The sequence below is a fragment of the Amphiura filiformis genome, chromosome 4, assembly GCF_039555335.1.
Source record: "Amphiura filiformis chromosome 4, Afil_fr2py, whole genome shotgun sequence".
Taxonomy (NCBI): Eukaryota; Metazoa; Echinodermata; class Ophiuroidea; order Amphilepidida; family Amphiuridae; genus Amphiura; species Amphiura filiformis.
In genome coordinates this window covers 65,852,785-65,984,825 of record NC_092631.1, presented here as the reverse complement: position 1 = coordinate 65,984,825, position 132,041 = coordinate 65,852,785, and the positions used below count along the sequence as shown (strand labels likewise).

At 37.0% G+C, this 132,041-nt stretch overlaps 4 protein-coding genes and 2 long non-coding RNA genes across 7 annotated transcripts; 3 read left to right on the top strand and 3 right to left on the bottom strand.

The window, feature by feature from the left end:
• Positions 1-6,006: 6,006 nt before the first annotated feature.
• LOC140150331 (F-box/LRR-repeat protein 12-like) lies at positions 6,007-15,878 on the bottom strand. Its single transcript, XM_072172338.1, has 5 exons — positions 15,767-15,878; positions 15,404-15,500; positions 13,073-13,259; positions 9,778-9,938; positions 6,007-6,929 (listed from the first exon to the last, which is right to left on the bottom strand). Exons 1-5 carry the CDS (start codon positions 15,876-15,878, stop codon positions 6,161-6,163), a joined length of 1,326 nt encoding a protein of 441 aa, XP_072028439.1. The 3' UTR covers positions 6,007-6,160.
• A 1,667-nt stretch (positions 15,879-17,545) lies between these two features.
• Positions 17,546-30,526, top strand: LOC140151219 (manganese-dependent ADP-ribose/CDP-alcohol diphosphatase-like). The gene is made up of 4 exons (XM_072173482.1): positions 17,546-17,781; positions 27,124-27,888; positions 28,784-28,839; positions 29,964-30,526. The coding sequence occupies exons 1-4, from the start codon at positions 17,706-17,708 to the stop codon at positions 30,258-30,260; spliced, it is 1,194 nt and encodes a 397-aa protein (XP_072029583.1). The 5' UTR covers positions 17,546-17,705; the 3' UTR covers positions 30,261-30,526.
• A 19-nt stretch (positions 30,527-30,545) lies between these two features.
• On the top strand, positions 30,546-33,837 carry LOC140151220 (uncharacterized). The gene is made up of 2 exons (XR_011858917.1): positions 30,546-32,376; positions 32,803-33,837. It is a non-coding gene; the product is annotated as an uncharacterized lncRNA (long non-coding RNA).
• A 12,282-nt stretch (positions 33,838-46,119) lies between these two features.
• Positions 46,120-85,724, bottom strand: LOC140151215 (uncharacterized). Its single transcript, XM_072173474.1, has 21 exons — positions 85,660-85,724; positions 85,509-85,564; positions 74,744-74,843; positions 71,399-71,467; positions 70,527-70,595; positions 69,573-69,677; positions 68,744-68,996; positions 68,029-68,235; positions 67,122-67,221; positions 65,542-65,656; positions 64,589-64,729; positions 63,821-63,979; positions 63,241-63,345; positions 62,844-63,056; positions 62,047-62,173; positions 60,732-60,906; positions 57,890-58,025; positions 56,540-56,650; positions 55,209-55,321; positions 51,043-51,181; positions 46,120-46,659 (listed from the first exon to the last, which is right to left on the bottom strand). The coding sequence occupies exons 1-21, from the start codon at positions 85,711-85,713 to the stop codon at positions 46,450-46,452; spliced, it is 2,757 nt and encodes a 918-aa protein (XP_072029575.1). The 5' UTR covers positions 85,714-85,724; the 3' UTR covers positions 46,120-46,449.
• Positions 85,725-86,545: 821 nt separating this feature from the next.
• On the top strand, positions 86,546-118,968 carry LOC140151214 (protein N-terminal asparagine amidohydrolase-like). 2 transcript variants are annotated; one of them, XM_072173473.1, is made up of 11 exons: positions 86,546-86,608; positions 106,157-106,292; positions 107,181-107,283; positions 108,036-108,101; positions 109,121-109,229; positions 110,114-110,187; positions 110,940-110,993; positions 112,011-112,064; positions 113,024-113,124; positions 114,950-115,063; positions 116,161-118,968. In XM_072173473.1, exons 2-11 carry the CDS (start codon positions 106,185-106,187, stop codon positions 116,332-116,334), a joined length of 957 nt encoding a protein of 318 aa, XP_072029574.1. In that variant the 5' UTR covers positions 86,546-86,608; positions 106,157-106,184; the 3' UTR covers positions 116,335-118,968. The 2 variants fall into 2 exon arrangements, with proteins under 2 accessions (XP_072029574.1, XP_072029573.1); XM_072173472.1 differs by lacking the exon at positions 86,546-86,608 and adding an exon at positions 86,648-86,834.
• LOC140149907 (uncharacterized) lies at positions 94,275-96,108 on the bottom strand. Its single transcript, XR_011858770.1, has 2 exons — positions 96,008-96,108; positions 94,275-94,353 (listed from the first exon to the last, which is right to left on the bottom strand). It is a non-coding gene; the product is annotated as an uncharacterized lncRNA (long non-coding RNA).
• Positions 118,969-132,041: the final 13,073 nt, after the last annotated feature.

The window sequence follows — 132,041 nt, the reverse complement described above, 5'->3', positions numbered from 1 at the left end:
TGCATCAGGTAGTTTTGTGGTCTAGAGTACCCAAAGAACATAATTATTTAAACAAGTAAACAAATGTTTGAAATTTTCATCCTTTAGGCAGTTTTTCTACTACACTGTAGAAAGCAAAATTTAACATATATGCTACTCTCGAGCTAGCTTGAAATTCTCCTGGACAAGGAAATTACAGCTAATTTGTCTTCTTGTACCCCGTACGATCCCCAGGGAGCTGATCCTGGTTGCGATGGTTATTTGTGGAATGTCTAGGGTGTGCGCTCTTGAAGCAGCAAAGTCCCTGAATTGTTGTTTAATGGTTTATGGAATGATGTGGGCGTAGTGGTCAGCGACAACCTGTGAAGTGTGCTGAGGCTTATGGATCAACGCTCTAGGTGTTGTGCCTTTGCGTGCGCACTATAAATCACTGCGCTTTTAAAAAAACCTCAAATAGCCGGTGAAAGCGACCCGGTCAGTGTACCAAATTTGAGTAGTGTAGAAGTTAAATTTTGATTTCTATCTACATTTAAGGTATCAACTATTTTAAACAGTTGCGATTTGGTTGTTCACAGCATCTTGCTAATGGTAGTGAGCTTTGGCAAAAATTGCATTGATCATTTCATAGCAAGCGTGTAGAAGAATTCAAATATCACATATATACTTTTGTAGGTCCTGTGGTTCTTGAGTTATGTTGTAAAGCGGGCTAAAACAACAACACATAAAACACATAACTCATTAACAACAATAAATCAAGCACGTTTTCAAAGTATATGATTTTTAGAATGAACTTTTGCAAAACACCAAAGGGTTATTTTTCAATAATATATTGATTTAAATAATGAAAATGGTTGAACTTAGAAATGATCATCAAGAACTATCTTTCTCATATGTGTTTAGTTTTAATTTGTTAGTCTAGTCATCCATGACTTTGTTTAACACATATTTCTCAATCTGCTAAGAACGGCAGCAATTATCTGATCTCACCCAACAATTAAATGTGGGGAGATGCAGTGAATGACAAAGATCCCACAGCCAGTTCTGATCAGGGTAATGCCCAAATGAGAACTGTAAAATGATAACTGTGTCCAAATGGCTCACCCAAGTGAAATAAGAAACAAAAAAGGTGTGATGAGTACAGGATCAAAACATTTACAACAGGTTAATACGTAAAAAGGCTTTTTAAAATGGCCCCTTGGGCTTGTAACATCTAGCCAAATCCAGAATGCAGCATTCAATATTGTGTAGTGGTGATGATTGAAATGAAGAAACACTGCTGGGGTTGATTTCAATTAAAGTTGTGACGGATTATCATAAGTTTCCATAGAATTTACATCTTACAGCTAAGATGGGTTAAAGACTTTTGATGTGTTAAACTGTTCATGAAATCAACTCCAGGTTCGATGGCTATTCCAGTTGAAATCCATATGCCCCTAGATGGAAGACTCCACCTCAATCTCCCACACAGTGAGTGTGAATTGTAAATGGAGTTACCTGAATGGTTGACTCCATTTGAAATATATACCCCCTGTCAGGGATCAAAATACACGGGGGCAAAGGGCGATTCGCCCCCAATTTCCCAAAAATAGCCCCCATGGAAAAAAATTGTCAATGGCAAAATACACACAAGGGCTATTTTTCATGTAAACTGTCAAAAATAGCCCTCGTAATCAAAAATGTATTTTGAGGCCTGCCCCCTGTATGGGAGATTATGGTCATGTCTTCCATAAGGTGTATGGATTTTAACTGGAATAGCCCATTGTCATATCACCTGAATATCACACTTAATCTACCTCACTATCTGATGATGATGATGTGAGGGCAAAGTTCATATCAGCCATTCTAGCAGGAGCATTATACGCCCATCCACCACCATCAGAATCCTCTTCTTCTGACGTCTCGGGAGAAGAATTCCAACCTCTGCATGGATTTGGTCTCTCCCAGTCATCTTGTTGTTCTCTTCTGAAGGTACACAGCTCTGCCCAGGCAACATCATTGTCATCATATAGCCTCTGGTGACCACCTTTGAACAACTTGTTGTTGTAGTACAGATCTAAATACGGAGCAAGTTGCTTGATGTAGGTATACTTCTGCATGATGACATCATTGGTCACCTGCTTCAAATAGGACACACACTGTAATGTAACTTCTTCAGATGAGGAAGCTTCACAGCCAAGTCTCTCACATGTCTGAAGGTTACTCTTCTACAACCACTCAGGTTGAGGCTCTCCAGGCATGGTAACTGAGCTAATCCATCAAGCTTGTCTCCCTGGACAAACTCACTCCCCCCACCCATAGCACCGCCACTGTACAAAACAGGATCACCCAAGTCTTGCCTCTTTAATGTGCAGTAAATTACATGTACGACAAATAAAGCTGTGTGTGAGCTAGTCTAGTATGAAAACTGTACTAAATGTCAGTCTGAATTATTCATGAATGTGTCGAGTCTGGTGAAGTATTTATTGAGACAGGTTGAGATTACACTGTGTACATCTCAGGGTTTATATAAAGGTACATACACATCAAAATGCTTTCTTTTACATCATTTGTAACATTCCATGTTTAAAAGACATTATCAATGATCCCTGTGGAAGTTTAATAACATGTTAATCTTCTACAAGTCTTTTTACATAATTATATGAAAAATAAACAAAAAGGAAGAAAACATCAGTGCTGAAATAATGTGATGTCCCATTACATTGGGTATTGCTATAAGTGTCTGTATAGACACAAACTTTGAACATTGATTAAAATGTCAAATTGTATCCTTATTAAGATGCTTTTGGTTTATCACTTGCAAAAATCTGCTTTTTAATGATTTTTTTTAAAGATCTGATCTAGCAACTCACCAATAATGTTTTTCTGTACCATTGCCCCAGGGATGAACAGCATGCATGTTGCCGATACAGGGCCTTCTGTGTCAAAATAAAGCTATAATAATAAGTATTTCCTTGTATTGAAAATATTCATTCCAACAAATTTAGCAGATATCAACTACTGTAAAAGTGGAATTTTTTGCACTACTTTTATTTTCACACTTTTCGCCCTCTATAGCTCCTACCACAAAAAAAAAAAAAAAACTCACCGCGAATAGATTTCTTGTGTGTATAGGCCAATGTAAGGAAACATAGATTTGCAAATTTAAAAACAAGGGAAACAGTTCAAAATTGGCCAAATGGAAAAAGTTAATCTTGCAAAAATGTCCACTTATATATAAAGGGTATACAATATTGAACATGCTCTAAAATGTGAAGCAGAAGGCTGAGCTGAAATTGATCCCCAGTGCATGGCATTTGATATATTAATGCTGAACAGCATAATACATGTGATCATTCTAAATATATATGAATGATGAGTACAGACATTATTATTTATAAGTAGTGCTTAGGCACATAAAAACCCTGTTTGATGGGTCCGACCAACCCAGATTTCGATTTGGGGGAACTTTTTTTTATATAGTTTTGCGAAAATCATGTAAAATTAGCCATTTTTTGGCCAAAAATATTTTGATTTTGACTGAAACTTTTTGAAAAAATATTTAACTTACAACCAACGCTACAGGGATTTTCAGTATGAATTTTTTGCTGAACACTACTCCTTATCAAGTGTTGACAAAGGCAACAGTGGTTGCTGAAACATACACGGTAAGTGTATTATATCTGGATCAGATACTACAAACTTTGGTTACTAGTTTACGCTACCAATCCTGATAAATTTGTTCAATCATGTGATTTATTATTTTGCATTTTTGGTCATTTAACATGGAGTTCTATGACGGACTTAATGTGTGATTATGATATGATATCAAAATTTGTGTTGACCTGATAAACACAACAAATTTGGCTGATTCCATCTATGTGTAAGTTGGGACACCCGTACATGTAAACATTACAAATGCAGTGTGTATCAAAATAAAGTATACAGTTTGAAAAATGCCACTAGATTAAAAAGTATGAGGTATTTGGTCAAAATGCTTTAGTTGATAGCTGAATCTTGTCCTCCCACAACTGTAATATCACTGATGTGTGACCATTAATAAGGAGTCAGTGGCTATTTCTGTGATGTATTTATGCTGTTGTGCAAAGTCAATTAAAATAACATGAAAATCACAGTTTCACCACTTTCTTTACAGTAATTGACAGAATGCCTTGCAGAATTGCTTGGCAATCGGGTGATTGCTTTGAAGCACCAAGTGGAATGACTCCTAATATCTCCTGAATGATTCACATTAGTAATGAATAGCGTAAGTCAATTCAATTTCTTACGATCCAGGACCGTGGTAAGGAACTGATATGTGCTAAATTTTCCAACATAATTGGACCCAAATTTCCATCTAAAGACCTTTTTTAGTTACCAACATCACATAGCTTATACAGAACCAGTTATTTCATGTACATAGTTACACAGCTACTGAAAATTGCATCAGGTAGTTTTGTGGTCTAGAGTACCCAAAGAACATAATTATTTAAACAAGTAAACAAATGTTTGAAATTTTCATCATTTTGGTAGTTTTTGGACCACACTGTAGAAAGCAAAATTTAACATATATGCTACTCTTGAGTTAGCTTGAAATTCCCCTGGACAAGGAAATTACAGCTAATTTGTCTTGTTGTAACCCGTACGAAACCCAGGGAGCTGATCCTGGTTGCGATGGTTATTTGTGGAATGTCTAGGGTGTGCGCTCTTGAAGCAGCAAAGTCCCTGAATTGTTGTTTAATGGTTTATGGAATGATGTGGGCCGTAGTGGTCAGCGACAACCTGTGAAGTGTGCTGAGGCTTATGGATCAACGTCTAGGTGTTGTGCCTTTGCGTAGCGCACTATAAATCACTGCGCTTTTAAAAAAAACCTCAAATAGCCGGTGAAAGCGACCCGGTCAGTGTACCAAATTTGAGTAGTGTAGAAGTTAAATTTTGATTTCTATCTACATTTAAGGTATCAACTATTTTAAACAGTTGCGATTTGGTTGTTCACAGCATCTTGCTAATGGTAGTGAGCTTTGGCAAAAATTGCATTGATCATTTCATAGCAAGCGTGTAGAAGAATTCAAATATCACATATATACTTTTGTAGGTCCTGTGGTTCTTGAGTTATGTTGTAAAGCGGGCTAAAACAACAACACATAAAACACATAACTCATTAACAACAATAAATCAAGCACGTTTTCAAAGTATATGATTTTTAGAATGAACTTTTACAAAACATCAAAGTGTTATTTTTCAATAATATATTGATTTAAATAATGAAAATGGTTGAACTTAGAAATGATCATCAAGAACTATCTTTCTCATATGTGTTTAGTTTTAATTTGTTAGTCTAGTCATCCATGACTTTGTTTAACACATATTTCTCAATCTGCTAAGAACGGCAGCAATTATCTGATCTCACCCAACAATTAAATGTGGGAGATGCAGTGAATGACAAAGATCCCACAGCCAGTTCTGATCAGGGTAATGCCCAAATGAGAACTGTAAAATGATAACTGTGTCCAAATGGCTCACCCAAGTGAAATAAGAAACAAAAAAGGTGTGATGAGTACAGGATCAAAACATTTACAACAGGTTAATACGTAAAAAGGCTTTTTAAAATGGCCCCTTGGGCTTGTAACATCTAGCCAAATCCAGAATGCAGCATTCAATATTGTGTAGTGGTGATGATTGAAATGAAGAAACACTGCTGGGGTTGATTTCAATTAAAGTTGTGACGGATTATCATAAGTTTCCATAGAATTTACATCTTACAGCTAAGATGGGTTAAAGACTTTTGATGTGTTAAACTGTTCATGAAATCAACTCCAGGTTCGATGGCTATTCCAGTTGAAATCCATATGCCCCTAGATGGAAGACTCCACCTCAATCTCCCACACAGTGAGTGTGAATTGTAAATGGAGTTACCTGAATGGTTGACTCCATTTGAAATATATACCACCTGTCAGGGATCAAAATACACGGGGCAAAGGGCGATTCGCCCCCAATTTCCCAAAAATAGCCCCCATGGAAAAAAATTGTCAATGGCAAAATACACACAAGGGCTATTTTTCATGTAAACTGTCAAAAATAGCCCTCGTAATCAAAAATGTATTTTGAGGCCTGCCCCCTGTATGGGAGATTATGGTCATGTCTTCCATAAGGTGTATGGATTTTAACTGGAATAGCCCATTGTCATATCACCTGAATATCACACTTAATCTACCTCACTATCTGATGATGATGATGTGAGGGCAAAGTTCATATCAGCCATTCTAGCAGGAGCATTATACGCCCATCCACCACCATCAGAATCCTCTTCTTCTGACGCCTCGGGAGAAGAATTCCAACCTCTGCATGGATTTGGTCTCTCCCAGTCATCTTGTTGTTCTCTTCTGAAGGTACACAGCTCTGCCCAGGCAACATCATTGTCATCATATAGCCTCTGGTGACCACCTTTGAACAACTTGTTGTTGTAGTACAGATCTAAATACGGAGCAAGTTGCTTGATGTAGGTATACTTCTGCATGATGACATCATTGGTCACCTGCTTCGCAATAGGACACACACTGTAATGTAACTTCTTCAGATGAGGAAGCTTCACAGCCAAGTCTCTCACATGTCTGAAGGTTACTCTTCTACAACCACTCAGGTTGAGGCTCTCCAGGCATGGTAACTGAGCTAATCCATCAAGCTTGTCTCCCTGGACAAACTCACTCAAACTCAGATCTAACAACCTCAATTTCTTCAGACCTGTACTGATATGCATGACTAGTTCTGTGGTACTTGATGAATAGACCGATTTCAGACACAATTCTTCTAGCTCAGTTAATCTAGCAATGTTCAGGATGGCTTCTGTCTTCAATGGCCACATGGGTAGGGTATCTAGCTGGAGACGTTTTAAGGTCTGTAGTCTGCAGACTTCCCTCATGACAATGTCAACAGGATCAGGTTCATGAAGGCCAAGATGATTCAACACTGGGAATCTGTATGGGTGAAAAAAGATTACTTTTGTTGAGTTGCATTATAATAAATATGTGACCGTCCATCTCAAACCGCTCGTAAAGTCGGCAAATTGTATTACGAGTTACAGTGCAAAATGTGAATAGAGGTTGTATTCATATGTCCCTAATATTTATCCTACAAGTTTCTCATTTTAGTCCAGTCAAACACCAATCTTTAATCCTATTGTTGAAAAGGATAATAAGCTTATACTTATAAAGCTTAAGTCTTTGTTTGCTTTGGCTAAATCCTGTTCAAGTGGTGGGTTAACCAACAATTAACAATGAGAGGACATTCCTGAACCTCGTTGAGTTGGGGATGATTTGAAGTGACCGCCAATTATGACCATTTGATATTTAATACCAGCAATGTTGGAAAAGAGAAAATGTAGTGCCAAATTAATGTACCCTTTTACTGAAGGAGCAAAGTTTAACAAGTTACATGCTTCTGGATATAGTTTGAAGTCAAATGATATATCATTGTAAAGCTTATGATATATATTTTCTAAACACGGAAGAAAACAAATTTGACCAGGGGCCGACTTTTACGAGCAGTTCGAGGGCTGTTTACTGAGCGTTTCAACCTGGACGGTCACATATAGAGTTATATACAAGGTGTTCCTATAAAAGTCAGTCAAATACACTCGCAATGACTTGCTCATTTCTAAAGAACCGCTTCACCACATGCAGTGCATCTTTACCTCTATGCCAGGCCTGAGAGTGTGTCTTTGAAAAAAATGTCTGTTTTTGGCGAATGGAGTGTCTGGGACAGCTAAAAAATCTGAAATTATTTAAACCATACATACTGTTGCACACAACAAGTGTAGAAAACAATTCTGGAAGTTGAAAAAATAAAATCTGGAAACATATTAAAATCTGGTCTCTAATACCCCTGCTGTGTGCATACTGCTGGTTTTGACTAATTGGTCAAACTCTTATTAAGAAAGATTCAAGTTCTAATGTAAAGACCTTTTGTGGTATGCACCTGTAATATACTGCATTCAAACATGGGGATGTGTAAAACTAGTTATTTATGATCACATTTACCAACATTACATTGTAGGTAGTGCTGTGCAACAGGTAACTTAACTATTATGATTGCAATCATCAACATTTATGATCACATTCACCACATTTATGATCGTATTCACCAACATTTATGAACGATTAACCAACAATATGATCGCAAATCACCAACATTATGATTGCAATCACCAACATTTATGATCGTGATCACCATAATTTATGATCGCATTCACCAACATTTATGATCGCATTCACCATCATTTATGATCCCAAATCACCAACATTTATGATCGGCAATCGCCAACATTTATGATCGGCAATCGCCAACATTTATGGTCGCAATCACCAACATTTATGATCTCATTCACCAACATTTATGATCGCAAATCACCAACATTATGATCACATTCACAACATTTATGATCGCATTCACCAAAATTTATGATCGCAAATCACGCACATTTATGATCGCATTTACTAACATTTATTATCGCAAATCACTAACATTATGATCGCAAAATTCATAACATTTATGATCGCATTCATCAAAATTTATGATCGCAAATCACCAACATTATGATCGCAATCACCCACATTTATGATCGCATTCACCAACATTTATGATCGCAATCATCAACATTTATGATCGCAAATCACCCACAATATGATCGCAATCACCCACATTTATGATCGCATTCACCAACATTTATGATCGCAAATCACCAACATTATGATCGCATTCACTAAAATTTATGATTGCAAATCACCAACATTATGATTGCATTCACTAACACTTATGATCACAAATCGCCCACAATATGATCGCAATCACCCACATTTATGATCGCATTCACCAAAATTATTGATCACAAATCAGTGAAATCACCAACATTATGATCGCATTCACTAACATTTATGATCTGGTCACCAACATTATGATTGGAAATCATCAACATTTATGATCGCATTCACCAACATTTATGATCGCAAATCACCAACAATATGATCGCAAATCACTAACATTATGATCGCAAATCACCAACATTATCGCATTCACTAGCATGTATGATTGCATTCACTTACATTTATGATTGCATTCACCAACATTTATGATCGCAAATCACCAACATTATGATTGCATTCACTTACATTTATGATCACATTCACTAACATTTATGGTCGCATTCACCAACATTTATGGTCGAATTGGTCGCAAATCACCAACATTTATGATCGCAAATCACCAGCATTATTATCGCAAATCACCAACATTATGATCGCATTCACTAACATGTATGATCGTATTCACTAACATTTATGATCGCATTCACCAACATTTATGATCGCAAATCACCAACATTATGATCGCATTCACTTACATTTATGATCGCATTCACCAACATTTATGGTCGCAAATCACCAACATTATGATCGCAATCACCCATATTATGATTGCATTCACCAACATTTATGATCGCATTCACTAACATTTATGATTGCACTCACAACATCCACCAACATTACATCGTGTTCGCCAACATTATGATCGCATTCACCAACATTATGATCGCATTCACCAACATTATGATCACATTCACCCATATTATGATTGCATTCACCAACATTTATGATCGCAAATCACTAACACTTATGATTGCACTCACAACATCCACCAACATTACATCTTGTTCGCCAACATTATGATCGCATTCACCAACATATTATGATCGCATTCGCCAACATTATGATCGTATTCATCAACATTATGATCACATTCACCAACATTATGTGGTCATCTATGACAAACCTTTCTGGTGTGAAGAAATACCACCAATCTTCTGGGTACTGATCAGCATCCATTGGACGCAGTTGTAAATGGGTTAGCTTGGCAGTAGGGATCAATTCTAACTCCAAGTCTCGATAATTGCCACTCTCCAATACCAATTCTTCAAGATTTTTACAATGTTCCTGTCAACAATAAAGATACAGGGAAAATTGGTACATCTTTCATGTAATATATTGTGTAAAAAAGTCTAAGCTACTCATAACCCTAATCCTAGCTGTAAATTGCATGAAGGAGTAACTGACAAATTACAGGTCATCTATAATTAAAGACAAATTACAGGTCATCTATAATTAAAGACAGAGATAAAAAGAATTTATCGCGTCTGACGTCATCAGTCAATCAAACTCGAGCAGGGTTTGTTTACAAGTGTCGTCATGATGACTTGCTGAACGCGGCGGTAATAACTGGGTGCCTTATTTTTAATTTTGCACCTTCAAACATGCAAACCATCTCAAAAGTTAGGTCTTTATAGTAGGAAACTTTCTTTCGTGAAGGCACCATGTCAACAAAGCCATTTGCTGCTATTCCTTTTCTTCGATCAGCACCAGATAGATCGGTCTTCCTTTTACGCGCTATTAACCTGTGTAAACCAATCAAGGATCGTAATTAACAGTGACATCAGACGCGATAAATTCTTTTTATCTCTGTTTTTATTTATAGTTGAAAGACATAGTCTGACATGAAGTAACACATCAAATCATTGTTAATCCAAGATGCTGCCCCTGCATGCTGCAGTGCTAAAGTGCACAAAATATACAGCTTTTGCATATTAAATGTGATAATGTGTGCACATTTACTATCACACCACAAGGAACATGGATGAAAAACACACTTAAAAGTCTAGTGACATTATCCCTGGACCAAATAAAGCACATAAGAAATGTACTTTATCTGTACTTTATGGGTACTTTAACTGTACTTTCTGTTAATTAGTGCATATAAAGTGTACTTTAAATGTGCTTATTTTTCATATCCTGGAAAAACTTTGTACTTTAAAGGTACTTTAAATGTGCTTTATATGACTTTAATTATACTTTATGAATATTTTGATAAATATGGGAAATTTTTTTGTGCTTTAACTATACTTTATTTGGACTTAGTTTTTTCCCAGTGTCAGTGAGTATACTTTAATTGTGCTTATTTTAGACTTAACCAAATTTTGAACATCAGTGTGTACTTTAAATATAGTACTTTATGTATACATTACCTGGATTGGTTTTCCCCGGTATTGTCAGCAATGTAAGAGTACTTAAATTGTGCTTTTCAGTGTACTTTAAATGTACTTCAATGTGGTCATCATGGTCATGTGATGTTTACATTTACAAGTCACATGACTACATTCTTCTAGATTTGAAAAATACCAACGGCCATCTTGTGCTAAGGTTGCATATAGCAATTGGATGTATAAAACTGTTCATATTTATATAAAATGAAGGACTTAATGGACTTACAAATACAGGCTTGATTACAGGAGATAGTTACTGGTAATGTATGCTTGCATGTGAACATACTTGTGTTACCAATACTTTGATAATTAGCTCCTGGTATGGAACCTCGTTAAGCACAGTACTTTAAATATGCTTTTTTTAGTATGCTTTAAATGTACTTATCTAGTCATTGTGCTTTATTTGTACTTTAAAGGTACTTTATTGTCGCTCCAAATGTCGCACATTGAATGTTGTTTAGAAAGCATATTTAAAGCACAGTGCTTTAAATATACTTGTTTTGGTATAAAGTATAATTAAAGCACAGTACTTTAAATATGCTTGTTTGGTATAAAGTACAGTACTTTAAATGTGCTTTTTTCAGTATGCTTTAAATGTACTTTTCTGGTCATTGTGCTTTATTTGTACTTTAAAGGTACTTTATCGTCGTTCCAAATGTCGCACATTGGAATGTTGTTTAGAAAGCATATTTAAAGCACAGTGCTTTAAATATACTTGTTTTAGTATAAAGTATAATTAAAGCACAGTACTTTTAGCTTGTTTGGTATAAAGTACAATTATTAAAGTACAGTACTTTAAATGTGCTTTTTTCAGTATGCTTTAAATGTACTGTTCTGGTCATTGTGCTTTATTTGTACTTTATTTGTACTTTATCGTCGTTCCAAATGTCGCACATTGGAATGTTGTTTAGAAAGCATATTTAAAGCACAGTGCTTTAAATATGCTTCTTTGGTATAAAGTACAAATAAAGTACAGTACTTTAAATGTGCTTTTTTCAGTATGCTTTAAATGTACTTTTCTGGTCATTGTGCTTTATTTGTACTTTAAGGTACTTTATCGTCGTTCCAAATGTCGCACATTGGAATGTTGTTTAGAAAGCATATTTAAAGTACAGTGCTTTAAATATGCTTGTTTTGGTCCAGGGATGTCATGATGTCATTACTAAATTGAACACACATCAGTAGCATCACAAGGAAAATAATTTAAAGCTCAACTGGTAACTGCATATTGTTTTCAGTTAGTATTTGAGCAAGATGAATTATCTCATCCTGTCCAATGTAGGAATTCACCTATTTGTAGACCATGTCAACAATTAATGGAGTTACTGTGCTTCTGCTGACAGATGAAGCCCTTTGCAATGTATAAAATATCTACTACATGTACCGGTATATTCCAACTAATTAGCAACCATGAGTTTGTTTGTTTGTTTTATTTCTTCTTTAACCTGGGACACTCAATCAGTTGAAAACACAATTAATTATCTGTTCTTCCTTGAGTTACAGTGACTGTAAAATTTGCTGACAGATCTTAATTCTATCATTGAAAATAGGTATGGAAAATGTCCATTTTCACTTTCATAATATATCAAATAATAAGTGCCCCAATGATAGGCCTATTACGCACCCAACATGTTGATTGAATATAGAACTAACACATCATATGAGCTCCTATGGGCAAGTCGCAATATTAGTAGTTGCATGTTGGATGATGACGGCCATCTTGGATATGCCAAAAGGGGAAACATACTATGTACAATTACCTCATACACATATCAAATGATTGCTCCTCATTTAAAATTCACCATCCCTGCACATCCCAGATGGCCGCCATGGGCTTATGCCAAGTTGCATCAATCTGTCATGTGCACGGGCCGCAAGCAGAATCTTGGTCAGCGATCCAGTTACCACCACACAGAATAAAGCAATTCCTATTGTGGAACTGGATCGCTCACCAAAATTCAGCTTTCTGCTGTTCACAGAGTGGGATTTTCAAAAGTCTGAAGTATTAAACATGTTACAATGTACACTAACCTGCAGGTGTTCAAGCACCCTATTATCTGCAGCATTACACTTGAAGCGCTTCAATGACGCCCCCAATGAATGGTATCTCATGAATCGGATAACCTTTGACACAGGTATCAACATGTGGTTGTTCCTGAGGTCAACATCAACCCATAAGCATTTTTCTTTCATCAGTTCATTCCATGAATTGCACACCCTGTATGTTTTGGTATTGTAATAAAACATTCACTATGTGAGTACATGAAAGTTACATTCTTCTAGACCTGATTTGCAATAGATGCCAAATAGGTGCAATATTTTGGGATTCAATCATGTGAAAAGAAAAGAAAGAGAGCAAGGTATACCAACTTGATGTGGGGAAACAAAATACAGAATAGACAGTATGCAGAGGGGGACAAAAACAACAAAAGTAGGCATATTAGAAGTAGGTAAAGTTCGATAACCAAAAATGACCAATTCCAAGGCCCACAAAAGTGTTAAACCTGCAAAAACAAAACAGATCAATAGGAATACAAAAGTGCACTGGCACAAGTGATGAAAATCACTATGCACATAAGCAGACATAGAGAACCAAACAACCAATGTAGGTACAGGCAAAGTTTGATGGCCAAAAATTGCCAATTAGCCCACAGAAGTGTCAGGAAAACAGTACAAAAGTGTGCAATGATGAAAATCACTGTGCACATAAGCAGACAACAACAAAAAAACTGACGTTTTGAGCAGATAAACTGCTCTTCTTCAGGGACAGACAACAAAATATAAAATCAAACAGTGAAAACTACATGCTGTACATGTAGTTTAAAAACAAATTCAAGTCAAAAACTGAAGGCAAGTTCAAATAGAACTCGGTAGCAAACACGACAACAAACTCAGAGCAAAATAAGCTGTGTCTATACTCTATGAAAGCAAGTTTACTACACGCAGTAGTGTCTGCTTATGTGCAAAGTGATTTTCATCACTTGTTCCAGTGCACTTTTGTATTCCTATTGATCCGTGTTGTTTTTGCAGGTTTAACACTTCTGTGGGCCTTGGAATTGGTAATTTTTGGCTATCGAACTTTACCTACTTCTATGCCTACTTTTGTTGTTTTTTGTCCCCCTCTGCATACCGTCTAGTCTGTATTTTGTTTCCCCACATCAAGTTGGTATACCTTGCTCTCTTTCTTTTCAGTTGTTCGTATATTCAAGGTATCCTCTTGTATTATTTAATGATCCTTGTCCGTTGGACATGTTGGATTCACCATTACCGACTTTATTCAATCATGTTTCACTGTTGTTCATCACCAAAGATGCTTCCACACTGTCTGCATGGTTTACTTTGTGAGGGCAGTTTTAGTCATGTTAGTCAGTTAAATCATGCAGACGTACTGGATGTGAGTTGTTAAACAGTGGTGAACAACGGCCAAACATGATTGAATCTCTTTCAACAACGAAAACAAGCTAAAGATCGTCTAATTCACATGACTATTTCATGAGGAATGTCAGGCGGCAAGTGGCATGATAGAGCCGGCAACTTGTGAAACTGCCCGGCCGTATGGCATTTTCCATATACTCTGTTAATTTTGTGGGGTTCATTATCGAACCCCAACGGTTTTAGCTTGTATTAATATTATTTATTAACATAGGCCTATTTGTTTGTGATATTTCAAGCGTTTTAAAATTTCAAAATAATCCCATTCAATTACATGTTTGACAATGGAAATTTACTGAATTTACAGAATGCACGTCATTCACCACCTGAGGAATGTATTAGTCATTGTCACTCAGCATTACTAAGAAGATTGACGATTTCCCTGTTGATATCAGCAATAACACTATACATAATAAAATGGCAACATTTAGCTGCTTCCTCCAAATAATGAATCATGTAAGTATGTATGCGCTCTCAGCACGCTCTCACTGATGCCACATTTGGCCTGCCTGGTTGGCTCAGATGGTAAAACAGCAACTTAAAATAGCTGGTTTTCATTTGATATTTTAATACTTTTAAACTAAATATTAGATATCTGCCTTACATGCACCAAGATATTCCAAAAATTATTGGCACCCCCATAAGGAAGACGTGTATGTTCCAGGGCTACAATATCCACAGTATATCATAATGGTCTACTTCTCATCCTTATTCTAGTATATACCGTATTTCGTCAAATAATCAGAAGTCAGTGTTTCTAGTTCATAGTTCGTCATTTTAGCGTGTGTTTTTAGTTCACCTAATGATTTTAACGGGAATTATCATTCTAAAATTGAACACCCCCCCTTGAGAAAATGTAACGCCCCCAGGGGCGTTTATTTGACGAAATACGGTAAACATACAGCCAATTACCAACTGATGAAAACTTACTGAGCTACTGCACATTTATCATCCACATTGAGGTGTGAGAATATTCGCACCAGGACTGCTGCAGGTACAAAGCTTACTGGTGAAGCATCATTGCCGACTGTATTCAAGTAAACATAAACAAAAAAATTAATAACAAAATATATTTTCTGGGGTAGGTGGTATATCAGGGCTGCCAGCTCTCACACATTCAGTGTGAGACTGACACATATCTTGGACACTTTCTCACCCTCTCATGCTAAGGTTGTAAAACCATGGGAATGAAATCTCATGCATAATCAAAATATAGTCAAACCCCGTGCAAACACTCTTTAGATTCTTAAACACTGGCTCAAAAAAAGCATTAATAATTTTTAGTAAACATACAATAATTCCATCCAGGTACGCCTCTATTCAATATCTCACACCAAGAAATGCTATAAGTTGGAAACCCTGGGTGTACAATGTATGTGGAGAATGGAGAGAGGGCACAACACATGACAAATAGCTGAACTTATGAGTGCCTGTACATACCTGTTTCATGCTCTGATATTGTGTCCCCTTCGGATATTGTAAAACTTGCTTTTGATGAAATTGATGTTTCTCCTCCTGATGTACATGCTGCCATATTTCCTGAGGATCAAATGAATGTTACACTGTATGTTATTCATTATTGGCATAATTATATTGACAGAAACCAGTGTTAGTCTATATATGGTTGTGAAGAGCTGAGCACCTACAACCAGGAAAAAAATAATGGCAAGCTTTAGAGCAGCACCAGCTCTGTGCCATTTGATACCCTCTGAGATGACCAACTAGCTTGGCTGAGTCAGGAGCATTGCGGTTTGTGAATGGGGCTAGGTCAATCTAGACTTAGAGTAGGTATGCCAGGCAAACACATTTGCTAGTCAGCCAAATTCGCCGACAATGTCAATGCATTTTTACATAGAAATTTAAAACAACTGGCCGAAGAAAGAAACCTACATTTTATGTTTTCTATACTTCACTTGACCCAAATATATGATTTTTTATGGTGATAAGTCACTCGCACATGGAATTTTGATAGCGGTTCCATTAAAAAAAGCTGCTATCATAATGAGACTAAGATCTAGAAACACCCCCGAAATGCCGTTTTGGGGAATTTTGCTTGCTGAATCTTTTTGACATAGTTTGATGAAAGTCAATCTTTGACAAGATGTAACTTTGCTACGGAAAGTGCTATGAAAAAAAGGTTTTCAGTTTTGGCTTTGTTTACTCAAGGGCTTTAATTTGATATATAAAATGATGCAGTTTGATGGCAAATTTGAATTCACCTAGCATACCTACTTAGAGTACCGATATACCGTAAATGTTTGCCCAATGGCGCTCCTGGGCTCCTTTGCCTTGGGGTAAATTTCATGTGCAAACAGAGAGCTCCTTTTTCTAAGTCAACAGAAAAAAGTACCCCATCCCTCAACCTCAAATCGTGTATGTTATCATCCGCTGTTATGTATAATGTAGTGCATGTGATGTGTTAGTCCGAATAATCAGACCCAGAACAAAATATTTATTTCTGACATGATCGTGTACTGGGTCTGAACTGTTTCCATATGAAATCTTGATGGCAAATTGGACAATAGAAGCACATGGTTCTACGTGACAGCTTTTTAATCCCTATTCAGGTTACGTGAATCACGCTATTGTGGACCATCCTTCTGATACTTGAGTGTTTGGACAAGCAGAACGGTTTTTTGTTTACCTCTCTGTTTGTAAACAAACCAGGAGGTCGAAATCGTCCTCCTCGCCGAATACGAAAGTCAGCGTGATAGTACGGCACTAGTGATGTGTGTAGTGTAGGCAAGCTTATTATGAAGTTTTAAGAATTGAAGTTGTTTACTTACCAAAATGGTCTGATTGAACATGCAGTACTCATCTAAGTTTACAATAATGCCACTGCAGTATGCATGGTATGGTAATCTGAGACTTCTGAGTGTGTGAAGAAAATCTTGAAAATGTTTATAAATTAAAATTTAGCATCACAAGGTCCATGGAAAGGTCAAATAACACCCTGAAAAAAGTGCGATGAACTCAACGAACTCTTCATCTTGCTGGTACCCAAAAATTTCTGTAATACGGTATTGCAACGCAATCTAAATTAAGGTGGGGAATCAAGATCAATCAATTATGTTTACGACAAGCTGAATTTAGCATTTTATGACATCGTAAAAGATTCCACATCATTTCAACTTCCCCAGTCGTCATTTCCTACCGTTTCTGATTGCCAAATCACTTGAAATCAGCATATACATGTATAAAGAGATATATACACACCGGTAGTTTAAGTTAGATGTCATCTCGTCTGTGGCATTATTTGCATTCATTACAAATTTACGGACGGGTACCGGCCAACCGGGTATACTGCGGTAAGCTTATTTTTAAATTAAAATTGTGTTCCAATTAATTTCAATTTATAAATTATATTCACATATGAATATAATTTATAAATTTAAACTAACACACTTTCTGTGGGGAAACACTGAAGGAAGTTGACTCCCATCCTTACCTAGGTGTGGAACTTGACAGCAAGTTGAGATGGAATGTTCATTACAACAAGACAACAGCCAAGCCCAAGGCAAACCGTGTCCTTGGCTTCCTTAAGAGGAATCTGTGGCACTGTTCAAGGGAGATCAAAGAGAATGCCTGCAAAACTCTTGTGAGACCAACACTTGAGTACGCAAGTACATTTTTTGTAGTGTCTGGGATGATACAGGAAGGGAGATTTACAGTTATTAGAAGCAATCCAGAGCCGTAGGCATGTTCACAAAATTTTCAAGTAGGATATTTCACATGGAAATTATTTTGTTTAAAAAGGTGATTATTTATCTTAAAAAATGAGGGGTCAACCATGTCTGTAGGTCAAAAATTAGCGAAGTTATGGGCAAATGTCTGTTTTTAAAAAACTGCACTTTTCTGCGACCATCATTGACAATGCCTTACAATGACTTACATGTACTGTACAAAAAAAGCATGTAATGCATCATTTTTTACCATGATGATCCATTTTACACAAAGGCGATTTTATTTTATGAAATCTAACTTTCACTGCATGCTGACTTCTGTGTCAAGGATAAAGTACCAGCACTTTTTAGACTACATCTCCAAGTTTCTGGTGTCCAAATTTCAAATTTTTGTATTTCCCTATGGAGATTACACAGTTAAGCCATTGACTGTGAGCTACTGTGGACACAACTTTTTGGATTGAATGTCGCCCTCTATAATAAGCAATGTGGACATGTCTACCAGAGGAAAGCTGCCAGGTTTTGCCTCAATAACTACAAACAAAGGGATAATGTCACTCAGATGATAGAAGAGTTGAAGTGGGAGACATTAGAACATAGGAGGAAAGAAACAAGAATCCAGATGATGAACAGAATCATCAACAACGAGGTTGGGATCAAGGGCGAGATGGCCGAGTGGTTAAGGCGTTGCGCTGCCGGCCGGGAGATACGATCGACGAGGGTTCGAGCCTTGGGCTTGCCTTAGGTGAAAATTCTCTTCCCTCCCAAAAAGTTCCTATATGGTCGGGAATCCTTCAATTAAGTTCAGTAATTTAATTTCAGAATTTAATTGAAGAATTTCTTCTCGCCCCCATACACTGCCTAGCACGTGCAGATATAGGTAGTGTATGTGCTTCGTCCATGATTCGGAAGTCACATAAAGCCGTTGGTCCCGTGTTCAGGAGGATTCATCCCTGTGCACGTAAAAGTGTCAGAGCTATTCGAAAAGAGAAGGGGATCATCCCCGGTTCTGATATCTGCACTCAACCCTCTAGGTTCAAGAGGACAAGATGGGCGCGATACAACTGTACATAGGTTGTCTACCCATAAAATCCTGTAGAATGTAGAAATGCATCATCCCGGTGTCGTCACTTAACATTCAAAGGCGTAACGCATGATCGTTCCCCAAGTCAAAAATACCCCCCTATTTTGCGCGGTTTCAAGAACATTTTCGTCATTTGTTACCCCTATTTTACACTAAAACGGGTACAAATTAGCCTTAAAAATACCCCTATTTTTGCATTTCAAGTACACTTTTACAAAAGTACCCTTTTTAACATTTCAAGAACGCACACAAAAACACTTGTTCTGATTCATTTTCTTTTCTGAGGAGAACTCTGTTGTCCTTTTAATATATAAATGAGGAAAATAACAGAAAAATATACATCCAATAGGATGCATCATGTGTTTTTTATGATAGAATTATCAACAATGTAATCTTTCCTCCCGTGTTTTTTTTGTGCAAAATAAAGCTTTAATGTGACCAATACATAAACTCCTGGAGGCCGGGCCTGGAGGGCAATCACAATATGCACACTTAATCGAACCGGCTTCAAGAGCAGAAACTAGTCACAATAGTCACAATCGCGGCATTTCTGGCATTTGCCGCGAACAATTATGATCAGGTGCCATTTCGAAGAGTTTGTGGTCCGGTTTGTGGGTCCCCAGTTTGTCAAGACTCCAGAGGCATCATTAGTGACGTAATCGGTGTAAACAAACCATGAAACAAATAAAACCGAGTCGCGCTTGTTGCTGAATATTAGGCCGGGATATTAGAAAGGCAAACAAGTTTCACAAAAGTGAAATCCGGGAGTAATTGAGCGAGAAATGGTAAGATTTCTTGGGATTTCAACATCATCATTTATATTCACAAAAAAACATATTTTTTAATTTTGAGTAGACTGTCGTCAAAAACAACCCTATTTTTTTTAAATCGCGAACATAAAATGTTCGCGAACATAGTTAAAAAATAACCCCTTTTTTTGCGAAATTGGGAACGATCATGCGTACACATAGTCAATGTTAAGTGACGACACCGGGTGCATCATTCAGCTCACAAAGACCACCAGGGCTAACAGAAGGGGATCACAGAAGATCTACCGGCCGCATGTAAAGAAAGACGTCCACACTGTAGTGTTGGCCGATCCAACCCAAGATTGGATCTGCCGATCTCCGATCTGAAAATTAGCAGATCGGGCCGATCCGATCCCGATTCAGATTCCTTAAATGTTATTCTACAACCAGTACAAGTTCATTCAAGTCGGGCCCCAGTAATGTTAACGGTCAAAGCTTAATTCCCCAAACCTGTAACTATGTAATATGATGACCATTTTTAGAGGTTTTTCATGTCATATCAACCCAAATAAAATTCCATTTTACACCCCAAGTCCCAGCGTTACTCACTCAGTGCCTCCGATTGTCGGAAGTTTAATCATTAATCCATTTCTCTTGATTGTTTTATTCTTCTTTCTTCTCCGCGAATCAACTTTGATTTGCGTGTGTACCAAGTTAGGCGAATCACTGCGCGAATTGATTCGATGACCCTGCAGCTAAATCGGCTCCATCGATATTATAATAATTTATGCATATGACGTATTGGGGAATACCGCGGAATTCCCATCCTGATTGGTTGTGCAGAGTTGTTTACAGAAAGAATTCATGTGTTCGGAGATTAAGAGATGAAATCGTCCGTGTGAGGAGAATGTGCGCGATTCTAAAAATAACATGCCCTCAAATTCACCTTGGGAAACCCGACATTGAAGGGCGCAGGGACTTCACATGTCGAGTGTTAAAGTGTTTACAAATTTTTCCCAGGGACGCATAATATTTTGTGGTTTTATTATACAATGGACAATGGAATGTAGAGGCGAACCACTTATGAACTGCTTTTTGGGGAGTCCCCTGCACACGTCATTACATCATCGCTGCATGCTTTCACTGTTGAATAAATTTGACCTTGATTGTTTGTTTACATTTTAATTCGGTCTATCAAAGGGTGGATACATACATAAAATACAGTATGAAACAACATGATTCTTGCGGTGGTAACAACGTTTCTTGGAAATATATTGGCATTAAATAGTAGTAATGTTACATAAGAAAGTAATGGTAAGCTTAAAGAATTGTTGTGTACTTTTATTACTGTCAAGTTCAGAGATCGGTAAGCTAGATCGGCAGCTGATAGCTCATCTGCCGATTCAGATTCAAGGCCGATGCAGTCCATATCGGCACCGATCTCCGATTCACAGATCGGTATCGGCCAACAATAGTCCACAAAGTAGGACCTCAAGCAGCTATAAGTAATTAATTTATTCTTCCGCGAGTTACGAGAGACACACACGGCACATTGACCAGAAGATGCAGCTTGACTGTGATTCTGACTGAACCAGAACCAGAACCAGAACCTAAACTGAGTTTTGTCTGTGATTGGTCATTGGACGGTCTATTCCATACATTGATGACCCTTTGAGTTAGAGAATAAAAGATAGGATTTTGTCTTTTGCCTATCCAATAATATCGTGTCATAATGGATGAGCTGGCCAATGCGCCGGCATCCACTACGATAAAAATATTGGCCAGCCCATCCATTATGACACGATATATTGGATAGGCAAAAGACAAAATCCTATCTTTTATTCTCATTCTTATTCAGTTTTAATGTAATTTTTGCGAGAAAAACTGCCCTTTTTCAGAAAAAAATAAAGTTACTTTTGTGAGGCCATCCCCGTTGTTTTAAATGAACGAAACCATCACGAACATCTAAGCCGCCGAATCGCGTTTTAGCAGGCTCGCATGTGTATTACGCGAACGCATTATCGCGCAATCATTGAGGAGCAACAAGCGTGCCGCCGTTGCGTGGCGGCGCGTGCCCTGACTAATATCACTATCAACTATTATTTCTCAAATCACCCAAAAAAAATATGATTTTACACCTCACCCCCTTCAAATTTGTTCACAATTGGTATACAGGGTGATTTTGGCTGACAAAGCTCAAATTTCAAATTTTAGCTTAATCGGATGTACGGTTTTCGCGCTATGCCCCGCCCATTTTTCGCAATTTCGGCGAAAAATGGCGCGCCCATCAATATTGTCGCGACTATATCTCCGTAACCGTGGGTCCTACTGAGCTGAAATTGGTGTCATTTTTTAGCTAATCTCTCAAAGAATCCAAATCTACTATCATTTAGTGTGTAGGAGGAAGAGAAGAAAAAATTTGACCTTTTTTTTTCTGTACTTTGACCTTGAATTTGACCTTGTTGCCCATGTGACCGCGAGGCGAATTTGCATGGGAATTACACCTCCATATGTTGTCTACATAATATCAAAAAATTGGAGGGGTAATATTTTTTGTTTTCTTGCTAGGCTTTAAAGCAAGCATGTGGTTGAAAAACTGTAATTTTGTATGTAGGCTCAGTATATTGTACACATGATACTATTATAATATAGGCCAATTGTATATAATCCTATATGTACATGCATTAAATACATATGTTTTCACCTGCATGCTTGCTTTGTGAAAGCCTAAAAAAAAAAAAAAAAATATTACCCCTCCAATTTTTTGATATTTTGTAGACAACATATGGGGGTATAATTGCAATGTAAATTCGCTTCGCGGTCATGTGGGCAACAAGGTCAAATTCAAGGTCAAAGTACAGAAAAAAAGGTCACAATTTTCTCTTACTCCTACATACTAAATGATATCAGATTTGGATTCTTTGAGAGCTTTGAGTACGTTCGATTAAGCTAAAATTTGAAATTTGAGCTTTGCCAGCCAAAATCACCCTGTATACCAATTTTGAACAAATTTGAAGGGGGTGAGGTGTTTCCCATTGGGTGAATTGAGAAATAATGACCCATAATTGTGAGATATTATAGGCCTACACCAGAAAACCAATCAAATTACGTGAATTTTTTACAAGACGCACCCATTGAATAAGAATGACTTTTTAGTCATTAAAATTAAAATTTCTTCTCAGGTTGTCTTTGCTTTGTAGAGTGGATTGATACCGTATGGCCAAAAACTAACTATTGATACTGTGATGCGACTCTTGAAAGTGGCTAAACTGGAGCTGTTCACAACTGTAGATGAGAATGGGCATTCCAAACTTTGATGGTGGATATGAAAAATGAGTCTTAAAAAGCCCTGGCTTTGAGACGGAGTTGAATAAATTTCTGATTGTTCTCCCTAGTGTCCCTGGCAGGGCTCCCGCTAGAAAAGCTGTGTGTCCGATTGGATGCACAACTGTAAAACCTGATCAGGAAATGTGTATCCCACAACGTTTGTGCATGTTCATGTGTCAGAAAACAGGCTACACACTTTTACAATATTGCATCACAGTTTGATTCAGGGGGGCGGCCAAGATTGACTGAATTTGACGTCGTCATTGGATTTACATGTACACGTAAACACAAAAATGTCTCAAATAATTCCAAAAGTGTATGCATGTTATTAAGCACTATTTTATCAGTCTAAATCCGTTGAGGTTCGACAGTGAACCTCATTGTAAGTACTCTTTTTTGAATGTTTTGTATGAATAACGCACGATATGTTTATGAAAAATTTCTCCCATCGTGTATCAATGTTTGCGTGGTCTAGCGGTAAGGTCTTCACCTCCCACGCAGAGGGTCCCGAGATCGATTCCCACTCCCGGCTATAATAATTTTTTTTCTTCACATTCATTTTGAATCCAAGAATATATGGTATAAATGTATACCATATGTGACCCCTCGGCACAACTGAGCCCTGAAGTCGCCAATCATCATTTTTGAGATATTCAACCAAAATATTCTGCTTGAAATTAGCTTTAAAATGATGTATATCATGTCTATAGTACTTGACATTTAAGTAGTGAAAATCAATAAAACAGTCAATAAATCCTTTGTTTCCTATTGTTTATTGTTAAGTTCGATGGAGCATATCTCAATAGTGGCACTGGCGACATCCGGGCTCAGTTGTGCCGAGGGGTCACATATATGGAAAAGTTGAGTGCATTTGATCAGCGATTGTCATGCACGCTGCTTAACCACAGGAAATCATGTGTGAATTCCCTGTCTGCTGTTCTATCTACCCGCACGCTGCTCACGTGTTGATAAAATTTACACGAACACGCCCGTAATTAGCATGTTAAAAGTATATCAATAAGAACCTCACTTCAAAAATTTCTGATGATGAGAACAAGGTGTCTTTTTAACTTTAAAACTTATTATTTTGCTCAAAATTCTGTGCCGTCAATGGAAAATGTGCTAATTTTTCACTTTTTTTAGGGGCTACTCGCGTTGAATGTAACAGCCAATTAAAGTGACGGGACTTTTTCTAAGAACACGGCTGGTTTATTGACCTACTTGAGCTAAGGATTCTTGTGATATAAAACTTGTTTTGATTTGATAAGGGTAACACTAACAGGGTGACATTTAGCTCTAAAATAGGTCGACGAATCAGCTGATAGCTATTATCGAGCATGGCAAACCCGGATGTCTATTGACCGGGGTCATCGATCGTCAATAAATTCCCTATGCATTACGTGTGTGCATGTATGCATGACGATCTATAGGTCATTATTGTGCATGCTCATATAGCACAGCTGACTGGTCAAATCTTTTCGGCACGAAAGTGGGCCTAACTTTTCCATATGATTGCACTGAGAAATATATTTTGTGCATTTTTTTCTGTAACAGGGCCAATTGAGCTAAAAACGCACCTCGGCACGGGGCGTCCAACGTCCAGGCAGTGTTGCCGTCATATTGTCTGTTTTGTTTACGCTATTGGCTGTTGCCACATGAATAATGTCAGCCACCGTTGTCTGGTTTAATGCAAATATTTGACTATTTCCTTCCATTTTCTTGATGAAAGATATTTATGTAAATATTAACAAATTTCAAACTTGCTGACACTGTACGATAGTTTAGAATTTTGTATTTTTGCTGATGTGTTTTGAGCGTAAGCTTTTAAGTGATTCACATGCCACGCTGCTGTAAATGGCTCTGGCTCTTATGTCGGATATGTACAATTTTTGTCGAGCTGGTAACTTTTACGAGTTACCTGCGGCGCCCGACTGGCTTGTGGCCAAAAATGAGTACATCCCTGAACTCAACCACCAAAAAATGCTGGTTCTAGGGTAAAATATATCATACACTTTTGCCAAAATGCTGTTTTGAATGCATAATGATTGCGGTTCACCAATGGAGTACCCAGTGTACAAATTAAGTGGTCATCCTGAAGCCTAGATTTGCTGGCGGATGACCAGAAATTCATTGCAGGTTATCTGTCGGATGCTCATACTTTATAAAAAATTTGTTAATATTTTCCCTTTGGAGTGTTACTTGACCTAGAGCTAATTGCTAGGATCATTCATGGTTGATTTTTAACAAAATGTTTTTTTAATACACAAAGTTCTAATTTAACTTTTAAACAAATTAAAATTTTAAATAATATACGGATAACCAAAAAATTTGGCGGATGACCAGATTTCATGACCTGGTCATCCACTGGATGACCTGATTTTTTTTCTTAATTTGCACACTGATGGTACCTTACAGGTCCATAGGGCCTGTAAATTGTTTTCACCAAAGACTTCAACATCAATCCATGGCAATACCTGTTGATGATTTTGAAGTCTGAAGTCTTACAAAGTGTCACCAAATGTGGACCAGAGTAACACTGAAATTTACAATTGACCTTTTCGGTAAATCACATCCTTTGCGAGTACACCAGAGAACTCATCAATTTATGTCACGCCGACTTGCAATGCGCAGTAACGATCTTCGATAAACGATGTGTGCATCCCCGCAAATCGGCATAACGAGTTCTCAGGTGTACTCGCAAAGGCTTATGGGATTTACCTAAAAGGTCAATTGCATTTGGGCATGATTATTTAGAACACTGATGTGATACCTAGATATCCTCAAGCCTAAGGTGATGATAAACATGTAGTTTATTAGTTATTAGATGAGGTTTGGGGGTGATACAAAATATATTAATTTGAGGAGTATTGTACGGACACTGAGACTAGATGTAATCTGATAATCTTTGCTATTAATACATTGTAAAGTAGAGCCTGCTCAACCAGCACGATCATCTTCCACACAGACCACTAAAACCTGCTTTTTGCTCTCGCTGCAAATTTTGTTCAGAAAAGCTACCATGTTTGCTCTCTGTATTATTTTGAGTGGCAAATCTGAATTAAATCTGTTTTTCAATGTGAGCACACCAGCCTGTTATTGAACCACCATGATAGTTATGCAACAATCGTTATTGTGCATCATGCAGACCTGCGCATGTGTATGTCCTTATTAACATGATACGGCACGTTTATATGCGCACTATACATGGTCAGCAGGTATGATACAAGATTCATCATGTCAATAAAGTGGGGTGCTTATCCAATGAAAATACAAGAAATATGTACTTGATAAATATGTAAATGTCGTTTCAGTCATTGGAGATATTGTTTTATTAAAAACTCTTGATGAGATTAAGTTACGAGGTGGGCATAGTGTGCAAGTGGTTGTCATGCGCAGAGCATGATTACCATATGTGACCATCCTCCACAACTGAGCCTGGATGTCACCAGTGTCACTATTGAGATATGCTCCATCGAACTTAACAATAAACAATAGGAAACAAAGGATTTATTGACTGTTTTATTGATTTTCACTACTTAAATGTCAAGTACTATAGACATGATATACATCATTTTAAAGCTAATTTCAAGCAGAATATTTTGGTTGAATATCTCAAAAATGATGATTGGCGACTTCAGGGCTCAGTTGTGCTGAGGGGTCACATATCATATTGAGCCTGTGCTCCGTTATCTAAATCCTGGCTATGTCACAGACTCGTTTACTCTTAGCTTAACCTTGTAATTACATAATTACATTTTATGTGGGTGATGTATACTGTATTGAAACTTTTTTTTTTCCTCTTTACAGTGAGCCATCAGACAATGACTACCAATATAACATCTTGCCCTCTCTTCTCATTCGGTGTGCTAGCAGATGTACAGTATGCTGACATACCTAATAGGCTCAACTTTGCCAAAACCAGTATGCGTTATTATCGCAACTCCATCAAGCTTGTCCACCAAGCCGCTTTGACATGGAACCAAGATTCCCGCAAGCCAAGCTTTGCTGTTCACCTGGGTGATTTAATCGACGGGTTTAATAATCGGGAGGGGAAAGCAAATTCAGAGAAAGCTCTAAGGGACATATTAACTGAATTTGACAAGTTTGATGGACCTGTTCATCACATACTTGGTAACCATGACTTTTATAATTTCACTAGAAAAGAATTATGGGATTCCCGATTGAACACAACCCAACTTACTGGCAAAGTCAATGTAGAAGATACCACAACATCACACAATCCCACAAATCCACCTGAGAATGAATGTGGCTGCAGTAATAAATTGTACTACAAATTCAATCCACATCCAGACTTTTGTTTTGTGGTGCTAGACACGTATGATATAAGCGGCTGTTCACATTTACAACAATGCCCACATTATGAAGAAGCTTTGAAGATCTTATGCGCTGTCAACAAGAACACAGGATATGAATTAAACTCTCCCACAGGCTTAGAGGGGAAGGAGAGAAGATATGTGCTGTATAATGGTGGTGTTGGTAAAGAACAGTTGCAGTGGTTGAGAAATGTGTTGGAAGAGGCTACAAGAAAACAGCAGACTGTCTTTATACTTGGTATGTATGCGCTGCTTGTGCGCTTAGTTAACACCAGGGTTCGCAGGTTTTTGCCGCAGGTTGAAAAAAAAACGCGGTTTTAACCGCTTGGCAAAAACAGTTTTTGCCGGCTTTTGCCATTTATGCCGGTTTAAACAAGGCAAAAACTGGCAAAAACAGGTTTTCGCCAGTTTTTGCCACTGTATTTCACCATTGCTTATTTTGTCATCTTTAATTATCAAAATTGAAGTGTCTTCAAAGGTAAGCTAAGTAGGGTCAATATGGGTACCGTATTTGTTCCATTAACCCTAACCCGCCTGTATACTACAAAATACTACTTGATACGCAATCCCGGTGACACAATCGCCCTAAGTGATATATAGGCACGGTTTCGCTGGCCAGCGAAGCCCAAGACCTGTGGCAAAGTGTCGCCGACCGAGTGCTTGGCATGCGAGGGGTCTCGGGTTCAAATCCCACCCAGAGCAAACAACTTCTTTCTTTCTTTTCTCTCTTTATTCTTTCCTTCTTTCCCTTCCCGTCGCCAAAAAGCCCTTAGGGGTTAGGGTTAGCTGCACATGCCCGTATAAGCGCCCACCCAGTGACTTTACTGCATGTGATCCCCCATCATTTGCAGTAACTATATGATTCCCCATCATTTAGTGCAGGAGCCAACTACACATCAAACATGGAACCATCTGTACAATTAAAATCAATATTTTGGGTCATTGTTTACATTTGCAATTATGTAAACAATATCATAAATAAGTGCGCACCTAAAATGTTAAGTACCCTGGGCAGTTAATGGAATGAATACGGTACATTAAGGGCAATATTGTCTGACAAATGCTTTTGCCATTCCTTCATGATGAATATAATGCTGTGAGACTAAGAGTATATATGTTCTTTCTATGTCCAGATCATATTCCAATGTTTGGTGCAACTGATCAGTGTCTTCTATGGAACTATGAAGAGGTTTGTATATGATAAACCATTTAAAGCCTTAATGTACGATTTTATTCAAATTTTAAATTTGTTATTATATACTCAAAATGCTGAAATAAAGCTAGTAATAATTATCGGGAAGGGTTTCTGTCCATTTTGAGCTGAAATAACAAGGTGAAGTGAAAGAAACCCTGCTTGATATTTTGGCCATTTAACATGCAGTTCTATAGGAGGACATAATGATTATGACATTATGTCGAACTTTGCTCCGTTGACCTACAAACACAACAAATTTGGCTTATTCCATTTAGGTGCAAGTTGGGACATGTGTAAACATTACAAATATGCCAAAATATCAGGTTTGAAAAAAATTAACCAATTTCATATTATAAGATCGTACATTATGGCTTTAACACCAATCAGAAAGACATAGCACAATAAAGGCATAAAGCGTGGAGTCGCTTGCATAAATATAAAGCGCATGGCGTACGCCGAAGATACAAATGGTTGGATTTGCATAGTAACTGTGTTATTCCTGCTTAACAACCAACCACATTTTTATCAATATATCTTTACCGATTTCAACCAAATATAATTTATTGCCCTTCTTGTATATTTCTCAATCTTCCGTGTGAATTTTGCAAGATTTGGATCCAAACTGAGAGAGCCTTTGAATGGCCATACATACATACACACCCCCATACAACTTTTCCCTATAGTAAGATGCCTTGTATACATTGTTTTACATGTGTAGAGTGTTGATGGACTGGACTGGTGTTTAGTCTCACCACTGCAGCCTTGGTTTGATTGCTGACAGTGCTGTAAATGAGCACAGGTTGGTTTTGCATACCCATCCTCACCAATACGCGGATTTAGGGTTTCTCTACCGGAAGCCAATTTGTGCCAAAATTCCTTCCCAGAATGCAATAAGCGTTTTGCATAACAATAGATACAATTCGGAGTTTAATCAATATTCTTTGTTATGCAATCGCATATTGCATTGGGGAAGGAATTCGCACAAATTGACTTCCGATAGAGAAACCCTAAATCCGCTGTATTGTATTATAGCCACTTCTCTTGACTCGTCTGTTGCATGATAGGTCACACATTTTAAATCCCACTTTTATTTAGATTTGATTATTATTTGCTTACAGGTACTAGAAACACTAGGTGAATTTGACTGTGTAGCTGCCATTCTTAGTGGCCACACCCACACTTATAACTATGGTGAAGACACCAATGGCATTCGTCACATCATCTTCCCTGGGATTGTAGAAGCAACACCAGGTACCAATGCATTTGCTACCATCGATGTCTACTCAGATTATTGTGACATTAGAGGCTATGGACAAATGCCAAGCTTTACTCTAAGATACCCAGTGTGTAATAAGACAATGGGAGAAGAATGTACTGATCCAACTAAAGAAACATCTGTGCAAGCAACTAGTTAGACAAAGCCCGATGTCATCCATAAACATGTGTACTTATTCTTTGGTTCACCTCAAATTTGGTGGTAACATCAATGCTTATTTTTGGTTGCGCTGCAAGCATGCCAACAAAACTGGCCTTGTACATGCATGTACACGCGTGATTCATTACTGCGACCATCGAAATATGCACCACGTCAATACCAAACTTGGGGCAAACTAATGTATACACTACCAGATTCATCTTGCTGCTGCCCCAGAGGTACACTGCTGCCCAGCTACTTCCTTGGTACTCTATGAGTACCTGTGTGGGTACCTCTAGAGTACCTGTGTGGGTACTCTATAGAGTACACATATTGGAATCACACATACAGTACACACACTGGTACTGGATTGGTACTGCACTTATACAAGTACTCTAAAGGAGCCATAAAGTAGCTGGACAGAAGTATACCTCTGGGGTCAGTAGCAATAGGAATCTAGTAGTTATAGTAGTGACAAATTTTCAGCCCAATACTTGAAATGTTGCACAAATTGTCAGAAATCAATTTTACAGGGCATTTTGAGACAAATCTGGTCCAAAGTTGTATTATTTTATCTAAAAATCATATTATAAATTGTCATAATTTGTTGTTTTTGCAGAAAAATCACTGAAAATGTACTTAAATTATAGTTTATCCATTCAAGCTCAAAAGTCCCAAAATCGCAAGAAGAAGAAGAAGATGAATGTGTTAATTCAGCCAAAGAAACAATATTGTAGACTTCATGGGGGATGTGCGGCAGATTTTGGGAGCATTTTTTGTTGCTTTTCTCTAAAATTTAGCAAGTTTGGGCCATACCTCCCCTGCCAATCAAAATCAAAAACCCATGTATGTAAAGGTGCACACAATTAGGAGATGGTTGCATTGTATAATAAATTTTAATGGTTTTTAAAGATTAATTACTTGCCGGATGACTGGAAACAAAAAGGCAATAATTTTATTGTATTACATTGGCTTCCATAATTGTTACACATATTGTTTTATTTTTTTGTAATTGTAACATGTTTTACTATTTTTAGAGCATCCTGTGATGTGTGATATGAGCAATGAAAATCAGAGTAATAATTTTACTTTTTCCACCTGTTACAGAAATGATATTCTGCAACTCCTGAACAGTTTGATATACCGTAAAGGTTCGCCTAATGGCGCTATGAGCTTTCTTGACATATATGTGGAATTTTAGGCACAAGCTAAAAGTGCCCTCCCGCAAAATTCCCACCAGCAAATAAGGGCACGGAAACTTAATTCTTGTTTGGATTTCAGAGGAGAGAGCTCTCTATTTGCAAATGAAATTTACCCCAAGGCAAAGGAGCCCAAGTGCGCCATTAGGCAAATCTTTACGGTATGTCAACTGCTTGGATCAGAAAACAAACAGTTCAATTCAGTCACTTGTACACTTTGTAATGTTTCTGACATTTCTGAAATATCTGATCAGACTTTATATGGACTGCAATCATATTTTGGTGGGTCACAAGGCACACCATATAGAAGGGTATGTCAGTTACTTGCTTACTAACTTACTTACTGACTAACCTTTTGGTCTTAAATAGGCATATCTTCAAATGCCACAAAGGTATAACCCACCGAGTGGTGTCAAATGAAGGAGAAAAAAAGTAAGAAAAAAAAAAACGGGTTCTACTCCTAATACTTTTGAAGTTGCGTCCATTTTACTCCCCCCTCCCATGGCAAAATATGTAGGCCTATGCTTTGTATTGAGAAGAGGGCCATTGGGACACATTGTGACCACATGTTGTGACTAGTTTTATAAGTAACGGCACTACTTTTCTGAAATGCCAAGACCAATACCCTTGGCTTTATATGTACACATTACAAGTGACCGATTTGAAAAAGCATTTTTTTATATGTATGACTGTTAGTAACAAAGCTGTAGGTGGCAGAAGTTAAATCAGTGAAAGGTCAGCCTTAGGAAAACGTTTATTATTGAATCCGACCATTTACAGTGATGCTGTAATGTTTAATTGTAAAAAAGAGTAAACAAACTAATATAATATAATTAACAAAAACAACAAGAAAATTGATACTGTACATTGCATAAGATGAATTAACTAATAGAGCTATGGTAATATAGTAGTGTATAGGTGACCCCGGAGTGACGTCACAAGCCGTTGACCTCCGTTGACAACAAATCCGATTCAGAAGTCAAATTTGTAGTTTTCTGTGGTTTGTCCCTTTTCAAATCGGCCAAAATACTACCATTTCTATAACTTCTCGACATGGGGCCTCCAGCCAACAACAAAAATAAAGACTCTCCTCTACATGTTCATGTGTTCAGCTTCACATAAAATGCAATTTTCGCCAAGTATTTAACCCTTATTTTACCGAAATCGGCCCGAAATATGCTTGATTCGAGGTCAAAACAAAATGTCAACAAACTGAATCAGCCTCTGTTACAAGTCTTCAACTAGTCGCACTGCTCCACGGTCTATTGTGGGTTGAAAAGCGTATAGTGTAGGCACTGTATCGTCATGTAAAATAAGTTCCCGGATGGCCGGGGTCACCTATAGCATCATAATATATTGAGGATTACATATTTAATGTTTATTGAATTATTTATCCTCAGATTCTAATAAAAATATGGGCCAAGATAAAATAAAGGGCTCAATGTGAATTTGATCAGGTCTGTGGAAGCTTATGAGTGTAGTAAGAAACTGATATGATAATAATGTATTAAAGATGCCATCTCACTTTTGGTTCAAATTCCTTAGGGAATTAGTTGAAGGTGCAGTTTTTTTCATGTAAATTCTGCTCTGTCTGTCATCAGATTAACAGGTGCACATGTCAGTTCCTCTGATGAACTGACTGAGTGAGATGGCCCCTTTAAGTATCATGGGATTGTACAAGCAATATCTTAAGATTTCTAAAAAAAAAGTAGATTTTAATTTTTTTCACAAAATGTTAGTTTTTACTCTCAGATATACATTGCCTTTTAATTTTGAGTATCATGGGATTGTACAAGCAATATCTTAAAAGTAGATTTTAATTTTTTTCACAAAATGTTAGTTTTTACTCTCAGATATACATTGTCTTTTAATTTTGAGTCCGGGTAAAAAAGGTAAAATGAAAGAAAATCACAATTAACTCTTTCGAATTTTTTGATCCAAATATTGTATTAGAAATCACATCTTTTGTCATTGATACAGCGCCTCGAATAGGCCTACCTTTTTTCACAGGGTATATAGTTCATTACAATACAATTGTGTGAAAATAGTTTGGAAAGAACTCTCTATATAATATTCGAGTGGATATTCATACGTAGTGGTAGATAAAATGAATAAAAAATTAAATTTCAACAGTACACTATTTTTCGCTCACCTTTAACCGTCAATCATATGACTTCATCAGTGACTCAGTGAGAGATATCCTGAAATTCCCGATTGTAGACAAGATATCATCACAGCATCACCATCTGCTGAAGACGCTAATCGAGCTAGTGAAAATGTTCCAGGTTAGCGAAAAATAGTCCAGTGTTGAAGTTAAATCTTTAATTCAATCATAACATTGCTTTAAAAAGAACAATTTTGCCTTTAAACAGTTGGCTACATGTAAGAAAAGTTACCCAGTTGATGTGCTTCCTGCTGGTGTTCAAAACCAAAGATGTGACATGGTTTGTTTTTTATTTTATTGTTTTATCTTTTATTGCCTTATATAAATATTAGTGTGTGACTGCATTGTAAGTATTTAAAAATTGTGTACATATAATATTGAATTGAAACTATTATGATATATTAAGGAGTGCAATTTTTCAAAACTTTGTATAAACTATAAATGGACACTTTTTGTGTATTTAATATTTTTATTCTTGATTTTTTCTATCTATGCTGATAAAAAGGTTTAATCGAATTGATAAAAAGGTTTAATCGAATTGCTCTCATGGGAGGGTTAAGGATGATATACCAACTCACAAAATTAGCCCTTTTCAGATGGTCACAGAATCCTTGAAGATCAGGGGTGCTCGAGAATTGCAATTCCTAAGTTAATTCCCAATGGTGTGTCCACAAGACTCCAACTATAGCTGTAATCTTCAATTCTTTGGAATGTCAGCTTTGGAATTACAAAGCATAACTCACTTGTGAAGTTGAATGCTCCCATCACCCTCCCAAAGTATAAAGAGAGAATGGGCAAATCAGCTTAGGCTGTATGCAGACTCCGAGTATTAGATGTATAATATTTGATGTAACATATAGATCTACGTCATTTAATCTAGTCCCATTCTATTTCCAGTAATGTTTAAGTTCTAATGAATGTTTGATGACGTAAAATCGATAATATGTTACGTATAATATCTGGTAGAAATATATTATCGAGTTTACTTAAACATTAGTGGAAATAGAATGGGACTAATTAAATAATATAGATATGTTACATCAAATATTATACGTCTAATAAAATAATAAAAAGTCTGTATACGGCCTAAGTTGTGAGACATATATATTGATGAGTAGCAGATTAGACAAATAATACTTTCAAAAAAGTGCAAAGATATTGTTGTTGTTGTTGTTGTTCTTAGTGTTTACAGTGCTCCAACTTTCTGGGTTGACAACTGAGAAACTTAACATATTATGTGTTGAAAAAGTGCTTGACTTATGGAGGTCTCAGACTGTTCAGAATATTCATGAGATTGCATCATTAATGAATATTCATGAAGTAAATGCATTAATGAATATTCATGAGATGTCATTAATGAATATTCATGAGATGGCTTAATTTATGAATAATCATGAGATGACATTAACTAATATTCATGAGATATTAACATTCATTATGAGATGTCATTTATGTCTATGAATATCCATGAGATGATGTCATTAATCATGAATATTCATAAGATGTCATGAATATTCATGAGATGACACCATTAATAAAATGAGATGTCATTTATGAATATTCATGAGATGGCATCTTTTATGAAGATTCATGAGATATCACTAAGCATTTGTGAGATAAATATTCATGAGAAATATCTCATTTATGAATATGAAGATTCATGAGATGATTTTCATGAAAAAAACTTCAATAATGAACATTCATGAGATGATGTCATTTATGAATATTCCTAAGGTGACATGATGAATTTTCATGAAATAAATATTCAAAAGATGGCTTTTATGAATATTCATGAGATGAAGTCATTAATGAATATTCATGAGATGACATTCATGAATATTCATGAGATCAGGTCATTAACCCTAACGCAACCTGTGGGTTGTTTGGTATCGGAAGGGAAAGGAGAAACTAAAAAGGAGAGAAGATGAAGAAAGAAGTCACCCCCAGGTACCCCCAGGATTTCAACCTCGGACCCCTCGCATGCCACGCAGAAGATCACCGACCTGTAGCCACGGTGGTTAGGCTTCTCCAGGCAGCGATTCCCTGGGTATATATGACTTCGGCTGATTGCGTCATCAAGTCATGTGGGATGCATGCACGCTTAGTGGTTTTAATAGTGAGCTTAAGTGAGACTTAGTTCTGTTAGGGTTAAGGAGGCCTAAATTTAGGAAAAACATGTTCATTAACCCTAACCCAACCCATGATTTGTTTGGTATCGGAAGGGAAAGAAGAAACAGAAAAGGAGAGAAGATGAAGAAAGAAGTCGCTTGGTACCCCCGAGGTTCCCTCGCATACCACACAGAAGATCACCAACCTGAAGCCACGGAGGTTATGCTGCCCAGGCCAGGCAGCGATTCTCTGGGTATATATGACTTACACTGATTGCATCAGATTCAGATTTATTTTCCATGACATATTAATATCAATCATCAAGTCACGTGGAATGCATGCATGCACAGTGGTTTTAATAGTGAGCTTTAGGGAGCCATCGGTTATTTATGACAGAGGGGGGAATGGGAAAATTTAGGGGGGAACACAAAATTTTTTGGGGTCTTTAGGGGGGAACCAGACATTTTAGTTGAACCAGGAGGGGTGACTGTTAAATTTTAAATGGAGAAAATAGGGAAAACAAGGGGGAACGCGAAAATTTTGAGCGGACGCGAGGGGGAAACGCGAAATTTTTTGTCGATATTTTTTCCAAAACGCCCATTACCCCCCCTGCCGTAAATAACGATCGGTCCCTTAGTGAGACTTAGTTCTGTTAGAGTTAATGAATATTCATGCGATAAATATGCACGAGATGATGTCATTTATGACTTGAGATTTCCTATGACTTCTTATTATTGAATTCATGTGTTTGTTGCTATCTACTAAAGAGCTCAAATTTAAATGCATTGTTTCTATTTTTATCTTTTGAATGAGAGAATCTACTAAACTCAAATTTGATTTAAAAAATAGCATAAATTCTCTGTTGGTATGTTGAATTGTGTTTTTGCTATCTACTGAAAATAGCTCAAATTTAATGCACATATGTTGTCCTTTAGTAAACGAGATATATTGATGTTTTAGAACCAGTGACTTGCTTCAAAAATGTTATGTTCAAAAAATAGAGATAACAATTCTGAGCAGGACTTGTTGCAACCAGCAACATTTTCTTTTAGTATAATTATGTTCAATTAATGTGTTTCTGCTATTAAATGTATGGTGTAAGTTTTGTCCCTGAATGAGATATATTGATATTCTATAGAATCTTGTAGGTGGATCTGCTGAAGATCTTCAAGTGTTTCACATCAAATTACTGGGTATATCAAAACAACAGGTGGCTTGCTAGGACACTCATAACATTAACAAACACACAGGAACATGAAACACTCAATTATTCAATAATCATGATTTATTACACTGGATATTACTGAAATATGCAGGATAACCTCTTCAAAAACATTTCCTCAAATTAAACAAAATATGTTCAATGTAGTTCATTTATAAGAAGCACAGTAAAATGGAAACCTTTTTAAACATACTACTTTTAAGCATGAAAAGTGGTCACAAATTAGTCAAAATGATGTTGCATGTCTGCCATGAACTTCCATTTTGTTGATTTTCTGTAAGTGCACCAACACAAAATATTCAATTTGAATATTAAAATATTGATGATAAAGCTCAAGATTGCTTATACGTGTGCATAAAACTTGATATGAGTGTGGGTTTCAAATTAATTAACCCCATTTGAAAAACATACCCATTCTGTGGAATTTATTTTTTATATCTTCAACATGTTCAACAGGGGTATTGCAGGTTTCAAATGGAACAGTAGGCCTACAATGTGATTGGTTGACAACATAAGCAAATGGCAGATTTCCAAAAGCAAAACCTTCATGTTTTACCATGTTGATTCAGTCATATCAATTTTATGACTTATGATTCCAATTCAAAAATAACTTATTAATACAAAAGCCAACTGATACCCCTTAAACATTTGGAACCTGTTATCAGTTACGTATATCCAAGAAGGGGGAAATGAGGGGCAGTTGCCCCCCGTGGGACATCTTCCCACCTCCCTGGATGCTAGCTGCCCTGATATTTAAAATTGTAATGTCTTTAGTACTTTTTTTGCACTCTTCAAAGTTGCCTTGCCCCCCTCTGAAAAAGTACTGGCTATGCTTCTGTGCTATCTGTACTCATAAGAAAGGGACATAAGGACAGATGTTCCTTCAGATTGATTGATATGTTTATGATGGTTACCTACATACAGCACTTTTTACCTCTGCAATGAATTGAGGTAGAACTGATACAGGCAGACCCCCAGGCTGAAAACCTATGATAATCACAGCCGACCCACTGATAACTCTCACTTCAACATACTTTTCCTGTTCATGACATTACTGCATTTTATCCGTTGTTGATTTACGATTCTTAAGTTTTTAAAAGTGTCACAAAATGTGGACCAGTTTAACATTAAAATTTTTAAACTGTTCAACATTTATCACAGGGCTGTCAACTCTCGTGAGACTTATACATACGGGCACGCTCTCACAGCAAGTTAGTAAAATCTCCTGCCATGGTAGTAAATCTCATGCCAAGAGCTACCAAAGTAGTAAAATCTCACGCACTATCAAAATATTAAATGAAAATAACCAATAATATAGTGTAAAAATGGTGCACCAAATTAATTCATTTAAATCCCACTCTGACAAAACCAGGAACAAGTCACATTTTCGACATTCCATGATTTTAATATGAATGTAAGCACCAAACAATGTGTTTTAAAATGATACCAAAATTTTAAACTAGCTTCAATACTTCAAGATATGGATAATTTTGCAAATGATACATTTATGTTTTGCCTAATTGCTATTCTGAGAAATGGGCCAATTAGTTTTTGGCTTTGCACAAGATTGAATAGGGATTATCCTAGTTCAACTCTTAATTATATTGATTAAATAATCCTCTTTTTAATAAGTACTTCCAAGGATTTGAAAATCCAATTTAGTCCCACAGTCGAGTTAATACCATGAAAATATGAATCATAATATTTCAATTTCTTTATGGGAATGTCATCTTTAGAAGTCTATAAATCAAAAATGTGTCTGGCAACCTGCTCCAGGTTTTGTTGGAGTGGGTCACATTTGGATTTTCATTTTTCCATGGCTGAGTAGGGCATATACACCCTCGTATCGGGCAAGTGCGACAGGCGGCCCTGCTACGCCAAATATACATTTTAATCAACTTCATAATTTTAGACAATATCTCACGCCAAGCAATTGCCAAAAGTTGAAGGCCCTGTGTATCATGTGTTATTATAGGTTTAATGTATGTGCACTCATTCCCGGGGCACTCATGATGTGTACAAATCAGTGGGGCCTCCTACCGAATCTATACCTATATCTATATCTATATTTATAATCTGTTTGCATTACATAACTTGGTGATTTCTGCATCATTAGTTGTCACTTGTGGCCATCTATGATCTTGCTGTTCCCTTGCTTTTTCTATCTACCTTTACTTTTGCTGTGACAGACCTGCCAACCTAATGAAGACAGTAATAGCGACATTGAAGCCAAACCCTTGCACATGTACACAAATCAGGTACTGACAAATTCAAAGACTTAAGGTGTGCAATACTTTCAGAATTCAGGGAAGATTTTGCAGGTCTAAATTTATTATAATAGACTAAAGTTAATAGCAAAATTTAAAAGTGAAATTTTGCATAATTTTCTGCTGTTCTTGCATTTAAATTTGCCGTCAATGGAAAACCCTAATGAGGGACAGTCCCTCAAAATGAGGGACAGTTGGCAGGTCCGCTGTGGAGTTGTGGGGGTCATGTTTAAAAACTGGTACTTTATTTATTTTGCATACTGTATATAACGTATTATAGGCAAAATCATGCTTTTCAATAAGACACAACATTTCATCTCATTTTTAAAAATCAAAACAACTGTTTTGGTAGATGTAACTTTTATAATGTAGATACAATTTATGATACCCACAATACAGTAACATTTGCACCAATTAAATAGATATACAAGTATCTGTTCTCATAGTTGTCACATTTTATGATCGCCACGGAAACCACAACAAATAAAAGCATCATCTGTCAGAAAATTTACAAACCTACTCCTTAACACTTTTAGTGAATATTCTGCATATTACAGTTACATTCTAGAAACACTGTATGATTATTATAGTGAAAAAATTAATGACAACATAGAATTAAAAACTTGTTTAAACATATCAACAGTACACATATTAACAATAAATAAAATTTAAACATATTTTAATGATTCAACAATTCAATCATTGTTACCTTTAACAAAGGTTATGCTGACTATATTTAAGGTATACAAAGCTACTTTATATAAATAAATTTATCTCAAATATAGCATGTTTATAACCGATATATAATGTCATGGAATCAAATCTTATTATCATGAAAATACATTTAATAGCACTGTTTAGCATAAATATAATGAAATTACCACCTTCATCATTATCAAGAGTAAAGTTCATCTATTAATCTCTTCACAGGAATTAACTTATACAAACTTAAAGCCATAATGTACAATTTTGGGTAAATTTTAATTTTGTTATTCTGTACTCAAAATGGTGAAATATTATTAATAATAACTGCCAGGAAATGTTTCTGTCCATTTAAAGATAAAATAAAGAATGAAATTCCATTGGTTATTTTGGCCATTTAACATGGGAGTTCTATGGGGCCTTATTGTCTCAATACGACACTATGTCAAAATTGCTCTGTAGACCTGACACAACAAATTTGGCCGATTCACTTTAGGTGTAAGTTGGGACATATGTGAACATGACATATCAGGGTTTGAAAAACATTAACCAACTTCATATTATAAGATTGTACATTATGGCTTCAAAATGTAATTCTGTGTACAATAAAATTTTTAGTTGTTTTTTTTTAACAAAGACTGCAATTTTCAAAAATAAATTGCAACAAATATATATCAATTAAGAAATGTATTCAATTGTGGATCAACAAAAGGAACATGTTTTAACACATTCAATGGACTTTTTCCAGTTTACGGGCGGAAAAACTGACAAGAATATACCTTGTTTATGATAGTAAGTTGCTATTTAGCTCAACTTGTTTCATATCTGAGGAAAAAAATGACTCCTTGCGAGATTACACAAATAATTATTCTATTTCTTATCACAAAATGTGATGATGCTATGCTGTGCAATCAATAATTAATACTTTTAGTATTCAAGCATAGCTTTATCTGAATCAAAACATTGGTTGACCTTCATAAAACAACAGGTTGAGAATTCAGTGAACATGTTGGCGCCACAGGGACTTAAACCTACGCCCTCAAGCTACCTCCTGTACAGGCAGTTGTTAAATAGCATGTTTCTGTGAAGCATCCAGAACTGTTTTGAGTGATTTGTTAACCAGTTGATAGCAATGAATTGGATGACTCCACCGAGATGTGTTCCAGAAATTATTCAAATGCCACCGGAATGTTATGGTCGATGGGCACATGATGATTTACATGTACACATCAACCCAGCAATTTATTAGCTGTCGAAGTGACGTAATAATCGGATTAACTACCATAGCAATGGATACAATTCTTGACTATATCGCCTTGCACTACAACATTCATGCGGTACTTATGCATTGAACCATATCGTTCTGATCACTCGCACCTGCAAGATAAGTATCTTCGAAAAGAGCGCTATTGTATTAAATCTATGACTGCAGACACACACAGGGGATGAGTGCAACCTGCTTGTAGTGCAGGGCGACATAGTCAAAATTGTATTCATCCATTGCTATGGTAGTTAATCCGATTTACTACGTCACTTCGACAGCGAATTGGTTTCAATCACAAAGGGTTATGGATATACTGACATGACGTGAACTGAACAAATACCGCTGCAAGGTGCCTCTGCAGTTTTATTCAATCGATACTTATGTTTAGTTTGGCACTTGGCAGATAAATTGAAATGTTAAAATAATTTTGGGTTTATAAATTTCCATATGTGACCATTCTTAAACAAAAACATACAACTCTGCTGCTGTGAGACTATAAAAGGAACATACCAAAGGGCAAATACACATAGAAAGATATCATGAAATAACAAACACTCACTGCAATAAATGAAAGGTACACATGAGGATTTTATACAACTTGCTCACTTTTTCAAATGCATTTAGTCAATGCACTTGACTTACTTATTAATGGAATTGCATATCATGAGTTTAATATGACATTGGTGATGAATTATTCAAGTGTGTGGCCAGATTGACAACCTCGTCCCCACTTTTTCCTGATCAAACCTGACACTGTTAAGCTAAAATTATACTCGATTGCCGAGCGATTGCAATGTACCACTTTTGCATTTATACTTATCACCGCGATAGTGATTGCAGACAACAATTATAATATTCTAAATGCCACAAAATATATTTGTTAAAAAATGCATTGCTGTCAATATTGCTGTCGTTTTTGCCTCAATGATTTGTATTGATTGATCGGCTTGACACTCTGAAAACGGAAGTAGAAAATTGCTTTTCTGCAAAGGCGATCGAGTATAAATTCAGCTTTATACATGTTTTTGCTTCTTATATCAAAACTGCTGGAGCAATATTACTCAAAATTGGAATTAGATTGTTGTAATGGTAGGTCTCACTGTAAGATAGAAGACCTGAACTCTGACTGCCCACCTTTAAACGTAGTCTTGATATTGCATTGTTTTGTTTCATTGTTTGGTTATAGTCATATAGGGCAAATTATTAAAGTTATTGTTTCTTGAATATTTGAAGACATGGTTTAATCTGCTGTAAAACTAGTTTGTCTTATTACTTTTCTTTAGCAAGTTTTCAAGAAATGTGTTCAATAGAAACAACAGCAACCATCTGTTAAATTTAGCATTATAGAAAATTTGCCAAAGAAACAGAATCACATACAAACACTACTGTGTTACTGTTTAATGTGATGCAACCTTACCATACATCCTGTATATATTTGAAGTAACTCTTGGCACTGGTGGAAAGTACCTGCAGCATTCATGTAGCGTACTAAACATGTACAGTATAAGACATGTGTATGCAATCTTCTGGATAGTGTTATACGCCTGTGTATTTGTCCCAGAGCTACAAGTGTGCAACCATGGCCAAGAATTACTTGAAATATCTATAGGAAGAAATATCTGATCCTCTGATCCTATTGCACCCCCTTTGGAAGACATGACCTGTATATCCCACATAGGGGGTGTACAGGGTCTTAGCTAGAAATTGAGGGTTGCCCGTCATTTGAATAAATTTGCCTGTCCTAATTTGACCTTTAAAATATTTACCAGACATCTATATCCCATTGGGGGTTCAAAGAGTTGAAATATGTGCTGATATGGCCTTGTTCTACAATTTGGGTCTACTAAAAAGGGCAATTAGCTTTTCAAAACATACAATTTATGATATAGCATCTGTCAAAGGCATTGATTTTGCCCGTCCCAGGAGCAAACTGGCCGTCTAAAATGACGGCCAGACGGGTGGCTAGCTAAGACCCTGGGGGTGTAGATTTCATATGGAGTCACCAATGCAGATAACCTCATTTGAAATTCACACTCCCCAGGGTGGAAGATAATTTTCATGTCTTCAATAGAGGGTATATGGATTTCAACTGGAATAGCTCATTTGTAAAGTTGGGAAATCACATAAACTTATACAACATTTGTACCATACTAAAAAGACTTGAAACTCAACAAAATATTAAAAAAATTGACTAAAGTTAAAACCATAATGTAAGAATTTGATCAAATTTTAATTTTGTTATTTTTTTACTCAAAATGCTAAAATAATATTAGTAACACTTGTCAGGAAATGTTTCTGTCCATTTAAGGAGGGTGTAATGTGTGACCTATGATATTATGTCAAAATTGCTCTGTTTACCTGACAATTGATTCCATTTAAGTTTAAGTTGGGACATGTGTAAACATTTACAAATATGCCAAAAATATCAGGTTTGAAAAGAATTAATCAATTTTATATTACCAGATTGTACATTATGGCTAATAACCACCTATTCAACCTGCCCTGTATTTGATGTTAGTTATGTGATAAATATGATTATGTGTATGACAAAACCAATCCTTATATGAGTGGATATTCATATGTAGTGGTGTAATCCTTTTGATCATGGCTCGGAATGCAGTTAACACAAACCGGTAGACTTGAAAACAGCTGGATTGTAATACTACAGCGAACTGAAGTATTATTAATACCAGACAGTGACCTTAAATGAGCATGCTACATCAAATTGTCAGTCTTTCTCCAATCAAAGATATTGGTACAAATAAATCATATTTCAGGTTAAATCCAGTCAGAAGTTTACTATAATTTTTGGTCTTGACACTTGTTTCAATTTTAACTATTACCATCATACTTAAAAAACAAGAACTTTATTTAATAAATAAATAAAGTTTAATATTGACCAGTCACCTTACAAATTAGTCCTAAACTGTAGACACAGTGCAGTTTGAACTTTGCAAAGATACTTAAAAAAACCTTTCATTTATTTATATAGGGCAAAGTTCCTAAAACCTATCTTACTATATACAGAACAATGGAACTTTGCCTTCTATTTCACTTGTGGAATTTTTGCATCTAATACAGCAAGGGTCAAAATAACAGAACTTTGTGAAACTACCTGATATGATTTGAAGCTAAATCAAGTAATTGGTTGTACAAATAATAATTGAAGTCCACTAAAGTATTATATTATTTCGTACGACAGGTTTGTAGCTGGAATTACACCATATGTGACAAAAACTTAACATGTCAACAGATTAAAACTCAAATATCTAAATAAAATACAGCACATACAGCATGAGCTGTCGCAAGAAGTGGCTGCTATATGCAGCACTCTTGCCAACTGAAGGGATTATTTGTGTGATCAACTATGCTTTGGTCATTAGGCCAAAAAAAATAATAGTTTGTTTGTCCTCCACAGCTTTGAAAGAGGACGTGCGGGCGGGCAGATTTTTGTTTTTTGTTTATTTAGCGTATTCCTGGACCTAGATAGAGCTAAATGCTACAATCATTCATGGTGACTTAAAAAAACCAACGTTTCTTTAATATGCAGTTAAAGTTATAATTTGTGTTCATGTCATAGTCTTTTAATGATTTCAAATCCAATGTATTTTGAAGTCACTAAAATAATAGACTATGACATGAAAAAGTTATAACTTTGCATATTGAAGACACAAAATGTTTTTGGGGGGCTTTTTTTTTTTTTTTTTTTTAACCATGAAAGATCTTAGTATTTAGCTCTAGCTAGGTTCAGAGATACTCCAAATCTGAAAAAAAAATTGAATTTTACTTATTTTTATATAAATAAAATAGAAAAAAAAAAATATTGGTCAGGCCTTAATCTGAGGAGCAAGCGGTGGAGGACAAACAAACAACTTTTTTTTTGGGGGGGGCCTTACTTCAAACATTGTTATCAGTAGAAAACACTTATACTCAAATCAAAACCAGAGAACCAGGACCCAATACCGCCACATGCAATAGGGCGGTCAGTTATTGGGCAAAAATTGGGGGGATTCGGGTCCTTGCTGATGGTACACGGAAATCAACACAATGAAAACAATTCTGTGTGATAATCACACTATAACACATTGCGTCACTCCTTAGCCACAGTCGGTGTATTGCGCCATGAAGTATGTTATATTTCTAGTATCACGCGCAAACACAGATTAGTTTCGGGTGCATTGGGTACCGCCAATTTTTGCCCCATGAGTGTATCAAGATGGCGGTCAAGTTCAGGTTCTCTGGTTTTAATTATGCACTTAAAAACAAACTGCCCCAATACCAATTCAGTCCTCTTAGGTCCTGGGACATAAGGGAAATAAAGTTTACCCCAAGGTATTCCGAAATAAGGTAACCATCTCAAAATGAGTTGATTCTTCATAAAACTGAATAAAAACTCATCATCAGCAAATATCAATGAGCAATCCAATGAAATTATATAGTATGTGTACACTATCATTATGCTTTACAAAACACCACAAATGCAATAATAAAGATACACACAGTACTCATATCCTAAAGATTTTGAGACGAACCATCTTGATTCTGCTCAGTAAAGTTGGAGCATGAACACATCCATTAACCGTTTATTATCTCATATAGACAAATCCATTTTCATGCATTCCTACACCTCAATGGCAGCCATAGCTGGGTCCCCCCTTAGGTTTATTCCACCTAAAATGTGAAATGATGTGGCCTTCGCAGGGATATTAAACTGCATTCCATCACCCGTGTTACACGTAGACAAAAGAATGATGAAAGTTTACAACACAATACAATTCAACATCGATTTTTAAGCGGATTTAATCCACCCAATTAGGCAGTAACAACACCAGTTTGGTGCAGACGGGACCCAGTAATGGCCGACTGAATTCTGACCATCACTTGGCTTGTTGGATTCGTCTATACCCTATCCATAGTCATGTTCCATAAACAACTTAAGTATGTTCAACCATAGTTAGCAATGACCGTTGTCCCATTTGCATAAGATCTTGCATTTTGATGTAAATCAAGCTCCACTTTATACTGGACACGCTATAAACAACAAGAGTTGATGCTGACATGTTGCGTTTTTAGAGTAGAAGCAGTGTTTCCAGAGGATGTTAATGACGATCCAGTGTTTAATCATAATAAACGATTATAATTTGGTTACAGTTCTGAGATCAATTGACGATATCATTTGCAGTTAAAAAAAAGTTTATGCACAATTATTTTGACCCTTACTTACAGTATACAAGAAGGCAACACAATAGATATGTACACATTATCATGAAGCAAAGAAGAAATTGAGTGCCCTATTTACATCAAAATCTGCTGCCCGTGATAGTCTTTCTAGTTCTTCTCTAGGTACTTCATCTCCCAATATTTCTTTGAGTTGATTGATGCACGTGTGGAGTTGCTCATGGTCCTCTACAAGTGGATTAGGGACTTCCTCGCCGGAAGAATCCGAGTCACTTTCTGATTCTTTCACCGCTCTCTGTGTATGTCAAAAAACAAAGAGATAAAGTTGATATTATGTCCCTGCGTGGGAGATTGGGGTCATGTCTTGGGGTGTATGAATTTCAACTAGAATAGCCTGATTATAAAGGTCATGTCTTGGGGTGTAGGTATTTCAACTACAATAGCCCAATCTGAATACATAACTTGATACACAGAGTGTTCAAGGACTGTCACATCAAAATTCAATTAGATCCACTTTAAATGACACGATCTACAATGCAAAGTTATTTATCAGCGGTGTGCCAATGTTCCGTTTGTAAAATTTAGATAACTCTTAAGACCAGAATCTGGCACATGCTAGTTTGATCCCCACTTGTTTTAAAGTTTTAGCTCCCAGTCCACCAAAGGTCTCTTTTCTGTTTATCTTTACATCTTGGTAATTTCCAAGTCAATCCACTGTTGTAGTAGTGGGAAGCAGTTGAATACTGAAAATGGGTGGGTATTTATAATCTATACATAGATGCTACATACTAACAGAAATGTCCTGCAATATTCACACTGCGCATGTGCAAGATTTAGATAAAATCTTGCACAGATGAAGTATGTGCTTCAAACAGAATAGACAATTGGGTAACTTCCATTTGAAATGGAAGATATAGTCATATACAGAGGGAGTATTGGGTTTTAACATAACTAACCCTAGCCAATTCCATTTGAAAAACACAATCCCTCTGTGGACACCTTTAATTTAGCGAAATCATCCACAGAGCGTGTTGATATCACATCAAATAGCCCTTTACTTTCACAAGCTTACAAGTATTGTTTTATTATATGTTGGTGAACTTAAGATTAAAACACACCAGTTTTCCAAGGATATATTCCCACCATCTGAGGATCTTTTAGTGTCCTCAGATGTACTTAACAAGTCCTCAGAACTAACCATTAGTATGACAAAGATCAAAGAGTATATATTTATTGTATACACACCATCATTCAGAGGACTTTAGTTAGTAACACATTTCCTTTCTAAGGACATCAAAGTCACTTGAAATGTGTGTCCTCAGAAAGGCAGTGATAAAAGGGGTGTGTTTATGTGCACATACTGTAAAGCGTGTGGGGCAGGGTGCATGCATGAACATCCACCTGTTGAGTGAACTTGCATCTAGCAGACTTACACTGAGATGAAGTGATGAATATGGAATCAAGATTGGAAACGAAGCTGAAGACATGGTTGATAAATAAAAGATCCAATATCTTAAGGGATTTATGTTATTTACAGGAGAGTGCATTCACTTATTACAAATATATATGTGGTAATATCAAGCAAAATCAGTCTGAAGTTGGGCATATTCAATTTTCAGTTTTCTACATGATTGTATAAAGCATTTGCAAAAGTACATTTTGCAGAAAACCCCATTGAAATTGAACATTTCATTCCAAAGATATGAACAGTTGAAGTGTTTCCAAAACAATAGGCAACAAAAGAAATTTTTTCCCTTGTTTGTTTATATCTTAAAATCAATATTTCTAACTTCTGCCTGATTTTACCTGATCATATCACATATTTGTATTACTGTTGCAAAAATATTTTGTTAGAGCCTTTGACTGGGGAATATGCAGGGTGAAGGTTGAGAAAGGGCATTAAGAAATATTAATAAACACTAGTTTAAATATATTAAAGTAATATCCGTCCCCTGAGTCCTATACAGGGTATCAATAAGCTGTGTCAGCATAGCATGTCAGAAGCTATTTCTGTCTGTCTGTTTGTCGGGGTGTGTGTGGGGGTGTGTCTGTTTGCTTGTGCAATAATGTGTATTCATACACTCCTATATCAAAGCAGCCAATCAGAAAAGCTGTTAGAAAAGTACGAAACATGCATTGATTGTGTATATTGTGCACTCCGCGTACTACGCACAGTGTTTAGCGCTCGTTCGCGTCGCGTAGGATTGATTCATTTTTCGGGCGGGTTGATGCATTTATATTTGGTTCTGTTTTCCAACATTTTAGTGACAATTTGTTATATAAAAAAGTAAAAATCATGTGTTTTTTCATCTACGTGTATGAAATAGATTAATAAACTTGATTATTATTGCTCGAAAAATTAGACAAAATAATGCACTTGCGCTGATGTTGATGCGTCTAATGCACTCCCCTTCGGGCTCGTGCATTGGACGCATCAACATCAGCGCGCGTGGATTATTTTGTCTAATTTCTCTCCCAATAAGTAATACGCGTTCATTAACCTATAATTAATACGCGTTCATTAACCTATAATTAAACAACAACTGTGTAAGTACACAAAAGGCTGTCTATGCTACAGACAAATACAGACCATTCACCAACAGGCAAAGTCCCAGTGTCACCTGTTAATAAGGGCCAATCATTCCATGAAGTGCAAGAGACACCAAACTGCTATGCATCTTGCATAACCACACAATTGTAAGTCTTTTGTGTAAACTCAAAATACACGCAAAACCGTATCCCGTACATGCAACGCTTGCATTAATTTATTAGACATAGCATGGGGACTTTAGCTGTAGGTGATTGCATATGTAAGCATAGCATGATAGAAACACATATATGCATATTAGCAAGCCTAGCTCTGTCTACCTCTACATGTTTCTACTCAAGACATATGTGACACATATTTGTTTGTTAACTACAACCACAGAATTAAAGACACAGAATCAGGACTCGACCGCCATCTTGATACTGAATCCACTCGAGGCATTCGTTGTCATGCAAGCGCGACATAGATGAAGGGCGCATTTGAGAGACGCTTCAGATGAGACGCAGAATTGTTTTCGATCGTCTCCGTGCACCGTCGGCACCGACCCGAATACACCCAATCTTCTCCCCATAGCTGATGCCTCGATTGTACGTGGCGGTATAGGGAGTCCCGGTTCTCCTTCTCTAATTCTGTGAGTACAACTAATCAAGCAAAATATGACCATGTGATTAGTGATAATCCATAATCATAGGTCATCATTTGCTCAATTGAACTATATACTATTCAACAAGGTCCTTTTGCACTATACGATCCCGACTGCTCTTCATGATTATCGCATAAAAAGAATGCCTGGGTCACACAATGTTGTGCAACTTATTCGATGATTGAGGTGCCGATGTGATGACATTGATTCAATTAGCCAATCAAAACCCACTCGCTGTAAACAGTGCAAAAGTGGCAGAGTGCGAATGGACCTTGCTGAATAGTATAGTAAAATTGTCATGGTAGCTCAATGCAGTCCAATTTTGGTAAGATATTTTCTGGCATAAAAATTACAAAATCATGCATAGGGATAACAAGCCCAAATCAAAGCTTGTTTTAAGCTTCAAATCAAAACTGGTCAAAATCACATGTTTTGAGTGAACCAATCCAGGTAGCTCAGATAAGCAAACTTCACAAAGATGTTTAAACCACTTGATCAATTGTTTCCATGTATATGTAATATTTGGATGGTTTTCGAGCATGAAAAGAGCAACTTAGCTTTATATGAATGGTTAATAGCCTTGATTGGATATTACCTGGCTGCATTTCACTCCCAATCAATCTCTTCATCAGAATCAGAATACTCTACCTAGCAGAGGTAAATAATAATCATATCATTTACTCATTGCATTCAGCATGACAATTCACTATTTATACAAAAAAACTTTTCAGATTTTCACACCCATGACTACATCAGAAAATTAGGTTTGTCATCAAATTTTACGAATGAAACTTTTTAGAATGAGAAATACCAATAAACCCCTCTTTTAGGATACAAAGTCAAATTATATTAACTTGTATTTTCTACGGCATAATCATGTATGAATATATAGGTTAGATGTGAAAAAGATTGGTCTTGTGGAAATTCAAGCTCACTATTACATTACCTACCCAATATAGGCTAGCAATAATAAGGCTGGAATAATTAGACACAAGATGCAATACAACTGATTTTGATCACTCACAATCAGGCACGTTTGTATATACTACAGAATTAAAACCAGAGAACCAGGACTCAACTGCCATCTTGATACTCGTACATGCATGGGGAAAACTTGGGAGGTATTCATGTTTTGCTTGAAACTGAAACTAAACGGTGCTTGTGCCCGATACTGGACAAGCTTCATGGCGCGACACACTGACTGTGTCTAAGGAGCGACGCAATGCGCTATAGTGTGATTATCAGGCAGAATTATTTTTGATCATTGTCGCATATCATCAGCAAGAATCCGAATACCCCAATTTTTCCCCATAACTGACCACTCTATTGCAAGTGGCAGTATAGGGAGTCGTAGGTTCTCTGGTTTTGATTATGTGGCATATACATATATGTGTGTTGTCTGCCTCTATGTGCACGCAATAGTATATAGAACTATTAAACCCAACAAGACCTGCAGTATAAGTCCCTGAGTGAAGTGGTATACGTACCTTAGATTCTTTCCTGGCATCAGCCAATCCTTTGGCTAAATCTTTGACTTCCAGACCATAATCAGAGGAATCGTCAGAATCTGTGTCATATTGCATGCCCTTGAATTGGGTGTAACCATCAATCATTGGCTCCTCATCTCTGAAAGACACAGAAAGAAAACAAGTTTATCATCACTTCATACACTTCAACATTCTTTTTTTTTTTCTCTATTTGTTCTAATGATGAAAACATTTTTTTATCTTACCCAATGCCAGCTGATGGTACAAATGTAGTCCATTATGCAAAATAGTTGACATAAATCGTTGTAATTGGAGGAAGGCAACTGATAGTTTTCTTGGGTATCATTGTTGATGCGACTTCTTATTATTGAAGAGTGGTTTGCCAAAACTCCTCCGTCCACTTTTATATCAAAATCGAGTCATGATGCCAGCCAAGTGAACCTACTTTATTTTGACAAACTCACTCAGTCCTCACACCCAGGTATTGCGTTGCACCGGTATTGCAAAACTCGCTCAGTTCAAAAGGTGATCTTCTCATAATGGGACAAAGTGGACTGAGTGAGTTTTGGAAAACCACTCACTGCAGTGAATACTGATACATGTTACCTACATTGTCTTATTGGTTTAAGAGTGCTTTATTTAATAATATTAATTTTTTATTTTTGTCTCCATTTCACTATACTTCTTTGGAAATGATTGAATGCGCAATATGATGGCCATGTGACTGAAAGAATATTTTTGCTATATTTTTGCAGTACACGGTGTGCCTCAACAGGAAGCTTATACTATTGGGATCAATTTACACTTTTTGACAGACACATGAAAATAGAAAAATTTTGTGCAAAATGAGTTTGGTAGATATTGAGGGAGTAACATAATTAAATGAGTTTATGAAAACACTTTTTTTAATACTTATATGCTCATGTTATTCTAATCTAATATTTGAATTAAACAGAGCAATGCATTTATCAAATTCTAGTATAACCGCAAATATAAACATCAAAAATATGTATTGAAATGAATTCACTATCAAAATCATGCCAAATGAGGAGTATGCTCATGCAGCCCTCGAATTAAGGATCTGAAAGGGCACGGCAACTTTTTTAGGGCAAGTTGATAATTGCCGTGGATTTTCACTGAAAAGGCAAGGCAGCACGGCAATTTGTAATATTTCAAAAAGGGCATCAAGGCAACTGTTGAAAATTTGAGAAGGGCACCAAGGCAATTTTTTCAAAAGCGAATAGATGCATTAGCGTCAGCTGAATTCGACACCAAAGTAAAATTCGACTCTCAACTTTACACTAAAACTAACCTGATTGCTTAAAAACTTGACTCAAACAGCGATGAAACAGCTGTAACTTTCGTAATAATATTGATAAAATTCGCCGGGATAAAAACTATTTCGTGCAAAACATATCTAGAGATGGGCTCACATGTACAAGATAAGACGAGACCGGAAGAGTATCGCCATCGGTTTGCAATGGGAAGTCAATGTTTGATAATCGAGAGAACAATTGATTTGCCCAGCGCTCAGATTTTGTTCACAACACAAGGTCGAGGAGTCTTAGTTACTAACAGCGTTTCTGATTGGTCGATAGTACGTTGGAGGTATTTCTCTGACCAATCGAGAAAATGAAATCAGAATGTCAGATTTCTAGCAACCAGATAATGTATAAAAGCCGATGTGATTGGCTGAATATGTAAGCTTACGTACGGGTAATGAATATTAATTCACAACAAACTATTGTGTATACTGTGATTGATAGCTGGGTTACGATGCTCAAAATAGCGATTGTGTTCAAGATTTTCGATTTGATTTTCCACAATTTTGCGGGATTTAACCAGTACTTGTTAATGATTTTATAATCAAGGGATAGGGCTGGCCGGCTAGGGCACCCACGGCAACTTCATTTAGGGGCACGGCAAGTGACTGCCGTCACGGTAAAGGACATATTTTGAGGGCATTATGGTAGCAATGGGGTGGGCACCCACGGCAATATGCCGTCGGTGCCGTGGGTTAATTCGAGGGCTGTGCTCATGCAATTCAATTATCTTATCTTTTGGACTTCAACATGCATTTGATGAGATAACAATCAGTTTAGTTTCTGTGGCTTATTTATTTTCACATAATAAATGATGTGCTTCACAGCTGACTTTGGCAGCATAAAACAAATTTGAAAATATCAATTATTTTATAAGTTAAAAAAGGAAACAACACAGCAAAGGACCAAGTACACTTATCATGTATTTACAACACAAGCATGCACACACACCTTCATTAATACACCCATTGGGATTCAATTTAGCTAGGGATATGTAATCTTATGAGGTATTTAAGCTACATGAAAACATGGCTACGGCATCTGATATCTCGATACTGGAGAAGGATTTATCATGTCCTGTATGCTTTGAACTGTTTGCTGATCCACATGTACCTAAAGAACTGCACTGCAACCATGTATACTGTGCTCCATGTTTAAAAAAACTCATCAAGAATACCACAGATGGAGAATTTGTAATTCCATGTCCTGAATGTCGCACTGAAACATACATTTGGACAAATGTAGAGGATCTCAAAACCAACCACAAAGTACGCAGCATGGCCATTTCACATGGAGAGCTACCAAACAAGCAACAGGAAACAAAATCTTGCTCACAACACTCCGACATAATACGTTTTTACTGTGAATTATGCAATACTACTGCGTGTGGTACTTGTGTTGTTTATAGCCACAGAAGCAATGAACATTGCATTAGAGACTTAGAAGAGGTATACGAAGAGAAAAGGAAAGAGATGACTCAAATTTTGAAAAAGACAGAGTCTGTCCTTAAGAAATTAGCTGAAAATATCAGAGAAATGGAAAATCAGAAGCAAACTATTCAACAGAAATTAATAGATAAGAAAAAAGATATTGATGAACAAATAGAGGCACAGATTGAAAAAAAGAAAAAAATGGAAGAGACTGAGATTGCAAAACTTAAAAAAACCGCAGAGGACCAAATTCTTCAAATCAAAGAGAAAGTACAAAAGGATGTATTATTACTTCAGGAAAAAATACGAAAGCAGATGCTCACTGTAAAAACTAATGCGTGTGAAAGGAAGTTCCAACTACATCGAGCATACAAATCAAAACTCCATGATACTGAGGAAACACTAGCAAGCATGAGGAAACAGGATGAAGACTTGAGAGCAATCAATACTGATGCAAAGGAACAATATGAAAACAAGTCTAAGTCAGAGTATCTCACAAAGCATCAAGAACTGGTAGAGAAAATGAAAGCAATGACGGTTGAACATCAGGCAACAGCACGAGATGCTGCCGAGGATGACTATGATGATTGGAGGTGACATCTACATATTGACTATGAATTTTAATCACACGTATAAAGATTTATAAAGATCTTCCTAACGTTTTGTGCAGTTTCATCATGGTGTTACATATTTGTGATGCGATCAACCTAAATGAGTCTGATGTCAATCAAAATTTAATTTTCAATTTCATTACACGAGCTATTCTCACAGCTTTATTTTGTTGAAACCCCATCATAATTAGACTTACGTTGCCAGAGATATGGCCATTTTAGTTTTGCTTAGAAATACAAAAAATACAAATGAAGTTGATTACTAGTATTGGCTACATCCCGACTCATTTTGCTTGATCACATCACATTTTATTATGCATCGCCTTCAATACTGCGCTGCTAAACTTGCACGCTCCGCACTTTAACTTGCACGACATGTACTATGCCAGTAGGCTTGCACAACAGTGAATGTATTATTTATAATTATTTAATCACTCTTGAATATGATGACATAGCAAAAACATCATTTGTATAAGCCTCTTTCATTGTCCGACCATTCACGTCGGAAAACTGGCAAATGTCAATAACTCTCATCTGGGTATCAAAAACTGCTTATTTCTTTTTCCCTGGTGCAATGTGACGCTGAAACTTGATTCATTAATGTAACACATGGCATGGCCCTATATCTGACCAAATGAAAGCCCTATTTGAAACATTGTTTATCTTTACAAAATAAATCATGTTACTTAACTTTTGCTTCAAAACCAAACATGTGTGTCATTTCAATGTCACAGTAAAAAGTGATAAAAAGTATTATACATCTGTGTAAAACCTACAGCTTTTTTGATGTTATTTCTACTCACTTATTCCATGTAACCAGATTGGATACTTCTGATTTTAAATGTTCTGGTAATTCCTCGTAAACGTCAGACTGTGCTACTGCTGGATGCTCCATTATGAAATTTAATGCAGCTTCCTAAAATGAGAATGACGGTAAATATTATTATAAGCCCCATGTGACCCGATCCAGTCCAGTCAGGCTAAAGTCATATATATTTCAAAATTGAGTTATTATCAGGTTTATATGAAGTAAAAAAATCCTTTTCTATCAGTTCAAAACACCATGTTTATTACTGATTTAGTTGCAAAGCTACTACATTTTTACGTGTTCATAGTCTAACTATGACTAACTATAACAATAACCTTTATCTCAGTTTCGGATTTGCCAACATTAGCCTGAGTGGACTAAATTGGGTCACATATGAAAGAACACCTAGACGTGAGCAAAATGCAAGTGATTGGTCTTTATCCAGAGGAGGCTTAAAGGCATTCCTACAATGCACTATGATTGGGAAATTTGATCAATATAACCTAATCTTAAAGGCAAAGTCCCCATTACCACACACACAAAATGATAATTTTAAAATGCAGCCAACAAGCTAATAGTTGAGACTTATCAAATTAAATTGGATTTTCTTATAGAAAACATTCTTAATGTCCCACTACATTAATTTTATTCATAAGTCTCAATGTTTTGAATGTTAAATAAAAGGATGAAAACACCAGATATTTGCACACAATCCCAATGCAAGGTATGGTCAGCTGTGCCACATGTGCACAAAAGCCAGACATACCAAGGTCTGAAACCCCATTGGGTTATGGGAATGTCTTTATACATCCTCTGGTCTTTATCTATTGTTTTTTAATCTAGCTATTACAACATTTCATGCATTGGATTATTTTCTTTACCTAAATTTATGTGGAGGATTTGAAAATTCTGTTCAGATTTTGAGAGTTTCAAAACTCTAAAATCTAAAAAGTTTCTTGCGCATGCATATTGTATGGCGATCATCAGACAGGTGACTAGATTAGCACCAACAATATATCATTCAGATTTGTTACAGATCAAATACTAAACTAAATTTTTCTTTGAAAAGGGGTATTTTTGTTTAACAATTGTCCATTTTATACCAAAATTGACATAACAAAGTTATTTATTGTTATACCAGAGGAATGAACATGAAACCAATATTTGCGGAATGTTCCCGTATGGTTATTGGTACTGATAACCTCTCCCTACCCAGGTTACATCCAAACACTTTGTATTTCTTTCTTCTTTGTTATGTTACTGTCAGTTTTTCAGTTAGAGCTACTACATACAAAGCATTGTTTACATTAGTGTATCTTAGCTTACCCTGAGTATGGTAGCATGGAACTGATCAGCCAAACTAAGAAGAAACAAAACAGAGTCCTCATCTAACCTCATCTTCAAGGCAGCTTCACACACTTGCTTCAAATTATCCACCTGTACACAACAATAAATAAACACAATATAACCTAACCTATAATTCGGTGTGAAAGTGTTAGGAATAATTCACCAATCCCCTCCTCCCGGGTCTATTCCGTCTAAATCATGCAAGTTGGGTAATTTCAAAGAGTGATATTATACTCTTTGGTTACTGCAATGATAGGGGAGCATGGTGAATGAGCGGAACGGGCTCTGACTCATAATCGGAAGGTTGCGGGTTCGAGCCCTGGGGACGCCATCGTGTTGTGCCCTTGAGTAAGGTACTTTATCTCTATTACTCCTCTCCACCCAGGTGTATAAATGGGTTCTTTAATGCTGGGAAGGTAATAAGACTCACTGTGAAGGAGTAAGCTTAAGTGACAAGAACTAGTTTCAAAGCAGCTCCTATGGTTTTCTAAATAGCTTGGTAGGCTTCCTTTCGCAATCAGAATGTAGATAGGCATTTACCAATATATATTGTCATTGGTCTGAACCAAGTAGATAACCAAGAAATTGTCTCAATACACTGCTTTCATACATGACAAAGAGTCAGAACTCGGTCATATTTGCTTGTTGCTCTTGTAAGCACAATAGAGTATATCGTCATATGTCTGGAGCGTTTCGCCATATGCCCGTCAAACTGTAAAGTGCATGTTTGTTTGTATTCTGCTTGCATTTGTAAGGCATTGTACTGAGAGCACATACTAAGCACTACATGCGCAAACCTTTGTAATACTCAAACCTACAGATGCAAATTATCATTCCATTTGGGGCCTTTGTCAATAAATGCAGGAGGTTCACTATTTTCATCGCCACAAGTCACAATTCAATATGGCAGATGTACCACACTGCATTGACTTTTCCGGTAAATCCCATAAGCCTTTGCAAGTAGACCTGAGATGTCGTCATTTGATGTCACACCGATGCACACATCGTTACTGCGCACTTCATGGCTTTGAAATGCGTAGTAGCGATGTTCACTAAACGATGTGCACATCGGTGTGACATCAAATGACGACATCTCAGGTCTACTCGCAAAGGCTTATAGGATTTACCGAAAAAGTCGATTACAGACAGGGCTACTTGGAATTCGGAATCTTTTAAGTCCAATTTCTTTGAGCACTTACCTCATATCTGTCACTGAGTGACATCATATCAGCTAACTGTTCTACGGACATTGCACTGGTCTCTAGGCCACCCGAATACAAGTAGCCCAAGAATTGTCTGAAAAGATTTAGGTCTGTTTTGTGGACTTACCTCATATCTGTCACTGAGTGACATCATATCAGCTAACTGTTCTACGGACATTGCACTGGTTTCTAAGCCACCCGAATACAAGTAGCCCAAGAATTGTCTGAAAAGATTTGGGTCTGCATCGTGGACTTCAATTTTCCTGAAAAGAAAATGGTATATAATAGTAGTACAAGCACCTTTCTTGGCAAACTTTTAATACAAACTTTTAATATAAACAAATAAGAACTTAGTATGCTATACTTATTTTGTTCATTCATCTTGGTATAAAATGGGAGAAAACTGTAATCGGTCTCTTGGGTCATACCAAAAGGCTTACAGTGTCAGTATCCATGTGATTCTGGGGGAAATGGCCATTAATATATCAGGCCAAAGGGGCGAGCTCCAAGATGGGTCTGATCAGGAAGAAAATCAACCAATAATTGCCATGATAAAATTCTTTTAGCCCGAAAATATGCAGCTTGCTAATGTGTCAAAAAAGCAAAAAATTGGCAATTTTCTACACACTCCAGGAGGCCTAATCATTTTGTAATTGTGTCAGCAATTTTACAATTCCCCACAGAAATGTTTGCCACTGGCGATGACTGGATCCTCACCTGTCCCTGGGCCCTACAAAGCATGCCCATCTGGCACCCACACACATGCACAATGCAACGGATACTTTATACTGGCAATATGATTCAAATAGATTGCCGACCCTCGTCATAGTAGAATGGGCATTTGACCTTTAACCCTTACCTATCTATAGATTCTCTCATGCCACTAAGTAAGGCTCTCCTAAACCAATCACACCTTGATGCTATCACCACTCTATGAGCTTTAATGTATCCTTACCTATCTATAGATTCCCTCATGCCACTAAGTAAGGCTCTCCTAAACCAATCACACCTTGATGCTATCACCACTCTATGAGCTTTAATGTATCCTTACCTATCTATAGATTCTCTCATGCCACTAAGTAAGGCTCTCCTAAACCAATCACACCTTGATGCTATCACCAATCTATGAGCTTTATTGTATCCTTACCTATCTATAGATTCCCTCATGCCACTAAGTAAGGCTCTCCTAAACCAATCACACCTTGATGCTATCACCACTCTATGAGCTTTAATGTATCCTTACCTATCTATAGATTCTCTCATGCCACTAAGTAAGGCTCTCCTAAACCAATCACACCTTGATGCTATCACCACTCTATGAGCTTTAATGTATCATTACCTATCTATAGATTCTCTCATGCCACTAAGTAAGGCTCTCCTAAACCAATCACACCTTGATGCTATCACCACTCTATGAGCTTTAATGTATCCTTACCTATCTATAGATTCCCTCATGCCACTAAGTAAGGCTCTCCTAAACCAATCACACCTTGATGCTATCACCACTCTATGAGCTTTGATGTATCCTTACCTATCTATAGATTCTCTCATGCCACTAAGTAAGGCTCTCCTAAACCAATCACACCTTGATGCTATCACCACTCTATGAGCTTTGATGTATCCTTACCTATCTATAGATTCTCTCATGCCACTAAGTAAGGCTCTCCTAAACCAATCACACCTTGATGCTATCACCACTCTATGAGCTTTGATGTATCCTTACCTATCTATAGATTCCCTCATGCCACTAAGTAAGGCTCTCCTAAACCAATCACACCTTGATGCTATCACCACTCTATGAGCTTTGATGTATCCTTACCTATCTATAGATTCCCTCATGCCACTAAGTAAGGCTCTCCTAAACCAATCACACCTTGATGCTATCACCACTCTATGAGCTTTAATGTATCCTTACCTATCTATAGATTCTCTCATGCCACTAAGTAAGGCTCTCGTAAACCAATCACACCTTGATGCTATCACCACTCTATGAGCTTTAATGTATCCTTACCTATCTATAGATTCTCTCATGCCACTAAGTAAGGCTCTCGTAAACCAATCACACCTTGATGCTATCACCACTCTATGAGCTTTAATGTATCCTTACCTATCTATAGATTCTCTCATGCCACTAAGTAAGGCTCTCCTAAACCAATCACACCTTGATGCTATCACCACTCTATGAGCTTTAATGTATCCTTACCTATCTATAGATTCTCTCATGCCACTAAGTAAGGTTCCTAAACCAATCACACCTTGATGCTATCACCACTCTATGAGCTTTGATGTATCCTTACCTATCTATAGATTCCCTCATGCCACTAAGTAAGGCTCTCCTAAACCAATCACACCTTGATGCTATCACCACTCTATGAGCTTTAATGTATCCTTACCTATCTATAGATTCTCTCATGCCACTAAGTAAGGCTCTCGTAAACCAATCACACCTTGATGCTATCACCACTCTATGAGCTTTAATGTATCCTTACCTATCTATAGATTCCCTCATGCCACTAAGTAAGGCTCTCCTAAACCAATCACACCTTGATGCTATCACCACTCTATGAGCTTTAATGTATCCTTACCTATCTATAGATTCTCTCATGCCACTAAGTAAGGCTCTCCTAAACCAATCACACCTTGATGCTATCACCACTCTATGAGCTTTAATGTATCCTTACCTATCTATAGATTCTCTCATGCCACTAAGTAAGGCTCTCCTAAACCAATCACACCTTGATGCTATCACCACTCTATGAGCTTTAATGTATCCTTACCTATCTATAGATTCCCTCATGTCACTAAGTAAGGCTCTCCTAAACCAATCACACCTTGATGCTATCACCACTCTATGAGCTTTAATGTATCCTTACCTATCTATAGATTCTCTCATGCCACTAAGTAAGGCTCTCCTAAACCAATCACACCTTGATGCTATCACCACTCTATGAGCTTTAATGTATCCTTACCTATCTATAGATTCTCTCATGCCACTAAGTAAGGCTCTCCTAAACCAATCACACCTTGATGCTATCACTACTCTATGAGCTTTGATTAAGCTGATTTCTTCCATAGTGGTATCTTCTTGCCTTGCTATTGGGTTGCCGCCTTGAGTGTGGTCTACTACAATATCTGATGGTTCATCTGTTTAACATAACAAAGGAAATCATGCTGCAGTCATTTCATACACCTTAAGGGGCTACTACACCCCTGGCCAATTTTGTGCATATTTTTGCATATTTCTCAAAAATTATAACGTATGGGTGACCAGTAAGATATGTATACTATAGGGGCAAGGACTACAACTACTGCACTGAAAATTCAGCAACTCAAGGCAAGTCGTTATTGATTTATTGATCAAATACTGGTTTTCCCTCATTTTTGACTGTAACTCCACAACTGTTGTCTGTGCTGAAATAAAATTTCCAGTGCAGTAGCTGTAGTCCTTGCCCCTATAATATACATATCTTACTTGTCACCAATGCGCTATATTTTTTGAGAAAAATGCAAAAATAGGCACAAAATTGGGCAGGGGTGTAGTACCCCTTTTAATAGAAGAATTGACACTAAATGAAATTCTATTTGCATTGCTATATCAATAATATGAATACTGGATGAAATGACCTCAAGTTTAATTAATATCAAATTGTGACATTTTAAAGGGGTACAATTTTATTTTAGTTTACTAGCAAATAATGAAAGACATTATATTTGTGTACAAATTGCAACTATACTGCTTCAACTTAGAAGTACAAACTAAATCCGTAGCATATGGGGTCGATGCGACGCATACAGAGCGTGATGCGCTCGGCAAGTACAAATCGCGCAGCAGTTGCCACGCCAAAGAAGCATTTACATACGCATTACACTGAAATAATTATTCTCATACCTCCAGTTTCTGAGGTCTATTTACTTTGTACTTCTGAGCTGATAGACTATAGAAAGAACACTTTCATTTTAAACACACGAAAGTCCACCAGACCATTTACAATCTTAGCCTGTTAATTCCACAATTGGAAAAATACACCTAATTTTACCCTGTCTTAGGAGTAGTTTTAATCATGTTAATTGGAAGGGCCTATGTACTGAATACCCTCACCCTGCTCCATTAGACGCAACCCGTTTGTACTTTTGTAAAGGTCACAGGGCTAGGGTTACTATTTCATTTTGTCTAAAGAAATTACTGACATTTCGGTAAGTGATGTAATGTACATGGAATGTTCAAAAAGTACATGTTTATTACTTTGACCCTGCTTACAATGGATTTCTTGATCTTGTACATACCTTTAACAGAAACAATTTCAAAACACATATCTGAATCTTTGCCAGATGCTAGTAGTTGACTCATGACTTTGGCTAGTTTACTTTCACCAGGACTTGGGGGAATGCTCAGTGATTCCAAAACTTTAGGCTGAAACAAACGAAGAAAAATAGATGTGTGAGCTCACATGTGCTACAGAAGATTTAAACCAACATTTGGCACACTATAAAGCATGTGTGACACCATATCTATTATAAATTCACCTATTATCTGTTGCAAAATTCCTTCACAGTTTTTATTTTGGCGCAGTTTATGGCGTAAATATGTCAGGTTCTGATTGGCTAGTTGAAACACATCATCAATACATCAACACGAGGTGGGATAAAAACGGCGAAGGATCTTTGCAAAAGGCTGTAGCAATCTTTTTGAAAACAGAATGGTGTTTTTCATTAAAACTATGGACAGAAAAAACGGTAAATTTCATGTTTCTGGATGTCATCATTAAATGTACATGCCAAAACTTCATAGCAACACATTACATTATTGAATGGACTTAATCTGGTTAAGAGGCTGCAACATTTCTATACAGGGCAACATATTTTGGCAGAAGTTTGAAATATTGTGAGAGATTTGATATGCTTAAAATCTCAAATATCTTTTATTTTGGGTATATTGAAACACTATATTTACATCACCTCCATGAAGCTATGAATGAAATAAGTTTCATTAGGAAATGAGATCAAATGTGATTTAGGTTTCTTGATTACTCTTAAGAATCAATCTTTTGATTTATTTCATAATAGATAAAATAATATATCACCTGGTACATAGGTCTTGCTGTACTACTAGCCCTTGTAAACATCTTCAGGTAGGCCTCTCCCCCTACTCCAGCTGCTTGTTGACTGGCAGGGTCCAACAATCCCAACTGAAGTAAAGATGTATTGAAAGACTCCCGATGAACTAAAGCACACAATCGCTGTAGAACTGGTTGTAGGGCAGGCTTGTGATCCGCTGCTTTCTCTAGTCCCCATGACTGTGGAAAATGGTTACAATGAAGATGTTAGTTTTAGGAGTTGTAATAGTTAGTCAATGTAATGAACATCAATGGAAGTGGATTGTTAATTTCCTGTTGCTATAAATGAGCAGACTTGCTATAAAATATGCGCATTTTCGATCTTTATCTCGTTGTGTCAAATAAATAAAACATAAAAACATACCACTCTTGATGTTCCCATCTTGAAGACAAACTTGAAGTTCTTCATGGTAAGACCATCATTGACTCTCATGTCTATTTTCTCTACTTTACGCAACATGTGTGGAAACTGTAATACATAGGATGAAATCATGTCAATAGTAAGTGTACTTGATGAGGTAACATCCATGATATAAGATACATTTATACACATCTGCAGTGAAATGCAGCATTGCAAATGTAAAATTATCACAGCATTTTTAGCAGTATGTAATCACTACACGGATTCCTTTGTTATGCAATATTGCATTGTGGGAAGGAATATTGGCATTAATTGCCTTCCCCAAAGAGCACACATTATGCAGTAAATTCTATTCTCCTCCATTCTTATATCCTTCACACATGTTTATTTACAAGCATTTTATTACAATTTGGTAGAGGCATAAAGTCCATCTGACGCAAATTAATTTTGGAACACCAATACTACAGAGACCTTGTCATTCTCAATATTTCCATCTAACATGTTGGCCTCCAATTGTATGGTTCCTTACAAAAAAAATTTTTTTAATCTAAACAGATACCAAAAGTGTTTTTTCTAGTCTTACCTCTTCCAGCATCTGTTCCATGTTCTTGACAATGGAGAAGATTTTCTCATCATGAGTGAGCAGTTCAAAACTCTGCTTCTTCCATTGTAAACTAGCAAAGAATTCTGATGCCTTATCATGTAATGTCTTCAACTTCATTAACTCTTTGAGATGCATTGCCTGTAGAGGGAATAACAATGACACAATGTTATACACATTGTGATAACATGTCAACGGTCATGCTTTAATTTTGTTTATTCTTCACCTACTCACAAGTCAATACAATCTGATTTGTACAAAATGTAGGCCTATAAAATTTGTCTGGGTACTTTTCTCACTGGCTGATTACTTGCCCTGATGCGTTGCATTGATATGGTTATGAATGAGGTTATTAAAATGACTCACATTCAGACGGTTATTAATGAGGTTATAATGACCTATGAAGATAAAATCTTCAAAACAAGTTAAAAACTGATGCACAGTAATTTTAAAACCTCTAATTACAGGTATATTAGGCAATTCTCAACCAAGGAATACTTGGCACACTTGTAGCTCTTTGATAAACACACAGACATCAAATAATGCGGTCCAGAAGATTGTATGCACACGCTTTATAATGCGTAAACGCTTAATTTATAGTGCCCCTCCTTAATTAGTGAATGCAAGAAAGTTTCTCATTACATAAAATAATAATAGCATTAAAAATACACATGGTAGCTATATCACATTTTGTATCTATATTCTTCCCATTTATGTACTGAAGAGTGACAATTTGTTTATTTTACTTACTTGTTTAACTGTTTTATGTAGGTAGTCTCCTGTACTTGATTTCTTCTGTTTTCCCTCAGCGCTGGTAGCTCTCAACACTTCTTCAATTGCATCTTTACTTTCTCGTATCACTTTGGTCAAAATTTCCAATGTGCTGTCAATCTAGTAAAATGATACGTACATTTGAATTGAGCGTCAATTTGGTTCACTCTTTTTACCAAGACTGAATACAATGAGTTTTGTTTTTATGTACTATATTTGATAAGTTTTGACTGTCAAAATAAATAAACAATAAGCTGCTTCAGCTTGATCATCATTCAGACATGGTTCAAAAGTCAATATAGAGCAAATTTCCAAGATAGAAGTCTCTCAAAACTCAAAGTCTGATGAACTAACAGTAGAAAAGTTTCCTTGGAAGTTGGCTTGAAACCAAAAGATGCAAACGTCTCATCACCATCTTCAGTGACATATTACTATGGCTGCACAACTAAGTTGACTGTAGCCACCATAGTCACACCTATTAGTATATAATATGTTGCATGCAGCTATGGGCATATATTCTTTTGACCATGCCTTTATCACATCAGGAATGCTCTAGTCCTACAGTGCAAGGTTTTAAAGTTAATATGAAGTTAAGTTTAATAATATATGATTTGTTTAGCCTTTCATCCACATCACTCATATTTTTCTGCCATCTTTTTCTAATATTTTTTAATTATTATCTTTGTTTTGTATAATAGGTCTATTTTGTGTGTGAATCGGTTGTTTCAGCATAGGGCAAGATAATAATCAATATATAATTATTATTAATGTGTTTATTTTTGCATTTTGGGCAATATGCCACCTGTAACTTTTATTCAGATTTTGACTTACAAGTAGTCAGCATAGTCAACACAGTCTTGACTATTTATTATTGACTAGTCGACTACTAAACAAGCTGAAGTCGTGCAACAGTATCAATCACAGAAACTTACCTCAGGAACCAGATACAAAGCCAGCTCCTGTCTCTGATTGGATGACAATCTTTTGGAATGCTGCTCCCTTAACACTTCTAAGAATTTATTGATTTGTTTCACAAACACTGGTAATCTGAGGGGAAACAATCATATCAAAGGTGGCTAGTCTGATATTCTGTTAGCTATCATACATTTAGGCTTACCATTAAAACAAGTGGTTTCTAAATTTTTAGTATACAGATACCATAAATGTTCGCCTAATGGCGCACCTGGGCTCCTTTGCCTTGGGGTAAATTTCATGTACAAAGAGCTCCCTCCTCTAAAAATCCCAACAAGAATTAAGGGTATGTGCCCTTACTTACTGGTGGGATTTTTATAGGAGGGCACTATTAGTTTGTGTCTAAAATTCCAGTTATGTCAAGGGAGCCCATAGTGCCATTAGGCGAACATTTACGGTACAAGTTTAACTATGCCCCATAGGATAGTACATACTTCTGACAATTCTCACATTTTTGTTCACACCATCTAACAAAACTTATCTTGGGTGTTAAATTATACTGGGGTAATGAGAAAATAAGATCCTTCTTCTGATACCAAAATCTCAGTTTTGATGAGGAAAAATGGGGGATGAAGCTGTCGATCTGGTCATTACAAACATACATTGCATCAGTTTTTCATTCAAAGTGAAAGAGTGGAGAAAAACATAAGACCCATTCCAGGGATGTGCACTAGTGATCCCCCCATCAACTTCAGGTATGTTGAAAATATGTCCTTGGACAACATTTCTGAGAGATATTGGCTTGGGGTCTCGATGGCTTCAACACATCAGTTAGGTTTGCATTCTCCATAGAGTTGTACATAAGTCATTATACATGCGAAATCAAAAATGTGTACAACTCTTGAAGTTGATGGTGGGGCAAAATGTCTGACATTGGTTTTCAGGGGGGTCAAAATGTTCAAAAAATGTACAATTGGGGTTTTGCATGGGTAATATCTCAGCTAAAAGTATTCTAATAGGCTCAATATTGGATAAGAGTAATGTCCTACCAAAGGGCTCTGACTGGCTAGAAAATGGACAATAAAATTATTTTTACTTTTGGAGTTCTGACCCCTCAAAGTTGGTCCTGGATGGACGAAGTTGCATTTTGAGGGCCCTATATCTTTTAAAGTAAAGGAGTTACAAGTTTTCTAATCCCAGATTTGAATTCTACACAAATAAGTACCCCAGGATACATACTTTTCAAAGTTGTAAAGGGTTTCCTTTATACATTTATGGACCTGCAAACGTCAACTTTCGCGTTGCAACACATTTTTATGCTGACCCCCCTAAATTTCAAATTAAAGAGGTGCTGCGGTGCACATCCCTGGAGTTGACATGGAATGGGTCATAACCAAAATAAGATAGGAAAAGTAAAACTGTTTGATGAAAGTTTGAATTTTCTCAGAAATTAAACTCCTGTGATTGGAACAACCTGTATTAATTCATCAGGAAATTTCAAAGATTTAAATTTCTTTGTGAGAACAAAGCTGACTTTGATTTATGAACAAAAGGTAATTTCACAGTTACAAGCTAAACTATATACATTCATAATGCTTACCTTGATTTTGCATATTTGATAATTTCATGTCGTTCTGCTCTTGACAGCTCAGTTCTCCTCCTTGCAAATAAGTCACAAATTGTCAGAAACTTGGCACTTGCTGAAGGGTTTTACAACAAAATATAGAGATGAGAAATGGACAGTAAACATAGGAGGAAACCAGTCCCATTTAAAAGATAAATTTGTAGCAGTTTTGACAAATAATGGTGTACTTTTTCAGATTAAAATTCTGAAAAAACCCTAATTGGCACACTTGGCAATGCATTGGCAATTCTTCACTGCCTGCCACTCTGCTATCGAGAATGAATCCCATTCTTGTGTCCAATGTGAGGTAGAATCCTTCCTCCTTATTGAGGGACTGGATGACCCAATGCCAATACACCAAAAGCACACTTCCATCTACATTGAATTGAGGGAGAGGGGGTAGTGATTTACACGAAGTTTTTTTATACTGAAGTGAAGCTATCCTTCAGCATGGCAAGAAATTTAGGATCGACATGCTGAATACCATTTAACCTCATGCCTGGTCTCAACCGTGTTGAATAATTGCAGTTGCAATGTTTTATGCACATCTCCACGCATGTGTATAACGCGTGCGCAACAGTTTGCCCATGTACCTCATATGCGCATTATCTGTCTTGTAAATGATTCTCATACACATCAGAAGAAAATGTACATTACAAATAAATTTCACACAACAATATGTCCTGTTTGTTTTGAGTTTAACACAATATCATTACTCAATTAAATGCTATTTCAGTTGAAATCCACACGCCCCCAGGGTGACCTGAATGGGTGACTTTACTTGAAATATACACCCTGTGTGGTAGATTAAGGTCATGTCTTCCATAGGGGGTGTATGTATTTCAACAGAAATAGCCCAATAGAGGTTATGTTGATATCCTACCTACTGCAGCCTCCCTGGCTGCTTGCTTGCATGCATAACAGAACTTAGCAGGTTCAGCCAATAAGTTATCTTCATTTATTGGCATTGGTGTGGTGGTAGCTTCAGAAGCTGGATTACTAGCTGGATTGCTGGATGCAATTTGACCGCTGAAGATGTCTGTGATACGATCTGCACAGCTATGCATATCATTGATGAGAGTGATGATTTCTGATGAGGGAAACCATAATATATTAGAAGCTTGTTACAAAGATAAAGCATAGAATTACCCATTAACTCATATCAACTGCTGTCATATAAGTAATCAAATTATTGCAAACACATACACCAAATAGCAAAACATCAAATGTACTTCCTATTTTCATCTAAGTTTCTGCCTCGCTTAGGATTATTCACTGTATTATTTTGACTTAGTTTATCACATAACTTACTCCACTTGGATTTTTGATTAGAACTAAACATGGAAAAAATAAACATAAAGGAAAATTCTAAACCCATGTCTGGTAAAAATGGAAAGCTTGGAACCTCATTCCCTGGAAATTTGGTGTTTGAAAATAACAAATTTAAGAGAAATTTCAACAAGATTCCCATTCAAAGTTCTCATATTTTCAGCCATGGCTAAACCCCACTATTTATGTTCAAACATGCATGTGAAACCCAGAAGAAAGCTCCTAAGGTATAAAAAAGAAACCTGATGAACCACCTTTATATTACTTACGGTTTTTGACAGCAATATTCTGCACAAAGCTCTCACACTGTTCCAACAGTTTCTCCAGCCCCGGTAGTTTGCCAGCTATTTTCATGCATTGTCTGGCTTTTTCCTCTGTCATTTCATCTGGTAGGCACTCGGCATACATGAAGTGTAGGATAGTGGCTAGGGCTTCCTCTGGGGTGTTGGTGAGGGGTGGTGGTGTCTGAGACCAGTTGATATTTGGACAGCTGGCTTCTAAGATGGTTTTGTGAACTTGGAACTGAAATAAGAGAATGGTTTGATCAATAAAGATTGTATGTATCCCTAAGGGCTATGTATTTGATTGAAAAAATCTCATTAAGAACTTTACTCAATCTGATCCTGGTTGCATTGGTTATTAGTGGAATGTTTAGGGTGTGGGCTCTTGTAGCAACAAAGTCCTTGATTTGTTGTTAAATGGTTTACGGAATGATGTGGGGCCACATTGGTCAGCGACAACCTGTCAAGTGTGCCGAGGCTTGTGGATCAACGTCTAGGCGCTGTGCCTGTGCGTAGCGCACTATAAATCACTGCGCTTTTTTTAAATCTTAAGTTGCGAACTGCAAGATTGTCGTGCATGTATTTTGAATATTTGACTGGAATCCACCCAGCAACTAAGCTACATGCCTGCCACCACCACTGTCTAGTTTAAGCCATGGAAGGATGGATATACTTTGTTGTAATGTATACTTAATGTATTATATTGTCAACAGCTTTTCAAAAGTGTATTACATAGCAAGTATGTTCAGGGAGATATTCATCATCATTTATTCCCCATGGTGTTGCTATCTTTGTAATGATTGTACACCTGTCTCACCTTTTTGCCAGTATCTGCTTTGATGACCAGATCAGAGAAGTATCCCTCTCTGAATGCATTTAGAAAACTAAATGGCTCCTCCACAGCCCTGTCTATAGTCAATACCTAGGAGTGACAAACATATCAAAACAAGGCAGTTGAATAATGTTTTCATTATACTGTATTCTCCATAATTAGCATCCTCCCTTAATACGCACATCCGACAACATTTTTCAAGTGACAGCTACCTTAGCACTCCTTTTTGATGTGACTCAACAAATAAAATTGGTGAATTGTCTACATAAATGTACATTTTTACAGCTATTTGTTCATGTGCTTTAAATATAGATTCAAAGTATAATCTTGTCAGCAAAATGCTGTATATTTCAGACAACCAATGTTGTATATTGATCTCTTATCTGATATGCTTCACCCTGGTTTGCTGAATTCTTGGCACTTTGTTTAAGTGTCTGGCAGAGAAGAACAGCAGTTGTTTACATTTTGAGAGCATGCAGAGCATCAACACAGAAGTGGTGTTCTGATTGGCTGATTCAATCGTCTGACAATCATAACAGCAGACCTGTAATCTGATTTGCTGCAGTGCAAACATTGTTCGACGCAGATCGGCGCTCTTGAAGGGATCACAAAGCTCCGTACGTGTCACTCATTAACAGGGCACTTACATCAACCTGAGCAAGGGACTGCCGTTCTTCTCTGAAACCTAGTGTAGGTACACCTCACATAATCAGAATTATTTCCCTTTCAGAGAATAATGGCACCCATTAGTATACCCATGAAAATCAATAAGTTTCATTATTTTAATTACAGATAGCTCAGTTTCTCCTTACATTTCAAAATTGCCAGGTTGAAAATATTTCATTAACAAGAGATATTTGCAGAGTGTAGATTTAAGTGAGTAAAATATGGTCTTGCCAGCATCCATTTGTTAGATGAGGAATATCCTATATTGCTTACCTTCTCACAGTGTAGGGTAAATGAGTGCTCATACTGAAGAGTTAGCCTATCACCTCTCTTCAGGGATGCCTGAAAAGAACACATACATGTAAGAATTATAGGAAAATTCACATCAATAATGCATGTTTACAATAAATTTAAAAAACTATAAACTGTCACACACACACACCATCACACACATACCACTACTTGTTAATACTGGCAAACAAGGACCTAAGATTTTCCCACAAGGACCTCTAACTCGGCCCTATAAGGAGGACTTCGTACACCTGAAACAGCCAAACCACAGACCCGCTTGAAACTAAGTTCAAATAATTACAATCCAGCCAAGACCTGACCCTTTTTTTTTTTTTTTTCCATTTTTATTCTCCTGTACTTGGGCCTGGTGGAAGGGAAAAAAGAACATACAGACATGGTCCACCAGACCCCATCTTAATTAAGGTAACCAAGATAGATGCAAAGATACAATCAGATTATGACAATGAGATTTAAACAATAACGCCCCCCACAACGACAACATAACAAGACATGGACTTATAATATACATTTTATATTTTGTTTGCAATATGCTAGTGGAGGAAAGATGATGTGTTCTGCTGGCCGGATATCCACTGTTATGTGAAGTGTATTCTAGTCAATGCATACACAGGGGATTTACACCCCACCCTCATACACAAAGACACCTCCTAACCCCCATAAGAAATAACATGATGCCGATGACATGTACGCATACTAATACTGAAAATACAGAAAATCCTCAGCACTTACTGAATTTCCACAATTCACAATTCCAAGGCCGTGATATCAAATGCATGTTTTCTATGCCTTGATAAGCCAGGTCTCAGAAACTCTTGCTTATTATATATACTCACATTCAATTCTATTGTCTCGCCACTAATTCCTCCAAAGAATTTGACTGTGGGTAACTTGGATCCTTGCACCTGATGAAAAATGGAAATGATGTCAAAGTTTGAACAAAACACATTGAATTATTGTACAGTCCAACCTTTTTGATTTTCTTTTGTTTGTTTATAATATTTACTAATTTTAATTTTATCAGTGCAATAGTTTCATTTTGCAATTGTGTCATATTTGAATTGTAATATGAGTATGAATTTCTCTGCAGTGTAGCCTGTTGTTCTGGGCTGGAAACCACATAATCGAAGTTTCTTGGCCTCATTGTGTGTCCCCATCCCTCCTGATTATTCCGTTTAATTGGCATGTTTGGCACTCTTCACATTAGCCGACTTTGCGGATGTGTATCAAATGATTTTATATCTTATATTTATTCAATGTATGTATTTGCTTAATTGTATATATAGAGGCCGTCAGCCTTTCGCCATCTTGTGGGTACAAATGATCTGTGTGTTCAAGCGTCGGACACTACGCGCAGGGCGCAGCTTGCCACGCAGCTGTTGATCGCGCCTCAACGCGGTGATTTTGCTGCTCACGCATGGAGATCGAACGACCATCACAGCGTGTACCCACAAGATGGCGGCATATGACGTCACGCTGACGGCCTCTATTGTATCTGAAGTGGCACAATATGTCTGTATTTTAGCCACCTTTTGTATATTTGTATATTTGCTAATTGCCAGGTTTAAGCCAGGGCTAAAAAAAAACACCTTCTTTTGCCAGACCCTGATATATTTTTGGCATCACATACATGCATGCATTACATTACCACATAACTTCTCAGCATCAACTTAAATGCTCTTTTGAACTCACACTATAATCTGGTACCTGAGCATGTATATACATATAGCTTGGCTTGCATTGTGATTTTTATTCTGTTGTGACAGTGTGGACAACCACTTATTTAGAACACTGTCTATCACATTTTAAGCTTTTATTGTATATTTTTCTCATTTATTTTTGTTTTCAGGGAATGTTTAACATACATACTATGTACATGTATGTAAGTAGGGGCCTACTACTTTTGCAGTATCAGGCAGAATCTTTGGGAATCACCAAAGTTTTCTTTATTAAATGAGTCACTAATCACCTGTTCAATCTAACTGGGTCAAGTTTGTCTAGTTGTTATCACAGGACACATTGTTTACTCTACTGCTGACTCATGACCGTCTGCATGAGAGATTACACAAAGTAAAACACTACCAGTACTGTACTGTACATGTATGTCTTTGTTCAAAGGTCAAAAACATGTCATTTTCTGGTGTCATATCTATTGAAATGGTGAAAGATTTTTTTGAATGAAATATGATATTTGGAAAACAAAGCCATGTTTCTCGAACAAATTTAAGCAAAGCCTGACTTTGTTCCTTTTGGCATTAATTTTCACAATGAATGCCATATTTTACACTTTTAATATACCTATAACAATCAATTATTCAATACGTAGGCCGTATAAAATATTACCTGATTCATGTTTTAAATTGGTTAAGAAATTGTCAATAAAAGCATTTTCATCACTTTTATAGAATAAGTAGGAATTGCAGAACCAAATAATCAACTATTTGATTTTTGCTTGAATATGAAAAAATAATGTTATTTGATATTGTACAGGTAAAAGATTTTTGCCAATTTTATGAAAATATAAAACATGGTTACTTTTTTTTGTTGCCTAATGAAAAAGATTGCATTTTTTGTAAAAGGAACTCCAAACTGTACTTCTTGTGTATGAAAATTAACTACAAATATAACTACTTTCTGATAGACAATGATTGGATTAAAAGTCATGCAATGTAAGAGCATTTGAACAACTTTGGCAATACACTTTTATGAATGGGATTGACATTTAACCTTGAAAGGTGGCTGCTTGTTGCTAACACATATTGAGATTTCGTTCTAACCGAGTGCTCTGCTTAAAATGCAACCCGTGATTTTTTTGGCAAGTGCATTTGACTGGGATGATATCATACTTTTCTATTTCATGAATTTTTCAGCCTCTGTCAATCTTTATATGAGGGTGATTTGGAAGAATTAGGGGGTGAATGAGCTGTTGCCCTGTCTATTTTGAACACTGACTGATTCTCGCCCATCTCCTGCATGTATACAGGGTGTAACAAATAACAATAAAATTTGTACAATTTTGAAAATAGAATGACACAGGTATGCCGCTTATTTTTTGGTTTGATATTTAAATGTCTATCAAGATAAATTCCTTAGCCACCAGATAAGCTTTGTTCTAATAAAATAGATGGTATACAAGTGAAGATATTGCCAATTATGTAACCTAGTCTTAAAAATGCTTGGGCCACTTTTGTCTAAGTGTTACAAAAGCGACTGAATAGAGTTGAACCATGGACCAGTTGGATGGTGCTCTTATGATAGGTAGTTTTAAACAATGGGGTATTCAAGTGGTAGCAATGATTACATAATAGAATATCTCCTTGAGTTTTTGAAAGTCACAACTAAGCACTGACATAACAACCTCATTTACTAGAAATCATGGCTGCAGCTCAACAACTTTAACCCCCATTCACGTTGGAAGAGTGTATTTTTATGGTTGTGACATTCGGTACATGTAGCACATGGAGTCAAGCAGAAACCATAAGATTATTTATAGCTCATTTTCCAAACTCACGTCTTCCATCAAGGCATACAATTACATATAGCTATAAGAATTTTGTTAACAGAAATGCTGGCAATAGTGGTCGCCCCAGAACAGCTAGAAGCCCAGCTAAACTTAATTTCAAAATTTTATTATTTTGTACTTATGGATGGAAAAACTGTTCTCAGTTTTACCAATGATATCTCAGGGATATGAGAAATTACTTTATTTATAAGATAATTTGAAAGAAATTTCATGACTTCATTTATAGATTTTAAAGAAATATCATATTATAATTAAGTTCATGTTAATTATATGAAGAAACGCCACTTATAATTCTTTTGTGTCAGTTAAGTTGATGTTTAATGCACGATAAGCACATCTACGCGGTTCAAACTTGATATGCGCAAACATGGCAAAAGTGGCCCAACACATTTTCAGGACGATTTAATTAACCGGACATAACTTTTGAAGCCAAGCTAGTAAAGAGACCAACTAAACGTCTTCTTTTAGCCAAGATATTACTGATTGTACTGCATATAACATTTGTGCCATAACTCTTTTAGTTTTTTCCTGAGAAGTCAAAATGCAATTGTATAAATTTTATTGTTACACCCTGTAGTACTTATGAACAAATAAAGTACCATGTATTTCATTTGCAACTTCACCATTATCTCCAAAAATACTAATCCTCTGTACTTACCTCATAGAGATCAAATGACTGGGCAAAGTATGGCGTGGCACCTGCATTTCTTGGCACATTCCATGTTAGGTCACCAGAATCACTCATACAAAACTCAACACTGTAAGCAAATTTAAATAAATCACAGCAATCTCATTAGAATCAATTTTCATTTAATTTGACAAAAACACATTGTACAAATTATAAATCATTTTCAAGCTGTTTTTAAGGGCAATCAGTACAGTATTTCTCTATTTCAGTGTTGGTTAGCAAGTCCTTATATTCCCTTTTGTTATGATTTTATGAAATACACTTATCCTTACACTTTAAGGGGGTACTACACCCCTGCCCAATTTTGGGCCTATTTTTGCATTTTTCAAAAATTATAGCGCGAGGGGCAAGGACTACAACTACTGCACTGAAAATTCAGCAACTCAAGGCAAGTAGTTATTGATTTATTGATCAAATATTGGTTTTCCTCATTTTTGACTGTAACTCCACAACTGTTGTCTGTGCTGAAATAAAATGTTCAGTGCAGTAGTTGTAGTCCTTGCCCCTATAATATACATATCTTACTTGTCACCAATGCGCTTTAATTTTTGAGAAAAATGCAAAAATAGGCCCAAAATTTGGCAGGGGTGTAGTACCACCTTAATACACTTAAGATTTGATGGGTAGTAAGTATAGCTCACACCAAAAGCATTAAAGGAGAGCTGTAAGAGAGTGACAGATCCTGCTCTCCTCAAAACAAAAGGCCTGTATTCAGGCCTTTGTGCAGCTGCCTACTTGAAGAGCTTATAGTTTTGTGTTCCCTGGTGTCTGTATTGTGTGACTTGGTGAAGAACTCCTCTGGTCTGATATCTTCTAATACCTCTATCAGATCACCTCTCAATCTTATGACTTCCAGTTAGGTAAAGGATCTTGAAGCCTTTCCTGGTAGTCTCTTAAACTTGGAACAAGTTTAATAGCTCTTTTTTATATCTTTGCAATTTCTTTGATATCTTTGACTTGGTAAGGACTCCATGCCTGGACACAATACTCCACATGTGGATGAACATAGGCTTGGAGAAACTCTCTTTATCAATGTATTTGAATGTTATCTTGATGATTCTCAGACTGTTCATGGCCTTTTTGGCAGCCTTTTATTCACTGCATGTGGTTTGCAGTCATCTGTGAAACACCCAGATCCCTCTCCTCTTTGGCCACCATAATTTTGATTTCTCCAAGGACATAGGATCTGTTTCCCATATACACACATTTGCAATTTCAATTTGTGATGTGCCCTGAGTAATTTGATTTAATTTAATTATTTAACTTTGTTTACAAGCTGAAAGTATTTCATGAGATGGGAAACCCCTTGTATTTTGGAATTCCCCAAATTATTGTAAACAAAGTCAGAGCTATGTTTGGAACTTGGAAAGCCCTAGTTCATTATTGCACCATCAGGAAAAACCCCCAGGAAGTGATGTAATGTGAATGTGTATAATTAATCTTGGGAAATCCCAAGATTGCAGCAATGTTGTGAAAATGTGATTGAAGTAATGGTTTATTAATAGATGATGGGTTTTTTGCATGAGTACTGATATAAAAAGCTGAAGGCTTTTGTTGGGACTTTACAGAATGCCATGGGAGATTGAGAAAACTCCACATGTGTGTAATGGTCTTCGTGCTTCAAAAAAAGAAGTACATTTTAACCAGTTTATATAGCCAATAATTGAGCTAATTTTAATACAGCAACGAAGAAGACAGCGAGCACACAAAAGTGCTCTTCCTCATCAAAGGATTAAAAGTTCTTCTGTCAAATTGCTGGAGTTTGCTGGGTTTGTGAAGGCCACGAAAAAGAAAAAAAAACAGCGGAGCTGTGTTAAAGAAACCTGTTCCCTGGAAAAGAGTGATTGGTGAAAGAAACACCATTTTTGGAGAAAGCAGCGCAAGGAGATATATTTGTGGAGATAGCAGCGCAAAGGAGATTGGAGGAAGCATCATCATTTTCGTATGAGGATTTTATACGCAAGGATTTATAAATGCAAGTGTACTATGGACATCGCTGATTTTCGCAGGACAAGTGAATAAGGATATATTACATCAGTTGTCCAGAACATTGCAAGAACTCTAGGATCACCAACAAGAAGACAGCTGGTTAAGTACTGATATAGTAAAACTGTCATTGTGTGATTTTATTGTATATGCGATATTGTTATTATATGTACCAATCATACTCTGTTTTCAATTAAAGACTTAGATTTTGTTAGCTTAAACAAACAGTGTATTTGTGTTGTGCATTCGTGTGAGTTCGGGAAAAAGGTGATTTTGGCCTTAAGTCAAGTAAAACTCGTAACAAAATTGGGGGCTCGTCCGGGATATACACTGTAAAAAAGTTGACATTATTATACTGAGTCTTAAAAGTGAAAGTACAGTATGGCAGAATTCAAAGCAGAAGAGTTTCTTGAAACTATAGATTGGGAGAAATTTGATAAGTTGAAGAAGCCTGATTTATTTGCATTTGCCAAACATTATGACTTGAAAGTTAAGCAAGCTACAAGAAAGCAAATAATCAAAAATGCCTTGATTGATGTTTTGGTTGGGGAGGACATTTTGATGAATCCTATTTGGAAGAGAAACTTGCAGTAGAAACTGAAATTGGTGGGGACTCAGCATTTAAATTGAAAGAGTTGGAAATTCAATTAGAAATGAAGAAAATGGAAATGGAAATGGACCAAAAGAAAATGGAAATAGAAATGGACCAAAAAGAAAAACTGGAAATTATCAAGTTAGAGAATGAAAATAAAGAAAAACAAGAACGGCTAGACATTGAAAAACAAAAACTAGCAATGGAAGACAAAGCACGCCAAGAAAAGATGGCGCTTGAGCACCAAAAATTTGAAACGGAAGAAAAGGAAAAGATAGCAAAATTGGAACTTGAAAAACAAAAGTTAGAAATAGAAGAAAAGGACAGGCAAGCAAAGCTCAATTTGGAAGCACATTTGAAAGAAAGAGAAATTGAGGAAAAGTACAAGTTTGAACAAGAGAAGTTGGCAAAGCTAGGTGACAAATACTCATCAAGTTTCTCCTCAAAGTCGGGGTTTGATGTTACAAAGTATGTGAAGCTTGTGCCTAAATTCAAAGAAAAAAGAAGTTGACGAGTACTTTCAACATTTTGAAAAGGTAGCTACAAATTTGAAATGGCCTCCAGAGCATTGGACCCTCCTGTTACAAAGTAGTTTTGTGGGGAAGGCCAGGAAACTTACTCAGCTCTACCAATAGAGAAGTGTAATAATTATGAAGAAGTCAAGCAAGCAGTCCTTAAGGCCTATGAACTGGTGCCTGAAGCATACAGACAAAAGTTCAGAGATTCAAGAAAGCAAGCAGATCAAACCCATGTAGAATTTGCTAGAGTAAAAGAACAAATGTTTGACAGATGGCTTGGGTCAAAAGAAGTCAAAGATGATTTCGGTCAACTTAAGCAATTAGTTCTTATAGAAGAGTTCAAGAAATGTGTCCACGTTGACATAAAAACCCATTTGGATGAAAGCGCTAGCAAAATTAAGACGCTAAACGAAGCGGCGACAATGGCGGACGACTATGGCTTAACTCACAAATTGAATGGGAGTAAATTTAGTCATAACAGAAGTTATTCAAACAGGTTCAGCCATAACCAACCTAGAGCAAATCAGGGTGGTACACAAGAAGTGAAACCTCAGTCTAATTCACAGCATAGTGCTGGTGGTAGAGGGACCCCAGGGAGTTCAGGTAACAGAGCAAAATTTGGGACTGAATTTAAAGCCAAAGTAACTTGTACTCATTGTAAGAGACCAGGGCATCACGATGACCCAGTGTTATTTCTTAAAAGGCAGACAAGGCGACAAAAACAGCAGCAAACTGCTAGTAATACTGTAGGATGTGCAGTGTCACTTGAGTCAAAGAAACAAGTCAGTCAAATCAAGAAACAAGAATTCCCACAAAGGGAGGTGAGACAGACAAGGTGTGTGAAGAATTTGAACCATTTGTGTTAGAGGGAGTAGTATCACTTGGTGATAATGGAAGTCCAAAGCCCATTAAGATTGTGCGAGATACGTGTTGTGCACGGTCTATGATTCTGGAAGGAACTTTGCCCTTTAATGAGGATAGTTCAGCTGGTAATGCTTTGATCCAGGGTATTGGGATGGAAATAATTAGTGTACCTCTCCACAAAATTAACTTGACATCTGACTTGGTTTCTGGTCCTGTAACCATAGGAGTTAGACATGAATTGCCAGTCAAAGGAGTGTCCATGTTGCTAGGAAATGATTTGGCAGGGGGAAGGTTTTTCCTGACCCAATAGTCACAGATAAGCCCTGTATACAGGATGATAATAGTGAGGAAGAGGAGATATTTCCTGCATGTGCAGTGACACGGGCAATGAGTAAGAGAGCCTCATTAGAAACAATTGAGGACAACCAAATTGATGACTTAGGCTACAATTTGGAAGACACATTTGTGTCAAAGTTGAATGAGAAAGAAGATAAACTTCCTTCTCCTGGGGATAAAAATACCCCTAAAGATGACACAGCCTCTGAGCATGAACAAATTGGGGAAACCATGAAAGACCCATTAAGTCATGACAAGCTGAGTCTGGAGCAACAAAATGACCCAGAACTCAAAGAGATCAATCAAAGGGCATTGACCCTAGAAGAAGCAGAACAAAATTCTGTCTGTTTTTACAAACAAGATGGTGTGCTAATGAGAAAATGGCGCCCCCCCTGATGTACCTGCCGATGAAGAGTGGAAGGTAGTGCACCAAATTGTGGTACCAAAAGTATACCACACTGAAGTAATTAAAATAGCACATGATAGTCCCATGGCAGGGCATTTGGGTGTTAAGAAAACTCATGAAAGAATTCTGAGACATTTCTGGTGGCCCACTCTCAGAAAAGATGTTTCTGAATATTGCAAAACATGTCACATATGCCAAGTAGTAGGGAAGCCAAATCAGAAAATACCTCCTGCTCCATTGAAGCCAATTCCAGCCTTTGATGAACCATTTAGTAGGGTTATTATTGATTGTGTAGGCCCCTACCAAAGACTAAGTCAGGTAATCAGTACCTTCTGACAATTATGTGCTTGGCGTCAACACGCTTTCCTGAAGCCATACCCTTGAGAAATATTAAAGCAGTGACAATAGTGAAAGCTTTAACCAAGTTTTTCACATTTGTGGGGCTCCCCAAGTCCATACAGTCAGACCAAGGATCAAACTTTACTTCTGGAGTATTTCAGCAGGTCATGTATCAATTAGGTATAGAACAGTATACCTCAAGTGCTTACCATCCAGAATCACAAGGTGCACTAGAAAGGTTCCACCAAACTTTGAAAAACATGATCAGAACATACTGTTTGGAATTTCAGAGGGACTGGGATGAGGGAGTACACTTGTTGTTGTTTGCTGCTAGGGAAGCTGTTCAGGAAACTTTGGGATTTAGTCCTTTTGAGTTAGTGTTTGGACACAGAGGGCGCGGGCCCTTAAAGTTGTTGAAAGAAAAGTGGCTCAATGAGAAATCAGATATCAATTTATTGGATTATGTCTCCAATTTTAAGCATAGGCTTAACAGAATAACTGATATCGCCAAAGAGAACTTGAAACAGGGTCAGGCCAAAATGAAACAATGGTATGATAAACATGCCAAAGAGAGAGTGTTCAAACCAGGTGACAAAGTTCTAGTACTGTTTCCAATTCCAGGACACCCATTACAAGCCAGATATCATGGTCCATGTGAAGTAGAGTCAAAAGTGGGTGAAGTAGATTATATTATCAAGACTCCTGGTAGACGCAAGAGCAGGCAGTTATGCCACATAAATATGCTCAAAGAGTATGTTGAAAGAAGTGACAGTGGCATTCCAAAACCTGTGTGTACAGTAAAACATGCTGATAATGTAGACAAACATGCCGATGTAGACAAAATCGCCAATGTAGACAAGAGTAAAGATGACAATTCTGATGTCATATTTGACCAGGATAAAGAGCTGGAGCACAAAGAGTATAATGTAAAATTGAACAATTCTGATGTGCTCACTAATTTGGACTCAAAGTTAGGTCATCTTTCTCAAGATCAACAAAGTCAAATTGCAAATTTGATTCACAAATTTGACAATATATTTCCTGATACGCCAAGTAGAACAAATGCTGCATTTCATGACGTAGATGTTGGTGATACAAAACCAATCAAGCAGCATCCTTACAGAGTCAATCCATTGAAAATGGAACATCTCAAAAATGAGATCAATTATATGCTAGACAATGATATCATAGAACCAAGTAGTAGTGAATGGAGTTCACCGTGTATACTTGTTCCCAAGCCTGATGGTTCATACCGATTGGTCGCAGAAATGAGAGCTGCAAATGTTCATTCAAAGACAGACTCGTACCCAATTCCAAGAATTGATGATTGCATAGACAAAATTGGGAATGCAAAATTTGTTAGCAAATTTGATCTTTTGAAAGGGTACTGGCAGGTTCCACTCACAGACCGTGCCAAAGAGATTTCTGCTTTTTTTTTACCCTTTGGTCTTTACAAATACAAAGTTATGCCATTCGGGTTGAAAAATGCCCCAGCAACATTTCAGAGAATGGTGAACCAAATTGTGGCAGACATAGAGGGATGTGAAGCGTATGTAGATGATTTGATTGTTTACAGTCAAACTTGGGAACAACACATGGAACAACTCCATCAATTGTTTGAGAAGCTGTCTGAAGTACAGTTGACAGTCAATCTGGTAAAAAGTGAGTTTTGCCATGCCACAGTCACATACTTAGGATATGTTGTAGGTCAAGGTCAGGTGAAACCTATCAAAGCCAAAGTTGAAGCAATTGAGCAATACCCCACACCTGTAAACAAGAAGGCACTCATGAGATTTCTAGGAATGGTTGGCTATTATAGAAAGTTCTGCCCAAACTTTTCAGAGATAGCAAGTCCTTTGACTGATTTGTTGAAGAAAGATGCAAAATTCATTTGGTCAGAACAATGTGAAAATGCTTTTCACAAAGTCAAATCAATACTCATGAGTTCACCAGTACTTACTGCACCTGATTTTCAGAAGCAGTTCAAGTTGACTGTTGATGCCAGTGACATAGGCTGTGGAGGTGTTGTGATGCAAGAGGGTGAAGATCAAATAGACCACCCCATTTGTTACTTTTCAAGGAAATTCAACAAGCACCAGAGAAATTACTCCACAATTGAGAAGGAGTGTCTAGCATTGCTATTAGCATTGCTACATTTTGATGTGTATTTGGGTACCACAGTATACCCTGTGCTTGTTTTCACAGATCACAATCCCCTCACCTTCATCAACAGGATGAAGAACAAAAACCAAAGACTGGTGAGGTGGAGTTTGATCTTGCAAGAGTACAATCTGGACATCAAACATATTAAGGGAAAAGACAATGTAATGGCTGATGCCCTGTCCAGAATTGCATAAAACCGATAAACAAAAACTCCTTTTAAAAGGGAAGTTGTGTGTGACAAGTAGTCACTGTGTATGATGAGTTAAATACTCAAAGTTGATAATATGTTGAAGTTGATGTAAAAGAAGAAAACATTTAAGAAAGTTTTCATTACATTCGAACTTTCTTCTTTTAAGGGGAGGGTGTGATGTGCCCTGAGTAATTTGATTTAATTTAATTATTTAACTTTGTTTACAAGCTGAAAGTATTTCATGAGATGGGAAACCCCTTGTATTTTGGAATTCCCCAAATTATTGTAAACAAAGTCAGAGCTATGTTTGGAACTTGGAAAGCCCTAGTTCATTATTGCACCATCAGGAAAAACCCCAGGAAGTGATGTAATGAATGTGTATAATTAATCTTGGGAAATCCCAAGATTGCAGCAATGTTGTGAAAATGTGATTGAAGTAATGGTTTATTAATAGATGATGGGTTTTTTTGCATGAGTACTGATATAAAAAAGCTGAAGGCTTTTTGTTGGGACTTACAGAATGCCATGGGAGATTGAGAAAACTCCACATGTGTGTAATGGTCTTCGTGCTTCAAAAAAAGAAGTACATTTTAACCAGTTTATATAGCCAATAATTGAGCTAATTTTAATACAGCAACGAAGAAGACAGCGAGCACACAAAAGTGCTCTTCCTCATCAAAGGATTAAAAGTTCTTCTGTCAAATTGCTGGAGTTTGCTGGGTTTGTGAAGGCCACGCATCTGTCAAAAAACAGCGGAGCTGTGTTAAAGAAACCTGTTCCCTGGAAAAGAGTGATTGGTGAAAGAAACACCATTTTTGGAGAAAGCAGCGCAAGGAGATATATTTGTGGAGATAGCAGCGCAAAGGAGATTGGAGGAAGCATCATCATTTTCGTATGAGGATTTTATACGCAAGGATTTATAAATGCAAGTGTACTATGGACATCGCTGATTTTCGCAGGACAAGTGAATAAGGATATATTACATCAGTTGTCCAGAACATTGCAAGAACTCTAGGATCACCAACAAGAAGACAGCTGGTTAAGTACTGATATAGTAAAACTGTCATTGTGTGATTTTATTGTATATGCGATATTGTTATTATATGTACCAATCATACTCTGTTTTCAATTAAAGACTTAGATTTTGTTAGCTTAAACAAACAGTGTATTTGTGTTGTGCATTCGTGTGAGTTCGGGAAAAAGGTGATTTTGGCCTTAAGTCAAGTACGACTCGTAACAAATTTGATGCATTGAAACCAAGGAACCAGGTGTCTGACTATAGTCTCTTTCAAGAATGAGATCATCCTGTATAGCATTACCTCCTTCAGAGCTGTCTTTCTTGACCGTGTTGTATAGGTTGGTGTTGTTTAAAACAAACATTTTAGTTATTGACATTCACTATGGTACCTCTGGCACAAATACAATCACCGAATGTTAGGGAATGTATGAACAGTCTTTGTTTTTGAACTGAGGGCATTCATTGTTTTTGTGTAAATGCCATTAATTGGCTCTGTCTCAGGCACTTAACAATCAATAATGCTCTCAATTCAAAATTAATTACAGAAATGGGGGCATGATCGATTGTATAAACAACAATCATGCCCTCATTTCAAAGCCTGTTCTAAAAAAAAGCGCAGTGATTTACAGTGTGCTACGCACAGGCACAATGCCTAGAAGTTGACCCAAGCCTCTGCACTCTTTACTGACCACTACGACCCCCCATCATTCCATAAACCATAACAATATAGGGACTTGCAGCTATTAAGAAGCGCACACCCTACACATTAGGCCACAATAGACCTTCGCGCGCAGCCAGGATCAGCTGCCCAGTTTTGTACGGGTTACAATGAGACAATTAGCAGTAAGTTCCTTGTCCAGGGGAATTTCAAGTTAGCTCAATTTTTTACACAAGAGTGTACAAACCTCTTTTTTGGCTTTAATATTACAAAAAATAAAAATTCTTCAAAAATGTTATTTTTGTTTTAAATGAATCATACCTATGCCTATAATTATAAAGCATGCAAACATCACGCGGCATTAACATTGTTTAGCGCCAGCTCTTGACCAGGGATCGATACAAAGGGATGGGCATCCTAGTATTACGTAACAAACCGGAAGATGTAGCGTAAGTCTAGACAATAGGCGGATTAGCGGCCATTTTGTCTTCTACATGATTTTATTCACGTGTCCTTATACTTTAGTACACAAGTATATAAGTTAACAGGTTTACAATTTTAAAATTATATTTTGTGTATACAATATATTCTGTAGTAAATCGATCAAATGACGGTGATTGTTAAGGTATTATATGCTTGATAGAATTAAATTGTCTGACCAGCTAGTATTCTCCTCCGCCGTCAGTGTGATTCCAGTCACTCCACGTACCGTGTTGCGAAGGTGGAGGAGACTAAAGCTGTATTGACGTAGGTATGCTAGGTGAATTCAAATTTCCCATCAAACTGCATCATTTTATATATCAAATTATAGCCCTTGAGTAAACAAAGCCAACACTGAAAACCTTTTTTTTTTTTAGCACTTTCCGCAGCAAAGTTACATCTTGTCAAAGATTGACTTTCATCAAAAAGATTCAGCTAGCAAAATTCCCCAAAACGGCATTTCGGGGTGTTTCTAGATCTTAGTCTCATGGCGATAGCAGCTTTTTTAATGGAACTGCTATCAAAATCCTCTAAAATTCCATGTGCGACTTGATTATCACCATAAATAATCATATATTTGGGTCAAGTGAAGTATAGAAAACATATTTATGTAGGTTTCCTTCACCGACCTATTCTCGAAAAAAATTCAAATTTCTATGTAAATATGCATTGTGTTTGGGCCCTGGTCTTGGCGAATTTCGCTGACTAGCAAATGTGTTAACTAAGGTTTGCCTGGGATACCTAATTGACAAACACGCATGCGTTAAAAATGATGTAGCCTTAGTCGAACAATAGCGTGACGTAGTTTCCGGCATTGTTCCTATGCACTTTCACCCTCCTGTCTTGACCAATCACAGACAACATGAAAATAACACTTCTCACTGCCATCTATTTGAACAGTATTTTTGTTTGCCCTGAAAATTTTGCTTCCTGGTTTTGATGAACAACTTTTAACAACAAATTGAAAACATATTTTAATTGCAATGCACAAAAGTTAACATTCAAGACTTAGCTCTATTTCGTTTAAAAATTGACATTAACGTAAATTATTAGCTCATGGGTGCTTCCCTACCATCCAATATTAAAAAACAAGAAATAAATTTTGCTTAATCACCGCTGATGATGCAACTGAATAATACTCTCTGTATTCAATTCATGCATTGTAATTTGTATGGTATCACTTACCCTTCCAATCCACTTGTGTTGTTCGGATCTTTCACATGGATTTCCACCTTACAAATCTAGCAATAAAAAGGAAATCGGTAAAAATACATTAACCAAGAACTAATCAAACAGTTGCTGATTTAATTAAAACATTCTAATGATGAATTCTTACCCTCCATCCGCCGTAAAAATTGGCTTCCGTCGGTCGAGTTGCTCCTGCGGCCATCTTCTTCTCGATTTTTTATGTTGCTATTTATCATAAGGTTGACATCACTATTATTTTACGTATGTTTTGTTGCGCAGACAAAAATGACGTGTTGCTCTATCCTCACCCATTTATTATTGCACCATGAACTCTTTTATTGTCAGCAATATTGCTTCTTCTTTTTTAAATACCTATTATAATTCTGTTTTATTTTCGCAGAATGTTATGTTTTTTACAGAATGTTTACAAATGTTAATCGTAAAAAAAACCCTGACAATCGGTTGATTGATTGCTTGATTACTTGTTTGCTTGATTGATTGACTGGTTGATTGACTGATTCGGATCGATGAATTGATGAAGATGAAGGATGAATTGATGAATTGGTATATTGATTTGACTAATTGTAAAATATCCATGAAATTGCAAAATATTATAAATTGTAAAAACCCTGACAAGATCAGATTCGTAATAAGCAGGTGGTTGATTGATTCATTGATTGATTGATTGATTGATTGATTGATTGATTGATTGATTGATTGATTGATTGATTGATTGATTGATCGATCGATCGATCGATCGATCGATTGTTTGATTGATTGATTGATTGATTGATCGATCGATCGATCGATTGATCGATTGATTGGTCATGTATTTGACTAATTGATTGATATGTTGATCGAGCGATTGATTTTTGATTGTTGCATGATTGTTTGGGTGATCAAGCAATTAATCCCAATCGATCTATTGATTGATTATTGATTGATTGATCAATCGATCATCCCCCATTTTTAATAGCAAGTAATTATTCTTTGCAGGGGAATTCCCTTTTCTGAAAAGTAATACGAATTGGTAAACCGGATGTCAGCCCTGTGTTAAATATTTCAGGCCAGCTGGTCACATAATCGTGCTGGGAAAGGTGAGTGAACTTTTTTTATTTCCTCTTTCAAAATACTGTCGTTTTTAGCAATAAACCCTCGCTGTTTTTACGCCATAAAGCATCAGTTATGTTTTGTGTATGATAGAGATAATTTCAAGTATTAAATCTCGGGAGAAGTGTCCCGATTCCATTGATATTTTGTGATCATTTTCCATTGACTCATTCGGGAATTTCCCGGTTGATGGGGCACGTTATATCATACACGGTAAGCTTTCTTATATAATATCATCATACCATGATACAGACATGCACGGAATGTATGTAATCTTGTTGTTATTGCGTTCAAATTAACTATGACTTCTAAACTTGTGTACGTGTGTGATGATCCGCGATATGCATACTTCCTTTTCATACTTGCCCTTTTTGACATCATGTTATGTATACTAAAATGCAGCAAACCTTTTACGAGCGCGACTACCGTGATGTTGCAAATTCGGCGCTAACAACGCGTACGGCGCACAGTTCATTCATAAATTTCCACTCAGCAAAAATATATCGCCTTAGCAGCCAATCAGAGACAAGTGCGTTCAACGCAGTATATACGCGATGTATCCTTACAATACGCGCTCGTCTAAGGTTTTCTGCATTTTAGTATAGGCTATATGTTCTCCTGAGAACGTCATAAATAAAGGGGTGTTTGGAGGTGACATTACCTCTGGTAAATTTAGGGAGAGCGAGTTGGCGCAGCGGTAGTTCCCTCCCTTGCACCGCTGAGGTCCCGGGTTCAAGCCCCGGCCGTGCCCAAGGACTGTATGTGCATTTGGTTTATCCCGATTCCATGCTCGCTCTACTCGCAGGTTTTCTCCGGGATCTCCGGTTTCCTCCTGCTTTCAAAAAATCGGTGATTAGTTGTTTGGTTATCAAAAACTTCCTTCACCCCATGGAATTTGGGGAGCTGTACAGATAATTGGTGGATGTTACAATCTCACTTCAACTTCAACTTCAACTCTGGTATTGGCAGCACCCAGAACGTCTGGGTATGACAGCCAAGCTTGTGCAGGGATTAAGCGTGGTTACTGAGCCTGTAGGTGTGCTTTGAATGCTTGGTTACTTGGAGCTTGGATTATGTTTTCTTTGAGGTTATCTCAGTGTGGATAGGTCTTCGCCAGTTTCGGCTGCAACTGGCCTAGATCAGATGATGCGATCTGATTGTGATGATTCACCATGGCAGTGAAATTACAGCGCTTTGAATCCTTCAAGAGCTCTGGAAAAAGGCGCTATATAAATCAGTAAATTTATTTTTATTTGTAAATCATTCAGCAAGTAGTATATGGTCATTTTCACGGTAAAGGGTGTAACTTTGGATTTTTAACATTTTAATCCGTAGTGTTCTAATAAAGCCACAGAATTCCATGATTTTTGGCCACATAAGTCATCTAGTTAGCAGCTACCTTGGGTAGCATAATCAGCTTTGGGAGTTACTGCGTCAGTTTTAGCAGGCTTAAATGTACTTAATATTGCCATTTTGAAAACCTATAAAAAACAGTAACATTTTTGTAAAACCCTGTGATTTCTTCAATTAGTTCATGGATAATTTTTATTTTACTGAAAGTACAGTCATATGTTCAGTAAACACTGCCACATTAGATTTAATTGTGAACAGCCCTGTATTTTTGAGAACCGGACTTGATATTTGTTGTTTCGAGGCTTCATTTTCCGTTAACAATTGTTAACAAACTTTGTGGGTGTAGCTTTGGTTCATAATTCTTGGTTATTTCTTCACTTCTTCTTGATTCATAACAGTTGTTATCTTAACTTGAAATGGGTAACAAAAATTAGTCGATTTGCAAGCTTTTAAAATTTTTATAAAATCTTGACTTCAAAGAGCCGTTTTCCGTTAACTTTTTGAAGCCTCCGAAACAAACTGTTCAGCAAGCTTGTGCAAATATAAATAAAAGAGCTCATCCAATCTATTTATCAAAATGTAGCAAAGTAGATCCTCAAGTCACATGTTTTTAAATCGTGGAGATATATATCACCGTTTGAAAATGGGACCCAATACAAACTTTCCGTTAACAATTGAAGCCTCCGAAACAAATGAAGCCTCCGAAACAACAGTAACATTAATTATCATCTATGCATATCTAAATTAGTGTGTTTCATACTGATATCTGCATTGTAATTATTACTTTATATGTGCAGAATGTCATAAATTTAAAAAAAAATTTACATTATGGTTAATGTTTGAAAAATATACTGATACCCATAAAAGCCTGTTTCGGAGGCTTCACATGCAAAAAACACCATACTTACCCAGTGGGCACACCCGACGTTGAAATCACGTTGAAATCAGGTTGACGTTTCGACGTTGAAATCACGTTGTATTTGCAAATCGACCCTAACCTGATTTCAACCCGATTTCAACGTTGATTCAACGTCGAAATTTCAACCTAATTTCAACCTGAATCCCACGTTGTATTGACGTCGAAATTTCAACCTAATTTCAACCTGAATTCAATCCGATTTTAACCTGATATTTATTTAAATAATTATAATTATTATAGGCCTATAGTAATATATTTATACGTACACGTGTAGAACCTCACCGCTGTGGTCCGTCTGGGAGAATATTATCATGAATTCATGATTATAGGCTAGGCCTGGTATCGCCCCTGGGTAACTGGTATCGCCGTCGTTGTCGGTGCAGAGGGCGGTGCAGTCGGCACACATACGCTGCATGCAACCGGGTGTGGAGTCGTGGTGAGCCGGCGCAGTGGTCACGCCTGTCGTTGTCGGTGCAGAGGGACGGTACAGTCGGCATCCATACGCGGGATGCAACCGGGTGTGGAGTCGTGGTGAGCTGCGCCGGGGTCCCCCCTCGTTGTCGGTGCAGAGGGCTGGTGCAGTCGGCATCCATACGCGGGAGTCAACCGGGTATGGAGTCGGAGGGCCGTGAACGGCGGTCATGTTTTTGATCAAAAATCACATTTTGACCAAAAATCACAATTTTGACCAAAAATCACATTTTGACCAAAAATCACATTTTGACCAAAAATCACATTTTGACCAAAAATCACATTTTGACCAAAAGTCAAATTTTGACCAAAAATCACATTTTGACCAAAAATCACATTTTGACCAAAAATCACATTTTGACCAAAAATCACATTTTGACCAAAAATTACATTTTGACTAAAAATTACATTTTGACCAAGATTCACATTTTTGACCATAAATCACATTTTTGACCCCTGACCAAAATAACATATTTTGAAATTCACATTTATGACCAAAAATCACATTATTACCTAAAACACATTTTGTCAAAAATCTAATTTTTGACCAAAAATCACATTTTTGTTTCAAGATGGCCACCACTGAGTAAACATGCAACTTTTTGGAATCTTCTTGGTATCCGATTTTGCTAATTTCTCACCTTTTCATATCAGTTTATCGTAATAGCCTCAATTTGATGATTTGACCTATTTTTACCCTTCAAATCCTAAATAGCTTTCCATAGATTTTAGGTGCAAAGTAAGCGTCGCGTTTTAGGCCATAAGTCGAGTTACCTTGAACTTTGACATTTATATATCATCATCATATCAATTTTTCAACGTCGTCGTAGAGCCTTCAAGTTGAGTTGCCAAGCAAACACAAAACGTTCTACAGATAACGTGTTATTGTCGGTTTATATAAAGGTATAAAACGTTTTAATAACGTTCTAAAAACACTTTTGAAAAATAGATGCACGATTTTAACATAATGTTATTAAAGAGTTGACAAAGCATTTTGTTTACCTTTATAATCACGAGTAATACAGCAATAAAGACTAAACAATTCTGGTTTATTTTTTCAAGATGTGCCGCCATTTTTAAAATGGCCGCTGCCTTAACAACTGCCTGAAAACAACAACAACAAACACATGTACATATACAGGACACCTCTTTCACCTATTATTGGTATAAAATCAACCAGAAATATTATAGTGCTCTAGCTGTAGAACAATTATTTTGGATATGAGGTAATCCATTATTTTTTCAAGATGGTATAGCCAATTTCATAGTGGCTGCCGCCTTTATTTTTAGCTGGAAAACGCACACAAAAAAACTGCATATTTATGTTCTAAAGATTCAAAACAATTTTTGAATAATTAAAAATATGGGTTAAAAAGGATCAAAAATTGGGATATTTTAAGGTCCTTATTCAAAAAAAATTCTGTCTTTAGAACATAGATATGCGATTTCAATAGATTTTGAAATTCAGTGTAAGTTGTTATGATTTCATATTATAAAACATATTATCATACACATCATAAATCCAAAATAAAATCAGCTCCGTCCTTTTGATTTTCAAGTTACTTTACATGTGTCATACTTTGATACAATTTGTATCAAAACGCATCCTAAACACTTATACCCCCGTCTTCAACACTCTAAATGCTAACGTTTAGCTATTAAAGCGACATGTTTAGATAAGTAACAACATCATAGGACTTCTTCTGATGACGATGTGTGTCACACATCGACAATTCAAGGTTACTTGGATATTTGTGCTGAAAGTCAGTTTAAACTTTTAGAAATTAGATATGTAAGCTTTTTATTTGTGATGTTTAGGAGTTGGTGTTGCCAAAAATACCAATCGTTTCGTGAAAATGTGGAAAACAATATTTTCTTTTATTCCTAAGCACTTTAATGAGGCTCCGGCAATCATAATATCATGCCTTATAAATGTTAGAAAGATAATAATCAAGCCCGAATCACATGGTCGCCATGAGTTTGTTTTAGATAAAACCACGTGATTCGTGCTTGATAATTATTTTTCTTACATAGGGCATATTGTTGTGATAGGCGGAGCCTTCCTAAAAAGTGTGTATTTGTTTAAAAAGTGTTACGAGCTGGACATTTAGAACCTAAACACATTAGATTTGTGATGGTTCTCAAAAGAACTCGTTAATTTTCAAGAAGTATTTTATGTTAAAGTGTGAGGGTTATCCATAGGCCTATGTACTAGGAGGACACTTTAGAACTTGACCCTTTTGGAACCTTTAAGAATGTACTGGATGCAACGTGCCCATTATACTTAACTAGATTTCATGGTTCTCGGTCGGGCGCTTCTCGTGATAGGCCTATTTCTAATTACCCAAACCCGTTACCCATATACCTGCCCTGACTTTTAAACTACTATGAAATGCATCTCTCAATGATCAAGACCCAACTTTACACAACTTAATCAACTCTGTTTGTTTTTATAGGTGTGATGCTTACTTCGGTAGTTCGGTAGGCCTACCCATAATCTGAAACCCATCATTCGCCTCTTCCAAGCCCTGCCCTGTTACCACATTTAGAGAAACCGAAATTAGTATCTGGACGTGGATATACCCAGCAAACACAAAAACGTTTTAAAAATGTTTTAAATAAGTTATATTTTGGCTTTTGGTTTAAGTGAAAACGTTTTAATAACATTAAAATGTCGGGTTATATAAAGGTCATGATAACGTTTAAAACGTTTTGTATGAAAACACACTACAACAATATTTTTGTCAATACTTAAATAACATTATGTTAAAATATTTGAACCCAGCAAACACAGAAATGTTCTTGTTGAAAAAAAAACACATTTTAATAACATTTAAATGTCGGGTTACATGAAGGTCATAAAAACGTTTGAAAACGTTATTGCAAATATTTTGGGAAAATTTTTTCCCAAAATAAGATTCTGTTTAGAATGTTTTGTATCAAGTTTTCAAGAATGTTTTTGGAATGTTATCAAAACGTTTTTATACCCTTTATATAACCCGACATTTAGGCCCTACACGTTTTCTGTAAAACATTTTTGTTTGCTGAGCAGTAGATTATCAACATTTTTTTTAAGGTTATGAAACCGTTTTATACTCTTAATATTCCTTTTATATAACCCGACATTTAAACGTTTTCTGACAACCTTTTGCGAATGATGTCGAAAACGTTTTGTGTTTGCTGGGTAGGCCGTTACTAAAGTAATGAAATCAATCGCGAGAAACGTGAACGCAAAAAACGGTTCATATGCCTTCCGGAAATAGTCATGTTCTGCTGAAATAGGCCTATAATTATTGGTCCGATGAGATGCACGTGTTTGGTGTGTGCACGTGTTCGGTATTGAAATATGCAGGGCTGTCAACTCTCACGCATTGGCCGTGAGTCTCACGCATTGGGGCACTTTCTCACGGTCTCACGCCAAGGTAGTATAATCTCACGCCTAGGTAGTAAATCTCACGCAAAATGAGTAAAATCTCACGCATCGTCATGAATAATTTGTTACTCCTACCGTACCCCCACTGTCTCGAGCGCCGTGGCTCAAATAATCATGGTACAAAATGAACATTGAGTCGGCAAATCCTGCACGCCTCTGTCTCACGCCAAGCAATTCCAAAAAGTTGACAGCCCTGAATATGTGTTGAAAATAAGGCCTATAATTATTGGTCCGATGAGATGCACCTGTTAGTCACACTGCTTTTCCGATGCGCGTACTGTACTCCGCGCACACTCCCGTTGATACTCCGCGATAGCGCATATAGACATGGGATAGCGCATCGCGAGCACGCTGATAGTGCATCGCGTGAACGCGAACCGCGCTGACGCGAACGCGATAGCGAGCGGACAGAGGGACGGACGGACGGACGGACGGACACGCCGTAATTAGTATTAAGATGAAGTAAAAATCCTGAGTAAAAATGTCAAGTTTTTCTTCTTTTCACGTTACAACTAACTTAAAACTTCTGATACCATGTAAGGTATCTTTAACATAATTATGGTTTCTAAGTCCTGACTTTTGATACACTAACATATAACTAAACTGGAAATTGTTGATAGATTATATAACTGAATATTTCTATTTTTCTCATGGAAGAACTTCACAGAACTTTCTTAGACTGATATACAGATAGTGTGATCAATAGCTTTGGAATTGTTCTGCGTTTGCTTCTGCTTCTGCTTTGATACTCCTCAACGCTACATTTGTAACCAGACGAGGAGAACTCTGGAACCTAGAGTTAATGAGTGTATTTTTGAAGTACAGTCAACAGTACCGGGGTGATCCCCTGCAATCCACCCTTCAATGTATTTAAAGGATCCTTGTGCTCAGTTTTAGCTGAAGGAGATAAGCATCAAAAACGTCAACCCTACCAGTAGGCTTATATCACATTGATGTCATCAATACCAATATTACTTGAAGAAAATCTAGACCAGAATCTGTATTTGCTTGCTTAGTTGTTCAACTTGTTTCTTTCTATGTCAAGACACATATCAAGGCAATAACAGCTGTTATCATGAAGCTGATGGGTTTGCACATTTTTGACCAAAACACTTTTTGAAGTTGGTCCGTTTCACAGTTCCTGGAATGTGAGGCGTGAGTACATTCCATCTGCGGGCTATATGGAATGAATGATGACTAACAACTTGAGTTAGATCTGATGTACGTGGCAGCAACTGCTTTACGATGGACCCAAAGGCAGAATTTGAAGGAGGGTCGATCTGTGATGTGAATGACCCGCCTCTGGACTGTATCTAGCTTTATTCAGTGTCGGAGTTATTCCATGTCATGCCGTGTCAGTTTACTCCATCTTTGATTTGACCATGCTCTTGTATTAAAATTATGGCTCTCTCAATTGGCCAGTTCATCCAAAATCTTTGGCTGCATCTAAACTTTTTTTTTGATGCTTTATACATTGTACATTGTCATGGACTATAGTCTATTGCATGGCCAATCTTGTTTTGATTCCATTGTCACGTGGCACAACAACACGTCAGCTGTAACGACAAAAATAACAATTTCGAGATTATCATTTGAAAATACATTTCCATAATTTACACATACAGAAACATTATATTTGACATAGACATGCAGTACGATTAATATGCTTAGCCTTAATGTAAGATAGTTACTCCTGACTGTTTAGGGTCATTCTGCTGAACAATTCTTAGGGCCAATATTCGGACCAAAAAGAGGGAAATTGTAAAGTATTTTTGCTCTAGTTTCTTTACATGTTTAAACTAGAGCGATTACCGTACTCATAGCTGAACAATGGGGCTTTGGCAGTATATTGTGGTACATGTATATATCAACCCTTTATGACCCCTTAATGACCTTAAATGAATTTATATTTATATTTTTTGGCATATAGCATGAGATTATATTTTATATTTATAAAAATATTTTAAACATGTTTAGAATGTCATAAGGATCATTGCATTTAAATATCAGCTCAATTGGAGCATTTTTGAAAACATGACCTTTGACCCCTTTATGACCTTAAATGAATATTAAATTATTTTAAACATGTTTAGAATGTCAGAATGATCATTGCATTTAAATTTCAGCTCAATTGGAGCATTTTCGGTTCAAATGACCTTTTTGACCCCTGTGACTCCTTTATGACCTCTGATGTTAGGAAATATTTTTATTATATTCTTTACTCCTTCCTCTTTCATTTGACATCACTGGGGGTTCATGATTTGATTCATACCTTCGTGGCATTTAAAGTTATGTCCATTTCAGACCAAAAGGTTAGTTAGTAACCGAGTAACATACACTGTTATAGGCTGATACCATTTCATGGTTCAGCAAAAAGCAAAAACAAAAACTGAGTTCGCTGAGCTGATTTAGGCTTTATACATTGAATGGTAAGACAGACTAATCAAAGAAAAATTCCAAACGTCTTTAGTTTCGGAACCGGGGTGCAAGAAAGAAAGAAAAAGAACTGACCAAAAACACTAGTACAATGACCTAGCACATGAGCATGACTAGACCTGTAGTCTAGGGGTTCACCTATGCTCCCAGCAGTACAATCCAAGCTAGACCTTGCTGCACGATATGACTAGTCTAGGGCTAGGCCTAGGGCCTAAGTTTGTTAATTATAAAATAAACATTTGCCACCCCCCTTAAATGCCAAAGGCCCAAAAGTCTTCTTTTTAACCCCAAAAGTCCCCATTTTTAACCACAAAAATCTCCCCTTTTAACCCCTGAAGTCCCATTTGCGAGCGCATGCTTTCTTGGTCCAAAAATGTCCAAATCCGCCCAGTCCAAAAAGGTCAAAATTTTGAAGAAAAAAAAAAGGTCCACTTTTTCAAAATCAGCACCCCCCCAAATAAATCCAGACTACGGGCCTGATTTCCCCAGCAAATATTCCAAACTGGCATGACTGGGTCTTCTACAAAGTACAAGTCATGTCACACGCAAGTCAACTTCCATGCACTGTTGCGTATTTCTCGAATGGTGCATTCATGATTGTATATACAGCATGCATGTCATGTGCAGCAGGCATGTAATTTTAAACTGCTCAGTAAGCTTAACTATTTTAACATATCCTGATGATACAAAATGGAAAACCAAGTTGAAATATACATCCAGCAATGTATCCAAAGGTCAAGTAGACCTTTAAAGAAAATTTAAATGTTTACTAACCTGTTTTATTTGCAAATTTAGGCCTCAAGTTTATGTACGTCATACGTACGCGTGCAACTCCTTTTGCTTGCTGCTGTACATTGGGCAATATCCACTCTGGAAAAGTGTTGGGCGTTTATATCGCACTACTACAATTTTAATCCAAAAATATAATTTTCGAATGTCCAAACATTTATGGTGGATCTAGGATTAAAAACCTGTTTTTTAAGGTCAAAATGCGAATATCCAAAAATTTGAAATTGTTTTTCAACATGTTTCAGATATAGGCCTAGGCCGACTAGCCCTGAGACAAGATGATCCAGATCCAGATCCAGATCCTACATCAAGTTCAAACAAACGGACACATTCAAGGCATTTGTCATTGGCTGATGCGCCATCCCGCCGCGGCAGTGGCATAAGTTTTGCACTTTCGGCGTGTGCGTAGGCCTACTCACAAACACTTGTGCACGCGCGTACGTACCTACAATAATTTGCAAATGCGTGTGCGTAGGCCTACCTGTAAACAAGCGAGAGTGTACTCGCACACACTTGCGAATTCGCATGCGTACTGTAATAACTTTCGCATCCATAAAAACTTGCGAACTCGCATGCGCACCCGCAATAACTTTCGCGTGCCCATAAACACTTCTGCGAACGCCAGCATGCGTGATCGAAAACACTTGAAAACTCGACCGCGTAACGCAATGTCTTGTGCACGCACGCTGCGGCGTCTTCCCCGCAATAACTTTCGAACACAAGTGCGTGCCCATAAACACTTGCGCATGCGCTTGCGTATTTGCAAACACTTGCGAACGTGCATGCGTGACGCATAAACACTTGAGAACGAGTGCATACACGTAAAAACTTGCGAACGTGCGTGCGTACTCGCAGAAACTTGGGAACGGGCATGCGTACCGGGAATAACCTGCGAACGCACGCGAGTACTCATAAACGCTTGCAAACTCGCGTGCCTACCTGCAATATCTTGCCCGCGCATGCGCGCACATAAACACTTGCGAACGTGCGTTTGTACTTGCAAACATTGTGGTATGCACATGTGTACTTGCAAACACTTGCGAACGCTGCGGCGCACCCGCAATAACTTGCAAACACATGTGCGTACCCATAAAGACTTGAACATGTAGGCCTACATGCGTACCCATAAAGACTTGCGCACGCGCGTGCGTATTCGCATATAGGGGAAGGTGGGGCATAACGGACCCCCGGGGCAAAACGGAACCACCTGGAAAAATAGGCCTTCGCAATACTGCCGCCTATGCAAATTATATTGAGGAATACAAGTATGGCTACGAGGATTTACAACAAAAATTTTATCTGAAACAATCCACTGACATTCGAGCAAGATCGAGTCAAAAATTACTACCTGTCTGGTGTAAGATATGTAGATGTTTAATGCGCTGAAATTTTACTTCATTAATATCGGATTCCCAAATAATTGTGTATATTGTAAACACGAAGGTACTAGCCATGAGCTGTATTAAGTGCATGGCCTATATACTACGATGTATTATGCATGCAATCTATTTCTAAAAAATCGGGTATGGGGCAAAACGGAACCCTAGGTGTGGGGCATAACGGAACAGGGTTCCGCTTTTGCCCCGGGCGCTTTGTCCCACAGATGGGTTCCGCTTTTGCCCCAATTGGACATAACTTGTCTTCACTCAAGGAAATGTAGGCGTTATCTAGGGGCCTACTCGAACATGGTAAACACTTCGCTGAAACATAGACATATCATAGACCTACAGATAGAATTAATGATTAAAAGTTAACCACTTACTCCACAGAGATGGTAGGCCTACTGAATATTTCTTTCTGATCAAATATTGGTCATACATATTATAGGCCTACTAGGCCTATAAGAAGTTAACCACTCACTCAACAGAGATGGTAGGCCCACTTAATATTGTAACTGAATATAGGCCTACATATAACTAGGCCTAGGGCCTACTGATGGCACAACTGATATAAGTTTACACCCAGGGTGCCGCTTTGCCCCATAGGGGGTTCCGCTTTGCCCGATAGTGGGGCAAAACGGTTTTTTTTTTGTGAAAATATTTCTTCATTTTTATACAAAATTGTAAGATTCAAGTTATATTGGTTAATGGTATATTAAAGGTAAATACAAACTTCAACTGAACATATAATTTTTACAGTCATATTACTTATGGTGACGTCACAGAGCATCCTCAAAGTTAAGTGTTCCGTTATGCCCCACCTTCCCCTACTTGTGAATGTGTGTACCGGCAATGTACGCAATCGTACCCATGAACACTTGTAAACATTAGTGCGTACTCGCAAACATTTGCGAACGCATGTGTGTACCGGGCGAGTTAACACTTGTGCACGCACGCGTGTACGCACTGCACCCACCCACAATATCGCACCTACTGACGCCGGCGATACCCGGCAATACCCCGGGCGACATCACATAATCGGGTTAGTAAAATAGAAGATATGCGGTTCCAATAGGCCTATTAGGGACCACTCACAAACACTTGTGGGGGTGACGAAAAAAATCATCGCGAAAGTTTTTCGCCCCCTTTCAGTTCTCAAAAAATTCAGGGCCGCCCTTTTGACATGAAAATTATGAGTCAATCCCATAGAAAATCATATAAACTCAATTTTCCTGGGAAAATTTTAGTCATTTTTCAAGGCCCTGCCGTGAGGCCTACCCATAAGAGGGTCAGAACTAAAGCCCCACCCCACCCTTTTGCATCAACCCCCCCACAAGTGTTCACCATGTTGTAGGAATTCCCATAATTATCAACATCAGCCCGCCAATTGAGCGGGCGACGGGCCAGATAGCATGCCCCTGTACCACCCGGTGTTTTCGGGTAAGTCATTGGAGGTAGTGCACGCCGCGCGCCACTTGAAGGAAAACGGAAGTCCGGTTTAAATCGTTAGATCATGCGGCCTGGATATATATAAAATGAAATTTGGGTAAAATCTCAATGCTCTCGACCTTTAAACATGTTAATATACTAGGCATAGGCATATTTCGTCCTAATAATATTTTATGTAAGGTCATTAAGTTGTGCATTGAAACATTGGTTGAAATCAGGTTGAAATTTCAACGTTGTATCAACGTTGAAGTTTCAACCTGATTTCAACCTCCTTAATTTTTGCATTGAAAGTTGGTTCAAACATGGTTGAAATCAGGTTGAAATTTCAACGCTATATCGACGTTGAAATTTCAACCTGATTTCAACCAATCTCTAGGTTGAAATCGGGTTGAAATCAGGTTAGGTTAGATTTCGACGTTGTATCAACGTTGATACAACGTCGAAATCCTAACCTGTGCCCACTGGGTTAACAAATGGGTGAAAAAATTAACATGTGATAAATCTACAATATCTGCCACATAGAATCATTGATTCAATACACACAAGAAAATAACAGCTTTGATGATCCCAACACTGTTGTTTTCAAAAAAACTACTTCTGCAATGTTTAACAATTGTTAACATGAAGCCTCCGAAACAAAAAAAATGACTTGCTGTGATAATTTAATTTTTGTCACAACTGAAATTCAATACTTAGAAGCAAAGCATGAAAATGGGTAATTGTGATATTTTTACCTATTTTTTATGTCAACTTGTAGTAGTTAGCCAAATATTTTACTTTTATGATCACCTGTGTTGTTCACTGATTTCCCCCAGCAAATATTCCAAACTGGCATGACTGGGTCTTCTACAAAGTACAAGTCATGTCACAAGCATGTCAACTTCAAAGCACTGTTTCGTGTTTCTCGAATGGTGCATTCATGATTGTATATACAGCATGCATGTCATGTGCAGCAGGCATGTAATTTTTAAACTGCTCAGTAAGCTTAACTATTTTAACATATCCTGATGATACAAAATGGAAAACCAAGTTGAAATATACATCCAGCAATGTATCCAAAGGTCAAGTAGACCTTTAAAGAAAATTTAAATGTTTACTAACCTGTTTTATTTGCAAATTTAGGCCTCAAGTTTATGTATCGCCATACGACGCAGCGTGCAACTCCTTTTGCTTGCTGCTGTACATTGGGCAATATCCACTCTGGAAAAGTGTTGGGCTAAAGCGATATCGCACTACTACAATTTTAATCCAAAAATATAATTTTCGAATGTCCAAACATTTATGGTGGATCTAGGATTAAAAACCTGTTTTTTAAGGTCAAAATGCGAATATCCAAAAATTTGAAATTGTTTTTCAACATGTTTCAGATATAGGCCTAGGCCGACTAGCCCTGAGACAAGATGATCCAGATCCAGATCCTACATCAAGTTCAAACAAACGGACACATTCAAGGCATTTGTCATTGGCTGATGCGCCATCCGCCATGGCAGTGGCATAAGTTTTGCACTCAAGCGCAGCGTAGGCCTACTCACAAACACTTGTGCACGCGCGCACGCACTTCACAATAATTTGCAAATGCGTGCGTAGGCCTACCTGTAAACACGCCGAGTGTACTTGCAAACACTTGCGAATTCGCAGGCGTACCCGTAATAACTTTCGCGTATCCATAAAAACTTGCGAACTCGCATGCGCATTCGCAATAATTCGCGTGCCCATAAACACTTCGCGAACGCCGCATGCGCATCGAAAACACTTGAAAACTCGACCGCGTAACGCAATGTCTTGTGCACGCACGCCGCGCGTTCCCGCAATAACTTTCGAACACAAGTGCGCACTCCATAAACACTTGCGCATGCGCTTTCGTATTTGCAAACACTTGCGAACGTGCATGCGTACGCATAAACACTTGAGAACGAGTGCATACACGTAAAAACTTGCGAACGCGCGAGCGTACTTGCAAACACTTGGGAACGGGCATGCGTACCGCAATAACCCGCGCACGCACGCGAGTACTCATAAACGCTTGCAAACTCGCGTGCCTACCTGCAATATCTTGCCCGCGCGCGCGCATGCGTAACATAAACACTTGCGAACGTGCGCTTTGTACTTGCAAACATTTGGTATGCACATGTGTATTGCAAACACTTGCGAACGCTGCAAGCGCGCACTCGCAATAACTTGCAAACTCATGTGCGTACCCATAAAGACTTGAACATGTAGGTCTACATGCGTACCCATAAAGACTTGATAAGACGCGCACGCGCGTATTCATTCGCATATAGGGGAAGGTGGGGCATAACGGACCCCCGGGGCAAAACGGAACCACCTGGAAAAATAGGCCTTCGCAATACTGCCGTCTATGCAAATTATATTGAGGAATACAAGTATGGCTACGAGGATTTACAACAAAAATTTTATCTGAAACAATCCACTGACATTCGAGCAAGATCGAGTCAAAAAATTACTACCTGTCTGGTGTAAGATATGTAGATGTTTAATGCGCTGAAATTTTACTTCATTAATATCGGATTCCCAAATAATTGTGTATATTGTAAACACGAAGGTACTAGCCATGAGCTGTATTAAGTGCATGGCCTATATACTACGATGTATTATGCATGCAATCTATTTCTAAAAAATCGGGTATGGGGCAAAACGGAACCCTAGGTGTGGGGCATAACGGAACAGGGTTCCGCTTTTGCCCCGGCGCTTTGTCCCACAGATGGGTTCCGCTTTTGCCCCAATTGGACATAACTTGTCTTCACTCAAGGAAATGTAGGCGTTATCTAGGGGCCTACTCGAACATGGTAAACACTTCGCTGAAACATAGACATATCATAGACCTACAGATAGAATTAATGATTAAAAGTTAACCACTTACTCCACAGAGATGGTAGGCCTACTGAATATTTCTTTCTGATCAAATATTGGTCATACATATTATAGGCCTACTAGGCCTATAAGAAGTTAACCACTCACTCAACAGAGATGGTAGGCCCACTTAATATTGTAACTGAATATAGGCCTACATATAACTAGGCCTAGGGCCTACTGATGGCACAACTGATATAAGTTTACACCCAGGGTGCCGCTTTTGCCCCATAGGGGGTTCCGCTTTGCCCCGATAGTGGGGCAAAACGGTTTTTTTTTGTGAAAATATTTCTTCATTTTTATACAAAATTGTAAGATTCAAGTTATATTGGTTAATGGTATATTAAAGGTAAATACAAACTTCAACTGAACATATAATTTTTACAGTCATATTACTTATGGTGACGCTACAGAGCATCCTCAAAGTTAAGTGTTCCGTTATGCCCCACCTTCCCCTACTTGTGAATGTGTGTACCGCAATGTACGCAATCGCATCCATGAACACTTGTAAACATTAGTGCGTGCATCGCAAACATTTGCGAACGCATGTGTGTACCGGCGAAGTTAACACTTGTGCACGCGCGTAATGCACTGCACCCACCCACAATATCGCACCTACTGACGCCGCGATACCCGGCAATACCCGGGTGACATCACATAATCGGGTTAGTAAAATAGAAGATATGCGAAGTTCCAATAGGCCTATTAGGGACCACTCACAAACACTTGTGGGGGGTGACGCAAAAAAATCATCGCGAAAGTTTTTCGCCCCCTTCAGTTCTCAAAAATTCAGGGCCGCCTTTTTTGACATGAAAATTATGAGTCAATCCCATAGAAAATCATATAAACTCAATTTTCCTGGGAAAATTTTAGTCATTTTTTCAAGGCCCTGCCGTAGGGCCTACCCATAAGAGGGTCAGAACTAAAGCCCCACCCCACCCTTTTGCATCAACCCCCCCCCACAAGTGTTCACCATGTTGTAGGAATTCCCATAATTATCAACATCAGCCCGCCAATTGAGCGCGACGGGTCAGATAGCATGCCCCGCACCACCCGGGTATTTTCGGGTAAGTCATTGAGGTAGTGCACGCCGCACTTTGAAGGAAAAAAAGCGGAAGTCCGGTTTAAATCGTTAGATCATGCGGCCTGGATATATATAAAATGAAATTTGGGTAAAATCTCAATGCTCTCGACCTTTAAACATGTTAATATACTAGGCATAGGCATATTTCGGCCTAATAATATTTTATGTAAGGTCATTAAGTTGTGCATTGAAACATTGGTTGAAATCAGGTTGAAATTTCAACGTTGTATCAACGTTGAAGTTTCAACCTGATTTCAACCTCCTTAATTTTTGCATTGAAAGTTGAGTTCAAACATGGTTGAAATCAGGTTGAAATTTCAACGTTGTATCGACGTTGAAATTTCAACCTGATTTCAACCAATCTCTAGGTTGAAATCGGGTTGAAATCAGGTTAGGTTAGATTTCGACGTTGTATCAACGTTGATACAACGTCGAAATCCTAACCTGTGCCCACTGGGTTAACAAATGGGTGAAAAAATTAACATGTGATAAATCTACAATATCTGCCACATAGAATCATTGATTCAATACACACAAGAAAATAACAGCTTTGATGATCCCAACACTGTTGTTTTCAAAAAACTACTTCTGCAATGTTTAACAATTGTTAACATGAAGCCTCAAACAAAAAAAAAATGACTTGCTGTGATAATTTAATTTTTGTCACAACTGAAATTCAATACTTAGAAGCAAAGCATGAAAATGGGTAATTGTGATATTTTTTACCTATTTTTTTATGTCAACTTGTAGTAGTTAGCCAAATATTTTACTTTTATGATCACCTGTGTTGTTAACTGAAGCCTCCGAAACACAAATCGCTTGAATTGCCAATTCTAAAAAATAACTCCAATTTCTGTGAAACTTGGCTGGGAGGTTCCTTTCATCAAGTAGTATTTGTACATGAAGTTAGACATTCAAATTATTTTAGGAACCCAATTAAAACTTAAAAAATATGTTTAAGGTTTGGAAATTTCCATTGTAAATGACACTTGATGTTAAAAATTTTCAAAACTGCAATTACAAACATAGCAAAACATGGTATAAAATTTAACTTATATCTGTTGACTTACTTTGGAATGGGATTTCACATGTATTCCAGCTTTCATGTCATAATTTTCTGAGGTTATGTAAAATACATTTTTTCTTAGATTTTAACCAAAATGTTATGGAAATGTCTATTTTTTTATTAGAAATCAAAAGGTTTAAGCCTTGAAACATTATTTTACTGGAATTTAAGTTGCTTCTATGCATGATTTCAGTAAACAGAAACATATTTAAGTGGTTTGAAATTTTGACCCTAAAAATCAAAAGTTACACCCTTTACCGTGAAAATGACCATATGCTATTTATTTCCAATTAATTATGCTTGTACTACAGACTGCAAAACAATTATGGTACCAGTTATTTTTGATCCTTGTTAAGCTGCATCTTTTAGCTCGGATTTAAGACCTCATTTGTTGAAATCATTCAAGAAATAAAGACACAATGATCCAAAAACCAAAGGAAATCAAAAGTTGCATTTTGCTCCATTGCATGCCCTATTGATTTGTACACAAAGCGTTCTCTAATAGAGAACTAGTACCACCGTGCTTTCCATTGGGTTTTAGTTACTTGAGAAACACTAGCAACCAATTTGCTCACGGATGCCCTCACATTCGTGCAAAACAAGTTTTGCATCAGAGAATATTTTGGACAAAGTTTTAGGTATGACTATGAGTATGAGGTACTGACATATTGGCCTTTGTTTAGGATGTCATGGGTGAACATAACTGATGTATACCTTATTTTTCTGAGGTCTGTAGTTTGTACCATGTAGATAAAGCCTGGGAATAATTCCCAGAAAATCGTGTCCCGCTTGAAAATTGTGATACTAGGGCTCGATTTAGAGGTTTTTTAAACAGGGCGTCCAAGCTAGACCAATATGATTCGGGGTGTACAGCATGTTTTGCTGATGGAAATATTTTGTGAATTGTAGACCCAAATTTTTTTAAGCCAGGACGGTGCTCAAGAATCTAAAAAGTGGGGGGTGTAAGGGTCAAAAAAATTTCAAATTTTTTTTTTAATTAGTAACTAATTACATTGTATATATCAGTAACAATAGGCCTATTACGTAACAACAGCACAATTTCATAAAACAATAATCTTTTATATGACTCTTGCAATTTGCCGACAATCACATAGCTTTCACTACATTTGCAGACAATCACATGGTTTTGACGACAGTCAATTTTTGCCGACAAAAATTGTGTATGCGGGGTGTCACACCCCCATATGTCCCCCCCTCTAGCTACGCCCCTGCATGTAAAATTCGTTCTGTGCCTGTAAAACTTTGCCTGTTCTTTCAAAATTTTGTGATATTCAGCCCATATTTGAGGAAAAACTACAGTGGTGCATGTAACTTTTATACTTAGCTAAATCAACCTCTGTTGTGATACCTGGTACAACAACCAGCTGCCCGATACCTGAAGGACATTATTAAATATTTACAATTGCCTTGACCCAGTTTGTGCGAAAAGATGAATGGCACCATAGCATGATAGTGAGTTGATAAAATCCAATTACCGTATAAAGAGGCCAGAGTTCAATGCGAAAGAAAGCTGTTGTTTTTAACTTGCTTACATTAAAGGAGGATTTCGTGATCCTAGCATCCTCTTTTTATGACATTTTCAGTAGATATCCACGAAAAAAGCTTATTTCCAAAATTTCAGTTGATTCCGATTTTGCGTTTGCGAGTTATGCATGATTATGTGAATACACTGCTCCATAGACAATGTGTTGTAATTTCGTTCTGGTGCACCAGAACGAAATTCAAATTTAATCTGCAAGAAATATTTGGTACATAAACATTATGTAGCCAGAGGTATCCAGTGGTGTAAAAATCTCAACTTTTTTTGGGAAAAGTGGGGGGATGAGGCTGTGGATCACGAAATGCCCCTTTAAATATTTTGCAATATTTCCAATTAAAATGTTTGCTACATACACACAACTGTTTGGAGACCATTTAAAAAAAATAAGTGCAAATTTTGCACTCCACTTTGACTTGAACCCTGGTGATACTTATACCCCAGGTTGCCAAAAACTATAGTGTATTGGGTAAAACAGGGTTTTCAGCCTTCTTCCAATGAGGTGGTTGGTCAGCATTAAAAGACAAACTTGGAAGACAGCTTAAGAACTAATATACCAACAACAATATTTAGCATCTAGGGCAAGTGTTCGAACACTTTTTTTTGAGATTATATGCTGCTTTACAGTGAGTTCTATCATGACAAAAATTTACTCTTGAGATTGAAAAATGTAACATAATGTGCAAAACTCTTTCAAATTATGACCATCTTTGTTCTTTTCATATAGGTAATTAATCTTCTAAGGAGTAACAACCATGCCACTTCTAGTGAATGATAAAAGTTTGGATTGCATTGTGGGATGCAATGAGAGAGAGGTGAAACCTAGTGGACTTGACCTCAATGCAGTATATCCACACTTCAAGGTTTGTTGTCATGGGGTCTCCCCATCAGTCTGACCCCCGTCAGTCCAAAAATATGTAACGCTAATGGGTTTTCGGACTGACGGGGGTGTTTTGATTGACGGTGTTTCAGACTGACGGGGGGGGGTCCCTGTTATCACCATATATCACCATATCATAAATTTCTCATAAAAACACCTGCTTTGGCTCTTTTTGAGGGATCATCTAAAGAATTTCCAATTATTTCCAATTTGGACTTGACAACCATCAGGGGCCTTCACCAGGATAAGTGACAAGTTTCAATTCTCTGGTAGATAAAATATCACATTTTTCGTAAAAGAGCACCCCTCTGCATGAAAGCAAGAAATAGTTGATAAACATAATTTTCACCAGGTTCATTGTCACAAATAATAAAGGAGACAAGCAGAAAAAGTGATCCTGCCTAGAAATCGAACCCAGCTTCAGGTTTACAAGACCTGTGCCTTAACCACTTGGCACAGGTCTTGTAAACCTGAGGTCCTAGGTTCGATTCTTGGGCAGGATCACTTTTTCTGCTTGTTTCCTTTATTATTTGTGACGGCAAACCTGGTGAAAATTATGTTTATTTATATAATTCATGCCACTGTTTTTTCAAACATTATGATAGTTTTGATGTGATGATAGGCAGACTACTTTATACTTGAGATGTGATATTTTGTTCTGGGACTGATTATTTGCACTACATGGGGACACAAGTTTGCTTATCATGTACCAACCTTTAATTATTGTACGGTAATTTAAATTTATACTCCGAAGTAAAATAATGATGTAAAATGGTGTGCTGCAAATCATAACTAAACATAACTAAAGAAAAATTGTTTCAAATCACTTCCAACCTTCTTTACTTGTAATCATGTTTGTCATATATTTTAGGAATCTTCCACACAACTGTTCAGTAAATCACCTCAGAAATGTCAATTGGCTGGTGTGCTGTATGTATGTCAAAGAGAGTATGCTGTCACGACACCTCAAGATAGTAAGTATTTACATGGAATTTACACTAAATAAAATCTAATTTGATCAAAGTTCATATATTTGACTTGCTCCAAACAAACACAAAAAAGAATTTGAAATGTTATAAATGTGTTTTGTTTTTGTTAAAAATTTTCAGTAACATTTAAATTTCTGGCAATATAAAGGTGATGTAAACATTTTAAAATGTTTTATAATGAAAAACACTACAACAGCATTTTAAAAATGTGTTACAAAATATCGTCAACACTTGAATAAAATTATGTTAGAATGTTTTGCAGCCAGTTTTCAAAAATGTTATTGCATGTTATTAAAATATTTTATAGCCTTTATATACCATTTATGGGTTTACTTGGTGGGTGTCAACAGTGTGAAACCTGGGTACCAAACCTAGTCTGGTATGAAAACTTCATTGATGGGATATAAGCTTCCCTAGTCTATAGTCCATACATCTACCTCGAGTCACCGGCACTAGCTTCAGCGTGCATTAGCTTAGCATTTCTTGGTGCATGTACATACTTTTACGTGCGTGATCAACGTGCCGCATATGTACACACAAGTAACCACGCTAAGCTAACGCAGCACACGTTGAACTTCAAAGCTAGTGCCAATGACTCGAGGTAGATATATATAACTCGGCTTGTCTTACATGAAGGAAACATGGGATACAAGCATTGGACTCAATTAGATAGATGATTGGTACGCAGCTTTCAACACTAGATGATAATATCAGGTGTGACTATTATTCTATTGCAGGTGTTGTTGATGTTATAGGATCAGAGGATGCCACCACTTGCCATGTAGCAGTACTTAGACATACAGGTAGGATTGCAGGACTTAGTCTACTGACAGTTTCAATGCAAATTTATCAATAGTCAAAAATGTATAATAGTGCCCTCATTCCTCAAGTTGAACATATTTGTCTATGCATCTATTGATCAATAATCCAAAAATGTAATGTTGTCACAGAAGTTCATTAGATGGAGAAGTCCTCTTTTGGTCCATGCAGCTGCAGTAGATTCCAGATTTGTGGGTTTCAGGCTCAGTAGGACAAAAGTGACTTGAAGATAGTGCAGGATACTTCAATGATTTATGCCTGATGGCTGGGTGGTTTGTGACAATATTACATTTTGGCTCTTGTGATGACAGTGATACCTAGGAAGACAGACCATACATGAAGTGCATCTTGTCTCAAGTTGAGAGTAACTAAATGTGTGTATTTCTCAGTGGCAATTTGGAGCCGCACATGCAAACCTAATCCCGCAGGTGTATACACAGCACTCTGGCGACTACAGCACTCTCAACTTGTGATGAGTGCAGTATAGTTCCCTAAGTCATAGTCCTCCATTTTAGAAAAAGATATGCCAATGGCATATTATTTATAAAAAAGAATGGGTATTGATCAGGCAGAACATGGTGCTAAGAATAATTGCCTATTTCATTCCATAATGGCTGTTGAAGTTCATTATCAAACAGAAATGTTTAAACTAGTTGTACTCAACATGTTATACTATAATTGTATAGGAAGGAATGCTGGAATGGATAATTAAATTACTGCATATTTTACCCGTACATTTAAAACTATAGCTTATGATCATTATGATCACTGATCAGCCCTTGCAGTGACCAAGAAAAGTTAAGTAATCACCTCTTTCCACTTTCCAAAGGCAAAACCAGCACTAGTTCCAGTGATGGCAAAAGCATGGATAATCTGCCATAGGGCATAAGCCCCAGTGACCATGAACAAGTAACAAAGGGTCACATTTCAAATTTTGCTGGTGAAAACCAAGTTAGGTGTCATTCACTAATATCATTATATCTTCTTTCGTGTTATTCATCAGGTTGTGGAGTTACAGGGTTAGCCCACTTTGATGGATGTAGCACATCTCAGGGGGTGACAGACTTGATCAGTAGAGTGGGGGATCTCAGCCAATCTTCCAAGGAGGGCAGGTAAGATTAAGATGAGTTAAGGTCAGGGTTGTAGCTGTGGTCAGTGGTGGTCAGTGGAGCTCACCATTCAGTTCTGAAGCCGGGTAGTGGTGACCAGTGGAGCTCACCATTCAGTTCTGAAGCCGGGCAGTGGTGGCCAGTGGAGCTCGCCATTCAGTAATGGAGCCGGGCAGTGGTGGCCAGTGGAGCTCGCCATTCAGTTCTGAAGCCGGGCAGTGGAGGCCAGTGAAGCTCGCCATTCAGTTCTGGAGCCGGGCAGTGGTGGCCAGTGGAGCTCACCATTCAGTTCTGAAGCCGGGCAGTGGTGGCCAGTGGGGCTCACCATTCAGTTCTGGAGCCGGGCAGTGGTGGCCAGTAGGGCTCACCATTCAGTTCTGGAGCCGGGCAGTGGTGGCCAGTGGGGCTCACCATTCAGTTCTGAAGCCGGCAGTGGTGGCCAGTGGGGCTCACCATTCAGTTCTGAAGCCGGCAGTGGTGGCCAGTGGAGCTCACCATTCAGTTCTGAAGCCGGGCAGTGGTGGCCAGTGGGACTCACCATTCAGTTCTGAAGCCGGCAGTGGTGGCCAGTGGGGCTCACCATTCAGTTCTGAAGCCGGGCAGTGGTGGCCAGTGGAGCTCGCCATTCAGTTCTGAAGCCAGTCAGTGGTGGCCAGTGGAGCTCACCATTCAGTTCTGGATCCAGACAGTGGTGGCCAGTGGAGCTTACCATTCAGTTCTGGAGCCGGATAGTGGTGGCCAGTGGAGCTAACCATTCAGTTCTGGAGCCAGGCAGTGGTGGCCAGTGGGGCTCACCATTCAGTTCTGGAGCCAGTCAGTGGTGGCCAGTGGGGCTTGTGTTTGTTTGTTTGTAATATTTACCATGTCTATCTTTGCTCTCTTCTCAGATTGGAGTTACATTTAGTTGGTGGTTTTTCAGATGATCAAAAACATTCAGAGAAGCTCTCCAAAGAACTATTGTGTAAGTTTGGGAATAGTTTGTGTTTTATGTTGATGCACAACCAATTTTAAGTGTTTACTCCAGTAATATAGCAGTGTAACAAACATTAAAATATAGGAGGGATCACAAAATGTTGCGTCCTAAAATCGGGGATCAAAGGGGAGTTATGAACACTCCTTTATACACTGTATGAGTTAATGGAAGAACAGAAATGAGATTTATGGGCTTAAATTTACATATATTATTAGGCTTAGTGATTAGACAATCTAAAAACAAACTGCTCTGCAATTTCATCTGGAATCAAATGTCTTTTCATAGTCTGCCAGATATTTAAGATTTTTCTTTGTTTTGTTACTAAAATAAGCTAACAAGGTAAGGTAGCGATGATGCACACACTATCCAGCTATACAGTCATGGCTAACAACTGCTATAATATTATTAACTGGTAATATTTGACATACGATTGTGCTAGGCGAATAAACTATTTTCACCCTAATGTGGCAGTGACGTCAGTGTGCATTTCATCGGAAGTAGCTTCAAAGCGTTCGCTCAAAGTGCTGGCATACACACACAAGCGCTTAAAGAAGCCGTATAGATGTGCATGTGAAACAGCTGTCTCTACGCTTTGACGTGACTGCTTGTTATGATACCGTCATTAGAGATGTGCACAATTGCTTTTTATTTGTAAAACATTTTGATTGAGGATGATATAAAATATGCCGTAACATTACAGCTCACAATTCACCATAATTTGATATCATTTTATATTGCAGGTGAATTCCATAGGCAAGCCTCACCTGTACATCTAAAGACAGCCTGTATAACAGGTAAGTAACATATTGCTTCAGCTTCGTACACTTTAGGTGATAAACAACAACTTGGCAGTATTGATGAAATGTTAAACAAGCCCCCTCCTTATCTTATCCCCTGGGACCCACTCATATTTATGATAGATTGCATAATTATGTGTGACCAAGTTTTCATGACACCCCCAACTTTTCCCCTACCAGCAAAATTAGCCCTCTAAGGCAACAGGAAAAAGTGGATTGAATTTGACAGAATTTTTTTTTTTCAAAAAAAAGTCATAAATCTAGTTTTGCCAGATGTAGCATATCCCAATCCTAATTCTTTATACAACCTAAGTGGGAGTAAAATTTTAAATTCCATGTTCAATCGATTTGAACAAAAAAGTACCAAAAAGCTTTTATTTTTTTATGTTTTTAATGCAATGATTGTCATTGAATTTGCAGACTAGGCACAAGTCTCAAGCATTCAAAATTATGTATTATAGACTGAAATAGCACTTTTTAGTCCTAGTTCTAATAATTGGTTATAAAGGAGAATATTAAATGCATAAAAAAGTCAAAATATATTAATACACTGAAATTGGTCTTTGTAAAGTCAAATTAAGTATTTCTTGGCCAAACTTGAACATGTGTGTTGCATCCATGTAGTGTACTAAGCGTGTACGCAGTGTAAGGCGCGTATATACTTTCTTCTGTACCACGCTATATTTGTGTGTGTTTATCGTGGAGCCACTAGCGTTCACAGTGTTCCGGTTTGGCCAAGAAATACTTAATTTGATTTAAAATTGTTCTAACATACAAAAAACACTCTAAAAACATATTTAGGGCCTTTTTACCTTAAATTGTTGAGTATGGAATTCAACTTTTTTACTGTTAAGGTCAAACTAAAGGAACCTGTCTTTCACTTATTCTCTCCATCTCATCTTTCTCTCCTCTTCTCATTATTGTTTTTGTCTGTTTTGTGTCTGTCAATCTTTTTGTCCATGTGATTGATTTTCTGTCTTTCCCTCTTTCTCACCTATTTTCTATTTTTCACAGATGTAAACACAATAGTGAAAGATAATGCAAATTGGCCAAGGTTATATGGAATAGGTGAGTAGTACTTTTTATATAGGTGAGATTCATAAGGATCTATCTTGAAAGTCTATTAAATAAATAAGTTCTGGAAACAGATCCAAAAGAATGTGATACTTGCATAGTGTATTTCAGATCATGTTTATCTAGAAACACCTTGTTTCTAGCAGAGTAAACAAGGTTCCTGATAGGAACTGAAATATATCGAGCGAGTACTGTATTCTTTTGAATCTGTTACAAGAACTTGTTTATTTAATTGAGCATTTTGTTCAGTGGTATGTAACCTTTTTAATGCTGCGGGGTTGCAAGCCCTTAGTCCAGACTCAAAGCCATATTTTTTGGACTTGGTTAAGGCCTAGGCTCTGATGACCTGAGACTTGAGATGGACTTGACCTTTGTTGAACATACACTGAACTAGGAATGGACTGGACAAAGGGTGCAATGCCACCTTGGACAAAGAGACCCTAACACTGTAAATAGGGGTCATTGATATACTAAAAGGTCAAAAATGCTACCCATGTTTGTGGCACGTCCCCATATGATCAATTGTACTGAGTAACCCCCCCCCCTTCCAGGAAGCAGGAGGATTAAAACATAATAGCATAAGCATCATTGGGATGGGGAAAAGTATGAATGTCATGCTACTATTTTGAATATTGAATCACTTTGACCAAGGTTCAAATAACAAATCAACAAAATTCAAATTAGTGAAGTGATGCTACTGTTCATGTATACCACAGCAAATGGCAGAGATCTTTCTTTGCATCCATAATTATAGCCCACGCTCTCCCTGTGCATATCCCTGCTATCAGATCATGGACTCAATTCAGCAAGGAGGTTAATATCTACCTGGATGATCCCTTGTCAGCAGCTTACAAGATGATAGGTTCTTGCTGTTAATGCCTAGATATGCCTTGACATAAATAAGATTAATGATTCTATTTTAGCTGCAAGTCTCCATCATTCTATTTACACAGGTGTAAATGTGAAATCAGGTGAAATATTTCCAGCAATCTTTGAAGATAAAGGTCCTGACCAGGCGCTAAGAGGACTCAGGAATTTTATTGGTGACCAAGATGTGAGTAACATCAATTATTTTATCTCTTTACCCGTCCCTTTCACCATGCCACAAATACTTACCACTTACTTACCTTCTCCTGGGACAGGTGATTTGTACCTCTCTTTGTATATGTTCTTCTCTCGTTTTCTCTATATACATCCATTCCACTTTTAAAAAATTAAACAGAAGATTTCAATAGAACTGTTAAAGCCACACTCAGAGATCCGTCATTCTTCAACAGCTAAATGTGGAACAATTTTGTTGTTCCACATTGTTCCACTTAAAATTGTAGTATAAAGCTGGGTCTCAAAACAATACTTTTATTCTCTATAATTGTTGAACCATATTTCCCCCAATGGTTCAGATCCTACCTGTCTGAGAGAACCAGCAGAGTTTGCATTGATGGTACTTTTTGTGACCCTGTTGAGCTCAAATTTGGCCTACCTCAAGGTTCAATAATTGGACCTTCCGGGTTTTCTTTGTATATTCTACCAGTTGGTCGTATCATCAAATCATTCAACTTATCTTACCACTTGTATGCAGATGATGTACAGCTGTACACCAATTTTAATCCCAAAGACCCGGTATCCATTGATGCTGCTTTAGATAATCTATCTCGTTGTATTGATGCTCTTAAGGCTTGGATGAGAATGAATGAACATGCTGAAACTTAATGACAGCAAAACTGAGTTTTTTGTGACCACTACTCTTCACCTGAAGCGCTCAATGATACCGGTTGCTTTGAGGGTTGGGGACAAATCCATCTGTCCTTCAGATTCTGTGCGTAACCTAGGGGTTATATTTGACTGTCAAATGTCTATGTCCATTCACATCAAGACTCTTTGTTCTAACCTTACATACCAGCTTCGCAACATTTCCTGGATACGTCGGTACTTGTCCTTTCCAAGATCGATTATGGCAATGGGCTGCTTCTTGGTTGTTGTAAAGCAGACATTCAAAGACTACAACGGATCCAGAATTGGGCTGCAAAGCTGATATGCAAAGCCCTCAAATATGATCATGCCACACCGTATTTAAAGCAGTTGCACTGGCTTCCTGTTGAAGAGCGCATCAATTTCAAAGTTTTAGTCACTGTGTTTAAATGCCTCACAAAGAGTGTTCCTGAGTACCTGTCTGATTGTGTTTCCCTGCACTGTCCTGCATGTGCTGGCCTGCATTCTGCTTCTGATATCACCCTCCTGACAGAGCACAACACAATCAAAACACTCATGTCAGCTGAACGCAGGAACTTCTCCTATGTTGTGCCTCGCACCTGGAATAGACTGCCAATTGGTATCAGGGAATCACAATCAGTGGGTATTTTCAAGAGGGTTCTAAAGTCACATTTGTTTCCATAGATTTTGTAGCCTTCACAGGCAGTTCTCATTTATTTTTTCTTCATGTAATTCTTTTGCCTTGTTTTTTGTTTTGAGCGCTACGTTCTAAATGTAGCAGCGCTATATAAATATTTATAATGTATGTATGTATTTATGTATAGACCACTTGGCATCTGACGTCATTGCCCGGCAGTATGCGCGCGCATTATGGCAATTTCAATTGTTCTTTGCCCTGCAGTGTGCGTACGCATCGTAGTTTGCTAAGGGCACGTGCATTTTAAATCGCCCGCCACATTTCATATAGTACAGGAAAGCCATTGAACAGTGTAGTGGCTCGTTCGAGCATATCTATAGACGAGTCCCTCGCCTTTGTTGATAAACAGTGATGTCAAGTGGTCTATATACTTGCCTCACTGAATATCTCCAAATTATACACATCAGCAATTAAGCAGTTCCCAGTTAGCGTTTGTGTAGAATGATATGTATTTTTCATGTGTATTTTGCAGATGTTGAATGTATATAATCATGAGACAGGAGAGCTTAGAATAGGACCATTCAGCTATCAGAAATGGCCACATGCAGCTTTAATACTAGCTCAACCAGATGCATTTATTAGAAAGGTATGAATACAATCATGGTACTGAGGTCAATTTGGATTCTGTAGAATAACTTTCAACAGGCTGTTATTTTCATTCTTACAGGTTAGAAATAGAAAGCAAAATTATACTTCTACGCTATTCAAATTTTGTACACTCACCAGAGCGCTTTCACAGGTCAACCGGCGTCTTCAGCAAATGTTATTGCTCTGAAGATTTGTTGTTGTTAGTGATGTTGTTGTGACACCTCCGACGACGTCAAACAAGAAGATGTTGTGGCGTCCCTTGGTTCCGATGACGTCACATCTGTGACGTCAACGGAGGTGTCTCAACAACATTAATAACAATGACAAATCCTCAGAGCAATAACATCCGCTGAAGACGGCGATTGACCCGGTGAGTCAAGCGCTCCGCTGAGTGTACCAAATTTGAGTAGCGTAGAAGTATAATTTTTCTTTCTATTTACGTTTACCGCTACGTATGAATATACATCATTAAGTTATTGTCAAATTCACATCATATGCAGCAGTATGAGATTTGAGCAATTGTAAAAGTTTTCACCTACATATTACCCTCACTAAGGGAAACCCTCATTGTGTTGCATCGTATGAGAATTGTGGATGTACACACTCATGGAAATGAAAATGGATAAATTTCTTTGGAAACTGGTAAAAACAACTGTTACCATAGAACACTAGGCAAAGTGTAGATTGATTTTTTTCAATGAGAGTTATTAATTTCATCTCGTTTCTAGGTTGTGTGCTCCTGAAGCTGCAAAATTAAGAATCTCCCCATGTGAACAGTTTTCACAGACCACATCACTTATAGTTCATATTAGTTAAAAAGTTGGAAGAAAAGGGTTTTTTCAGATCCAAAAACTGGCAGTCAATCAGAAATAATTCAATTTCTGTCATCAATCTCGAACACTGTCATGTTTAGATATGTTTGTAAAATCTGCAACACTCTCTGGTCTTGATGACATCACCAAAAGTCTTATTTATATTTCTGTGTGAGTACCAGTTTTTGGGATCCGTAAATAACACCTTTTGTACTTATAAAACAAACTTGTTTCCATTTCATCCTTATTATTATTTTTATTCTTATTCTATATATTTCTGCAGAATTTGTCAACGTCACCAGAGGTAGAGCCTCCATACTTTGAGAATCATGTGAGACAGGCATTGACATTTTACCTCCAGAACCCAGATCCTGCCAAAACTGTGTTTCCTCAACAGAGAAGTCATGTGTATAAAAGGAATGCAGAGGGAAGATGGGAAGCAGCTGGGAAAAAGTAGTTTAGTTAAAATTAAAACTATACATCTTTAGGTATTGGTGTAGCTAGGGGTTGTGGTGCCTGGGGCAAGGATCAGTATTCCTGAAACAATTCTGCCTCGTGTGTGAAAAATTTGCATAAACACTACTAATTTGGTTATAATCAAGTTGAATTTCAATGTTAAAATGGTCTTCCAAATGACTATTTATGTTGAAATGCACTCAAAATGGTCTTTCAAATGACGCGGCTATTTATGTTGAAATTTTGACTTTCACCACTTAGGAAATCAATCTATGGTGCGCTGAATTGACTGATTCAGTGCGCCCCTAAGACGGTGCCCAGGGAATGTACACTCACTTGCCCCTAGCTACGCCACTGTCTTTAGGGAATGTTCAGGGTTAGATATTCATGTAAAATGATTAGTTGAATGGAAATTGTTGAAGTCTACAAGTTAGGCACAATGAAGGAGGCAGTTGTGGAATTGAGATACAGAAGATGAACAAAAATCAGGAGGAATCTGTGTGAAAGCTCATAACTTTGAAACCCAGTGTAAAAGAATGTCAGGATTTCAGAATAGCACACTTGGTTACTGTACAAGTTGATAAAAGTTTCAAAAAATGATGATGACAATAACTCAAGTTTGAAAAATTAATGGCCTCCCTAGACTTGGTTGGATCAAGACTTTTCACATATCATGACTGTGTAGTCTTGTCATTTTCAACATTATAAGAGTTACATGTATTATGTAGAATGTGTATTTTTCAAACCTTGCATTGTATTCAGCATCATTAGATGTTTTACACTTTGGTTCCTCTTTGAAATATATTTTAATATTCAAAACATGTGGTCAACATCATCCTGAAGAAGTCAGACCTAATACAGTCAAGTTAGCTTAATCAAGTTAGCTGACAAGTTTGCTCAATCGATAAGGCATTTGACAGTGGTGCGAGAGGTTGCGGGTTCGAACCCAGCAGTAGTTTAGTATGCTCTCATGGAAAAACTGAGTTAGCTTGAAATTCCCCTGGACAAGGAACTTACTGCTAATTGTCTCGTTGTAACCCGTACGAAACTTGGGGAGCTGATCCTGCTTGCAAAGGTCAATTGTGGAATGTCTAGGGTGTGTGCTCTTGAAGCTACAAAGTCCCTGAGTTGTTTTAAATGGTTCATGGAATAATGTGGGCCGTAGTGGTCAGTGACAACCTGTAAAGTGTGCTGAGGCTTGAGGATCAATGTCTAGGCATTGTGCCTGTGCGTAGCACACTATAAATCACTGCGCTTTTTTTTAATGGTATGAAAAGCTTTGTAGTGTTATTATCTTGCCAAGATAAAGTAATATACTGCTGTTAGATATTCCTATTTCTATATTTTGTAATGCTTTAATTTGTTTAGAAAGTAAACAAACAATAAAAGCAGTGAAATGCATCGCAGCAACTATGGTCTCTTTGTTACAATGGGTCAGTGCTACTAAGGGTACCGGGCCATTTCACTCAAAATGGTTTTGCCCCAAATGCATTTGTGCAAGGTTCAGGCCAAATGTACCTCAAAATAGAGGGTCTGATAACACCATCATAAGATAAGAAGTGGCTGGGAAAACAAAATGGCAAACTTGAAAAAAAAATGTTTGTCAACCCCGAAAATTCTTTAGTGGTCGAATAACTCCCCTTTTTGGCCGTTTTTGGTCATGTGTGTAAAATACATTATTTTCTTTAGCTCAAGAAATGTACTAAATTGAGTTCATTTCTAGCAGTTGTCAGGCAAAACAATTAAGGAATTGTTGCTGTCGAGAAATGAAAACTTTTCTATCCAAAAACAGTTTCTTCAATGACATTTTTATTTGTTACCGCTTGGAAATTTAAACTGTTAATAAAACAGTTAAAAGTATTTTTGGCACCATCGATAGATGTACTAACATAGCCTGCTAGTATTTAAACTGAAAGCCGTGTATATTAAAGACAGCATTAATAAGCAATTTTACATAATTACAGTGCGCAAAAATATAAGTTTCCAGTTATGTTCACCCCTGCATACCCTAAACAAATATGTTAAAATTAAAATATACTTAACCGACTTTGTCAAATACCAAATTTCTCAAGGAAATTATGTTGGAATGATGTTACTGGATATCCAGAAAGCATTTGATAGTGTCAACCATAGTATATTATGTAATAAGCTTGAAGCTATGGGCATCAGCTCTGGTTGGTTACTGACAGTCATATCTGTGTAACATAAAGCAACTTGTCTGCATCGATGGAATAAAATCATCTCTCCAAACTATAACTTGTGGCGTCCCTCAGGGCAGCCTGCTGGTCCCCTTGTTGTATTTGTGTTACAGCAACGACATGGAGATTTCAGTGCAGAACAAGTTACTGCTATATGCGGACGACAGTGTTATCATTGCATATGACAAAGACCCCAAGGCTGTTGCTGATATGCTTGGCTCTGATCTTAAATCCTGCAATCAGTGGTTAGTCGATAATAAACTGTCTCTTCATGTTGGCAAGACAGAGTGTATACTCTTTGGCACTAAAGCTAAGTTAAAGAAAGTTCCTGACTTCTGTATTGCCTATGATGGTCATGTTATCAAATCTCAGGAGAGTATTAAGTATCTTGGTGTTTCAATAGACAATACACTGTCTGGTGAAAGCATGGTTAACTCTGTCATCAAAAATGTTTTTGGTCACCTCAAGTTCCTCTACCGGCATTCTCACATTCTCAATCAAACTTTGCGCAAAAATCTTAGTTCTGCATTGATTCAGTGCCACATGGATTACTGTTGCACATCTTGGTATAGTGGCCTCACTCAGAACCACAAAAATAAACTGCGAATTACTCAAAATAAGGTTGCTCGTTACATCTTGAAACTTTCTCCCAGAGATCACATTGGGCAGCATGAGCTAAACCTTGTGAATCTCTTGAAAATTTGTGACAGAGTTAAACAGCTGAGGCTTAACCATGTATTTAACATCTACCATTGTCAAGGTGCACTTTATCTTAATCAGTATTTCACTAGAACATCAAATGCTCACTCTTATGGAACCAGATCAAGTGAATGCAATTTCATTGTTTCTAGGGTAAAGGGTATTGCTTCAAACACATTCTACTACAAAGCCATTTTGGACTGGAATGAACTCCCATCAAACATCAAGGGATTGCCTACCAAGTCTGCATTTAAACAAAGTGTCAAACAACATCTGGCCAGCAACTCTCTCAGTCAAGAGATGTCTGATTTCACTGTGTAGGCATTTTCTTTCTTGTTTCCCTTTTGTTCTCTCATCTTTTCTTGGGACCCCATCGGAAATAAGCTTGCCTTTTCTGCGGGCGTAATGGGTTATCCCGGCTTGTCATTTTTTTGTCCGCGTGTCCTGATCCTAAATGGCATTGTGGCTGATTTATTTAAGCTTTAAATAATTTGTCACATTGATGTGCTTTGTACTAGTGATTTTTCTGTCTCCATAATTTGTTTTTGTATTCAAATGATCTTGCCAAATAAAAAACAAACAAACAAACAAAACAAGCAGCCAGTACCTGTACCCTCTAGCTCTGATGTAAGACCTCATTTGTTGAAATTGGTTGAGAATGAAAGAAACGGTAATATAAAACATAAAGGAAGGAACTAATCAAAAGTTGCACTTGTATTTCCTAATCAATGGAAAGTACAGCACTTGTCTAGTGGCGTAGCCAAGGGGGGAGGGGCAGCTGCCCCCTCTTTGTTCACACCTCCTAAATGAAACATATTTCAGGCATACAATTTGATTAAACTCATTTTCACTGGGGTTGTGAGAAAAATATGGGCGTTCATCTGATACCAAAATCTACTTTTTGATGGGGGTAAAGTTGGGGTATGAGGTGTCAATCTGGTCAAGCACGTTGAACTATATCTGCTCCCGGTATCTACTAAACAGTTTGGTGACGCCTTAAAAGATTTGAGAACCATTAATGTGTTAAGTCTGTGACCGTAAAGCATATAGCAAACATTTGTTTAGCCATCCAATTAATCAATTTATGAACAGTTAACTGAATGCAATTTTAAATATAACTTTTGCAAAGATATACGAAGTCCTACCTCCATCACATCTCTGTTATCTTATATGCCGGGAAATTGAAATTACCCATGATTATACGCTTACATCTTGTCTACAAAATAAAGGTTATTTACTTAAAATATGATTAAAGTGAATACAGATTTGGTACGTATCTAATGCTTGCAGATAATACAATTTTACTGGGTATCGTGTCTTTTGCACAACAAAACCGATGCATGTTCAGAATGACCATTTTCCATAGGTTGTTGACTTCAATCGGGCGAGCACTTGTTCAAGTCGTTAATTGGTTCATAAGTTAAAATCAAATTTACCCCAATTAATATGGTTCAGTTTTGAAATTGTGATTATTTTTCCAAGTGTAAAGGATACTTTTTGGCATAATGTGGATTGATATGGAAAACGCCAGCGAAGCAAGTGAAAGATTAGGGCCACTTGCAAGAAAGAAAGAAAAGTCCCGCCCGACCGATCCTACACGGGTAGGGTTTTTTGCTGAAAGAATATTTTAAAATCCTGCAGAAAACAGCGATGTTGTGAAATATAAAAAAAATACTATAATTTAGGCTAAGATGTTAAAACAGAATAAACTTTTTTTGGCTTTTTGGTTGTTATTTGTTCGTTGTTGTGTTTTGTTTTGCTTGTTTGGGTTTTTTTGTGTGTATCCATTTTAAGCCGAAATAATTACTAATAGTAGGGATGCCCACTCTCAATACAGTTTCCACTAGAACGATTTTTCATTTACTTTGGGGTGCACTCACACACGTATTGTCTATGGAGAAACTGATCGATACAAGAAATCCCAGGCATGTTAAATGGCGTACATACTTGTTTTGATCCAAATGTAGGCCTATATCAGGGTGTTTCAAGAAATTCCTGATTCCACCAGAAAACATTCACCAAACTTTTTCCTGTTTGGTCAGTAAATAGAGAGGACCTTCCTGCATGAAGAGATCAACTTTTTTAATGAAAAATTTAATGAGATGAGAACTACAACAGGTTGAAGTGACACCATTCCGTGCATCAGGTGTTCAAACGCAATTATCTCCGAATTTGGAGTGAATCAGACAAGCAAACTTACATACTCATAAAATTTAACTATTTATGAAGACAAAATGTGTAGGATGTTAAGAAATTTAAGAATGTTTAAGCCTACCGCGGCCCATCTCAAATCATGCACTTCCCCGTGCACTTCTCACTACCATGTCCATTTCATAGGGAGTATAAAAACCGGGGACCATCATGGCTTCCATGCACACAGTGTATTGCTCAATGTAGTAAAGATAACCTTTGAGTTGGAGCATATTTCTCAAAATTGGTAGTGATTAATGTTACCAAACTTATGCCATGATTTAATATAATAATTTTTGAAGATAAAATGTGCTGACCTTAAAAGATTGAACAATGTTTAAGACTACCGCTTTTCATTTGAAATAATGCACTTATTGTTCATCTCCTCTATGGAGATATTTTCCATGGCGGCCATCTATGATCATGCTTGAGGTTTCAACAAACAAACCATGGGTTTTGAGGTCTTATAGTTTTTGTTGTATGTCAACAAAATCGATTAAATTTTCAGGATGATCTTATTTTCATGTTGTTATAAGCAAATATAATGTTCCAGATAAGATAGTTAATAAATACATTAAGAAAAAGTACCTTAAAGTTGCACTTTCTGTTAGTATTCCTTTTTGGACTTTAACTTTTTAACATGTTCTAGCAGCCCTATATAAAACCGTGACACTCGAAAGGCCATATCTCTGGAATAAAACGTCCGATTAAGATTATTTAAACGCCAAAATGTTTCTTTCATCAATTCCCATCCAATAAGTTAGGTCTGAATCAATTTAAAAGTACTTCAATTTTTAGTGGACATGCCTACTAATAGGCGAAATGAAAGAACCCCACTTCTATCTTGGCTGCATGGGATTTGAAAGGACTTTTTGGTGATCCACAACATCATCCCCTGCACTTAACCTATAAAACTGGTTGGGATACTTAAATCAGAAACCCCTGAATTATACTATTGTTTCTTGCAGATTTGGTCGTTCTCCAATTTGTTTGTTTTTTCTGGCTGTCAGTGTCGACAGTTAGTGCCTGTAATATATAGAGCGGCAAAACACAAAATCGGAATCAACTGAAATTTTTGAAATAAAGTTCTGTCGTTGATGGTTTTGGGTTTTGTTGTCTTACAAATACAAGATATTTAGCTGATTACAATCACGTGTAAGTGGGGACAGTGTAAACATTATGCAAAACAATCAGGTCTGAAAAAAACCCAAATTCATTAAAGAAAATCCTATATTATCGCTTTAAAAGCAATGACGCTTTCAAATTACGCAAAGAAATTGGTATAAAAGCACCATCATTTTATCGTGATTGTAAAGAACTAGATTTTGTCGGGAGATGCTAGGTCAGAGATCATTTCTCAGGGTTTAGCTATCATAAAGTCAATCTCCGTGTTATAGTCCAAATTTCTGCACTTCTATTTATTTTCATCCCGTTTTAGGAGTTTTTACCCAAAATTCGGGCTCTTTTCACCCGCTTTTTCAAAAGTACAGTTTCAGACTTTTTGGGTGGTACTTTATACTAATAGGCGCTGTTACGGATATTTTGAGTGATACAATTATTTCAGAACGAAATTGGCGTATAGTGGTCTATGTGAGAAAAAAGAAACAGATGAACAGATGAGAATCATGAACAGCTAATAAACTTCGTATTTGAAGCATAACCTGAAATATTGTTGTGCAAATATGAATTAGTGGGCGGCGCGGGTGTGACCAGCTTCTAGCGAGTCATGCAGACTTTGGATGAACGTGCCAGGCGATTAAAACCCACACTTGACAATTCAGTTGCAATTGAAAGTGCTCTTTGCGCATCAACCTGCTGCCCGACGACAGTTACATTTGCTTCAACATTTGGTCAACAATTTATCATAAGTTGCTGAAGCTATATAATTGAACTACTTGGCAACAACGGAATTTATACGAATGATAGTGAAAAAATGTTATGAAGCTAGAAGTATATGTAATATCACATATTTAGGCTTCGCTCAGGTTGTGATTGACTTTAATTGTTGCGTTGTACTCCTGGTTAAAAGAGCATCACTGTGATTTATATATAGGCCTATCGGCATGATATTTTACTTCTTCATGGACAATTTATGGAACATAGGTAAGCTATATTCTGTATTTTCAGATAATCTTAAATGTTACTAGTGATTTTTTGTGTGAAAACGGACAGATTTTTATTAATTTTCAACTTGAGATCACTCGTGGCATTATACCAAGACAAACATCAATGTGTAAAATAAGTTTGTAGAAAATTAATATTGCACCACTTAAACATGCTGTAAATCGAAATTCCGTTTTACTTTGCGGTAGCCCAGAACATACTTGCATGGGACTTAGATGGAATACCATGTTCTCCAGGTGGTTTCCACGCTAGACACATGTACTGAAACAGTAGCCATATTGTAATGTCCATAGATATGGGAGTTAACGAGGAGAATTCCAACTCGCAAGTACTTATTTGCCTGTCAATGTTCTTAGTATCTTTCTTTTCTTTTCTTTTCTTACTTTCATTCTTTCTTTCTTTCTTTCTTTCTTTCTTTATTCCTTTCTTTTTCTTTCTTTCTTCCTTCCTTTCTTTCTTTACTTCTTTCTTTCTTTCTTTCTTTCTTTCTTTCTTTCCTTCCTTCCTTTTTGTTTTTTCTTTCTTTCTTTCTTTCTTTCTTTCTTTCTTTCTTTCTTTCTTTCTAGTTCCTATACCAAAGTAACTACCGGTGACTAATTTGGTTCTGTTATTCCAGTCTTTTCTAAAACTTGTTCAAAACTTCATTCAGGTTAAGCTTCTTTCTATAGCATCAGATCCTGGGCGGAGAGCAAATTATATCTCTACAAACCCAACAGTATTTTACACAGCAGGAGTATCTTTGGCTAAGCTTAGGCCTCATCGGTTGTTGCTCTTGCTCTTATCCAAATGGAGAGCTACAGATTTTCGATATGACAACGATTGGATCAGAGCAAGAACAGCAACGAAAGGCACCTGAGGTCTGACAAACGTACTTCTGGAGAGTAAAATAATTTTGGTAACGTAGACATTTAATTTGCTCTAATTCTTTTCACTGAAGTAACTACATCCAACATATTTTGTGGGTTTTTTTGTCTATTGCCCAATCGTCAAGAAAAACATTGTGGACTATCATCATCACTGGAAACATTAACGTCGGGCAAAAAGTAACCGACGTTTGGGCTGATGTGAAATGAAATTCTATATTGTTGGCCAAATCATATTTTTGGTCAACAACATTTTATATAATATGATTTATTGATATTTGATCCAATGTCGTTATTTTTGCTGCTGTTGTTGCTTTCACATTAGTATTGAATATATTTATGATGATTTTATTTGCCAGATATTACAAAATATTTAGCATAAACATTATTGATTTTATGGGGATACATACGCGCAAATTTCCCAATCGGAAAAGGAAAATTTTATGTTATAATGCATGCATGGTTATGTTACATGTACGGTAAAACGCGGTATTTTAAACTATTTTAATTATATGTACTATATTATGACCATTTAATATGTTTGTCAGACATCACAAATTAAGTTACTTAAATAGAAAATATAATTTGCCAACAATTTTATCCCTCTTCATATTTTCTAGCGCTGCTTTTATATCGGTCCACGGTTTTAGAAAAAAATTAACATGCAATCATCCATGTTTGAATAACACTAGAAGTGCTTTTAATGTTGTCATGATATTAAAAGCTAAGGAGAGAAGCTAAATAATGTGTACAGCAAATATTGGTGCAAAATTTTGATTGCATTAAAGATTTGTGAATTCATACATTTGCCAGATATGCGATGAGCAAACAACATAAGTGCACTTTCTCTGTTCAATCCAATTGCGGTATGTTTACACTATTATTAATCCGTTTAGTCTTACGCTGGAAAATCAGTCAGTAAAGGTCCGCGGTGTGTCTGATGTTTTGTACTGAAATGTCTGAAAGGAAAGGGTCTAAACTATGGAACTGAGGAAAAACACTATTCAAATAAACTTCAGGCTTCCAATGTCTGCATGAATATTCATGATTACATTGCGATAACTGACAACTTGTATTTGATATGTTCCATGTAATATATGAACCAGTATTCAAGAATTATTACGATATTGATTTGAAATAACAGTTTTATTTGGTAAACCTGGACCTTTTCGAATCTGCGTTAGCATTAGCATTTTTGTAATGACAAGGTAGGCCCAGGCCTATTATTTTATTAGTACTCCTTACCGGGATTCCTTATTTCCTTACGTACCTGATGCAAAAGCATACTATTCCAAATCAAATTGGTAAAGAAGTCCCAGCCTGTCCCCCCCCCCCAAAAAAAAATATGGGGCAAACAAAGACGACTGATTTGTACAAAATAATAGATTGGCAAAATTATTATTAATGAAGTATAGCTGAAATATTCAGCTCTCTCATATATTTTTGTTTTATCCAATATTTTGCTTTGTATGATATCGTCCCAAATCCATCTTTTCCACTTTAGGCATAACTGTTTGTTAGGACAAACAACATTTATGTTAGTAAAACAACATTTTTGAAATGTTGTCAAAATGTTATGGCAAAATATTTGTTACCAAACATTTTTTGCAAATCACTTTGTCAATACTTACTGTGTTAGAATGTTTTGCATGAAGTTTTCAAAATGTTTTCTGATGTTATAAATGTTTTATACCCTTTATAATAACCCGACATTTAAACGTTTTGTTTTTGTTGGGATTGTCAATAGTTGAACGCATTCCAAATGTCAACATTCTTGTCCATTTGTCCTAACAAACATTATGCCCAACATTACACCAATCAAGTTGGAATGAACATCAAACCGACAAACAGAGAACTACCATTCCTTGGCGTAAGCGTGCTTTACCAAGGAGATTCTTCACGGAACCTCAGACCGAACAACGCAGTAGACATGGTGGAACTCAAGGTCCTCCTGATTTTAGTGACTTAATGGCTGGGGTATGAACGTTTGGACAGTATTTATTTTGGGACATTAGAGCACATCAGACATATTGAATTGCATTCTGAATACGAAGAATGTCCTTCTGATATCAAATAATTTTGATTTTTTGAAATTCGCAATTTAATACACATTTTATGGCAAATCATTAAAATTGATATTTTGATATTTAACAGTACTTGAAGTAAACTTTATAAATCTGATGATTTATACTTAAAGTGTATGTAGGTGGGATGAAAAGCCGACGATCAATTGAAAATTTGACCTTTCGTATTGAAGATATGGAATACCAAAATACCAAAAAAATTAAGGTCCATTGGGAAAAAAATCCATATCTTCAATATGAAAGGTCAAAATTTTCAATCGACCGTCGGCTTTTCCTCCTGCTACATACACTTTAAGAATATATCATTAGATTTATATAATTTACTTCGAGGACTGTTATATATCAAAATTTGAAAAATATCAAATTTTTATAATTTGTCATAAAATTTGTATTATATTGTGATTTAAAAAAAGAAAATTATTTGATATCAGAAAGACATGCTTCGTATTCAGAATGCAATTCGATAGGTCTGAGGTGCTCTCATGTCCTACAAAAAATACTGTCGAAACGCAATAAACGCTCATTTTGGATCCCTTAATGGCAGCCGCGGCGGATGATTGAAATTTCATAAATCTGAAATCAATGAAAACAGTGGCGGCACCAGGAATTTTTTCGAGGGTGGGGGGAGAGGGGCATTGAGGGGGCAAAGTGAATTTCGGGGGGGTCAACAAATTTTCGTAATTTTGCGTTTTTACTGGGGGGAACATGGGGGGGCAAGAGTTCTTACTGGGGGAATTTTCGGCCTCTCATGCCCCCCGTGGCGCCGCCACTGATGAAGATTACCAGCGATGTGAATTTTAAGAATCCCAGCAAACACAAAAATGTTTTTAAAACGTTTTAAACATGTTATACTTTGGGTTGTGGTTTAGAGACAAACGTTTTAATAACATTAAAATGTCGGGTTATATAAAAGTCATGGAAACGTTTTAAAACGTTTTGTATGAAAACATACTACAACAATATTTGTTAAATGTTTTCAAAATGTTTTTGTAATATATTTTTTGCAAACATTTTTTGCCAAATATTTTGTTAACACTTAAATAATATTATGTTAGAATATTTGCATTAGGTTATCAACCAATGTTTTTAAATGTTATGAAAACGTTTTATACCCTTTATATGTCCTTTATATAACCCGACATTTAAACGTTTTCTAGCAACCTTTTCTAACCTTTTGCGAATGATGTTGAAAACGTTTTGTGTTTGCTGGGATATAGCCTAATTATCTGAAACCCTATATTTTTAACCCGAGATTAATTTAGGACGACAATAAAAAAGAAGTATGTTGTGGAGTCGTGTCAAACATTCTTTGTCTCTTCATGGTTTATTAAAATAAAACATTAGTTCAGTGGTATAGATAAACATGTCAAATATGACAGTTGTGAAGTTTCAAACCAAGAACACTTTTGAAATGAAAGAAATGAAATAATTACATCAAGAATATAAAAGTAAAACCAAAAATGGACTGTTAAAGTCATAATGTACGATCTTATAATATGAATTTGGTTAATTTTTTCAAACCTGATTTTTTGGCATATTTGTAATGTTTACACATGTCCCAACTTGCACCTAAATGGAATCAGCCAAATTTGGTGTGTTTGTAGGTAAACAGAGCAAAGTTCGACATAAAGTCATAATTCAAGAAATTATGACTTTGACCCCGTTTAGACTAGGGAAAAGTCGTACTTCAACAACGACTTTTTTGAAGTCGAGTTCAGTCGATCGAATTCAGGTCTAAACAGGTACAGTCGTTGTTCAAGTACGACCGAAGTCAAGTTCAAAAGTCGTTGTTCAACAATGCTCCTGAGGTTAATCAGTTTAGTCTTACGCTGGAAAATCAGTCAGTAAAGGTCCGCGGTGTGTCTGATGTTTTGTACTAAACGTCTGAAAGGAAAGGGTCTAAACTATGGAGCTGAGGAAAAACACTATTCAAATAAACTTCAGGCTTCCAATGTCTGCATGAATATTCATGATTACATTGCGATAACTGACAACTTGTATTTGATATGTTCCATGTAATATATGAACCAGTATTCAAGAATTATTACGATATTGATTTGAAATAACAGTTTTATTTGGTCAACCTGGACCTTTTCGAATCTGCGTTAGCATTAGCATTTTTGTAATGACAAGGTAGGCCCAGGCCTATTATTTTATTAGTACTCCTTACCGGGATTCCTTATTTCCTTACGTACCTGATGCAAAAGCATACTATTCCAAATCAAATTGGTAAAGAAGTCCCAGCCTGTCCCCCCCCCCCCCAAAATAAATATGGGGCAAACAAAGACGACTGATTTGTACAAAATAATAGATTGGCAAAATTATTATTATGAAGTATAGCTGAAATATTCAGCTCTCTCATATATTTTTGTTTTATCCAATATTTTGCTTTGTATGATATCGTCCCAAATCCATCTTTTTCCACTTTAGGCATAACTGTTTGTTAGGACAAACAACATTTATGTTAGTAAAACAACATTTTTTGAAATGTTGTCAAAATGTTATGGCAAAATATTTGTTACCAAACATTTTTTGCAAATCACTTTGTCAATACTTACTGTGTTAGAATGTTTTGCATGAAGTTTTCAAAATGTTTTCTGATGTTATAAATGTTTTATACCCTTTATAATAACCCGACATTTAAACGTTTTGTTTTTGTTGGGATTGTCAATAGTTGAACGCATTCCAAATGTCAACATTCTTGTCCATTTGTCCTAACAAACATTATGCCCAACATTACACCAATCAAGTTGGAATGAACATCAAACCGACAAACAGAGAACTACCATTCCTTGGCGTAAGCGTGCTTTACCAAGGAGATTCTTCACGGAACCTCAGACCGAACAACGCAGTAGACATGGTGGAACTCAAGATCCTCCTGATTTTAGTGACTTAATGGCAGCCGCGGCGGATGATTGAAATTTCATAAATCTGAAATCAATGAAAACAGTGGCGGCACCAGGAATTGTTTCGAGGGTGGGGGGAGAGGGGCATTGAGGGGGCAAAGTGAATTTCGGGGGGGGGGGGGGCAACAAATTTTCGTAATTTTGCGTTTTTACTGGGGGGCAACATGGGGGGGCAAGAGTTCTTACTGGGGGAATTTTCGGCCTCATGCCCCCCTGTGGCGCCGCCACTGATGAAGATTACCAGCGATTTGAATTTTAAGAATATAGCCTAATTATCTGAAACCCTATATTTTTAACCCGAGATTAATTTAGGACGACAATAAAAAAAAGAAGAATGTTGTGGAGTCGTGTCGAATATTCTTTGTCTCTTCATGGTTTATTAAAAAAAACATTAGTTCAGTGGTATAGATAAACATGTCAAATATGACAGTTGTGAAGTTTCAAACCAAGAACAATTTTGAAATGAAAGAAATGAAATAATTACATCAAGAATATAAAAGTAAAACCAAAAATGGACTGTTAAGAGAGAATGTCGGATAATTCAATTTTTCCTGGACTTTGTACACGAGTTTAAAATTTTTGTTAATGTTATAGTAAACTATTTGTTTCCAAACATTTTTGCAAATCACTTTGTCAATACTTAATAACATTGTGTTAGAATGTTTGTTTTGCATGAAGTTTTCAAAAATGTTTTCTGCTGTTATAAATGTTTTATACCCTTTATAATAACCCGACATTTAAACGTTTTGTTTTTGTTAGGATTGTCACTAGTTGAACACATTCCAAATGTAGTGTATGTATATTATTATTGAGTGCCATTGTTTTTTGAAATCAGTAACACAGTCCCTTTGAAATCCCCCTGTTCATAAATTCCATCTCGTTTAATAATAAGTCAACATTCTTGTCCATTTGTCCTAACAAACATTATGCCTAACATTACATCAGTCAAGTTGGAATGAACATCAGACCGACAAACAGAGAACTACCATTCCTTGGCGTAAGCGTGCTTTACCAATGAGCTTCTTCACGGAACCTCAGACCGAACAACGCAGTAGACATGGTTTAACTCAAGATCCTCCTGATTTTAGTGACTGCCGCGGCGGATGATTGAAATTTCATAAATCTGAAATCAATGAAGATTACCAGCGATTTGAATTTTAAAAATATAGCCAAATTATCTGAAACCCTATATTTTTAACCCGAGATTATTTTAGGACGACAATGAAAAAGAAGTATGTTGTGGAGTCGTGTCAAATATTCTTTGTCTCTTCATGGTTTATTTACAAAAACATTAGTTCAGTGGTATAGATAAACATGTCAAATATGACAGTTGTGAAGTTTCAAACCAAGAACACTTTTGAAATGAAAGAAATGAAATAATTACAGCAAGAATATAAAAGTAAAACCAAAAATGGACTGTCACGAGAGAGATGGCGGATAATTCATTTTTCCTGGACTTTGTACACGAGTTTATAATTTTTGTTAGTAAAACAACATTTTTGAAATGTTGTCAAAATGTTATAGCAAAATATTTGTTTCCAAACATTTTTGCAAATCACTTTGTCAACACTTAATAACATTGTGTTAGAATGTTTTGCATGAAGTGTTCAAAAATGTTTTCTGAATCTTGTTATAAATGTTTTATACCCTTTATAATAATATTTAAATTTAAATTTAAACGTTTTGTTTTTGTTGGGATTGTCAATAGTTGAACACATTCAAGGGAGCAAGGGAGCACGGTGGCCTAGCGGAACGGGCGCTGACTCATAATCGGAAGGTTGCGGGTTCGAGCCCCGGCGACGCCATCGTGTTGTGCCCTTGAGTAAGGCACTTTATCTCGATTACTCCTCTCCACCCAGGTGTTTAAATGGGTACCGGCATTCTTAAATGCTGGGAAGGTAACAGACTCGCTGTAGAGGAAGTGTAGCGATCGCCCTATAGCAACATTACATGGAGGAGTCTGGCCCAATCGCCAATGAAAGTGAGATGGGCACTCCGATCACTGTTTATACAGGATCGTCTCCTTTACCCTTTACCTTTATATTATTGAGTGCCATTGTTTTTTGAAATCAGTAAACACAATCCCTTTGAAATCCCCTCAATGTATCGTTTATTAATAAGTCAACATTCTTACCCATTTGTCCTAACAAACATTATGCCCAAAGTCATGAAAGTGAGAAGAAAGGATTTTGGACGATTTCATTATAAAGTATCAACACACGAGCAAGTCACCATCAGATTGGATAAAACAAAAGGCATTGAAAAGCTGAATACCGTATTTTAGCTATACTAATCAGTGTACTATTTAATAGTTAACAATTTCGCCAACCTAAATTGTTATACAAATCAAGCGTTTTTGCTTGCACCATATTTTTGAGGGGTGGGGAGGGGGCTGTTGTCCAAAAACGTTGGATTGATGGTAAAAGATGAAACAAAGTGATAGATGATGCTTCCAAATATAATATTGCTTTACTTTATTTTCGTGACACAATTCATATTTTATAATCCGTTGTAGAGTTGTTGATATTGAGCATAATAATATGGGTTTGCAGACCTTCGAACATATGTTCAATTTTAGCTTTTCTTATCAAAATGATGGATGATGTAGGATGTTTTTAACGTTGATTCGTTCACTATAGCAATG

Excerpts from the sequence above, each read along its gene's own strand:
- LOC140150331 (XM_072172338.1), bottom strand. The coding sequence starts at position 15,878 with ATGTGTTGTGCCCTCTCTCCATTCTCCACATACATTGTACACCCAGGG. Across the intron at positions 15,501-15,766 it reads CGTACCTGGATGGAATTATT|TCGGCAATGATGCTTCACCA; the intron begins GTATGTTTACTA and ends ACTTGAATACAG. Across the intron at positions 13,260-15,403 it reads GATAAATGTGCAGTAGCTCA|GGTGTGCAATTCATGGAATG; the intron begins GTAAGTTTTCAT and ends CAAAACATACAG.
- LOC140151219 (XM_072173482.1), top strand. The coding sequence starts at position 17,706 with ATGTCATCTCGTCTGTGGCATTATTTGCATTCATTACAAATTTACGGA. Across the intron at positions 17,782-27,123 it reads GGCCAACCGGGTATACTGCG|TGAGCCATCAGACAATGACT; the intron begins GTAAGCTTATTT and ends TCCTCTTTACAG. Across the intron at positions 28,840-29,963 it reads TTCTATGGAACTATGAAGAG|GTACTAGAAACACTAGGTGA; the intron begins GTTTGTATATGA and ends ATTTGCTTACAG.
- LOC140151215 (XM_072173474.1), bottom strand. The coding sequence starts at position 85,713 with ATGGCCGCAGGAGCAACTCGACCGACGGAAGCCAATTTTTACGGCGGA. Across the intron at positions 70,596-71,398 it reads GCGAGACAATAGAATTGAAT|GCATCCCTGAAGAGAGGTGA; the intron begins GTGAGTATATAT and ends TGTTCTTTTCAG. Across the intron at positions 62,174-62,843 it reads CAGCAAGACCTATGTACCAG|CCTAAAGTTTTGGAATCACT; the intron begins GTGATATATTAT and ends CGTTTGTTTCAG.
- LOC140151214 (XM_072173473.1), top strand. The coding sequence starts at position 106,185 with ATGCCACTTCTAGTGAATGATAAAAGTTTGGATTGCATTGTGGGATGC. Across the intron at positions 106,293-107,180 it reads CAGTATATCCACACTTCAAG|GAATCTTCCACACAACTGTT; the intron begins GTTTGTTGTCAT and ends CATATATTTTAG. Across the intron at positions 110,188-110,939 it reads GCTCTCCAAAGAACTATTGT|GTGAATTCCATAGGCAAGCC; the intron begins GTAAGTTTGGGA and ends TTTATATTGCAG.